General features: G+C 43.6%; 1 protein-coding gene and 1 non-coding gene across 6 annotated transcripts; one reads left to right on the plus strand and one right to left on the minus strand.

The window, feature by feature from the left end:
• Window positions 1–41,186: 41,186 nt before the first annotated feature.
• TRNAN-GUU lies at window positions 41,187–41,260 on the plus strand. Its single transcript has one exon. It is a non-coding gene; the product is annotated as a tRNA-Asn (tRNA).
• Window positions 41,261–50,539: 9,279 nt separating this feature from the next.
• Window positions 50,540–83,063, minus strand: USPL1 (ubiquitin specific peptidase like 1). 5 transcript variants are annotated; one of them, XM_036252035.1, is made up of 8 exons: window positions 82,977–83,063; window positions 78,732–78,860; window positions 72,034–72,673; window positions 69,034–69,144; window positions 63,962–64,091; window positions 60,265–60,390; window positions 53,469–53,626; window positions 50,540–52,840 (listed from the first exon to the last, which is right to left on the minus strand). In XM_036252035.1, the coding sequence occupies exons 3-8, from the start codon at window positions 72,356–72,358 to the stop codon at window positions 50,982–50,984; spliced, it is 2,709 nt and encodes a 902-aa protein (XP_036107928.1). In that variant the 5' UTR covers window positions 72,359–72,673; window positions 78,732–78,860; window positions 82,977–83,063; the 3' UTR covers window positions 50,540–50,981. The 5 variants fall into 5 exon arrangements, with proteins under 5 accessions (XP_036107928.1, XP_036107926.1, XP_036107927.1 ...); XM_036252033.1 differs by lacking the exon at window positions 82,977–83,063 and adding an exon at window positions 79,437–79,614; XM_036252034.1 differs by lacking the exon at window positions 82,977–83,063 and adding an exon at window positions 79,472–79,551.
• Between the last annotated feature and the right edge of the window lie 61,116 nt (window positions 83,064–144,179).

The raw sequence follows: 144,179 nt of genomic DNA on the forward strand, positions 1-144,179 counted from the left end.
GGATGGATGGATGGATGGGGAGGAGGAAGAACAGCTGAAAGCAACAAGAGAATTAAAACTCAACCAAAGAATTGAGATCAGGACAAACTAGGGCTGCAGATGACCCCGAAGGAAACTTCCAAACAGGAAGTGTATTAGACACTGCAACGGGCTCCCACAAGGTCACTGTGGAGACACCTTCCCCGGACACTTCTCAGAACAATGATGAGATTATAGAGAAGGTGTGAGAGAAGACCCGCTGCGGGGGGCAGGTGGTTGCCTGGCAGTTTACAGAACGGTTTTTCCTGGTAAATGGCAACCCCTCAGAAGTTACAGAGAAAGTGCAAGATTCCTGTCATCTTCGTCCCAGACTCAACAACTGTTCGGCAGTGACTTGAGCTAAACCTCACTTGGAAAGAGAACGTTGGCCAATGTACTTGGTGGCGGCAGGGAGCTGCCTCTGGTGTAGGAGAGGCTGGCACAGGGAAGTGGTCACACTCTTCACATGGATGGCAGCAGAGGCCAGCTTGAGAGTCCTCAGCTGGACTTGCGAGAAAAGGCTCACGGAGTCAGCGAGCGGAGCGACGATGCGTGGAGGCCGCTGCAGGGCGGTCCAGGCTGGTCATGACACTTTGGCATCCGGAGACTTAGCAAGACGTTTGTGTGCTCCTTCAAGAGGTCGCATTTGGAGGGAAGTTTGGTAAGTCTCAGGAATGCCTCGGTCCCGGTAGACAGGAGTTTGACCCCTACAAAGAGTTAGCCTGCAACAGTCAGCACAACTCAGTGACGGTGCCTTCACAGTGAAGGCTAGTCTCCTTAAAGGGCTCTGATTGCAATAAAAGAATCATAGCTCAAACTAACTTGGGCAGAAAGGAAAATTATTGGCTCTAAAATCCAAGGACCTGAACAACTTCAAGTGGAAAACAGCGGAGATGGGCTGGGCCTTCGGCCGGGGAACTCTCTCTCAGTCTCTCTTTCTCTCTCTCTCAGCTTTCTTTCGCTCATCGCCTTTTGTCTTGCCAAACACGTTTTCTTCACACAGTGGAAAATATGTCCACCTCCAACTCTGGAGTTTCACGTCTAACAGCTTCTGTCACCCGCAAAGGACTGACCTTGCTCATCTAATTCCTAGGACCACGGCACTGGCCCTGCTGGTCAGATAGCCGTTCTTAGCACAACCCGATGGACGGAAAATGAAAGAACCTGGTAATTTCCATATCGTTATAGGGCTAAGGGAGGTCATTCCCTAAAGGGAGATCGGAAGGTTTTTTGGGGGAAGGGGTACTGAGTACATCCACTATCACGCTGTGACTATCCACTACTTATAATTTCACATTAAAATGCCCAGTTTTTAAAGGTTTTCTGTCCTACAGTCTGATGTCTTCAAGGCTCACCCGAGTCTCCCTCCTGCCTGGTGTTTATGTGCATGGTGTGTGCGTGTGTGCCACGATCTGCAGATACACAGAAACTGCAGCAACAGAACCCGACTGGTCTGCCCAGTGACCTCAGGGACCGTGAAGGGGTAGCCTCCTGCTTGTGTCATACGCCCAGGAGCTCTACAAAGGGTGGGGGAGGGGTGCCCAGCCACTTCCACTTTAGCCCCTGGGCAGGGCACCTGGTAGGAAGGAGGTCAGTAGCTGCAGCCCCCACAGTGAGCCCGGAGTCCCCGCGGCGTGGGCAGCGGGCGGTGGCGCGAGCCTGCTTCGGGAGGAGTGCCTTCCCAGCCAGCCGTTCCAGCGTGCACATTAGGTTCTGGCGCTGACCTCGGAGCACTCGGAGTGGAGCCTCTGCAAGTGGAGTTTGTCTCAATGGACAGCTGCTGAGACACACACCAAGGCAAGGACCTGGGGAGCGGGGGCGGGAGCACCAGGCCCGCACCGGATCCTGGATCCCTAAGAAGAGGGCCCCTGGCTGGCTGCAGGCGGGACCAAACTGGACCGAGTGGGGCCTGGGGTTCTGAGCTGCGAGTCCTGGGCCTCGCTGTGTACTTGCTCTCAACCCAACCCTCTGGGTACGAATGATCCTCCCATTGCCCAAAAGGTGAAACGGAGCTTCGGACGGGTGAGCCCACCTGCCCGAGGACACATGCGAGGAGCAGAGCTGGGACTCAAACCCGGGCTGGTGTAGCTTCAACGTCTGGGTGCTGACCCCCGAACAGTCTCCAGAACGGATCCCTCAGAGGCTCGGGAATTAAGTAACGGTTCCTCAGCCCCCAAAGAGACATTTTTTTTTGTAAAGGAAAACATACACATTTCAGAGAAAATAACAGATCCCGGTCACCTGGCTGTCAGTAGAGGTAGTTTGACAAGAGCGACCCCAACCTTCCAGGCCTCACCGAGCCCTGCTCCTCCAGACCCGCCTCCCAGCCCTCGGGCTCCTGCCCGCGCTGTGCTCACCTAGTGTGACAGGCTGCGAGACAAATGTGCTGGACATGGGGAAATAATTAGCACATTCATTAATTAGAGTGCTCTTAGTAATTTCTCTGTGAAGGACAACCATTTGTCAACGGAGATCAGGACAGCGAGGGCCGAGCGGAGACTCGGTGGGGCAGCAATGCAGAGGCAGTGGCTGGAGGGAGCGCCCGCTGAAACAGGGAGCTGCTCGGGCACTTAGCAACGTGACTCCGTCACCATGGCAACAGGGAACACTTCAGCGGCCATCAGACAACAACATCCACAGGTCTTCCATCTCATCTCACGTGCGTGTCCCCACTTCATGACATCTCTTCCCTTCGCTCGCCATCCACTGCCTCGGTCTGCACTCACTGCGACAAGGGTTTCCCTGTGCAGAGCGCGGGGAGGGAGGGAGGGGACAGAATTCCCCCCCGGGCAGCGTTGTCAGTGCCAGACTGGACACAGAGGCAGAGCCCAGTCTACATGCACAGATCGTAGATGGCTGCAAAGCACTTCCTTTCATTTCGGTCAATCCAAGGACCATTCAGACCAATATTGAGCTGAAAGATAAGTGACAGGAAGGAATGCCAGGCCATGATCTGTTCTAGATGGCACACGGCGATAGTCTCCAAGAGAACCGAATCCGCCTGGTGAGTGTCACGTCTCCTTCCCTGGCCACAGCCAGCTGGCCTTTCTTCTATGTATGTATGTATGTATTTATTTTTGTTGTTGTTGTAATCCTCACCCAAGGACACTTTCTCCGTTGATTCTTAGAGAGAGTGCAAAGGGAGCGGGGAGGAGAGAGAATGTCGATGTGAGAGAGACACAGCAATTGGTTGCCTCCTGCATGTGCTCAGACAGGGGCTGGGAATCAAACCTGCAACCCAGGTACATGCCCTCGACCTGGAATTGAACCCATGACCCTTCCGTGTGCAGGCTGACGCTCTAAGCACTGAGCCACGCCGGCCAGGGCCAGATGGCCTTTCTTTACATGAACAGCCATGGTTCTGAATTGAATTGAACGAAATAGAAATGAGCCCTCATGTCATTATATAGGGGAGGAAACTGAGGGAGGGCGAATTTGCTGTAACCTCAAGCTGTGGATTAAATTCCACACATGCTCAGTACCCTAAGTTAGGTGCTTTAGAAATCTAAATGACATTTACAGATATGACCTTCATTCCCTAGAATCTCAAGTGAGAAGCTGATAATAAAACAATATGAGCAGAGATCCACAGTCACATGGACTGAGAAGCCACGGGAGCAGAAAGCCTCTTCCCTCTTCTGTCACAAACACACACAGCACAGTGCATTGTTGTGAGTTCACAGAAAATACAGCCAGTGACCCAGGAGTGCAGGGAACGCCATGCTGTGTGCTGAGTGCAACCGGCCAGACGCAGGTGCCTGCACCGGGTGTCAGCTTGTTCTGTCTTACAGTCTCTCTAAGGAGAGGACGTCGGCGATGGGCACGGCCTGACCTGGGAACATTTAGTTCTAATAAGACTAAAAATCATGGTGTTCCTATATGCTCAGTTTCTGAGAAAGTAATTGAATGAGAAAAGGAAACGTTTTTCAACAAAAAGTATTCGAACGCCTGGGTTCATATGCAGAGGGTGGAGGTGACCTTGACCTTACCCCAAGATAACACAAAAGGTAACTAGAAATGGGGCCTAAACATAAACATTAAAACTATAAAGCTTCCAGAAGAAAACATAGGAGGAAGACTTTGTGAGTATGAGGAAGGCAAAAATTTTTTAGATAAGACACAAAAAGTTTGTAAAAAACAAAAAACAAACAACAATAAATTTGACTTCATCAAAATTTAAAACTTCTGCACTTCAGAAGACACCATAAAGAAAATGTAAAGGCAGGGAGAAAATATCTGTAATACATAAATCTGACGAAGGACCTCTATCCAGAATATATAACGAACTTACTTCCAGTCAATGATAAGAAGATAACCCCATTTTTAAAATGGGTAAGTGATCTAAACAAACATTTCCAAAGAAGATATACAAATGGCCAATACGTGCATGAAAATATGCTCACCATCCTTAGTCAGCAGGGAAATGCAAACTCGACAGCAGAAAGATCCCACTGGACACCTCTGAGCACGGTCAGCAAGGACGAGCTGTAAGTGGAGCCCTGACCCGTTGCTGGTGACAGTGAAAAGATGACAAAATGTGAATTAAAATACTTGGAAAGAAGTTTGGCAGTTTCTCAAGCTAAATACACACTTTCTTAGCAGTTCCTCTCCCGGGCATTCCTTCCAAAAGAAATAAAAGCACATGTCCTGTATCAGCCAGGGTTTGGCCAGAGAAGCAGAACCAGGAAAAGATGATGTGTATATGAAGAATTTCACAGGGATGGCCCAACACAGCGGTGGGAGCTGGCTCAGTAGTCTCTGTGCTGTACCTGTGTGCGAGGGCTGCTGTAACCAGGCACCACAAACGGAGCCTTAAAACAGCAGCATCCGGTTGTCTCAAGGTTCTGGAGAACAGAAGTCTGAAATCAAGGTGTCAGTAGGCCCACGCTGCCTCTGAAACCGTCCTTGTCCCGTCCAACTCCCCATGGCAACCAATGGTCCCTGGTGTCCCTTAGCTGCAGCTACACCACTGCCAGCTCTGCCTACATGTCACGTGGTATCCACCCCTCATGCGCTTGTATCCACATGGCCATCTTCTTATAAGGACAAGAGTCATACTGGACGAGAAGCCCACCCTACCCCAGGATGACTTTCTTGATGAATTATATTTGCAATTGCCCTATGTATGAATAAGGTCACATTCTGTGATATGGGGGTGCGAACTTCAACATGTCTCTTTGGAGGACACAGATGAACCCATAACAAGTGAAGCTGCTGTTTCTGCAGCTGGCACTGAACTCCAGAGGGCAGGCTGTCGGGAAGGGAAAGGGACACGAGGTGGGGAAACAGGGGCAAACCTGAACCTACATGAACAAGTTAAGACTAAAATGTGCCAGGAAACCATGAGGACAGGTTAGAGCCCAAACTTGCTCACTTGCTGACTTCAAGCCCAAACCTCAGTGACCGGGGCTTTCTGCAGGAAATCCTGGTGTCCCCACCACAGAGCAGTCAGAGAAGCTGAAGGAGTTTCCGGCAGAGGCTGGGAGAGCTGGGGGCTCAGCCACCCCGTTGAGCCAGCAGTAAGTAGCCGCGTGTGTGCAACAGAGCCACGCGTCCTGCCTGCCCTGCTCTGCAGAGACAGACGGCTGCCACTCACCCCCACCTTCCCGACCTCGTGGAAATGCACACACTAACCCAGACCTAGGCAGGAAGTAAACTGGGGATGACATGTCCCCAGCCTAGGTAAGTCGACACAATGCACAGTCCACCCTTTGTGGACTTGGCAGCCACACACACCCCTTTAAACCAACAGCAGTTACCTTCTAAAAAAGACACTGGAGAAATCATACTTCCATCTAACACAACAAAACTGATCTTCTCCACTGCAAAATGATATAAATCTCTTTATAGTCATCTTTAGGTGATGTTCTTTCTGCTCCTGAGTCATAGTCCCCTGTTGAGAGCTGGCAACTTAAATGCTGGTATATAAGGTTAACTACTATTAACACACATTATGTCAGTAGGGAGTGGAATGGAGGGATAGAAAAATGATTACTATACACACAGTTATATTCACATCAAGATAAAGAAGAAATGTTCAGCTAGTACAGTCCTCATTTCTTTAACCGTTTGTTAGCTATTGACTAATATTTGTAATTACCTTCTGCTGCCTATACCATCGTTTCCCTCAGCAAGTACCTCAGCTGGCCAGCTTCCTTTCCTGGAGAGGTGACCAAATCTTCATTCCTGAAGGGCCCAGATCATTATCTGTCTGTAGGTGTTGCATTATCGCTGTCTTCCATGGACAGGAATCCCAGGACATGGGGAGCACAAACTCCTACCCCCACTGCATAGTAGCAGTCCAGTGTCCCTTTATAATCAGGAGCAACCACCCAGCCACGAAAGGCACCCCTTCTTTGCCGGCTGGGTCACTGGCATGAGGAGAGGTGAACTCAGCTTCCGGTTTAAGGGAACCGCAGCCGTGTCTGTGATGGAAGCATTGCTCCCATAGGGGCCAAGGTCTCTAGAGCTGGAAGTGGCAGAGATGAGGAGCAGAACCACTACCGGAACACCAGCGAGAGCGAGGAAGCCACTCTCGTTTCCACCCCGTGATTCCTGGGCCCCTGAGACCTGGCTGCGGGAGAAATTGCAGCATGTATTGGTCACTGATTTGAGCACATGCTGAAGGACATAACCCAGCCCTCCCAGGTGCTGCCACCCAGCTGGTGTTATACCCGAGCCTTTGACAGTCCGTTCCAGAGTTCTAATCAGGCCAACGAAGGCCACAATCGTGAGCCCGCGGCCAGATTTCCTTTGCTGTAAACCGACTTCTTCGATCAGAAGCAGTGACGGATAGAATTCCACGACAATGGGGTTAAATCCAGAGATGGTGGGTTTGCAGAAGCACTACAGTTAGGGAAGGCACGTCATCTTCCAGAGCAAGCGTTTACTACGGTGAAGACAAAGCACTGGGAGTGGTCCATTAGAGCCGCCCTACCCTCTGGAGGCTTCCCACTCACTGGCTCCCAGGCAATGGCACCACGTCTATGTATTCTCATACAAGGTAGATAGAGCGCCCAGCAGTAGCTAGAGCCAAATCAGCCTAGATGAGTGGAAATCCATGGTGCTATGTCAATACATAACCCTACCCCCTTGACCACTATATTTGTAAGTCCAATGGGCACAAACTAGGGTAGCTGGGGAAAGGGGCTAATGATGCCACCGAAAGGGGTCACCTTGTCCACCTGACTGTTAAGATCCTCCCTCCTGTGCCTCAGTCCCTTTTGTAAGCATTCACATAGGACATATCTTCCCACCTTCTCTGTGCAAGCAGAGAGATCGATCTATATGCCTCTTCCCCAGACCTCCTTGCAGCCAGTTTTCCAATATTGTCCCTTCCCCGTTCCTGACTGTCCAGCCGAGCGACTGGCCACTCTGCGGAGGGTAGTGTGGACTGCGCTCAGGGCCCCTTCCCTCGAAAACAAACGTTCACCTTCACTGCTCAGCCTTCGCCTCTGCGGAGGTTACCCTCCTCCCGTCCTCAGGGCCATCCCAAAGCGAGCAGCGGTCTGCGGAGATTACCCTCTACCCGTCCTCAGGGCCATCCCAAAGCGAGCAGTGGTCTGCGAGATTACCCTCTACCCCTGTCCTCAGGGCCATCCCAAAGCGAGCAGTGGTCTGCGGAGATTACCCTCTACCCGTCCTCAGGGCCATCCCAAAGCGAGCAGTGGTCTGCGAGATTACCCTCTACCCTGTCCTCAGGGCCATCCCAAAGCGAGCAGTGGTCTGCGGAGATTACCCTCTACCCTGTCCTCAGGGCCATCCCAAAGCGAGCAGTGGTCTGCGGAGATTACCCTCTACCTGTCCCCAGGGCCATCCCAAAGCGAGCAGTGGTCTGCGGAGATTACCCTCTACCCTGTCCTCAGGGCCATCCCAAAGCGAGCAGTGGTCTGCGGAGATTACCCTCTACCTGTCCCCAGGGCCATCCCAAAGCGAGCAGCGGTCTGCGGAGATTACCCTCTACCCGTCCTCAGGGCCATCCCAAAGCGAGCAGCGGTCTGCGGAGATTACCCTCTACCCGTCCTCAGGGCCATCCCAAAGCGAGCAGCGGTCTGCGGAGATTACCCTCTACCCCTGTCCTCAGGGCCATCCCAAAGCGAGCAGTGGTCTGCGGAGATTACCCTCTACCCGTCCTCAGGGCCATCCCAAAGCGAGCAGCAGTCTGCGGAGATTACCCTCTACCCGTCCTCAGGGCCATCCCAAAGCGAGCAGCGGTCTGCGGAGATTACCCTCTACCCCTGTCCTCAGGGCCATCCCAAAGCGAGCAGTGGTCTGCAGAGATCCACTCTGGGGTAGTGCCACACCGCAGACACCTCCCAGCCATGCCTCGGCCTGTCCCCTCCTCCACCGGCTGGTCACTGAGAACTCCTCCGGAGGCCACGGGATCAGACTGAGGGGGGCAGCCAGATTGGCAACGGCGCTGGCAGAGGGCACATGCTTCCTGATCGGGCAGATTTTCCGTGTCTTCCGGATCTGCTGGAGCCCACTCATTTGTCCACCTCTTCCCCTTGATGATGCGATGCTGCTGTGAACCCCACTTCCTGGCTTAGGTCAGATGACACTGTTTGTGGTGGACAGTTCAGGTCACAAGATAGCATGATGGCTCATGGTACAGCGTTCAGTGTTTATTATCAATAGTAAACCAGGTGTTTCTCAAAAGGAACATTATTATCTTCAGAAGGTAATGTAGCTTTGCTCTAAAATCCTAAGCAGGTATGCTCGGGTTCACCTACAGTGACAGCCAGAGGCTCCAATCCGCATTGCTCTCGGCCCTGACACTTCAAGCACCGTTACATCCGAAGCAGGTGTTTAAGTCTTAAGGCCCATGTGGCAGAGCCGCATGTACAACAGCCTGAATCTGTACGCAGCGCCTTCTCTTGTTATAGAGGCTCACTCAAACTGGCAGTTGTCTCGGTTACTGGGAAAATGGGTCTGGCCAGCATGCCCATATGAAGTCCATGTGGCCTCTAAGATCCGCCTAGATCTTCTGGGCATTGTGACTCTTTCTTACTGAAAGAGGGGTTAGATGTAAGAACCCGTCCTTCACCTTGGAATATATCATTTGCCATGGCTCAGACTCCTGGATTCCTGAGAAATTTCACAGCCAGAGCTGGCCTCAGAATGTCTGTGGAATACAAATTCACCACATGCAAACACATGGCCTGTATTTTAATGTTTGCAGCAGCTTTATTCAAAACAGCCGAAAACTAGAAACCACCCAAATGTCCACCAGCAGGTGAATGGAATAAACAAAGTGTGGTAGATTCTTACAGTGAAATGACTCAGTTATAAAAGGGACGAACTACTGATGCACACAACGTAGGTGAATCTCCAAACCATTATGCTGAGCAACAGGAGGAGGACGCCGAGGGACGCAAGCTGCACGATTGCATTTACATGGAGCTCTGGAAAAGACAAACAGCAAAATCTACAGTGACAGAAAGCAGACTAATGGTCGCCTGGAGCTGAAGCTGGGCTGGATGGTGACTGGGGAGACCCACTAGGGAAACTTTATGGGGTGATGGAAACGTTCTGTATTTGATTTTTGGTGATGGTTACATGGATATACATATTTATCAAAACTTGTCAAATTGTGCACTTAAAATGGGTATGTTTTATTGCATGTAAATTGTACCTCAATAAAATTTATAATAAAAGAGCATTTTTTAAAATTTCTGGTTTAGTAGCTCAGTGGTGTTTTTCACTTGGAGGTTAAAGTAAGTTGCATATACTTACACAATCACTTTATTTGATAAAGGTTCAACAAAGAAGTTTATATTAACTGAACTATGGACTGTGTGGATTAGAGGACCTTCTAGCTTTGCATGTCAAATAGGTTAGAAATATCAGGTGGCAGAAATCTCCATACTGTAGTCTTCTTTCACAAACCAGCTCAGCTGCCTTAGAAAAAAGCCAGGACCACTGATGTCTTCTATATATCTTCTGTTTGCTTTGGCCTCTATTTAAACTAGGTAGGTGATGTGATCATCTGTCTGAGATTTTACAGTCAGGGACAACATGTCATGAACGGACCCAAACAATATTTCTATAGAAAAAAAAAAAAAATCAATGAAATAGCTGTAATTGCTACAGCTCTCAGATCATCTATCCTCAGCCAGAGGCCACCCAACTATGAGATTGGATTACCTGATTAATCCCAGAAAGAGAGTGAGAAAAAAAAGGTATATAGAAGCTAAAGGAAGGTATTAACTACAAATTAGCCCAAAGAAGAAGCAAATCAGGTAACAGGAGCTTGCCTTATTCTGTTAGGAACTAATTAGAAAAAGCGTCACAAAAGTAGGTCACTGTATAACCAATCCCAAGTAACGTCCTAGGGACCATCTACTCCAAGTCAAGAGAGAACAGACGGTTCTACTTAAGCCTGGATCTTGGAGCACTGGGCAAGGACATGCGGATCAGGAGCTCCATCAGAGAACAAGCAGTAATAGCTGGCGTTTACTGAGGGCTCACCTTTCACTCAGGATGGTGCTGAACATTCCTCGTACATTATCTTATGTAGTCCATTTACCAAAATAGAAACAGAGACTCACAGTAATTTACTTGCTTAAGATCTAAGCTAGTAACTGGCATACTCAAAGAAAGAACTGAGCTCTTTTTTGGGTCTAGTTTCCACCTTTTAGGAGCTCTGCCAAGCTCTGAATTCTCAATCAGATGGTATGAACCATGGATAGTTTCAATTATCAACACATTCTCAGCAAACTAGAAATTAAGGGAAACTTCCTCAACTTGATAGAGAACATCCATGCAGAACCTACAGCTGACGTCATCCTTAACGATGAGAAACTAGAAGTTTCCCTGCTAAAACCAGGCAGGAAACACCACTCTTTTCAAAATTGTACTGGAAGTCATAGCTAATTCACAAGACAAGAAAGAAAATAAAAAATAGATAGATTGGGAAGGAGTAAATAAAACTGTCTTTTTTCATAGATGACATACTGTCTATGTAGAAAATCTGAAAGCATCAATGAGAAAACCTTGGAACTAACAAGTAATTATAGCAAGGTTGCAGGCTCAACCTACATGAGTCATCAATTTCCTATACATCAGGACTGAGCAAGTGGAATTTGAAATTAAAAACAACATGCCTTTTACATTAGCACCCCTCCTCCGAAATAAAATATGTAAGCATAAATTTAACAAAATATGTACAAGATCTATCTGAGAAAAACTATAAAACCCTGATGAGTTAAACAAAAGGATAAGTCAGTAGGTGGAGAGATGCTCCATGTTCTTGGATAGGAAGACTCAATATTGTCAGATGTCAGTCCCCCCAACTTGATCTATAGATGCAATGCAATGTCAATCAAAATTCTACCAAGTTATTTTGTGGGTGTTGACAAATTAAATTCTAAAATTTATATGAAGAGGCAAAAGACCCACAACAGCCAACTCACTATTGAAGGAGAAAAACAAATTCAGACACTGCCTGGCCGCAAGACCTAACTATAAAACTACAGTAATCAAGACAGTTTCTATTCTTTGGCAAAAGAATAGGCAAATAGATCAATAGAACAGAATATAGAACCCAGAAATCAACCCACATAAATAGAATCAACTGATTTTTTAAACTTTATATTATTGTTTTATATTTTTATTGAGATATAACACATATTATATTAGTTTTAGGTATACAATATAATGATTTGATATTTGTATAATTGCAAAGTGACCGTCACAATAGGTCTAGTTAATATTCAACACACATATAGTTATAATTTTTGTTCTTGTTATCAGAACTTTTAAGATCTACTCTCTTAACAACGTCCAAATATACAATAAAATACTATTAATTATAGTTATCATCTGTATATTACATCACCATGACTTATTTTTTATTTTTTTATTTCTCAATTACAGCTGACATTCAATATTATTTTATATTAGTCTCAGGTATATAGCTTAGTGGTTAGATAATTACATAATTCATAAAGTGATCCCCCTAATATTCTATTACTTACCTGGTACCATACATAATTATTACATTATCTATACTCAACTGATATTTGACAAAGAAGCAAAGGCAATACAATGGAGAAAAAAATCATCTTTTCAAGAAATGGTGCTTGAACAACTGGATATCTATGTGCAAAAAAAAAAAAAAAAGAATCTAGATACAGACATCACATTTTTCACAACATTACCAACATATTAGTCTCTTTGCATTTTGTGCTTCTTATATCTCTTTAGCAATGAGTCAGTGGATCTGAAGCAAATCGTGATCTTAAAGGATCTTCAACAGAGCAACTATTTTTAGAGATGTGTGGTGACTAGAGTCCTAAGTAACCTGTTAGAAAAGTGATCCGGGATCCTCGACTGACCTATTGAAGGAATCGTGGGATTACATACAGTACCCAGATCCTAAAAAGGATCAGATGACCAGTAGGCAGGACTAAATGTTGTGTGTTCTCTGTCTTTTCTCATCTATTCACTCATTCAACAAATACTTATAGAGCATACATACCACTGGTTTGAAACTAAGCGAAATAGACTCCTTCAGTGGTAATATTGGTTAGGATTCAGTTTATCTGCATGTAAGCAGAAAAAAACAAATAGCAATGGCTAAAGCATTGAAGTTTATCTTTCTCTCATATGTAAAGGCATTCTGGTGCTACGCAAGCCAGGGCTGGCACCACCGAGGGCCCGCATGCCAGCTCGCATTCTGCTCTGCCGTCCGGCACGAGGCTCCTTCTCACTGTCACTCGATTGTCCGAGATGGCTTCTGGAGCTTCTGCCACCTCTTCTGCGCGTCAGGAAGCAAGAAAGGGAAAGAATGAGAAGGGAAAAGAGGAATCGCCTTCTAAAGAGCTTCCCTGGAAATCCTACCCTGCAACTTCAGCTTCCATCTCATTGGCCAAATGCCGTCACATGGCCATTCCTCACTTCAGAAGAAACTGGGAATGGAGTCCTTCACCCCGGCATGTTACTGCCCTGGTGGAGTCTGGGATGGATGGGAAATGGATAATAGAGCAGACAACCATTTTTATTATTTTTTTTTAAATTAGAGGATATTGGGAAAATCTTCCCAGAGGAGGCAACATCTAAGATGAAACCTGAAAGATGAATAGATATCAGCTAGGCAAAGAGATAGAAATGGGGAAATTGGGTGTTCAAAGATCCTGAGCAAGAGAAAGATCATAATACAGTTGAGGAACTGAAAAAACTTCCACTTCGCTGGAAGCTAGACTGAAGAGGTAGGGGGCAGGGGTTGCCTGGAGACCCATGTCACAGAAGGCCTTGCCAGTCCCATCAACACATTCTGAAATGATCCTGGGGAAAAAGAGAAGTCACCGGAGGATTTAAGAGGCGTGTGGCAACTGGGTCTGCATTTTAGAAGGCCACTCGAAAATGTGAGCAGATTGGGGGAGCCAGCATGAAGACAGGAGGAGCAGAGATCAGTGAAGAAAAGATGGTAGATTGTGGTTGGTGATAGCAATGGCTTCGGCTTGAAGTTGGTAGATTTGAGGGTTACATAGTAAATGGTCACTAAAAGCCTTGGTGTGGGGTAGGGGGTAAGGAAGAGGAATCAAGAATAATTATCAGATTTCTTTCTTTTTTTTTTTATTATCCTCACCCGAGGATATTTTTCCATTTTTTGTACAGATAGAGTGGGAGGGAGAGAGAGGAAGGGAGAGGGAGAGAGAGAGAGAAACATCGACGTGAAGGGACACATCGAGTGGCTGCCACCCGCACGACCAACCAGGGCCGGGGACAAACTGCAACCGAAGTACGTGCCCTTAGCAGGAACCGAACCCGGGCCTCTCTGTACCGCAGGCAGATGCTCTAACCGCTGAGCCAAACCGGCCAGGGCTAATTCTCAGATTTCTGACAACATTCTGCATAAAGGTCGGTGCCATTCCCTGAGAACTTCCTCTCAGACCTTTTCACTATAATCATGGTCCCAGTACTTTCTCAGGGATCACGAGGGTGTGTAGCTGCAGTTCCCAGTGCTTGGTGACTTTGGCTATTCTTACGGGAATGTTTGATAAGCACCACACCTCCCAAACACCCCACTTGGCAGTACTATTGAGACGCAGCAAAAACAGACTCGATGCAGGTATATGTCTATTAAAAAAGAATGTCCACCTCCTGTGGTGTGCTGACAGGGGACGGGCTAGAGGTCTGCTAGCAGGAGGAAGGCTCATGGAGGAGACTCAATGAATGGAGGACTGAATTACAAGCTTCATTCCCCAAAAATAAATGGCCACAGGGGATTCCCAGCTCCAGATTGGAGGTTCTGCATCCTCACTGCATTGCAACCCCTGCAATCAGAGCATCGCTGCCCACAGGAGAGTGGGGGAAGGAATTAGAGAGGTGGTCGATCGCCCTCGGCTCAGTCTCTTAGGGATCAGCAGGGAGCAGAGAGAATAGCTAGTTTGCTTGTCTTTCTATCTTGTAGCTACAGAAGTTATGCAACAAGCAAACAAACAGGACTCATTAAATGACTGGTCATTCAAATATTCAAAAGTCAAATTTCTTTCCCTTGAAAAACTAGCCTGCCCTGGCCGGTTTGGCTCAGCGGTTAGAGCATTGGCCTGCGGTCTGGAGAGACCCGGGTTCGGTTCCTGCTAAGGGCACGTACCTCAGTTGCAGTTTGTCCCTGGCCCTGGTTGGGTCGTGTGGGTGGCAACCACTCGATGTGTCCCTTTCACGTCGATGTTTCTCTCTCTCTCTCTCCCTCCCACTCTATCTGAACAAAATATCAAAAAATGTCCTCGGGTGAGGATAAAAAAAAAGAAAGAAAAAGAAAAACTAGCCTGACCATGGGAACAGAGTATATATAGCGTTAACATATTTTTGGTTCTGTTTTCATTTTGAATAAACTAGCTAAAAGCATTATTGTTTGTGGTGTTAAATGGATTTCATAACTAATACAGAATGTGGCTAAATTTATATTACTGTGATAATTTTAATTAAATTTCCTGACTCCTACAGGCTCAATTGGCAACTTTTAACACTGAATTAAACATAAGGTCCCGATGTTATTAATATGAGATGCTCACATTCCCTTTTGACTATGATTAGGTTTTGCTCATCATTCCTGAATGTTGTATTAAGTCTATTTTAAAGATGTCCCAAGAGACCCTTCTATGTTTACTTCATTTGAAGAAAAACAGATGTTCTCACATATCCTGAGAGATACTACAATTTACATTGTATTTGAAGGTTGTTGAAAACCACTTAGAGATCTATTTAAGTGGCCAGAGGGTTTAGGTAATCTATAACATCCGATGGTGTGGAATAGCATCAAATTAAAGGGCTATTGCCTGAACATAAGTTCCTGGAAAGAGGCCCCCGAGCCCAAAGGGGGGCTAACATGTCACAGCAAGAAAGTGGACGGGGAGGTTTTTAAAATGTCCCAGGCCTCTGAACACAAGGGTGGCTTCCACAGGGCTCCATGCAGCGCCTCACCAGGAGGAGCCACTGGGGCAGGGCAGCAGCTGGCCCCTGGGCCACCTCCCTCCGGTAAGTGATGTCCCTGCCTCCCATTGCACTCTAGGCTCAGGTGACTGCTGCCTGTCTCCCTGCGTGGTGCTGAGGCATCTGGGCTCAGGAACAAGCAAGAATAAATGTGGAGACTGTCTCTGCCCCCGTGCCCGAGAAGAGTCACCCCCTTCTCTTTGGCCAGGGCAGAGTGGCACAGCCATTCTCATAGTCACAGAACATGGGTCAGAAAAAACCACGTGCTTTGTATCCGGTGTCTCGTTTAGTACGTGCAAAGCACTGTGGCTGCTGCTCGCTTCACAGACGAGGAGGGTGAGTGGCGTGGCTGTGGTCACACCGAGGTTCAAGCATGGAAACCAAAGCCAGACACGCCAGACTCCGAGCCAGCGGGACTGAGCGGTTCTGTGGAGGCCCAGGGGCCTTAGGCAACCAGTCCGGGGTCACATGTCAACCTGGAGGAGGAACAAGTGGCAGACCCAAGGAAGGGCACAGCCTTCCTACACCTTGTGGTGTGCCATAACCAATCGGAACCGATCTGAACACAGCGGTCCCCTCTCTCCAGCCGAGGGATGGTCCCCACAGCCTGCCACCGGCTCAGAGGGGGACCGGGTGGCAGGCGGTGAGTAAGCAGATACATGTCAGCAGTGGCATTGCTCATGGAGTACATTGAACACGTTGACAAGCCCTGAGGTTCCTAACAGGAACCAGGGGCTGTGAGCCGACCGAAGGCCTTCCGCCAGGTGCCCAGGCCCAGTGGTGAGCAGTCTTCTTAGACAACCTAAACCTTTGGACCGCCTGGAAACGTTGTACAACCACCTCCCAGTGGCTCCCAGGTCTGGGATTGTACCCTCTGGAGTGAGTGAGAGCGTATTACCAGGCTGCCTACCAGGCTGCCAACCACGCGGGTCCCTGGAGTGCAGCTGCCCTCAGGGCATCTCCCCGCCAAGCCCCTCCCAGCCTGCTCCCTCCCACGCAGGGGCAGGAGGCAGGGAGGGCAGGGGAGAAGACACGAAGCCTCGGAAAATGGACACTCGCCCTGAATGATGACAAAGTCTCTCACCACGCTGGTTCCCACGCGCGTGGGTGAAACCCCACACTTACTTCTCAGTGAGCCTCCCCTGCTCACCACGTGGCCCCGTGGACCAGGAGGGACCTCGGTGAGGAGGGAACACAGCTCTCCCCTGCCCGGGCGTCTTCTCGGGAGAGAGTGGGAAGGATCCACTGGCTTCTCCTGCCAAAGGAACAGAGGGTGTTCCAAGCCCTGTAGATCTCTGGACACTGCGCTCAAGTCTTTCCGTGTAAGGTGAGTAGGTGCATCGCTCACCCGAATGCTTGTTCGGTGCCGTTTATAAAGAGCCAGGCTGGGAGTTAACCCCACGGCGCCCCGGAGATCCCAGTTACCAAGGCAAGGCAGGTAAGGCTCCTAGAGCTGTGTGCCAGGGGTGTGGCCATGATTCAGGTCTACGAAACAGAACTTTAGAAGCAACTTGGTCCAGAAGTAGGTGGAGTTTCAAAGTACATCCTGGGACCACTTGGCTCCCAACCCTGCTGCTGGGAGCTTATGCCCTTAAAACCACTGCATGAGGCCCTGGGGCCCTGTAGATCTTACAGGGCCGTGCACACGATGTCCCCAACCCCCTCGCTCTCTCTCTCTCTGGACTAGCACTAGAGACAGCCAGCAGCTTATGTATTCCCCAAGGTTACCCAAGGCACCTAAGGGTTTTCCCAGATGCAGAGGTCTTCAGATTCTCCCGTGTGCACCATGAGAGCTGCGGTTAAAAGCCAGCATTTCTGTTTCTGTTGACTTCGTATGTTGTAGAAAGCCAGGCTCCCAGTGAAGGTTGAGCAACATCGTTCTTGCAGGACCATCCAGCCTGGTCAGGACACTCCCTTCTCCCGGGCTCTGGGACGGGAGGGGGAGCGGGCAGGCCTGGGGGGGGGGGGGCCGGGAATCGAACCGCAGAGCTATCACAGCTGCAGCCCAGCTCTGCCAAGGCTGTGATGGGAAGTGACTTCAGCCCTTTTCTGGGTGCCTCTTGACTGACCGGCCTTCCCCAGACTGGGGGTGGGGTAGGTACCATTTTCTTACTGTGGGGTCAGGGGCAGTAGGGGTGGGAGGGCCAGAGTCGCAATGTTACCTCATTTACTCACCCTGTGCCTTGCAGGGAGGAAGTCTCATGTCCCTCAGTGTCGGTGTGGACACTTCCTCTTTCCCAACCTCTGTCACTCCACCTAATCTGTCCCTTACCCCTGCGGCCTGGTATCTAGACCTCGCTCCTCTTTAGGAAGTTAGTCTTCCCCGCCACCACCACTAGCACCTCCCTTTCCCATCCCTCCTCCCTGGAAGATGTCTCTTCTGGTGTCTTGGCAAATCCAGCAGCTCAGTTTTTGGTCTCAGGAACATGGAGCCTCTCCTCTCCCCAACCCTTGCCGATTCAGGATTGGAGAAAGAGAAAAGCAAAGCAGCAGCTTCGTGGGCTCATATACCTAGGCCTTGCTGGAGGGATCGGCCTTAGGCACACCCAGAACCAGAACCCCAAAGTCCTCAGGGTGCCCCTGCCTCCTGCTCTGTGTCTCTGTGGGCCGGCTTCTTCCTCTCCCACTGGAGCTGGGCTGTGGGGCAGGGGCAGTGGGGTGGCAGGTGTTCCGTCCCGCCCAGACACCCCAGAAAGCCGCCTGAGTTCTCTGGAGAAGCACCCAGTCTAGCCTGACATGAAGACAACGTGATCTTCCTCTAAGCATGGCTTTGTTCCTGGACCCTACAAAACAATAATCCTGGCATCTTGGTCCTGCCTCACCTTACAAACTCCATGACATAGTTTAGCAAACATTGCAAATTGAATTGTGTCCCCCTCAAAAGATATGCTCCAGTCCTAACTCATGGGACCTCAGAATTCGATCTTATTTGCAGCTATAATTTGATAAGATGATTAGATTATTAGTTAAGATGAAGTCAGGAACAGGATAGCCCTTATCCAATATGACTGGTGTCCTGATCAGAAAAGGAGAAGAACCCTGATCAGTGTGGCTCAGTTGGTTGAGCATCGTCTCATGCACAGAGAGGTCGCCAGTTTGATTCCCGGTCAGGGCACATGCCCTGGTCACGGGCTCAATTCCCAGTAGGAGGCATGCAGGAGGCAACTGATTGATGTTTCACTCATGCACTGATGTTCCCCTCTCTCCCTCTCCCTTCCTCTCTCTCTTAAAATCAATACAAATATACTTTGTAAATAGAAAAGGAGAAGAGACACAGAGACAGACACGTGACGAGAAGGCCATGTGACAATGGGGGCAGAGATTGGAGTGCTACATCTACAAGCCAAGGAACTGCAAAGATTGGCAACAACACCAAAAGCCGAGAGAAAGCCACGGAACACATTTTCTCTTAGAGCCTTTACGAACACATGGCCCTGGAGACCCTTTGACTTTAGACTCCTAGGTTCCAGAACGGTGAGAATAAATTCTGTTGGGTGAAGCCCCCCAGTTTATGGTCCTTTATTATAGCAGTCAGTATGGGTGATACCAGCTCGGTGGGTTCTTTACGATCCCCAAATCTCCTTGGAATAGGAGACGTTGTGTTTGGGTTGCTGCCTGCTATGCGTTTGCCTGATTACTGTCACTCAACTCCGTACCTTCCAGGAACAAGGAGGCGGCACTACTACAGACCAAACAAATGACTCAGCAGCAAGAGGTGGAAAAGTGTTTACAAGTACCACAGGCAAGAAAGGGTCCAATAGCCATACTGGCCCTGTGAGCAATGCCTGCTCTGGGACACGGTAGGTCATGAACAAGGCAGGTGTTTTTCAAAGACTCAAACTTTGCAAACTTCATTGATGATCTGCATTAAGAAATTGCTCGGTTTTTCTGCAGATGGGGTAGCCTATGGATGGAAAGATGAGTCATTTGAAAAATTCCCCTCATGAATCCTACACCCTCCTGTGTACCACCCTTGCTGGCACTGATATGGAATTAACTGGAGAAGCAAAACACAATAAAAAATATATTCTGGCCCTGGCTAGTTTTGTTCAGTGTTTAGAGCATCAGCCTGCGGTCCAGAGAGACCCGGATTCGATTTCCGCTAAGGGCATGTACCTTGGTTGGAGTTTGTCCTCAGCCCTGGTTGGGTCGTGCGGGTGGCAGCCACTCGATGTGTCCCTTTCACCTTGATGTTTCTCTCTCTCTCTCTCTCTCTCTCTCTCTCTCTCTATCTATCTATCTCTCTCTCTCGCTTTCTCTCTTCCTCTCTCTCCCTCCTACTCTATCTGAACAAAAAAAGTCCTCAGGTGAGGATAAAATATATATATATATTCTGGATGTTTCTTTGTCCTCACTCTTCACTCATATCTCAAGAAGACATTTTGTAGCATTCTCACAGCTTAGGTGAGATTGACCCACTTCAGGGTCCAAGGCTGGGTTCTGATTTGCCCAAACAAATAGGAACGCTCCCTCCCGCTTAGCACAGTGGCTGGTTCGCTACTGCAGTCAGGGCGCAACGTGAGAATCTTCATCTCCACAGTCTCCATGGCTGCTCAGGGTGGCCATGTGGTCAGTTCTGGCCAATGAATTCCAGTTGGGGGTTCAGGAAGGTGTTTACGATGTTTGTGGTTTTTGTTGTTTTTCTTCTGATAAAAGGGGCAGACTCAGCCAGGCCCTTGGCCTGTTTGTCCTCCTCTTCTTGCCAGGAGCTGGAATGTGGTGCCAACGAAGACGCAACCATCTTGCTGCCTGGAACACAGAACCCCCTGCTAGGGTGGAGAGCAGAAAGCCAGAGGAGCCTGGCTCTGCACAGACGACTCCCGTGGGCAGGTCACCAGCCCGGCTCGCCTATCTCTGGAAACAGAGGAGCCCTGTCGGAGTCGGCAGAGTGGAAAGTGGCATGAAGGCAGAAAAACAGATCAATAGAACAAAATAGAGATCCCAGAAATAGGCCCGTGCTGGCCACAAAATTAAAACCTGATCTACGGACTTCATCAAACTTTAAAGTTTCCACTCAGCAAAAGACATCAGGATATGAAAAGACAAACCACAAACTGGGAGGAAACAGTGGTAATCCCTTTATCTGACACAGGGCTGTATCCAGAACACACACACTGCTAAACATGAGCAATACGAGAAAACAAAGAAGACGATAACCCGATGTTTTTAAAGAATGATCAAACAGCCCTGGCCAGTTTGGCTCAGCGGTAAGAGCATCAGCCTGTGGACCAGAGAGTCCTGGTTTTGGTTCCCGCTAAGGTCATGTACCTTGGTCACAGTTTGTCCCCGGTCCCGGTTGGGGTCGTGTGGGTGGCAACCAGTTGATGTGTCTCTCTCACGTCGATGTTTCTCTCTCTCTCTCTTCCTCCCACTCTATCTGAAGATAAATGCAAAAATGTCCGCAAGTGAGGATAAAAAAAAAAAAAAAATAGAATGAGCAAACAACCTGAACAAACACATCACAAGAAGCTATAGAAATGGCCAATAAGCTCATGAAAAGATGCTGTGTCATTATTCATCAGAGAAATGTGATTCTAACCACAGTGAGATTTCACATCCACTAGAATGGCTACAACATTCACAACTGCTCACAGGAAATGTCAGAAGGCCTGTGGGGCACCTGGACTCCCCGATGTTGCCACCGGCAGTGCAGAATTGTGCGGCCACTCTGGCGAACGGGTGGGTGGTCTTATAATACTAAATATGCATCTGTTATTACCCAGCAGTTTTACTTCGGTTATTTGCTCCAGAAAAAAAATATATATATATATATATAAATAAAAGACTTGTACAAATATGTTGTAACTGCTTTGTTTACAACAGGCAAAAATTGAAAACAGTCCAATTATTTATCAAGTGAAGAGATATGCAAATTATAGTATATGTATTCAACAGAATACTACTCAGCCATAAAAATAAAAAAAAAGTACTGATCCACTCAACAACATGAATGAATCTTATGAACATTATGTTGAACAAAGAAGTCAGATATAAAATAATACATTCTATATTATTCTATTTATACAAAATTTTAGGAACAGGCAAGACTAAGCTGTGGTGAGAGAAATCCGAACAGTGGTTTCCTGGCGGGGGCGGGGCTGGGTGGGGCAGGATGGACAAGAAAAGGACATGAGATCATTTTCTAGGGTGATAAAAATGTCTTCTATTTCGATGGGATGGTTTTATATAGATGTACAGTACATTTGCCGAAACCTGTTGAACCGCACTCTTCAAATGTGTGGAATTTACACCATGTAAACAGTACCTCTGAAGATGCTGCCCGGTTTATATGGTTATGCCCCTGCAGTCAGGGTTCTGGCAGTGTAGCCAAATGCAACCCCTCACTGCTTCAGGAAGGAGAAAGCCAGGGTGAAAAATAAAGACAGTGAAGGTGAAAGGAAGACAGGACAGAAGGCAGTGGCACACAGTGTGACCTCCTGTGGAGACCTCAAGTCTTCAGAAGCATTCCTTGTGTTGAGTACGTGGTTTGACTGGGTTTCTTGTGCAGGAGGGTGGAGGACTACTGAAAAGACAGCTTTGCGCGCGGGTGGTGTGGGGTGGGCTGAGTGCACGTGCTTTTTCCTGAGGGCACCTCCAGAGCCTGGGGCCAGGGGTGCGTCGGGCATTCCCAACATCACAGGACGAGCTTCAGAAACTCGTAGCTGGGACGCTGGTGTGTGCACCAAATGTACCTAAATCTTTGAAGTTTCAGGAGGCTCAAACTAACACATGGGGTAGATTTGCTAAGGGGAGAGAGGAGGGAAACATCCCCGGCGCTTTGAGTTCTCTGGAGGTCCTGCTGGTGTCTGTGCCCAGTCTCATTTCCAGCCATCACCTACCGCAGTGATTTGGTTTTAGCTCAAAACGGTTTCGCTCGCAGTAATATGGGACCCTGTGGTGGAAGGTCTCTTCTCTTGCCCATTTGTTACTTCCCAATATATACCATCTTGTCTTCTGGCTCTAGGGCAGACATTCTCCCCAGATCCTCTCCTATACCCCCAGCCCAGCCCAACTGAGGCTCCAGAAACAAAGTCCTGCAGCCATTCATCTGAACGACACCCTCCAGAGTGGGTGTGTGGGGGGCCGTCATGGGCATGAAGACCTGTGTCCCGACCCCACGCTCCAGCATCCAGGGGTTCCTGCGGAGAAACAGCAACAACATTCTGTCACTACCACCTACTGCAGCTCCTTGGGCAGGCAGACACCAGGTAGGTGCTTCTGATGACGCTGGCGGTGATGGTAACGATGGTGGTGACTGTGATGAATGCCCCCAAATAGTGCTTCTCTTTCTTTATGATTCTTCTCTTTAGGTGGAGTCACAGCGCCTCTAGAACAGCTGTCCTCCAGAAAGCAAAAGAAGTGCTCATCAGACTCCGCCGCAGCGGCCACAGTGACTGTGATGTTTCGGGGGTGGGGTGGGGAAGGCGGGAATTCACGACTCTGGCTGGGGTCATTCTTACCCTAGGCTCTCCAGGTCCCCTTCGTGTAGGAGACATTGCCATTCTTTTACGGAAATGTGCCACAGGAGACTTCTGACCTCTGTTTCCTGCTCCCTCCCACGCTCTGACCTTGGGAAGAGACTTGCTGACTGACTGGAAAGCCTGGAGAAGACCTGGGTGGTGGCTGCTCGGCATCTTGTGGGCTTTCCTCGGAGTGGCCTGTTCCCTGATGGCACATTTTACCTGCTCTTTCTGTCGTGTGCTCAGCTGCAAATGAAAAGCAAAGCTACAGCCTTGGCCGGTATGGTTCCGTGGTTAGAGCAGCGTCCTGCAGACCAAAGTGTTGCAGGTTCAATTCCTGGTCAAGAGTACGTACCTAGGTTGCAGATTTTAGCTCGACTCCAACGGAGTTGTGTGGGAGGCAACCAATCTATGTGTCTCTATCACATAGATATTCCTCTCTCTTTCTCTCTCCCTCCTCTCTTCCACTCTCTCTAAAAACCAATGTTAAAATATCCTCCAGTGAGGATTAACCGGAAAACAACAAAGAAAAGAAAAGCTACAAAATCCCCCAATTCTAAGGAACCACAGTCGTTCAGAGTGACAGATGATACATGTTTTTGCTGGACCCTCGCTGCCCTCCAGCCATGAAGGTGCCCTGCCTTTCCTGGCCCAGCTTCGTTGGCATTCTTGGGCGTTCACAAAGAGCACTATCACTTGGCCTCGACTGAACACAAATGCTTGGCTACATACTGAATCCATCTCTCAAACTTTTCTTTGTTAAACAGCCATTTAAGAAATGCCACTGGGCCCTGGCTGGTTTGGCTCAGTGGTTAGAGTGCTGGCCTGCGGACCAGAGAGGCCCATGTTTGGTTCCCGCTAAGGGCACGTATCTCGGTTGCAGTTTGTCCCCGGCCCTGGTTGGGTCGTGCGGTGGCAGCCACTCGATGTGTCCCTTTCACATCGATGTTTCTCTCTCTCTCTCTCCCTCCCACTCTATCTGAACAGAAAAATGTCCTCGGGTGAGGATAAAAAAAAAAGAAAGGCCATTGGCATCAGAATGACAATAACCTCATTTGTAGATGTCCTGATGCTAAGTCCTCACTTAGCATTGTTGATAGGTTCTTCAACGTAGCAGATCAGCGTACAAAACCAGTTCAGCGACAGTCTCCTCTTCCACATCATGAAGATCGATGTTGGACAAAAAGACGTTATCTGAGGACCCAGGGGGCCGTTGGGGACCACCGAATATGCTTATCTCAGTCTGTTTGGATTATCACAAACAAAAACACACGTTTCTGAAATCCTTCTGGAGTACTCACCGCTCTGGGACAACAGTCACTGTCTTCTCCTGCCCCCAGCCCAGGGCCAGGGACCACAGACCCCAATTGAGAAACACTTTGCCCTTTCTCAAGTCTCCCTCAGGGCTTTCTTGCGTGGCCCCCAGTCAGATTCCATTTGGTGCAACAAAGCATATTAAGCATCCCCAAAGGGGTTTGCTCAGGCTCGTCCTAGGATCCATAAAAGCTGTATTTACCTCCTGGTGGTTTTCTAGCTTCACCTGGTGGAGTAGTACCTGCAGGGTTGATGTAACTGTCATATAAGGCAATGATATGAGAGGTTTCCTTCCTCTTGGGATTTACCAACAGGATTTGTATCCTTCAGCTTCTGGTTTGGACTGAGGTGGGCGGCCTTAGAAGCAGGATAGTAGGGAGTGAGACAGAGGCTTTCTGTAAAACTCGGTCTCACTTCCTCTCCCCTGACGGACTGGCTTGTCAAGCCCGGCCCCAGTCCCCTCCTCTGTGGGTCACTGGCTATCAGCTAGAGAACAAGTTCCAGGAAGTGGATGCTGCTCTTGAGGTTCGGAAAGACCATGTGCGGAATATACTGATGGAGAGGCTGTCACCGGGGAGCACTTGGCAGTGAGGAAGATGTGCTGTGAGGTGAGACAGCCAGTCCTCCAGGGGAAGATCTCGGAAGCCGCCCGATCTGTGCGTGAGCCTGGTGCCAGCCCTGCCGACCTCTGAACACAGGGAACGCTCCTGTGTTTTGTGATGGTTCCCAATCGTGCATTCATTCACTCATTCATTCATTCACTCATTCATTCCCACACTCAACAAACACTGATCAAGTCACTGTGGGGATTCAAAACAGGACAAGATGAAGTTTCTCTTTTTAAAACCTTTGCAATCCAGTGGAGGAGACACACAGGTACACAAATAACTACAATGCAACTGTGCACAAGGAAAGGGCCGGGTGTTACAGCAACAGGTTCCAACGGTGATTCAAAAGATGTTCCTGGGAACATTGTTCAGCAGGTGGGAGTGTGGGCAGAAGCTGTAGAAGTTGCTGAGAACAACTGTCACCGCCACAAACTACACCAGGAAAAAATAACTGTCTTTTTGTCCAGCAAGATGTGGACCACTTGCCCTGGTCCCCAGAACAAAGCATTCTTGCCAACCTCTCTCTTGTTTTATGCAAGGAACTGAGAGCCAAGAAAAGCACTGGGAATGGGGATACGTGGAGAAGTCCCAGCAGTGTGCCTTCACTCGGAAATGGCCCCGTCCGCCCCAGGACGGCCCCGGTGCTGTCCATCCCCACCCTGGGCCAGCGTGGCCAGCTTGGAGACCGCCGGCACTCTCTAGCGAATCCAGAACCTGCTGATCTACGGAGAAGGGAGGAAATGAAAACCTGCTCAGACGTCAATCCACAGGGAGGCAGTACTATCGCCATAGTCACCACCATATTTTTTGCACCTTGAACACTACCTGTACAGTCTTATTGTTTGGCACCTGGGTCCAGTGACAGGATGGAGTCTTCCCTGCCAATGCTGTCCTGGAACACTGGGACAGGATTGCTAAGACAAATCTCAGAAAGGCTCATTTATTTTTAATGCATGTATTTTTAATACTTGTGAAATATATCAGACACATAAAAAGGATTTACAAGACGTGCACAGTTTAAAGCTTAATAAAATGAGCACCATGTATCCACCACACCACACAAGAAATACATGTCAGTTTCTTATTAATAAGAAGAATTCATCTTTTCTGGGCACTTGTTATGTGCCAGGCCCTGTTTAAGCCCTTTATAGGTATAATCTGATGGACCTCGCTGTCATCATTCCACAAACGGGCTAACAACCCACAGTGAGAATCTTGCCCGAGGACACACAGAGGGCAATTGGCTGAGCTGGAATGGAACTGAGACCACCTGACTCTGGAGCCCACACTGGCCATTACTCACTACGTCGAGGCCCTTTGTGGTACAGAATATTGGGACAACTGGACCATAAAATAAAATTCTGTCTATGAGCCAAATTCCTCCACTGACTCCTACTCTTACCCAGAGGGCGAGGTTGGGGCCGAACCAGGAGAGGTGCTGAGTGAGGTGAACTGAGGACCGTGGAGGGAGGGGTGGCAGCGGGGGGGGGTGGGGGGTGGCGCAGAAAACATGATCTTCAGCTTCTGCAGCCCCCCGAGGAGAGGGAGGAGAGGGATTTGAAGAAGAGTGGAAGTGTGGGACACATTCTTTCCTTCCATGATTGCCCCACTAACACCCCAATTGTTTAGATAAGATCAATGTTTACTAGTTTGAAAAGCCTATTAAAATCACCCCAAAAGCCCCTGAATACTTCTCCCTTCTGTCTCCTCAGTTCCCCACAAACCCTCCTCTTTGCAAATGATGAGGCATCACACTTTCCTTCACAAAGACATGGGCACCAACGGGCCCGCACAGTCCCGGGCCGGAGGCGAGGTGGCCCGGGCCTCTGTGTTCTGGCCCATGGACTGCAGCCCACGGCCGATCGATGGTGCTGCCGTTCCCACTGAGGCGCAGCTGGGCGTACACTCGCAATGTAAGCTGATGTTTCTTCTTCAACATGCTCCCTTCCAATGACTGATTCTGTTTATTTTTCAAGAAATTTGGTTTTCTCAGTTCCTCTCCTTGCATAAATCGCCTTAATGAAAAAAAGTCAAATACTTCAGTTCCTAGAAGAGTCAAGAGCATCCTAAGAATTAGCATTCAGGTCACAATCCGGGATGACGATGGGTTCTGAGAACAAAGATTCTGGATTCAGGCCCCTTCCCCACCCAGGGTCGCTTGGGGAGCCCTAGTCAGGGAATAGGGGAGAGGCTGGGCTCCTAGGTTATCTGATCTTCATGACAATGTCTTGGTAACTCAGGGACTAGTAGGAGCCTTTGCATAGGGAAGTGATCTCCTCGCTATTGCTGGAGGTAGGACCAACCCACACTGGTTCTCAGTAACGAGCTGTATCCCTCTGCGCTGAGGGGCTCTCCGGAGATGCAGAAACCGCTGACTGTCCACAGGGAGGAGGCGCTCAGCACAAGAGGGAAGGTCATCTGAAACAGGACGCTGGGGAACAAGAGCCCGAACAGGAGGGGGCCTGTGAGGTCCCTGCTAGCACCGGGGCTGCAGAGGACTGTGTGCCCGGCACCTCGCCGCCTGGGCCATCGTTAGGAGAGCTCAGGAGGTGAGAGCAACCCGGCTGGCTGAGGATGGCCACACGCTTCTAGTGCGTCCCCGGCAGGAAGAGGTTATGGACTTTTTCACTTTCAATAAATCCTCCTCGGGACATATTTTGACAAATGAGGATAGGCGACTTTATAAAATGTCAAAGGAAATGTTTGTTCAGGATCTAGATGGGCACACGCCGGGTGAGAGGCAGCGGTGGCAGCTCATGCCACAGGCACCTCTGGCCCAGAGGAGACAGTGACATTTTCCCAGCGAGCAGGCCCAGGGCCCTGTCACAGAGCCAAGAGCAAACCTGTGGCTCATTCCTACACAGAAACGCCTGCGATGCGGGCGATGGCAGACGAACAGCACAAATGTAAAGAATGCACAGCACAAACACAGGACGGGAGGCGCAGGACGCAAATCTCATCACCCACATACGGGCACATACACACCACGGTTATTGTGCATCAGCCTGTAAACTATCCTCCAAGAGCCAAAAATCATGCTGAAGCCAGAATGATCGTGAAAATTTTTCTTTCTACAAATAATTATTAAGAAACTAAAATGGGCCCTGGCCGGTTTGGCTCAGCAGTTGGAGCGTCGGCCTGCGGTACAGAGAGACCCGGGTTCGGTTCCCGCTAAGGGCATGTACCTCGGTTGCAGTTTGTCCCCGGCCCTGGTTGGTCGTGTGGGTGGCAGCCACTCAATGTGTCCCTTCACATCGATGTTTCTCTCTCTCTCTCTCTTCCTCTCTCTCCCTCCCGCTCTATCTGAACAAAAAAAGAAAAATGTCCTCGGGTGAGGATAAAATAAAAAATAAAAATAAATAAATAAATAAATAAAAAGAAACTAAAATGGTTTTGATTGATCTATTTATTTTCATCTTATTAGGGCAGCATGCAAGGAACTATGACCCCTTTTTGCTAAATGTCCCAAATCAGGGTAATGGTGGAAATAAAACAAATGATCTTCCTAAGTGAACTGGCTTCAGAATGCCAGTGGAGATTCTGGGAGTCCCCAGCGGGGCACAGCGCGGGCCGGGTGGCAGGCCGGGAGCCGGTGCTGCGGGGCTGTGTCGGCCCAGGCTCCCCTTCCCCTTTCCTGGGCTTTCACTCTCACTCTCCACCCCTTCTCCTCCAGCACCCACTTCCTGCCCTCCCACTCACTCTCCACTGCGTGAACTATACTCGTCTTTCCGGCCACACCCGGTCTGAGAATAGCCTTCCAATTCCAGCACCCAAATCTCTCTTCTCTCCACCCTTTATTTGTTTATTTATTTACTTATTTATTTGAGAGAGAGAGGAAGGGAGAGAGAGAGAGAAACATCGATGAGAGAGAACGTCGACTGGCTGCCTCCTGCACGCCCCCCACTGGGGATCGAGCCCACAGCCTGGACATGTGCCCTGACCGGGAATCGAACCCACGACCTCTTGGTGCATGGGTTGACGCTCAACCACTGAGCCACGCCGGCTGGACTCTCCACCCTTTAGAACTGTCATCGTAAACATGTAACGAACATTCCTGTACTGGCCACTGGTTCCAAAAGCATGGCACACATTCGTGCCCTGATGTAGGCGGGGGCAAGGTATGTATGTGCACAGGGCTGGGTCCTCCCAATCTAGAGAAAGGGGAAGCAGACGGAGGGGCTGTAACTAAAATCCAGGCTGGCTGAGGGGACAAAGGCAAACTCCACAGGACAGAGTTAAAAATGCAGTGAGTGGGGCGCCCAGGTTAATTCCACAGGGGGGTCCTGAGGGAAGTGGAGAGGGAGCAAAGGCAGGAGCTTCCTTTCCTGCCTCTGAAGTCTCATGGGCGAACTTGAAACACAAAATGTGGAGAACAGACCCACAGGGGTTCAGAGTCACGTCGACCTGGTGCTGGGGACAAAGAGGGTTGTGGAGAGTGTCAGGGCCCCACACTCCGCAGTCACACCACTGACTCGCGTTCTCCAGGCCGTCTGCCCCGAGGTGCAGCAGCTACCCCAGACACCCGCCCAGCTGCAGCCCTGACGGGTTTCCCTGCCCTGACCCCGACCCTCCCGTGCTGTATGCCTACCCAGGCCCGTCCGGAAGGGCTTCCGACCAGCCTGCCCTCCAGTACTGACTCATGACAAGGGACGGGGGGGGGGGGGGGACAGAGAGAGAGAAAGAAAGCAGATGATTCTTTAAGAATCTGCCCTTGAGCCAACCACTTCCCCTCTCTGGGCCTCAGTTTCCTCGTCTGTAAACTAAGAAAGTTGGTCCTAGCCAGTGCCACCATAACATGCTATTTTCTGTTTCCATCCTGTTCTCTGTCAGTAAATCTTTCTCTCCCAATAAGATAAGACTGTTTCCCAGTTCCTGGAGGCCACTTCTCACCATCTGCTTACCATTCAACTTTGTAACTTGAGCTCTTTCCTTTCCCTCCCTTCCCTTTCCTTCCCCACACCCAGCTCACACTCAGTCTTCTCTCCCTTTACTCATTTTTCTTAAAACTTTGGCTTTTCTCTCCCCCTGCCTGGGCTTCACCAGGGTGAGCAGCCAGACAGGGTTGTCTATGGTGCTGTCACTTTGGGGCTGGCTCTTCTGAGGTTCCCTTCTCTCTGCAGTGGCTCTCAGTGGGCACGTACCACACAGACAGGAAGTTGGGCCTCCCAACTGTCTGCTCAGCGTTTGTGGAAGAGCCCGCAGATGTCTGAGTGGCTGCTAGAAAGAGCCATTAACCCCAACCTGACTTACCAAAAGGAATTTACAATCTCCGCAAGGCTTGCAACCCCGAAGCAAGGGTCTCTCCAGGTAGCACTGAGAGCGGGGTCTGACACTAGCACACCATCAGTAGTTGGTAAGTGACAGTGAATTGTTCTGTTGCAAAGAACACTGTCTCCTTTTATTTATTTGTTAACCATTTTTTATTTTTCAATTACAGTCTACATAGAGTATATGAATTTCAGGTGTACACCCCAGTGATTAGACATCACATAACTTACTAAGTGATCACCCCGATAAATCTCATGCCCATCTGACACCACACACAGTTATTTGAATATTATTGACTATATTCTCTGTGCTGCACTTTACATCCCCATGACTATTCTGTAACAACCAACATGTACTTCTTAGTCCCTTCATTTTTTTCACCCATCCACCCAATTCCCCTCCTATCTGACAACCATCAAAACGTTCTCTGTAGCTATGAGTCTATTTCTGTTCTGCTTGCTTTTTTTTTTTTAGATTAAATTGTTGATATATATATGTACTTATTGCCATTGTATTGTTCATACTTCTTCCTCTCCTCCTCTTCCTCCTCCTCCTCCTCCTCCTCCTCCTCCTCCTCCTCCTCCTTCTTCTTCGAACCTATAACATGTCATGTAATACTGGTTCAGTGGTGATGCACTCCTTTAGGTTTTTCTTGTCTGGGAAGCTCTTTATATGTCCTTTGATTCTAAATAATAACTTTGCTGGGTAGAGTAATCTTGGTTGTAGGTTCTTGCTTTTCATCACCTTGAATATTTCTTGCTAATCCCTCCTGGTATGAAACGTTTCTATTGAGAAATCAGCTGACAGTCCTTTGGGAGCTCCCTTGTAGGTAAATAACTGCTTTTCTCTTGCTGCTTTGAAGATTCTGTCTTTGCCTTTAACCTTTTGCATTTTGATAATGATGTGTCTTGGTGTGGTCCTCTCTGGGTGCAATTTGTTTGGGACTCTCTCTGCTTCCTGGACTTGTATGTCTATTTCCTTTACTAGGTTAGGAAAGTTTTACATCATTCGTTTTTCAAATTCTTGCTCTCTCTCTTCCCCTTCTGGTACCCCTATGATGTGAATGTTGGAATGCTTGAAGTTGTCCCAGAGGCTCCTTACACAATCTTCTATTGTTTTTTCTTTTTTTTTTTCTTTTTCCTGTTCTAATTGGGTCTTTTTTGCTTCCTTATATTCCAAATTGTTGATTTGATTCTCATCTTCATCTAATCTACTGTTAATTCTCTATAAATTATTCTTCATTTCAGTTCCTTGAGCATTTTTATAACCACTGTTTTGAACCCTGTATATGGTAATTTGCTTGCCTCCATTTCATTTGGTTACTTTTCTGGAAATTTCTCCTGTTTTTTCATTTGGGACCTGTTCATTTATCTCCACATTTTGTCTACTTCCTTATGTTTGTTTCTATATATTAGTTAGAGTTGCTATGTCTCCAGGACTTGATAGAGTGGCCTTGTGTAGTAAGTGTCCTGTAGGGCCCAGTGGTGTAGCCTCCCCAGTTATCCAAGCTGGGTGCTCCCGGTATACCCCTCCATGTGGGCTTTGTGTACTGTCCTGTTGTAGTTGAGCCTTGATTGCTGTTGGTATCACCAGGAGGGATTGACCCCCAGGCTGACTGGCTGCAAGAACTGGCTGTGTCTACAGTGGAAGTGCTGTGCAGGAGCTGACCCTATGAAGTAGGACTTGTTTCAGTGGGGCTGTGGTGCTCACCAAGACCACCCCTTGAGTGTGTTGCTCATGGAGGTGGTAGGGTTGTAATCCAGCATGGTCTGATGCTGTCCACGGGTGCACTGGCTCTGGGGCCTCCTGGGAGTTACAAAGTCAGCCACCACCTGTGCCCTGCCTGAGGCCACCCAGCATGAGCTATAGAGTGATTTGCAGATGGCTGCTACTTGTGTTAGGCTTGGAGGTGCCCAGGAGAGGCCAAGCTGTGAACCAAGGCAGCTGCTGCTAGTGCTGGGCCTGGGGCCACTTAGCAAGAGGTATAGGGTACACAGAGGTCAGATGCTACTTGTTTGAGAGATTTTAGGAAGGTCTGAAGCCTGAAGCAAGAGAGTCCATTTTTATGGAAAAGCCGCTGGAAATGGCTTGAGTGGGCCTCCAAGTTGGGTAGGATGGGGTCTCAGGTAATCACCAGGGCAGGGCAAACAGTGATAGCCAGGTTGATGGAAACTCAGATAAGATGCCCACCTGCTGGCTCTGTGGCGGGCAGGGGGGGAAGGTTGGGTCTCAGAAAAAGAACAATGGCCTCTGCCAGCACTTTTGTCTGGCACAAAGCTGCTCGCCGCTTCCAGCTCTCATCCCAGTGTTAGATAATTCAGTTCCTCCCGTATGTCTCTGGTTCCTTTCAAGCTGCTGCCCCAGCGCTAGAACCCAGAGGGAGTGAGTCCAAGTAAGTCCAATTACAGGCCTTTTAAGAGAAACTGCCTGGGCCCTGGCTAGTTTTCTCAGTGGTTAGAGCGGTGGTCCACAGACCAGAGAGTCCAAGGCTCAGTTCCCGCTAGGGGCACATACCTCGGTTGCAGTTTGTCCCTGGCCCTGGTTGGTTTCGTGTGGGTGGCAACTAGTCAATGTGTCTCTCTCTCATCAATGTCTCTCTCTCTCTCTCTCTCTCTCTCTCTCTCTCCCTCCCTCTCTCCCTCTCACTCTTACTGAGGATAAATGCAAAAATGTCCTCAGGTGAGGATAAAAAAATAAAAATAAAAATAAAAATAAAGAAATAAGAGGAACTGCCTGGGACTCCAACAGCCTTCTGTCTCACTCAGCCACAACCTCACTGGTTTTTACAGCCAGAAATTATGGGGATTTCTCTTCCTGGCTCTGGAACCCAGGGCAAGAGGCCTGATGTGGGGCTGGGAACCCTTGCTCCTCAGTGGAGGGGGGACGGTACCTCCATAGTTGAGATAACCCTCCTGATTTTAAACCACCACATGTGGGTGTGAGACCAGCCTGTTCCATGTCTCCACCCCTCCGACCAGTCTCCATGTGGCTGCTTCTTTAATGCCCTAGTTGTAGGACTTCCATTCAGTCAGATTGCAAATGGTTCTGCATGATAGTTGTTCTGTATTTTAGTTGTAATTCTGATGCGGTTGTGGGAGCTTTCGAGTAATGCATTTGCCTACATCTTGACCGGAAGTTCCCCAACACTGCCTCCTTTTAGAACCAAGGTCAGCAAAATGGCCTTTTTTAAAAAAGAATACACTCCATTACAACAATACTATGCATTTAATATACATTCGTCTTTTAATATTTTTGCTGGAAGCTTCCTCCCTACCTTCATTCTCCCGGAGTGGCTCCTAAAAGAACCCTAATGAGCACCGCAGTTGGAATGGCTGGCAAGGGCGTGGTGACTCGGGCACGCATGAGGGCCCACTTCGCCCCGTCCCATCGTTTGCTCCATCCACTCCTCGCTCCAACCCACCTTCTTCAACCTTCCTGAGAATAAGCCTGAGAAGCACCTGCCAAACAGAACTCCCATCGCCCACCTTCAAGGACACATCTCCCTGTGCAAGAAGTGAATTTTTAAATGAATGTGATACATTTACCTATTCTTACCACTTGTGCTGCTCTTGATTCCTCCCCGCGCGGCACCCCACCGGGGTCCTGGGGCACTCCTCCCCGCGCGGCACCCCACCGGGGTCCTGGGGCGCTCCTCCCCGCGCGGCACCCCACCGGGGTCCTGGGGCACCTCCTCCTGCGCGTGTACCCCACCGTGGTTCCTGGGGCTCTCCTCCACGCGGTAACCCCCACCGGGGTCCGGGGGCGCTCCTCCCCGCGCGGCACCCCACCGGGGTTCTGGGGCGCTCCTCCCCGCGCGGCACCCCACCGGGGTCCTGGGGCGCTCCTCCCCGCGCGGCACCCCACCGGGGTCCTGGGGCACTCCTCCCTGCGTGGCACCCCACCGGGGTTCTGGGGCGCTCCTCCCCGCGCGGCACCTCACCGGGGTCCGGGGGCGCTCCTCCCTGCGCGGCACCCCACCGGGGTTCTGGGGCACTCCTCCGGCACTCGTGGACGTGCTCAGTCTCCCCAGCCAAATGCCAGTTGCTCAAGAACCTCAACTACGTTTCATTCACCTCTGTCACACTGATCGGCATATCTAAGTCCTAGTCAGCGGGTCCTTCTTTATTTTTTACTTTAGTTTATGATACAAATAAAATATGCCCACGGTAGGGTTACATGTTTATTGGCAGAATAAATCACCACAGAAAAAAGTGCACAGCCTCCAAAGCAATTAAAGAAATGCAAGTTTTTAAAAAATGGGAGATATTCTTATACGTGTATTAAATGAAGACAAATCAATAAAAATGACAAAATGCTATGCGGAATAATTATAGAAAAGCGTGTGCTTATGTGGCAACGGAGGGCTGCTGTCATCCGGCTCAAGACTCTGGAACCCCATCTGGCCCAACTGACAAGAAATATCAAAATCCTTTAACCTGAGATGTGAATGTTAAACCAGTCATGGGGCATCCTAACGCCATTCCTCCTTCTCTATTCGGGGGTCACTATTGTCATTCCAGCCCCCATTCTAATAAGGCCTCTTCATTTACATCTGGTTTACTGAAATAGTCGCCTAACTAGTCTTCTCGCCCATCCTTCGCATGCCCGATTAACCTTCCCCAAACCTCGCTGTTATCAAGTGTCTCTTCCATTCAAAATGTTCAGTGCAGCTCACCACACAGTATAAATAAACTCAGTATTTGTACATGGTCCCTTTGATGAGCATTTAAGTAATTTAACATTTTCCACTATTATGAATAATACTGTTCATAATGCAAATTTTCTAGCCTGGTATTTAAGGTCTTCCATGCTCCGTCACCAGTTTTCTTTATGTCCCACCACACTCCACGTGAGTCCTCTGCGTGCCCTGGGCTGATCTGACGGCCGTGCCTCTGTTCCTTCGCCTCACCGTCTAAGGATCCCGCCCAGGACCAGCCCACACTCTCTTCCTCCGCTGACTGCTCCGTGCTGTTCTCGCTTCGGACTGCGGTGGGCACTTACTGCCTTAAACATTCTTATACATCTCCTTGTCCCTGGAGAAGACTGAAGTGATCCGCGGGCAGGAATGACGTCTCAGCGTCTTGGGTGGAAGGGAGATCCCTGAAGCATCTAGCCCAGGTTCTCACGAGACTCAACACACATCTGCTGACTGCCATTTAGCCCCAAATGGATGAACTATTCCATAGTATGTTTACAAATGTTTAAAACAACTTTCAACAGTAGGTTTCATTCAAATGAAAACAACTCATCGTTAAAAAAAGGAAAGAAAGAAAAGAGAGGTGTTTTAAGAGTATAAAAGTCACCTAAAATCTCAGGTTCTCCAGTTCTTTTAACATGAAAGCATACCCATCACTGAAGGGTCACAGATTGTGAAGTCCGTCACACACAGGAGTGGTCTGCATCTTCCTCAGACACCCTTTCCTCGAGGTGGGTGACAGAGTGGAGGCCGTGTGACAGCTGTCCCGTGCTTGGCAGAGACCCATGCATGCACAGAATGGGCTGACCAAGTCACCACGTCAGTCTGGCAGGCCTCTGCCCCAGAATAGAAGATCCAGAACAAAAATAACCACCTACCACCCTCTGTCTGTAATTCAGGGAAACTGCTGCCGCCTTCCATCACTGACCCCTGGGAAGCGCTGCTTGCTGCTTGCCGCATATGCGCGAGAAAGGAGGGAAATGGGGTAAAGGAGAAAATAAAAACCATCCAGAGGTAACCACTAATAACGTTTCAGAGAATTTTTCAAATATTACACGCGCATACACGCATACACACACACACACACACATACACACACACAATTGGGCTCATACTGGATATGCAACGTGAGAGCCTGTGTGGGTCAAGGTTACAGGCGTGGCTGCTGGAGCTTGATCCGGGTTCGACACTGGGCCCTTCCACTTACAAGCTCTGACACCTGGGCAAAGTGCTCTCTGCACACATTCCCTCACCTGCAAAATTAGAATAATAGTAATAGTATTGCCTCATAGGGTTGCTATGGGCTTCAGAGAAGTGATATGTATAAAGTGTTTCCAGCCCTGGCTGGTTTGGCTCAGCAGTTAGAACATCAGCCCTCCAACCAAAGAGTCACAGGTTCAATTCCGGTCAAGGGCATGTACCTTGGTTGCAGTTCGTCCTCAGCCCTGGTTGGGTTGTGCGGGAGGAAACCAGTTGATGGGTCTCTCTCACATTGATGTTTCACTTTCTCTCTCTCTCTTTCTCCCCCCTGCCTCCACCCAAAGTCTATTTGAAGATAAATGAAAAAAAATATCCTTAGGTGAGGATTTAAAAAATAAAAAAATAAAGTGTTTCCAGTAGCATGAGCACACAGACAAAGAACTGTCCAAGTAATCGTTATCACAATTATACAGTTCACCATCTTACCTTCCAACTTAACCTTTTATCATGACCATGGTGTCAAATATTATTCGAAGATATTTTAATGATTATATGGTTCTGTAGCCTATCTTTTATACTTTACACATTATAATGACATGTTTTAAAATAATCTTTGAAAAAAAATTTTTGATGTCTATACAATTAATACTCTGTTTTCTAAATATAACATAATTCATCATTTTCTCCTGTTGCTGGACATTTATTTAGGTTGCTCCCTATTTATCACTATTGTAAATAATACTGGGATGATATACTTAAAACTTTGGTCACATCCTTGATTACTTTCTTAGAAGACACGTCTAACACAGAATTTCTAAAATGAAAGGATATAGACATGGTTTAATGTTCATATTATCAAACTGCTACGCAGAAATAACATACCAAGTTGACTCTCATCAGTCCTACATGAGCACGGCCTCTAACGATGCCCTTGGGAGCATTTTAGAATGATCTCTTTTTCTGCTTTGCTATTTGGGAAAAGGAAAATTTTTATTTAATTTAAACTTGATTTCGATTACTAGTGAGGCTAAACTTTTATGGTTATATTGATTACGTATACATGTATTTCTTCTTTTGAGAATATCCTGTTCACGTCTCCCATTTTTTTTGTTGTTTACTTGATTATTTTTCAGTTCAGTTGTAAAGAGGTTTTTGTTTTGTTTTTTTTCACATTAATGGATAAGTGCTTCCTATTTAAATGGTCACATTTTATTTTTCCAGTTTACTTTATGGCTCACAGGCTTCTCTCTCTCTCTCTCTCATTGCTTTCGCATGTATTTATCGAGCGTCTGCTGCGCGCCAGGCACGGATGTAGGTGCTGGCAATTGGGTAGGGAATAGGGTCGACTAAAACCTCTGTCCTCGGAGAGCTGACATTTTCATGGAGCCTCCAGTTGAGAGTGTAATTTCAATGGACAGAACCATCTGGTCCCTGGAACGCCTGTTTCATAGTTCGACAGGTACCTGTAATTACTTAAACATAATTGGCCTATTAATGCCATCTTCCTTTCAGAAAACTGTCGTACCCACATGAATATGGAAGCAGAGAGAATCCAGAATTCAGCCTAATAGAGAAATCTGGTCATATTTCCAAACAAGTATGACTGAAGGGCACTCGCAGACTTTCAAATGGGACCCAGGGCACCAAGAGCACACTTAGTGGTGACCTCCTTTCATTCCTTCCAGAAAGGCGTCTCTAAACCTTTACAGCCCCCTGTACACCCCACAGTCTGGGGCTGGAGAAACGGGAAGGGCAGGGAGGAGGTGGACAAGAACAAAGAACTCTGGGGTCCTGGCTCAGTCAGTTCAGGGCACTATAACAAAGTACCATGACCCGAGTGGCTTATAAACGACAGAAATTTATTTCTCACCATTTTGGAGGCTGGAAGTCCAAGATCAGAGCGGCAGCACTGTCGGTCTGCTGCCAGGGCAGTCCTCTTCCGGCCGGCGGCCTCTCCTTGGACCCCCACCTGTGGAAGGAGCTGGAACCAGCTCTCTGGAGTCTTCCTAACAGGGCCTTGATCCCATTCACGAGGGCTCCACCCAAATACCTCCCAAAGGCCCACCTCCAAACACCATCACATTGGAGATCAGATTTCAACATGAGCACATCAGGGCAAACATTCAGTCCATAACAGGTCCCAGCAGCAGAGGGGACAGTTCCAGGAATGACTATGGAATGGGTGACACAACAAAGCCCATTTCACAAGAGACTCTTTCCTCTTGGTGGAGGAGGGGGAGAGCCACCGGATCTGCAACAGGGACAAAACTGCCTCTTCAGCAAACTGCGTGCACACGTGACTCGAGGACCAGCCGCACGACTGCCCTCCACAGCCTGGCACTTAGAAACAGCTCCCGGAAAGGGGACAGAAGGAATCCTGAACTGACTGACATTGTCCTTTTGGCGGCAGCAGAATAGGGACTCAAAATAGAAACTGAATGGAGTTAGAGAAAAATAAAGTTCTATTTCTTATACATCTGAAAGATCTCACTGTGTTTTTAAGAGGAATCACAAAAAAAGAGATCATCATTTAAACACTTAAAAAGAAATTCTCACAGTTCTTAAGAAGAAAATGAAAATAGAAAATTCCATTAAATTAGCATAATTTTAAGTTAACTTTCACAAGTGCATTTTAGAAAACATTATCTATTCCAATATTTCTAAGGGGGAAGTCATTGATTCCTTCCTCACACATGGGTGGCTCCCAAGTACCATTAGCACAAATATCCCTACAGAGCCTGGATCAACAGAACTAACTAAAATGGTTGTTCAGCACAGAGGAGCAAGCATCCCTCATGACAACGGGGTCTCTAGATAGTCCTCCTCAGAAGGTTCCTCCTTCATCTCCTCCCTTGCACGGCATATGCTCAATTCCGCAGGCCCCCTTAGCCCTTTCCCCCACCCTTTATCAGAAGCTGACCTCCATCTCTCTCAGCTGCCTCCTCACTGAAGCAGACCCGGCTCTGGCTAAGAGGAAGCAAGTAGAGGATGAGCTGTAGAACCCATAGAACTCAGATGCAAAAGATGTTCAGCAAAGGTACTCAACACCAGCAATCCTTAGGGAAATACAAATCAAAGTGCAGTCAGATGGCACTTCACACCCATTAGAATGGCCATTATTTTATTTTATTTTATTTTTTAATCCTCACCCGAGGACATTTTTCCATCCTTTGTACAGACAGAGTGGGAGGGAGAGAGAGGAAGGGAGAGAGAGAGAAACATCGACGTGAAGGGACACATCGAGTGGCTGCCACCCGCACGACCAACCAGGGCCGGGGACAAACCGCAACCGAAGTACATGCCCTTAGCGGGAACTGAACCCGGGTCTCTCAGGACCTCAGGCCAACGCTCCAACCGCTGAGCCAAACTGGCCAGGGCTGGCCATTATTTTTTAAAGAAAGAGAAAAAAGGAAGGGAGAAGAGAGAGAGAGAGAGAGAGAGAGAGAAGGAAGGAAGGAAGGAAGGAAGGAAGGAAGGAAGGAAGGAAGGAAGGAAGGAAGGAAGGAAAGAAAGAAAGAAAGAAAGAAAGAAAGAAAGAAAGAAAGAAAGAAAGAAAGAAAGAAAGAAAGAAAGAAAGAGCCTGTTGGCTAGGATGTGGAGAAAAGGAAGGAAGAGCCTGTTGGTGGGAATGTGAAATGGTGTAGCTGCTGTGGAGAATGATACCGCGGTTCCTCAAGAATTAAAAGTAGAATTACCATGCTTCATCATTTGTACTTCTGAGCACATACCCAAAAGAGTTGAGAGCAAGGCCTCAAAGAAGTATGTGCACGCCCACGTTTACTGCAGCATCATTTACAATAACCAAAAGGCAGAAGCAACCAAAGCGTCCATGGACAGATAGATCAACGGGTAAAGAAAATGTGTTCCAGACATACAATGGGTTATGATTCAGCCTTAAAAAGGAATGAAATTCTGGCACATGCTACAATATGGATGAACTTGGAGCACACTGTGCTCAGTGAATGCCAGATGGGCACAAAAGGACAAATTCACTATGATTCCACGTATATGAAGTAACTAGAGTGGCCCAAATCATAGAGACAGAAAGCAGCATGATGGGCCCCAGGGTTTGGGGAGAGAACTGGGGAGCTCTTGTTGATGGGGACAGAATTTCAGTTTAGGAAGGTTAAAAAGTTCTGCAGATGGATGGCGGTGATGGCTGCACAGCCGGGTTAATCTATTTAATGCCCTGAATGGGGCTTTACAAAATTGTGGGTTAAAATGGTGAGAAAAAGAAACACCAATCAGAAAGAATATATGTACCCCTATGTTCATAGCAGCACTATTTACAATAGCTAAGATCTGGAAACAACCCAAGTGTCCATCAGTAGATGAGTGGATTAAAAAACTGTGGTACATTTATACACAATGAAGTACTATGCAGGTGTAAGAAAGAAAGATCTCTTATCCTTTGAGATGACATGGAGGGACCTGGAGAGTATTATGCTAAGCCAAACAAGCCAAGTAGAGAAAGACAAATATCACATGATCTCACTTATTTGTGGAATATGATGAAGGAAACAAACTGCTGGACAAAATTAACCCAGAGACATGGAGGTGGGGTACAGACTGATAAGCCTCAGAGGAGGGGGGTTTTGTGGGGGGAGAGATAAACCACAGAACTTACATGCATGTATGCATGACCAATGAACATAGACAACAAAGCTGGAGATGGGGCAGGAGGTGATGTGGAGGAGGGTGCCAATGGGGGAAAATGAAAAACATCTGTAACAAAAACAAATTAATAAATAAAACTTTTTTCTTTACAAAAAATAAAAATAAATAAAATGGTGAGAAAAGGAACTAGGAGGAGGGGGCTTGGGAAAGAACTGAGGGAGGAGGGGGGTCCCTGGCAGCCTGAGCTGAATGGGGTCACCGTGTGGAGCGCACCTCCCCCGCCCCCGTGCAGGGCGAGGAGGAGACAGGGGCGTCCCACTGAGCCCTAGAGAGCTGCCAGCCAGAAGGAAACCTGCAGCCCGAGGCGGCTCCCCTCGCAAGGGCGCGCACAGTGGGCGGCCCCTGTCCCCCAGGTCCCGGGCACCCCGGTTTCCGCGCGCCCGCCTGCCGCCACTTCCCCTCCACCCTCCGCGTGCTCGTCCGCGGCCGGCGCGGCGACGCCCAGGGCGGCCGGAGAGGTGTGGCCACGGGAATGTGTACGCACCGCAGAGGCCTCTGAGCAGGCCGGTCTCTGTGGCGCAATCGGTTAGCGCGTTCGGCTGTTAACCGAAAGGTTGGTGGTTCGAGCCCACCCAGGGACGGGGCGTTCGTTTTCCTGAGCCAACCTTTATGTTAACAGTATTTTAACGCGGGCCCCAGAGACTTTTGCTCCCATCGGAGTGGGACGCTGCCAGGTGTCTAAGACAGAGGAAGGGGTCCAGAGCCACACGGCTCTGCGGTGGTGCCCTGTCCCTCATCACTTCTATTCCTGCAGTGCATGCAGGGAAGATGTGCACACGGGGTGAGGCTGTCTGTCCAAGGCTGGTCACCGACAGCGGCCACTGTAAAGGAAGCGACATAATTTGTCTATCGACAGGTGAGTGATTAAATGCCACCGGTTTCTCCCCCCCAAAAACCCGACACTACCAAAAGCAAGTGTCGCTGCTCTGTATCGCCTCAGCTGTCAAAGGAAGTACCGAGAAGCAGGTGGGAGCACGGGCACCCTAAGCAACTATTCGCCCAGTGAAGCCCCGCTGCCGCTTTTGTGCAATGGACTTGAACCCAGGCGAAGGCGTCAGTGTCCTGCAGATTGGGGCAGAATTCTACAGGGCGCTACAAATAGTAGGGTCTGCATGGCTTATTTTCTACTCTGGTCTCTCAGAAGACACATTTTCAAGCAGATGAGCACGTAAGACTTTTGCTATACAGATGGAGAACCACATGATACTGTGATAATAGAATTCACTTTTGCCAAGACTGAGGTCACGTGGCAGGTGCTGTGTCTCTGAAATGGACTTATTATCATGGATAGAATTTAGAGAGCTAGAAGAAGGGAGAGCTGTCTCTTAGGGATGCCTTGGCAACCACTGGCCGATAAGTATCCACTGTTGCCTAGTTAGGAGCCCTAAATGAGGGCATAAGGTTGGCACTTAGAGTGGAATTCCAGGCACAGTAACAGGTGGCCCCCAAAACGTTCTCGGGCAGGGGACTTTCTGATTCTTCTCAAAATTCCACACCTTCCCCAGACACTTAAGGATCGCTTACAGTGGAAACAAGAAAATGGGGCGGAGGGGGTGGAATTAGGTCATAAAATCATTCACACACTGTTTCAATCGAGACTACTTCAAGATGAAGGTAATATTTGCTACTAATGAGGCTATGGCGACTTGGAAAGCATGTCCTTTCACTTTGAAGGTGAGTATATGTGTACACTAGGTTCTCAGCTTCTGGTGAGTACAGTTCAAATCCCTGAGTTTAGCACACAAAGGGTTTCCTGATCCTGTTAAAGAGAACGGCGAAGACACAATTATATTTAAAAAGAGCGATGAGGCTCCCAGCTACAGTGGGTATAGAAGACAGGGATGTAATTCAAGGGAATTGGACAAATCCTAGGGACTGCAAGAGGAGGGACTTTGAGCCCCCCTCCCCCTCTTTAGAGAGAAAAAGAGAGAAATATTGACTTGTTCCACTTATTTATGCATTCATTGGTGGATTCTTGTATGTGCCCTTACCTGGGAGGGATCAAACCCACAACCTCAGCTTATGCCCAATGCTCTAACCAACTGAGCTACCTGGCCAGGGTTTCAAATAACAAGCTAGCTCCTCAACAGCTTCAATAATAACATGAGAAGTAGATTATCATAGATTATCACATGTATGTATGAGCATAGTGATAGTTTATACTTTAATTGCACAATATATTCACTTATACTGGAGTATAGTCTGATCTGATTTTGAATTTACTATAATAACTACTCCATAGGTGAAAACCTACAATGGATGAGACTTGATATAGAACAAAAGTTTTAAATACAGAATTGCTCCATTATTTACTAAGCACATGGATTCTTGTAGTAACTACGAGTCCCGTGGCCAGTGGGACCTCAGTTTACAACAGCAAACATTTGCCGCTCTGCTGAAAAGGCCTATTTATGATGCCTTAGGGCCAGGGGAGCGTCAACTAATCAGGCAGGTGGTGGAGACACTTGAACGTCCTAGCACATTTAGGTAACCTCTGCCTTCAAGCCCAGTGGGAAGGTTATAATAAAGAAAAGCTGGCGAGAAGGGTGCTTTCCCAAACTATGAAGTGCCTGCAATAATAATGAACGAAACGCATTTTCACTGGGACATTTACAGGAGTTCCTTTTTCCCTGATGACCTTTTGCTTCTGCGGTTTCAATGATCTGTTTTAAACTTCTCCAGGAACACATTTGTTATCTCTTTAGCTCTTATGCTATTTTTGTAGAAGTTAATAAGTACCTCTTCGTGGATCTGCTTTACTTAGAAGCACCCTGGTGTGCCTTCCTGAGGGGACACCAGTGGGGGACAGGGGCGTGCAGCTCCTGGTGGTGAAAAGGGGGAAAGGGCCAGAAACAGTCACAGATCGGCTCACTGAGCAGCCTGTTCCCCAGCCGGTGGCAGGGCGCCCACAGAGCTGGCTGTGGAAACCGCTTGGTGTTAGTCGTCAGTTTAACGTCACCTCTTTGGGACGCTTTCTCTAACTCCACTGTGCGTCCCCAGACTCTAATTTGGAGAAGCTGGTCCGTTTGGTGTTGTTTGCATCTCAGTACCCAGCAAATCTCAAAGTTAACTATACGTAATGAAGGAAATCTTCCTCAAGGTATGCAAATCAAACAATTATTCTGAACCCCTTAAACTATACAGGATGCATATCAGTTATAGCTCAATAAAAGTGGGAGAAACAAACAAAACTCCAATAAGTCGTATCTTCCACTCCTCATACACTTTCTCTGACTCACAGAGGGCATTATTGTGATAATGTTCACTGGAAGAAAAATCAGCGAAAATTTAATAGATGTTCCTCCTAGCCTTTTTTTTTGTTCTGGAACATTGGTATTTACAGTTTAATTGGTATTCTATAATTGGTCACTAAACTTTTTTCCACATAACCTCAACCTACAACAGGAATCAAATATTTGTTAATAAATTTAACATGAGCCCTGGCCATTTTGGCTCAGCGGTTAAAGCGTTGGCCTGTGATCTGGAGAGACCGGGGTTCGGTTCCCGCTAAGGGCACGTACCTCAGTTGCAGTTTGTCCCCGGCCCTGGTTGGGTCGTGCGGGTGGCAGCCACTCGATGTGTCCCTTTCACGTCGATGTTTCTCTCTCTCTCTCCCTCCCACTCTATCTGAACAAAATGTTGAAAATGTCCTCGGGTGAGGATAAAAAATAAATAAATAAATAAATTTAACATGAAAAATATGTGAATGGTATACTTTGAATCACTAAAGAACACTGAGGTGATTCAATAAATGGTATTCAAACAAATTTACTGATGCAGAAAAAAAAAAAAGTGCAACACATCAAAACTTTTCCAAAAGAATTGAAACATGACCAAAAAAAAGAAAGAAGGGAAGAAAAGAAACCTAGTTTTATTAGAAGATATGTGCAAATATTTACATATTTGGGGGGTAGAAATTACCTTGCTGAAACATAATACCAAAAGGGAAAGACAAAGTCAGGTAAACTCCAGTCAAATCATAAAGATGATGGTCAACTGGAAACCAAAATTGCCACTTGACAAAGAAAGGTTTAATACCTTTATAGCTAAAGAGCGGATATGAATGAATAAGACTCTAGTTCGACCACCGCAGGTCTGAAGGGCGGCCCACAGAACTCCCTGTGCTCCGGGTCACACACCTTCTGCTGACACCATCCCACGTGGGGTGCCATTATCAGAACTGGTGAACCTCCCAATCTCTTCCCAATATCCCATCCCAGCCTGCATTCTTGTTTATCTCTGGACTCTAAGCCTCCCAGGACATTCAACTCCAGATCTAACCTCTCCCATTCCTATCCAACACACCTTCCTTCACAGTGTCCTCTGGAATGTGTGACCGCCTATGTCCTTCTCGTCTATGAAAACAGTGTTTTTCCTGCCCTTGCCCTAAGTGAAATCTGAATATCCCCCCAAGAAATAGCTTCCCACACAGTCCTGTCTTACTGGTTGCCTGTTGCTATTTCAACCAGCCCTCCATCTTCCTTGTAACACTCCAGTGCCTTTGAAGCACAAACCATTAGACGGCACTGCCCGTTCTCCTGTTGCTGCCTTCTGGCATTGTCATGGCGTTCTGCCTTTCCTCGGAGACTTCAGCTCCTGGATCACTGTGTATTTCTGTCCACCAGGATTCCTGTTTAGATGACTTTGCCTTCCGTAAATTCTATCCATACACCATCCTGGTCTCTCAGTTCCTTTATCTTGTTACTTTCCACGGACTTGTCCCCCAACTTTGGCCATGCACCTTGTTAACACCAATAACTGCACGGCTCCCAAGAGCCCAATTTCAAGCACACTTCTTTCAAACCAGCGTAGTTTGTCCACTCAGTCCCACTCCAGTAGTCTTTGGACCCACCTCCAATCCAGAGATCTGCCACCACTTTTTAAATGACTATCACCTGCCCCATGTCCCTACTTTCCTCCTTATCCGTCACTATCATCATTTTCCTTGCATAACACCTCAATTCCTTTCCTTGTCCCATTCATCTGACAATACCTCTAACTTTGGCTGAATCCAACTTTACACCTTTCCCCCTCTGTCCTGCACCTGAGCAGCAAACATGTTTGGAGAAAAATAAACTAACTTAGCCGGTCTTTGGTAAACGTAGGACCATACACCTCTGGTGGGCTCTCGGAATTGCCTAGTGAGCCTCCACCTGTCCCTATTCGGTTAGCTCTTGAAACTAATAATTCAAACCTCTCTTCCCCAGTCTTCAGCTCCTCCTCCCCTCACACCCTCAGCTGATGATTTCTCTATATCCCCGAGAAAATAATCACCAGACCTTTCTCATTCTCTAGTCAAGTCTCCTGATATCTGTACCTAGATACTGCATCTTTCTTAGCATTAAAATGGGTCAACTCTCCTAGCTCCCACGACTGTCCCTTCTCTCATCCACAACATCCCTTTGTCTCTCCGCAGAACAATTGGTTTCACACATAAACATATTGTGACATCTCCCATCTTAAAAACATTAACAAAAGCCTTGACCTTCCTTCCATTCCCTCACCGGGCACCAGATAAGTGTTTCGAAAGAATGAGTTTTTATCTGCATTTTCTTGCCATCCCTTTGCTCTTGAACCCACTCACTGGTCCTCACAGCGCTACTGAACAGTCCTTGCTAAGTCACCAGACCTCCCTGTTACCAAGCCAGTGGTCACCTCCCAGTCCTCACATCACTCTACCTCTTAGCAGCACCAGTACCTCCTTTAAAAACAAACCAACCAACAAACAAAAAAACTTTCTTCCCTTGATTTTCAGGACACCCCGCTCACCTGGTTTTCCTCCATCTGCCCCTTTTGTTCCCCAGAGCTGTCTGAACCCCTCCATGGCCACATCCTACAGCATGGCATCAAATAGGACCCACGCATTCCTAATTCCTAAGAGTATCTCCGGTGTCTGCCTCTCTCCGGGCCCGTGTCGCAGCTCCAACTTCCTGTGAAGTTATCTCCATCTGGGAGTCTAATAGGAATCCTCCCCTTAATGTATCCAAAATCAAGTTATTTCCTTTCATTTATTTTCCTTCCCAAATCTGTCCCATCTCAGGAAATAGCACAACCCATTTGGTCAGACAACAAAAACTGAGATTGATCTTTGACTGCTTTTTCTAGCCCACATCCAACCCAGCAACACATCGTGCTGGCTCTGAAATGCAAATGGAAAGCAAGCCAGCTACGTCCTCACTCCTCTCCAGCTATCGCCCTCCAACTGGAAGGAGACTGGAAGAGACCAGCACCTCCACTCCGACCCACCCTAGTCCCGGTCCGCACTTCAGCGATCCTTTGAAAACTCAAGACTCGGTCATGCTACTCCCTTGCCTGTGACCACCAGTGGCTTCCTGTTGTTCTCAAGTGCAGGCAGGGGCCCCAGAGAGCTGGACACACCTGGCTTCCGCCAACCTCTTTGACTTCATGTTCTAACTCTTCTCCCCTGGCTCCCTCTGCTCCACCACACTGGCCTCTTCCCTGTGCTCAGACTTTGTTTTCCCTTCATTCAGTCACAGCCAATTTCCTAACCTCACTGAAGTCCCAGCCCAAAGTCCCCACCTCCAAGAACCCTTCCAAGTCCTCTCAGTCTAAAGTAGTCCTCCCATTGCCCATGCAGTTTTCTTCTCCATAGCACTTAAGCCATGTGAACACGGTCAACCATCATTATTCACAGATTCTGTATTTGTGAATTTGCCTACTTTCCAAAATGTATTTGTAACCCTAAAGATCACCGCTTGACATGCCTTTGCAGTCATTTATGGACACGCACAGAGCAGTGAAAATAGGAGTCGCCTCACACACATGGTCCCAGTTGAGGTCTTAACAAGTCGACCTGCCTTTGTTTCAGTTCTTTCTTTTTAAGGTCTATTTTGTCACACTTTTCACTTTGTGCTGTTGGTTGATCTCTCTGCTTAAAGGGCTCCCTCGTGCTGAAGTGCCGTCTAGTGTTCCCACGTGCCAGGTGTGACGCGCCTGATGGAGGGAGGGCAGCAAGTTCACGAATTCTAGTGCTGTTGGCTTTGTGTCGGAGTTAATGAACCAACGACACACACATTGATCCCCTCCACCCCGCCTCATCTGGGGTTTCCCTTTCTGCAGTTTTTGTTACCCACGGTCCAAAAATATTACATAGAAAATTCCAGAAATAAAGCTTATGTTTTAAATCACGCACGTGCTGTTCTGAATAGCTTGATGAAATCTTGCACCGTATTACTCTGTCCTGCTCAGGACAGAGATCTTCCCTTTGTCCAGTGTCTCTGCGCAGTGCTTGTGTTCAAGGACACCTTCACTAACAATGGCCCCAACGAGCGAGCAGTGATGCTGCAGCTCGGACATGCCAGGCAGCCGTGAGCTTCATCGTGGGTATGTATGTACAGAAGGAAACAGGCTGCTCAGGGGCCGGGACTCTCTGCACCTTGGGGTGTTGGCATGTGTCCCCCACAGATAAGGGATGAACCACTGTATAAGGTGTCTTTAAACAGAAACACACAAACAACAAGGTTATTTGTGGATCAGTTGACAAAAATGTGATGACGAAGAGGCTCACAGGAACCTGACCTGTTTCCCCTGGGGCAATGGTTCAATATTTGTGAACTCAGCATGCACAGTGAATTTCACAGAACTACTGCAAACACCAGAACTAACTGTACATATCTCCTATTACCACCTAACGTTACAAAAGTACCTCATTTAGAAGGGAAACTCCTGAAGGGCAAAAAAAAATTTTAGCTTTTTTTACTGCCTTATCTTGGGGGTTTACAACAGTGCATTGGCACCTAGCAGAAATCTAGAAAGCCCTGAATGAACAATAAGAAGGATGGAGCCCTGGCCGGTTTGGCTCAGCGGTTGGAGCGTCGGCCTGCAGTCCAGAGACCCAGGTTCGGTTCCCGCTAAGGGCACGTACCTCGGTTGCAGTTTGTCCCCGGCCCTGGTTGGTCGTGCAGGTGGCAGCCACTCGATGTGTCCCTTTCACATCGATGTTTCTCTCTCTCTCTCACTCCTGCTCTATCTGAACAAAGAATGAAAAAGTGTCCTCGGGTGAGGATAAAAAAAAAAAAAGGATGGATAAGCAATTCATCAGAGAAACCCAACTGGCCAGTCAAGTTATGGAAAATATCCGATCTAACTAGTGATCATGGAGATGTAAACAAAAAAGCTAAGCGTTTCCCCATCAACGCTACTGCCTCGAGTTAGTGAGATCGGGAACATTTTGTTCCTGACAAGGCTAATGTATTATAAACACTACCTGAAACATAGTTTTTCTTTATTGATTTTAGAGAGAAAGGAAGAGAGAGACATATAGAAACATCGATGAGAACATCAACTGGCCACCTCCTGCATGCCCCCCACTGGGGATTTGGCCCACAACCTGGGCATGTGCCCTGACCGGGGATTGAACGGGTGACCTTGGTGCATGTGTCGACGCTCAACCACTGAGCCACACTGGCCAGGCAAAACATCAAAGTTTTTCTAAGACAAAAACAGATGTTAAACTAAGAAGAGTTAACAAGCATTCAACAATTCTCAAACAGAACCAAAGGTAAAACCTTCAGTAGCTCAAGTTTTTAAAAAAAGTTTTAGATAAAGTCAATCATGCAATTATTAAGACTTTTTTAAAAATGTATTAGTGTTTCCTAAATATACTTTTAAAAGTACACATCCTTTGACCAAGCAATTCACTCCCAGGAAATAAGACCTGGATCTGTGCAAAAATTTTATCAAGAATAATCTCTGTAGTGCAATTAACAATAATAAAACATTACAAATCACCTCAACAACTAAAGATTGGTGAGACAATGGAAATCTACACAGCGTAGTATTACATGACTAGCCAAATGTTGTCAAAAACTGTTAAGATGGATAAAAGGCTCACTAGACATTAAGTAAAAACAGATCAAGTAGGCACGATAGAATCCAACTTTTATTTCTTACAGTCCATGTGCATAAAAATATGAGAATGTTTGTAGCTATTACCAAGTATGAAGATGATCCAAAATCTTTTGTGTTTCTGTATTTTCCCACCTTTTCCTTACAAAAATAAACATGCATTACTTTTGTAATTAAAAAGGGGTGGGGGGTGCTGGGAGATTGGGGAATAAACTTGACAAATCTACTATCAAGTACTGAGTCCCTGGCAAAGTATTCTTCTCCAAGACTGCCAGCCTTAACCCTCAGTAACTGCTGTTACTATCAAGTCAGTACAGCAGGACGCTGTTGGACATCCAGGTTTTAAATGAAGCTTGAGGGGGACCTATATTGGCAAGTTGAGCACTTTCAACTGTTGTAGTGAGCACTTAGCAGTCCTAGCTCTACAACTGTCTGTGCAGTTTCCTTATGCGTTAAATGTGATAGAAGTATCTTGCTCGTAGGAACTTTACGGTTTAAATGAATTAGTGTTTCCTAAATAACAGAACCTAACACATAGCAAGCTTTGCATGCACTGGTTATTATTTTCTCCCAAAACAGAACTGTTGGATGGTGCCCCACTTTGGTTACAGAAATAAATCTCTTGGGAAGAAAGATACTTATGGTATTATAAATTCTGCCCATCATTGCAAAAACAGATTACCTTTTCCTTTTATAGGTCATTTAATGATCATAACCATTACTTAAATTTCTAGTAACAAGGTTTCCTGCCCCACTTTGTAAGGACAGAAAAAATCCCAGCTGTACAGATGAAGTTTCCACTCCACTCTGTTGGTGTAACAAGAGGCTCAGGCTCTTCTATAAGACCACAGAACCGTTAGCAGAACAGTCACACAGTCACATACCTTATATAGTTACTTACGTTTCCACAGTGTTTTTCCTGAGCCAATGTAACCAAAATTACAATGTGGAAATTTAATGTACCCAAACTGTACAAATTGCCAGAAACTAGACACCACTTTTCATTTTTAATGTTTTGAAATCCTTGATGCCCTAGAAATATAACATGAAGCCAGAAAGGAGAACAGATACCCGGTCATTTTAATTTGTAAAACAAATTACATGCTTTATGGACAGAATCGAAGGTAAAACCTTCAGCAGCTTACATTTTGTTCATGACAAGGCCAGTGTATAAACACTACCCAAGAACACGGTTAAGTGTTTCCAAGACAATGATCAATATTAAACTAAAAAGAGTTGTAGGCCAGTGCAGCTCAGCTGGCTGAGCACTGGTTCTCCACGCACCAGGTGTTCGCTGGTGTGATCTGCACATGCCCACGTTGCGGGCTTGATCCCTATTAGGCAGCCGATCGATGTTTCTTTCTCCCCATCCCTCCCTCTCTCTGAAATAAATAAATTAGTAATAACAAAGAAAAGTAAAAAGTTAATAAGCATTCAACAACTCTCAAACAGACATTCATCAAAAAAAGGTAAGTCTAATGTGTCACTTGTTAAACTTAATGCTGAAGTGGAAAAAAACTCATCAAAAACATCACTCTTCAGGGGACTTTCCAAGTTCAATGTTCTATCGCAAGCATTATTTGTTAGTGGGTCTGGCTGAACTTGGCTCTGATTTTTCTTGGTGGGGCTGCAATAATTATGGTCCTGTCTCAGATGTGTGTTTTGGGGAACAGCATTTAATTCACTAGGTACTGGTGCTGGGATATGGTTATCTCCCATTTTTAAATACCTAAAGTCAGCCTCCCCATTTTCTGAGAGCTCTGCTGAAACAGTTGTAGGAGACAGTAATTCTGCTAAAATGTCTTCATGAGTCTGACCACTGTACGGAGGAACAATAGGAATGGTGGTTCCTCCAGATTTATTATCAGCAATATCAATTTGATACTGCAGTTCTTTTAATAAGCCTTCTATTGATTGATCATCATTTGGAGACCCACAATGGGACACGTGTTCCAAATTTTCACTCGCAAGTTTCCCATTTGGGGGGGAAGTAAGAGCAGCTAGTTTCTTCTTTTTTGCCTTAAGATTTTTAAGAAGTTTTAAACGAAGTTTATGAATCTGATCCTCAACAGAGTCGTCATGGTTTGCTGCAGCAACAGCATTTTCATTTCCATGAGATCTGTGGTTGAGGTGAGCTCCCCTCGAGGCGTCTTCGTGCACGTCCAGGTCAGCGCTGACATCACGTGGAGAAGCCGTGTGGCTGGATGGCGGAAGACCCAGGGGAGGGTTACTGACTGCGGGAGGCTTACTCGCATGCCTGTGAGCTTTCCTGGACGCCCGGTGAGCCTTCTGGTTCGTACCTTTCGTTTTAAAGCCACCAAAATTACTTGCCCCCTTAACCGAAGGCTGCAAGTCAGTTATAGTGTTTCTATTCTGAGCTGAAACACAAGGTGGCAAAAAAGAAGCGCCCTTGCTTAATAAGCCTTTAACCCAACTTCCCACGAATGGCTTCTTCAGACTCTCTCTCCGAGATGAATTCTGTGATGACTCAGATGCTGTAGTTTGAGAAAACGTTCTCTTCAAATTAGATACCGGAGGTGTAATGTGTTGTTCTGCTTTTAATTTCGCAGTCTTCGGTGCAAGAAATTGTTCTAACGGCACATCCCTCTCCAGGGCGACTGGACCCTCAGTTCCTCCCGCCTGTACCCCCGGCCCAGGACCAGCAGCGTGAACATCAGTCACAGGGTTGGCAATCACAGCACTTGCCGAGTTCGGCTGGACTGACTGCACGTCTGTGTTCACAACCTGAGACGGGAAGCTCAAGCCCACACACTGGTCTTGGGTAAACGTTTCCTCATGTGGAGCCGATACCAAAGACGCCATTAGCAACTCTTGCGGTTGCAAAGTATTTGTTTTGACGACCATTCCATTTTCTACCACAGGTATATCTTCTAACAGGAAATCTTCAGAGTTAATGTGTATGTTTTCAAGTGTCAGAGGCATAATACCATTGTTAACCCAACCTTCAGGACCTGACAGTAAATGAGGTCGATGAGCTAAAGCTTCATCCTGGGAAAGAGTATCAGGAGCAACTGGTGACTGCTGGGGGTACGGTCCTGAGGGTGCTTCGGCGGCAGCACCCGCAGAGCACGCTGCTGGAGGTGGCTGTTTCTCATGGCTGAAAGCAGGCTGATCATTCGTCTTTTGAAGTGGAAGACAGGCAGATGCTTTATCTGTCATTTGGGCAGTTTTCCTTTCCCAGATAACAATATGTATTTCTGAAGCAGGAACTTCAAATTTCTCCCGCCTTTCAGAACATGGGCCTTTTAAGTCGTCACATTCCAGCCAGCTTCCTGGGGAATGAGGGAGACAGTGTAAGAGGTCAGACACTCAGAACCACCATCCCGCATAAACTTTCTTCCGGCCACCTAAACTGCGATACCACTGACTACCCACTGAGGAGAGTAACTGGAAACATGACCATAGCCTCATGTCACCATTTTTCTCTGTCAAGTCTTAAAGTCCTTATTTGGATTGCAATCTGTAAAACCTGTTATTTCTCGATTAAAAACCTTCAGTACTGTGCACTTTCTTTACAAGTAGAAGGTTATGTACCTAAAATATCAAATTACCACCATTCATTTTTCTATACTGAATATATATTACTCATGTAATAAAAATAATAAAACAAAGATATTAAGTGGAAAATAGCAAACTTTAAACCACTGGTAGTACATGATCTGGTTTTCTGAAAATGAAATAGGGTTATGCATATGTATGCACATCGATATGCTGACATAAGCAAAGGGAAAAGTTAGGAGTGGCTCTAAACCATAGTAGAGGTGAAGGAAAGGACAGAAAAAGCAAAGGCAAGGGCAAGAAGAACGAGAAAAAAGAGTCAAAGCAAAGTCTGTTTTTTCAAAACAACAGAGTTCAGTCTCTATGCCTATTATCATAGAAGAAAAATGTTTTAACACTTACCATCAGTATCTAAAATCCATGCTATAAAATGATTATTCGCGTGGTACTGAATTACAGAAGTTATTTGATAAAGACAGCCTTCAAAATGAAATGAGTAGTGCTGCAAGTCGTTATGTGGTAAGCCTTCTACAAAGTGCAACATGAATATGGGAGACACTCTGTGGGAGAGAAAGGCAAGAGAGGTCAAACAAATTGAGTACCATGTGCCTGATTAGATGAAAGATGGTCTGCAGCCAGTAAGTCATACAAGGCCAACGCGCTAATTCTTCTTAGCACCTCCAGTATACGTATGCCTTAATTAGAAATGGAGAAACTACCCTAAGACACAGGTAATGTTTAAACCCTTCTCAGAACAGGATCACAAACATTTGGGAACCATCATGCAATAAGGTTCTAACACAGACCATTAAACAAATATTGCTCTCTGTAAGCCCTGTTGCTGCTTCAGCTTAAAGATCTCTAGGGCCCTGGCTGGTGTGTCTCTGTGGGTTGGGCGACATCCTGTGCACAAAAAGGTTGCCGGTTGCAGCTTGATCCCCGGCAGGGGGCGTGCAGGAAGCAGCCAATTGATATTTTGCTCTCCCTCTCCCTTGCTCTCTCTCTAGAAATCAATTAAAAAAAAAAAAAAAAAAAATCTCGTGGTAACTATTTTGTAGAATCAAAGGAAAAATCCAGAACTGTTAGAATTTTCTTGGCATGAAGTGCCCAAATGAACTGCTTTTGTTAAGGGGGATAATAGTTGAAACAAAATAACAAGCCTAAGATATTCAAATAAACATGAAAAAGCCCCTACATGCTAACAATTTGAACCTTTTCTCTCCAGTTAACTCAGGAAGTAGAAAGGTCCATCAAATTAAAATTTCCATTTAGGAAAAGCTTAATTTGTAACTAAGTAGAGAAGAAAATACAACATATTGGTTAATTTACGATAAACTTCAAGGTCTGCATAATTTAAAAAATACATCATTACAGAAACATGGTTAATCAGAAAATAGAACCCAAAGATGAGCCTTGAATAACTAAATTTAATAAAGCTCTCAGGATTTAAGGAAAAGGTTTAATTTTTCTTCCCAATATTTTTTTTCTTTTTCCTTTATTGACTTTAGATAGAGAGGGAGAGAGAGAGGGAAAGGGAGAGAGAGAAACACTGATAAAAGAGAACATCAATTGGCCGCCTTTAGCATGCCCCACAGTGGGGATCGGGCCGCAACGCGAACATGTGTCCTGACCGGCAATCGAACCGGTGACCTCTTGTTGCATGGGTTGACGCTCAACCAATGAGCAACACCTGCCGGACTCTCTTCCCAATATTTAAACAGCTGTCAAAAGTTAGCTTATGAAATTTTTTTCAGTTGAAAATTAACTTGAATCAATGTCCAACATACAGGTTATTCAGACTGACAAGGACAATTTGTAAAATTATCTGTTGTCAATCATTCTGTTAGAGAATAATTAAGTCTCCAAAATTTAGGTGCCTAAAAATAAAAAGTCCTACAAAATTATTCATAATGCTCAACTCCCATTGGTTTTTATTACACCTATTTCGTCAATCTAAGATGCCAATGACTGTAAAATGTACTATGAAATAATGCCGACAATTAAACTATACCATGCCAGCAATTTTTAGATGTATTCCCATTTCAAGTACGTTAAAATATGAAGAGTGTATCCACCCACCCAGTGGGGCTCAGTGGTTGAGCAGGGACCCATGCACCAAGAGGTCACCAGTTCAAGTGCCAGGTTTTGGGCTTGATTCCCAGTGGGAGGTAGCTAACTGATGTTTCTCTCTCTCTCCCTCTTCCTTCCTCTTTCTCTAAAAATCAATAAAACATTTTTTTTTTTAAAGTGATCACTAATCTATTAAGAAATATATGAAGAATGTATCTTTGCATGAACCATCCACAGTAAAACTAGAGAGATATTCTCATAGCTGGAAAGGCAGGCTGTAGGCACCTGCCTCTTTTTTATTTTTTTATCCTCACCCGAGGACACTTTTGCATTTATCTTCAGATAGAGCAGGAGGGAGAGACAGAGGAAGAGAGAGAGAAACATTGATGTGAGAGACACACATAAATGGTTGCCACCCGCACAACCCCAACCAGGGCTGCAGACAAACTGCAACCGAGGTACGTGTCCTTAGCGGGAACCAAACCCGGGTTTCTCTAGTCCTTGGGCCGATGCTCTAACCGCTGAGCCAAACTGGCCAGGGCACCTGCCTGACTCTTTAATAATATTTAGTTCCCTCTTGGTCTCATGATACCTTTTCAAGGTATCTTCTGAAGCTAGTAATGTTACTATAGCATTCTCAGGTTGATGCCTAGACTTCGCCATCTCAGTCATGCGGGTTTACATGTGGAAATGTTAAATAGGCGATCTTCCTTAATGGCAAATTTAAAAAATGGTACAACTTATAAATAATGGCATTTGGAGTCACTAGACTCTAATGTCCCTTAAAAGTCACAGTATTCTCCTACCCATAATTTCAGCTTGTCTCATTTCTAGCCTCTCAGCTGTGAGGGTAGAAGTTTACCCCTAGCCAGCAACAGATTTTGTTCTCAGGATCCTTCCTATCTATAATGCCTGGAGTATCAAAGACGATGTTCAGAGTTGAGGAGAGCAAGTCAGGTTCTGAGTCAAGTGTAAGAAAACTGAATGGGGAGGGTTAACAGAATTGGAACCAGGCGATTTCAAGCTAAAATCCATTTGCGTTCATCTCCCTAACATGAGGTTCAACTCCTCCTATTGTAAGGATCTATCCTAGGGAAAGAAGAGAAAACAGAAAAGAGAGAAAGGAAGCACACAGGGACTGTGCTACCTGCCATGCCATCAAAGACAGCAGAGGACACGAGGCCTCCGACCCACACAGAGCAGCCACGGTCTTGTGCTAATGGCCTGGCATTTGTTTTTAATCCTCACCTGAGGATGTTTTTTCCACTGAATTTTAGAGAGAGTGGAAAGCAGGGTGGGGCCAGACAGAAACACTGATGTGAGAGAGACACATCAATTGGTTGCCTCCCGCATGTGCCGTGACCAGGGCCAGGGATGAACCTGCAGCCCAGGTACATGCCCTGAACTGGGAATCGAACCCATGATCCTTTGGTGTGTGGCCCAATGTTCGTCCACTGAGCCACACCAGCCAGGGCTGGAATACAGGGTTTTAATTTTCATCCCAAGTAATATACTATAACAATAATTCAAATTTTGGAAAATGCAAATTTAGCAATGAATATATTATTTCTAAACTGTAGTAATGTAGGCTTTAGGCTAAAAAAGTCTGCAAATATAATTTTAAAACATTACATTTTAGATCTATTACATCACTGAACTATTTCAGACTGATAAAAATAAAAAATATGAGTAAAATCAGGTGTGATTCAAATAATTAGAATTGGTTCATGTTAATTGTAAACAAGAAAAACATCTTTAGAAAATTTCAACTTTTCAACAAAGGTTTTCAAACATGTTCTTTGGAGGTAGTTCAAGGATTTCATAAAAATAATAAAGCATCTACCAAACAATAAAAATTTAAATTAATAAACAATTTTAACTATTTAATATATCAGTATTCCACCCAAAGCTTTGTAGGAGAAAGTGTAGTTTATTTCCATTGCTTTAAAAAGTCTCCAAGTCATACTAGACACTTTAATAAGCCCTACAAGCTACAACAGAAATACCTAATTTCTCTTCCTACCACTCCTCTATCTTTTCAAATAGTTAAAAAAATCTTTATTAAAACTGAAATTTAAATAAATATGCTTTTCAAATGACAATCCAGGACAGTTTGTGGCCACACTCCTCAAGATCATCGCGGTGCAGAGAAGGAGACGGGCATTTCAAGAGCTGGTGAAGTAAGATGAAACCAGATTCAAAGCGGGTGCTCCAGGTCCCCACCACGCTCTGAGTGGGATTCCCAAAGCAGGCTACCTAAAGAGAAGCAGTAGATGTGGACCCACTAAACAGCGTCCATCTGATTTAGCAATGGACTCTTTTTGTAATGGGAACATATTAGAGGTGTGATTTACCTGAGACAAGGTATTCAGGGAACGTACAACATTATTAGTTTTTAGAATGCTGTAAGACTGAATTATGCATATCATGACAGACCTAATTAAAGTTATCCCTAAAAACTGTATTAAATTTATTTCTAAATTCCATTAAATGCCAAAATTCAAGTTATACAAATTTCGTAGTAAAAAACTACAAAGGACTTTATAAAGACCTTGTCATTTAAATTTTAAGTAAAATCTTACACACTGGGTTCAATTTATTTTTGAATACAGTAAATGTTCAAATGCTAAATTCTGCTTATAAACTGACCCATTAGAACACTAAATACATTTCCTGCTCAAATACCATTACACCCTCAGATACATTTGCAGATTGGAGAATAAATCTTTAAGTAAAGCAACACATTTGTATAATTAAAAATTATATGCGACCAATGAACAGATAAAACAAATTGTAGTATGAATTTATCTTCAATGCTGGGGCTTGAGAAAAAGCAAATATAAACTCTTAGATGATATTATATACACCAGAAGCCTCAAGCAATTCAATGGTTCAGTGTAGGATGGTATACACCCACACCTGCAGCCCTTCTACCTCATTAAGAAAAAGGCTTAAAAAACAAAAGTGGTCCTTCAACACTTAGATCTCAAAGCTTGGACTGCAGGAGGCCAAGACAGACTATGGCCTTCTGGTTGACGACATTGCCTCTCCTTTACCACTCTGCCCTTACATGTGAATGCTATCATATGATAGGGAAGGACAAAAGAAAGGTAGCAAACCAAAAGGACAAAGAAAAAGGAGACACGAGCAAACAACACAAGAGAATACACATTTAGGAGACAAACAGCAAGCCGAATGGACAGAGTGACGACATGAGTGCAGCAGAGCGGTATGCTGATGCAGAGAGAAGCCCTAAGACTCCATGTGCAGAGGCAACACACGCTGAAGTATGTGGTGGTAAGTCCCTGGGCTACAACTGGGGCAGGGACAGAAAGTGTGTCCAGAGCACTCTCATGCACCAGGCCAAGAGGAACCAATCTAAAGCAGTAGGATAAAAGGCAGAAGAAAGACTTCCAGAAAAAAACAAAACAAACAAAAACAAAGGGAGGAAGACTCCAAAATTGTGCAGCATTGGGTGTTTAGAAAATTATTAATAGGTGTTTGATGAATTTGAGGGAAAAAAATCACAATGAGTAGATAAAGCAAGTAAAAACAGAAGGCAATCAATAATTCCAGGAAAAATAAAGATTTATAAAAGAAATAAAACAGAACCATGAATACTGTTTGGCTAAGGAGGGAATATATGCATATTCATAATAAACAATGAGTACTGGTTTAAACCAAAATGCAATCATATAGGGAGACGTTAAATTTGTTTGTTTTTTTTTCCCTTTATTGATTTTAGAGAGAGAAGAAGTGAGAGGGAAAGATAGAAACATCGATGAGGGAGAACATCGATTGGCCACCTCCTACATGCCCTGCACTGGGGATCAGGCCCACAACCTGGGCATGTGTCCTGACCGGGAATTGGCTACCACTTGGTGCATGGGTCGACGCTCAACCACTGAGCCACATCAGCCAAACTAGGAAGGGAGAAGTTAGAGATGAGCCCACATGTTGGTCAAGAACCCCAATACTCAAGTACTATAAAAGAAGACTGTATTAAGGTGGAATAAGCACATGTTTTGTAAAGTCAAAGTAAATACTACCTAAAGGGTTTAAATGCCTGAAGATGGGGTACGAGTGGTTCTGATCCTTTTTAAGTCTTAGCACTATTCGATAGGGAATTTATTACTTGGATGAAAACAAACCTATAGAGGCCCTGACTGGGTGGCTCAGTTGGTTAGAGTATCATCCCAATACACCAAGGTTGTGGGTTCAATTCCCAGTCAGGGCACACACAAGAATCAACCAATGAACGCATATATAAGTGGAAAAACAAATCAATGTTTCTTTCTCTCCCCTCTTTCTCTCCCTCTAAAATCAATCAATAAACTTGTTAAAAAATCTTTAGAAAAGATTCTCCTTTAGAAAAGATTCCAAGGGCAGCAGAAAAGGTAAGACTATCACTAGTTATTTATTACAACAAATTATACCTCAAAACATTTCCTTATGGCAGTTAGAAATAAGGGCCACAGAAAATGAAGATTAAAGAGGATGTACACGTGTGAGTGTACTGACCAAAGACAGACAAATTACTTAAAAGAGAATCACCTGTGAGTTTAAAGATACAGGGCTTCTGATACCACTGGAAAAGGTAATTCTGACTAGTCCTCCCACTAAGGACAAATAGAAAGGCTGGCAGAATATAATAAACATCTGCTCAAGGACAGCAGAAAGCTTACAAGAGGATGAGGAATCAGCAGGCCAAGGTCTGGGAGATGGAAACTCAAACTGATGAGCTTGTGACTCATCCTGGAATCATGAGTTCTTGAAATTAAAGAAATCCCAGAATTCTAGTGACTTCAGGCACTTGGCAGAGGAGGAAAAAAAAAATACCTGAAGGTTAATATCCTTTAAGAGAGAAAAAAGGCAAAAGAATAAAAGACACTACGAGAGTGGGGTCAGATAATCACCCTAAGTCAGCTGTTCAGTGGCATTTCACCTAGGAGATAGCTTACTTGTTAGCCAGAGTCCCTGAGAGAAAAGCATTTTGGCAAGTCATAAATGTGCCAACTCAGACTCCTGAAAAGTAGTCTGCAGGCATCACTTTCAACACTACACATTAATAAAATACGTAAATCCACATTCATTTTGTTTTAAAAGTAGTAAAGCAATTTTAACTCACCTTTTCAATACCATTTTTCTTATTTGTGACTTATGGTTGCAATTGTTACAAGGACCAAAATGGGCAGCATTAAGTGGGTGCCACTCAGGAATGACATTTGTAAAGGTCACCAGATTCTTTGTATAGCTATTAAAAAAAGAAGTTCTTTTTAATTAAATTCATTCATGTTAATTTCAATCAATGTTTAAAATAAAGATACTACCCTGGCCAAGTGGCTCAGTAGGCTGGAGCTTCATCCCATACACGAAGAGGTTTCAAGTTCAATTCCTGTTCAGGGTGGAAACAGGAGGCAACCAATTGGTCCCCCCTCACCCCCTGCTCTAAAATCAATAAAAACATATCCTCGGGTGAGGATTAAAAACATTAATAGGAGGTACTTTTTCTTTCTTTATTTATTCATATTTAACCTATCCCCCAAAACATATAATAGGCTTCCTAACCCTGGTAAAACTGTGAAGATGCTCCATGTGAATTACCTATAGTTTTTCAGCTATAAGATGACAAAAATGTTAAAGTAGGGAGGGTCTCTCAAGAGCAGTGCCACTGACATTCTGCACTAAGTAACCATCTGTTGTGGGGACTATCGGATGTTGAGCACCGTGCCTGGCCTCTGCACACTGCATGCCAGGAACAGCCCCCAGGACCTCCAAACTGCCGAATGCCCCACCCAAGGCAGTTGAACTCATGCCTAGTTGAGAACCACTGTCCTAAGGCTTTCAAATTTATTAAGAGCTCATCCCTTATCAAAAAATTCAGTCTGGCTACCCATTTTTGATAGCAAAAAACAAAAGGGCCATTTCCAAATATAAAATCAAATACCACTAATTTTCTTGATTCTTAAAAAGTCAGAACATTAGTTGTGAAAGAATTTCGTTTTCACAGGTTATACAAGTTCTAAATGTACACTTCAGTCTAACACTTGACAGCAACAGGCATCTAAAACAATGGTCTAAAACACTCCACCTCACCTGCATTCACTTCAATAAAGATTATCTTCAAAAGAACAATTATTTATTACCTAAGGGACACTAGCGTCTGTTCTAAACAGTAGCAAACATTGATAAATCGTAAGTGATAAAGATAAGCACAGGCTGTTAAAACTGGATTAGCTCTCAGAGAAGCCAACACTTTAACAGCAAAGCAGCATAAAGGGATCAACAAAGGCTTCAACTGTATTTCTGCTAAATTCTTGGTTCTCAAAGATAACTGTTAAGTCAAGGCTCTTCGTTTCTTGGTTTATAAAAGGGAGTTTGTCTCAGCAAAGAAGTGTGAATGCCCCATATGCCACCTAAAGTTTCTGAGCACTGGAGAGTGCAGGGCAGGGCACTGTGTCAAGCACTCTTCCCGCACACAACCCCACAGGGCAGTACTATTCTTATCCCCACTGTACAGATGAGGAAAGTGAAACTCGGCGTGCACATCACATGGTAGATGACAGACCTGATCGGAATCCAGGGAGTCTGGCTCTGCAGACCATGTGTTAACTCCAGAACATACCTTCTAAACAGGATGTTCGTCCAGCAGATTAAGTGAGTTTTAAGCCATGATATATTAAAATTTATTTAATGAAATGCCACTTCTTTTTAGCGTTTCCTCTGTATCTTTTATTTTTAGAACAAAACAATATAATAAAAAATAAATAAAAATGTAAAAAGTAGACCTAAGTGGCTGGTGGCTTCTTTCCTTTGAACTCTCAAGAGTTTTTTCCATTCACCTCAAAATGCACTTATCACCTCATATTCTAAGTAACTTAGAGCAGCCAACAGCTCAAGATAATTATGAAGTCACTGATCCTCCCTTATATGTTTCCATGTTATCTCCCTAATTACTAGTCTGAATTTGGTCAAGCTAAACATTATTTCAGTTGAGTTCCTGGCACACAGAATCTATTCAATAAAAAACTTGTCAAACTGAGATGTGGATTTTAGAGAAGCTAGAAGTGAGCTGATTGTAATCATCTACCTTGTTTATTTATTTTTTATTTTTATTTTTTATCCACAACCGAGGTACGTGCCCTTAGCGAGAACCAAACCTGGGACTCTCTGGTCCGTGGGCTGACGCTCTAACTGCTGAGCCAAGCCGGCCAGGGCCCACATTGTTTATAGAATGTAAAATCCAGGTGGTGGTTACAGAATATACCTTAGTGAGCAAGAAAGTCTCAGAGCCAGAAAAACCTAGGCCTGAATTCTGCCGCTTATTAACTCATGCTCTTTCAGGCTTCAGTTTCCACATTTGTCAAGTGGGAAGAAAACCAGATAATAATATAAATCAATGACAGAAGATCAGGAAATAGATATTTTCTCTCATACACAAAATTATGTAAATTCTGGGTATGAATGAAATGCTAATTCTTATTCTGTTCTAGTACTTTTGAGCTGGTAAAAAAATGTTTTCTGGTTCTGTTGCTTACATCCCCTAGGGAATTCTTTCATAGACCTGACCTCCACTAATCCTGAAATACCTAAAAATAACCGCAATTTAGATAAATAAATATCTAAGTAACATTTTTTTCTCACACTTAATAAATTAACTTTGAAAGACTCCAAATTTTCTAATTTACTAGTAGGTGAGTTTAAGAAATGAGAAGAGAATTTATCTTACTATAAAAATTTGAATAAATGACTAATAGAACCAGTTTGGCAAACTTTTCTTTCTTTCTTTTTTTTATCCTCACCTGAGGACACTTTTTGCATTTGCATTTATCTTCAGATAGAGCAGGAGGGAGAGAGAGAGAAAGAGAGAGAGAGATGTGAGAGAGACATATCGAGTGGCTGCCACCCACACGACCCCAACTGAATAACTGAAGCTGGGGACAAACTGCAACTGAGGTACATGCCCTTAATAAGAACCGAACCCAGGCCTCTCTGGTCCACGGGCTGGTGCTCTACCTGCTGAGGCAAACTAGCCAGGGCGGTAATCTTTTCAACCCCACAGCTAGTAACTTTCTCATATATTGATAAGGTGAGGGTATCCTGTCTGATGGAAACCTTCTCTCTGTAATCTCTTCTAAAACCTCATCTCTCTCATCATGTTGGTAGGTGTGTGGAAGCAACAGAAACCTGCAGTTTGTTTCTTCTCCAGTTTCCTCCTAAGCACCAATCTCAGGGCCATGCACACCAACCGTGCCTCCTCCAACAGGAGGGGCAGAAAGCACAGCGCTCTGCAGGATTCTGGGCACAGCTGGTCTTTCAGGGACTAAGGTTGGGAACAAGGAAGTGCAGGTTACCTCTCAGAGCTGCTACCAAACTCTGGGAGACCAAAATCAGTTTCCATGATGTTAAAAACATAAACAAAAACCCTGGTCTCTAATAGAAGAGTAAACAAAACACACAGTTTCCAGGAGTTCTGAGAGGTATTATTCTCTGCAGAGAATCCACAGGGGAGTGGAAGGGAAGGTTCTACTTTTTCCATTTGTCCCACTTACCACTGAAAACCTGAAGATAACTCCCAGTGGTAGTCTATCAAACCATGGGTTTTCTTCCAGTTTAAATAAGCACGCAAACTGCAGTTCTAGGGCTCAAATTCTTCCTTTTAACCATTAACAGTGGAGAGACTTCAAGACAGGGTGGAACGTTTTATCAAGGGTAGGAGTCATTGAAAGAGCAGTGTTATAAAAGGAAACAAGCTTTCTTCAAATCTGATTACTCGGAACTATTTTCAATAGAATGAATCCCTTTTAAAAAACAGAAAAACCAACCTGTCTTGATACTTGTGTCCACACTGTGAACATTCAAAGTTCCAAGAATAAGAGTACATGAAGAGCTTTTCAATTCGGGCTTCTATTTTTAGGAGCAGGGGAAATGCAAACACGGGGCTTTCCATGTCACCTTTAAAAGAAAAGGAAAAACGATTGCTCATAATGAACTGAAAACGGTCAAACCCAATTATGAACCTGTTGTTTTTTCTCACTATACTCACAGTATGAATACATATAAATATGAATATATGACAGAGTAGGTTATTCACAGTTGGGCAAGGGAAGGTTTTTATTATTATTATTATTTTTTTTTATCCTCACCCGAGGACATTTTTCCATTTTTTGTTCAGATAGAGTGGGAGGGAGAGAGAGGAACAGAGAGAGAGAAACATCGATGTGAAAGGGACACATCGAGTGGCTGCCACCCGCACGACCAACCAGGGCCGGGGACAAACTGCAACCAAGGTACGCGCCCTTAGCGGGAACCGAACCCGGGTCTCTCAGGACCTCAGGCCGACGCTCTAACCGCTGAGCCAAAACGGCCAGGGCCAAGGGAAGGTTTTTAAAGCGTTTTTCTAAAAAAAAAAAAAGAGTCTATTATAAAGATTTAATTATCATTTCAGTCTCGACACCCCCGCCCCCCCCCCTTTTTTTTGGTTAATCCTTACCCAAGGTTATTTTTCCATTGACTTTTAGAGAGGGGAAGGAGGAAGGGAGGGAGAGGGAAAGAGACAGGGGAGAGAAACATCAATGTGAGAGAGACACATCGACTGGCTGCCTCCCATTAGACCTCAACCGGGGTCAGGACTTGAACCTGCAACCCAGGTATGTACCCTTGTCTGGAACCAAACCCACGACCCTTTAGTCTGTGGGCTGACGCTCTAACTAGCCAGGGCTCAGTCTCTATCTTTCATTTTTTTCAGTGGACACGTATATGAAAACTCAAGACAAAAGACAAAAAAGACCTGCACATCTTCTCAGATCTTTTTAGTTTTACTCAGGAAAAAAAAAATCATCAGAACTGTAACAACTCGAGTATTATAAAAACAAATAAATATATATAAATGGTTTTCTTCAGACATTAAAAATAATATAACTGGTGAAACATGGCAGAATGTCGGAGTTGGACCAAAGTATTAAGAAGCTATTTCTATTCTGACTCCTGTTCTCCATGTGGTGGAGAGCATGACAGATGCAAGTGAAAGGACCAGCCTCAAATCTCCACTCTTCTTAATCTTTTAACAATTAAAATTAAACTTCAACAAGTTTAAGATTAGCAAAGATCTGAATTTTGTTGTCATTAAAACAAAACTGAGCCATGAATACTGTTTTCCAGTGTGGAGATCAGCAAGCAAGTTAAACAGGTTTTACGTTCTCCCCTTACGTTCCTTCTCCAAGGGGTTTCTCTCCTTCCTGTCCTCAGGGGAGCTTAGATGCCAGAAAAAAATCTGAGTCCTTCCATCACCTCCCCTCCCCTGGGACAGTCTTACATCCATGGTTCAGTTCTCCTCCCATCCTGGAACCAGAGTTGCCAGGAACACCACCTAGAGGAGTCACCTTAGCGGGACCAAAAGGCAGAACAGTAGGAGCTGTTATTGCCTAAACATACTCTATAAGTATCAGTAGTTATAAAGGCTATAAACTAGTCACCTTTGTGGTATATAGTCCCGTTGCTATTTTTGTACAAAAACATAAAGTCAAAACAAAATATTTTTATAAATAGAAATAAGGTATAAATCAATCTCTTAAAAATGAACATATGCAACACCACACGTATAAAACAGTGTAGTATAGCATGAGTCTGTAATTAGTTCTCAGCCTTTAAATGCTTACTCTATTGTAACTAAATATTAACTGAAAAAGTAAATAATTTATATTTCATAATGACAACATAGACTCTTCAGATCTAAAAATATACAAAATTCTCAATGAGTTAAAATATGAAAGAGCTCAAAATACACTTGAATAAGTTGTGTGATTCCAGATCATTTTAGGGAATTTATATAGCTCCTAAATTGATCTAAATTATTTCTCATTTGATTATACATTTTATGGGAATAAAACATAAAGCAACCTTCTGGAGAACACATAATACCAGTGACTAATTCTGATTTTTATAACTTCCTGCCTAAATTAGTTAAGTGGTTTCTTTGCCTAACCCCCACTCCTACCCAACTACCTACATCTGCCATAATGCAAACCTTTCAGTGACTCTGCTAACCATTTAAGTGTTCTCTTCTGTTAATTGTTCATTAATGTCTTCTGATTACTTTCTATCAGCTTGTCTTTTTTAACTGATGTTTAAGAGTTCTTTATAAGATATGCTGGATATTGCTTCTTGGCTCTATCTTTTCCCAGAGGATTTAAACTTTAATGTAAACATACCTGACAATATTTTATGTATCTTATCTAAAGAAATTCTTCCCAAATGAATGGTAACATATTCGCCTATATTTTCTTCCTAAGTTTTACAACTCTGCTTTTCCTGTTTAGGTCTTTAAATGTGCTGAAGTTTCTTTCTGGTTATGGTGTCACATAAGGATCCAATCTTTCGCATGTCAGGAACCAACGATGTCTCTTCTTTCCTAAGTATCTGCATCACTGCCTCTGTCACAGTACAAAATAATCAAAAGGGGAGAGTCCTGATCTGGGCTATCCTGTTCTACTGCTCTGTTTATCCTTATGCTGGTACACAACCCTCAGATTAAATTACCCTTTCAATTTACACAAAAATAAGTAAAACCATAATACTAGCTTTTTCTTAAAAAAAAAAAGGATATAGATGTTAGAGGGAAAGAAAACTTAAACTGATAGCAGTTACTTTTGTGGGGAGGTAAGGAATAATTGGGGAAGAGCACAAGGGGGCCTGAGTTGTATTTGTAATGTTGTATTTCTTAAACTTGGGTGGGGGTGGCGGGCAGAGTTTATACAATGTGTTTTTCAAAAATGAAAAAGTGGCTGAACTTAAAAATGTAAGCAAAATTCAGGGTCAGTACAGATTCTACTTCTCTTTCTTTGGTACTTTAAAATACATGTTAATATTCAGAACGAGAACACGCTCATGGTAAGATTTTATAGTGCTGGCCTGGACAGTGTGGCTCAGTGGATTGAGCATCATCTCATGGACTGAGAGGTCTCGATTCAATTACTGGTCAGGGAACATGCCCAGGTTGTGGGCTGATCCCCAGCAGGGGTTGTACAGGGGGCAGCCAATCGATGTATCTCTCACATTGATGTTTCTATCTCTCTTTCCCTTCCTCTCTCTCTACAAAATCAATAAAAATATATATTAAAAAAAAAAGATTTTATAGTGCCCTCTGAAGCAAAGATTAGATTTCATTAGTAAGATCTTAATCTCTAATATAGCATCTAGCACTGCTGAATGAGTAGTAAGAACACAAACGAGAGGGGTTTGTTCTATTGTATTAGGAGAGTTGAGTGCTCACCTAATTGCTATGATTGCACAAATAATCATTATAAAATCTCTTCTCTGTTACAAAGAAAATCAGGCCCAAGGTGGCAGTGAGCAAGATTCAATCTTGTTCTGAACACAATTATCAGAGATAAGGGTGATGATTCAGACTGGGGGAGAAGCCACTCTTTAATTCAACTGGAACCTAGAATCTGGACCCTGAATACAACATCCTCGGGTCATGCTAGGAGGGAAGTGATACTTGCAAAATGCAACATAGGAGCCCCTGAAGTCTCCACTCTGGTGATCTTAGGAAAAGACTCTTGGAAATGAGTGTTTACCCAACAGATCAGTGGCTGGGGAAGGGGACTGACTACTTAGAAGCCTGGGAGAAATTTTCCAGGTGATAAAACATTCTGTATCTTGATTATGGTAATGGTTACAAAATTGTATACATCTAAAAATGGTTTTACTATATGCTAATTACACTTTGATAAAAAGAAAAAAGGATATTCATCCCATCTGAGATCCTGCCTAATGATAAATTACAACAGTCCTTTAGATCTAGGAGGCAAAGCCAAAGGCTGGCATATACAAATCAGTTTATTATTATAACACAGTAAATTTGTATCTGTAGGAATTCATGAAAAACAAGATAGTAAAACTAGGGGACAAAACTGTGAAACGATGAAGTAGGAGATACTACCATGCAAAAAAAAAAAAAAAAAAGCACTGCTTCAGATACGACATCTGGTTCTGATAAAATAAATGCACTTGTTGAGAGGAAAAACTTGAAGGCATTGATATTTTGCATAACTTAATAATGGGTAATATATTAATAGGGGTACCATATATTCTGCTTCCACAATACCTTATTAATACAAGAGTTAGTACAAGGATAAATAGAGATAAGACAAACATCCCCCTCAAACAAAAAAACAAATCATTACAGCTCCTTTTTGCAACACTGAAAACATTCAGAAAGACCCAGAGATGTGGTGCCCTTGCTCCACACTGCTCCCAGAGGCCAAAAGCCAAGAGAAGACAAAGCAGGTCTCATTCTTGTGTCCTATTTTAAAGGTAAGAGTGTCCCCAAAAAGTCATCAGCACATTTCTCCTCATCTCCCAGTGGCAAAAACTGTACCATATGTCCACTTCTAAACCAATCACTGGCAGGCGAAGCAGAATTACTCCAGTCGGTTTAGACCAGAGATCAACCTTGTCTACCTGTAAGAGTCACATGAGAATTCTAAAATTCCTGATACCTGAGCTCCATCCTGAGATTCTTATTTAATTGGCCCCTAACACTGTTGTTTACTTTTAAATTCCTTATGTGCTTTTGAGTGCAAAGATAATGCTGAAAATGCTGAACTAGTCTACTGGGGGAAAGTACTGAAAAGGCAACCGGGGTCTCCTTGAGTCTTCACCAGTTTCTGAGACCAGAATCCACTCCGGTGGTGGAATACAGCCTAAATGTTTACATAGACCAGCTCTGCCCACCAATGACTGAACCGGTAGTCAGTTCCTAAATGAAACCACCCAGACTCTCCCTCAAGAATCTGGACTATCCAAAGTAATAAAACAGTATTATACTTCCTTACAATGTAAGCATTTCTTTAAGGCAGATAAGTTATACAGTTAACTTAAACAAATTACTTACCTAATGTGCATCTAAGCTGAGGCTGAAGCCTGATAAAAATATTATTTCTGACTTCATTCAGACAGGTCTCTATCTTGGCAAATATTTCTGAAGCAAGTTTATCATCTTTATCTAAAATTAAAGTACAGATGTTATAAATTTCTCATCAATCTATATCTTTACAAAAAAAATTAAGACACTGCCAAGAATAAAAGAGTTTCAGACAATAAATTTTGTGGAGACAAAATACAAAACACAAAATTTTCTTAATTCTTCCTCCCCTCTCTGTGATATACCATGTATTTCCTCAAACACAATTCAAAGTAATGCAGCTCAAACAAATTAATTACAACCATATTATAAAAACTACAATTCTTCTATAAAAAAATTAATGCAAGATTAAAATATAAAAATAAAATTAATATAATATTTAAGTCAAAATTTGAACAAGAGGTATGCTCTTCTGCAACTATCAGTTAAACAATGGTCACCAACTCAGTACTGAGTTCCTATAATAGAAAACATAAATAGAGAAAAGACAAAAGCAAAAATGCTTGTGAAAATTGAATCTTAAAAATTGCAATAAAAATAATCTCAAAGAAAGTTAAAAAAAAATATTTCTTACCTAACAAAATTAGAACTTTTAAATGTTTATATCCAGAAGTGATTACAGTGCTCTGAGTGTTCTACATATGCAAATAAAATTGCATGTTGGTGTAAGCCTTCTGGTAAGCCATTCAGAAAGACTCTTTATATTCATATTTTAATATCCCTTTAGGATATACTCAGTAATGGATTCAAAGGATACACAGATACTTGTCATGGTGTTTATTCCTCACAGCAAAAAATGGTAAGCAGCTTGAATGGTCACCAATGTGGAAACAGTGGATAAGATTTATATAAAAGACTACACGGCCAAAGTCAAGTTAATAAACGTGAGGATTCTTATACTACCAGAAAGCAAGACCTAAAAAGCCCTGATAACTGAAATAGTGTGGTACTGGTTCAGGGACAGATAAAGTGACCAAGAGAACAAAACTGAGTTAAGAACTGATGCACACACATGGAATGTTCCATGGCAGGTCAACTGAGACAAAAAGTAGAACTAGAAAAGCTGCCTCTGTAATGGGGGGGAAATGTGTCCTATTCACACACCAAACACAAAAATTTACTCCAGCAGAACTCACTTCATTGTCAAAAGCAAAACTTTGTAAGTTTTCTGTGAAAGTATAGGAGAATAACTTTCTAATTTGGGGGAAAGGAAAGATTTATTTAAAAAGCCACATTACTAGCTACACAAGGAAAAAACTATTTCTGTCATCAAAGATATCTTTAAAAAAGTAAATGTACAAGATAAAAGTTGGGAGATTTTGCAACACACACTGTCATAAAAATAGCAAAAAGAACATATAACAACTCATACCAACCAATAAGAACATGACAACAGAACAAATGGAGATAACACACAAAGGGGCATTTCATAGCACACGAGGAAGCATATACATGAAGAGTATTCAACTTCTTTAAAATATAGGAAAGGCAAACCAAGGCCACAAACTATTTTACATCTTTCAAATAGCAAAATCTCCAAGTGTAAAAATAACCAAGGAAGAATATATGGATCAGGAAGATCTCTCTCATATACTACTAATGGGAAAATTGATTGGTACAAACACTTTGGAAAACAATTGCCATTATATTGTAAACTGAACTTAGGGCCCATGATTGGGCAATTCCATTCCTAAGCATATCCAAGGGCAATGCTACATGTATTCCAGGACACTTGCACGAGATGTCGTAGCAGCAGTATTTTTTTTTTAATCCTCACCTGAGGATATGTTTATTGATTTTTTTAGAGAGGAAGGGGTACGGAGAGAGAGAGAAAAAAAAACATCAATTGGTTGCTTCTCATATGTGCCCCAACCAGGGACCAAACCTGCAAACTGGGCATGTGCCCTGACTGGGAAATCAAACCCGTGACCTTTCACTGCAGGGGATGACAAGCAGCAGTATTTATACTAGCAAAGAACAAATTAATGACAGATAAATAAATATGTTGATATATTTACAATATGGGAATATTCTACCACAATGAAAATCAACAGAGCATAAATATAAGCAGTTTCATGGATAAATCTTTAAGAAAAAAGGTCCCAGAAGACATATTGTATATCCTTGGTATAAAGTTGAAAACAAACTAGACAATATATTATTTAGATATATATGTGTAGCAAAAGCTATTAAGGAATAAAACATTTCAGGATGACAATTACCTTTGGGGGAGATGGAGGCGAGATGGGGAGGAACAAATAGTAGATGTAAGTTACTGGGACTATTTTAATTCTTCTTAGGTCGGCAGGTGGTTTCAGGGCTATCCTATTTTATAGAAACTAAAACAATATATATATATCCCTTACTGTGAAGAGAGAATATGGGGGGAATTGCAGAATTGTGGGTGATTTGTATTTACTTCTTTATTCTGCTTTGTGGCAATTTAAAAATTTAAAATTTTACTTTGATGGGCTCTATGATGACCACCATTACCTTGACAGCTAATTAACATTACACCAAAGCCTCTTTTATCCTTACTCAGTTTTTTAAAAAGACATCTTTAGTCCTGGCTGATTTGGCTCAGCAGTTAGAGCATCAGCCCACGGACCAAAGAGTCTCGGGTTCGATTCTGGTCAAGGGCATGTACCTCAGTTGCGGCTCATCCCCGGCCCTGGTCAGGGTTGTGCGGGAAGCAACCAACCGATATGTCCCTCTCACACTGTTTCTCTCTCTCCCCCTCTCCCTCCCACTCTGTTTGAAGATAGACAAAAAAAAAATATCCTCAGCTGAGGATTAAAAATAAAAAGACATCTTTTTCCGCAGTCAGGATAACTGGTGTTATCTCAAACTTCATGACACTTCCTGGGCTCCAGTAAAACAGAGACTACTAATGGCATCTTTTCCACACAGTGAGACAAAACTCAATTTTAACCTCTACAAATTAAAGGGAAATAAAATATTATTACCAACCTTTAACTGCATCCAAATGACTGGTGTGCAGAAGCTTGTTGGCCTCATTATACTTTGTGAACAACTGCCAGAACACAGATTCCTCTTTAGGGCCCAGATCAGTCATCACCGCCTTGTTTACCACTTCCAGGTGCACCAACACTGACAGGATACAGTCTAACCAACAGAGGGCATGAGAATTTTTCCACTGAACACATGAAGTCTGGCAAAATGGTATACATCTACTCTCCAGTGATATTTCCAATTCAGACATGCCTCCTTCACTTTGAGGAGCAATCTCTCCAGTTCCAGAAACATCGACTGCAGTGGCACCTTCAGCAGCCATGCCAGTAACAGCAGCTTCCAGAATCTCATCCTGTCCCAAGAAATCAGTGGTCCTAACTGAACTCTGCTGACCACTGTGCAGTGAGTCAGGCAAGTCTGATGAGGTTTCTTTGTATGCTTCTCCATGGTGTTTGCTGTTCAAAACTTGTTCACCATCAACATGACTTTTAATCTTTTTGGAACTTGCTAAAGAAGGCGAATCTTTATAGTTGGTTTCCAAGAGCTTTCTTTTTTGAGGCTTATTTGGAGCGTGATGATCTTCCAAATCAGGAGAAATTAAGTTATTAAGTGACTTAGAGCCCAAAGGATAGATGCACTAGGAAGAAAAAATAAAGTGATAAAAACTACAAAAACTCAAACAAGCTCAAATTTTACTTTACTATTTCCAAGTAATAAAAACTATGTATAAAATTTTAGCATTAATTTGATATGAGAGGGTATATTATAAATCTAAATTTGAAGGAAGGATAAACAACTATTTAATTAAAAATTCGATCCCCCAAAAATATTTTTTCCTAGTTAATTTAATCAAGGCTTTATTCTGAACTACACGAGGTTAAGCTAACAAGGAAAACATACATATTTTTGTCTAAATAAAAAGCTAATGTCAAATGAATTAAAATAATTTCAATAGTGTAAAGAAACATTTTATGATGACTGTTATTCTTTTTGGGAGAGGTACACTGTGTAACAAACACTAAAAATTAGAAAAGTATCTTCAAATAAAAAGTGGCATTTATGTTTCTTAATTTTGAAACTGAATATTAACCTGAGTAATCAGAACATCAACTTTACATCCTTATCAGGTTTAAGGGTCAAATTGGTTGAATTTTAATGACCTCATCAAATCACTACCAAAAAAAAAAAATCAATAAATTTTCCCTAAGTTTAAAAAACAGAAAAATATTTTACAAGACAAATTCAAGAAATATATATTCTATGTGCTTTCATTTAAAACATGCTACCTTCAACAGTCTGACGGTTGACAGAGGGGAGCTGAGTTAGGTGAAAAGGTGAAGGGATTGAGAAGTACAAACTGATAGTTACAGATAGTCACTGAGATGTAAATTACAGCATAGGAAATATAGTCAATAATATCATAATAACTATGCATGGTGCCAGGTGGGTATTTGAAACAACAGGGGGACCACACTCTGTAAAGCACGAGATTGTTTAACCACACTATACTGTACATCTGAAACTAATACAGAACATTGAATGTAGATTGTAATGTAAATAAATAAAATGTGCCATCTTTTACACAAGTACGACAGACTGCTACCTCGGTGGCCTCTAGTGAATTAGAACCACACTTCCTGGTATTCATACCTGGAAGAATCAGCCCCTGCCACACAACTCTGGGCCGGGCCTTGTAACTAGCTTTGATGGGACATTATTAGCAAGCATGATGCACATGGGGGCTTGATAAGCACTGGCTCATTGGGCTTGTCCTCTTGGAGCCCTCCTTCTGGAATACTCCTTCTCAGTCCCAGCCACCATACTGTGAGGAGCCCAATAAGCCTCCCAGGGAGACCCTTGTGGAAAAGAACTGAGACCATGGCTAACTGCCTGAGCTGAGTTTCCAGATGGCAGCTAGCACCAACTGTCAGCCATGCAGACATTTCAGTCGTCCCAGCCAACAGCATCTGAAGTGTAAGGACTGCCTGGCCAACCTACAGAATCATGAGGAATAAATAAGTGAAACCATTAAGTTATTTTAGTCACTAAGTTTTGAGGTGGTTAATTTCACAGCAACAAATAACCAAAATGCACTACATCTTCATTCAAAATACAGCTTCTTCAATATAAGTAAACATGGTACTCATTAATACTGCACTTATTATGAAATTCTTTAACAGGACAAGTTTGGGATCCTTCGGTTAGTAACTCGTTGTTCAGTCACGATCAAATAGCAACTTGATCCTCAATTGTACACCTCAATTTCCCAAATCCTACCACATGTCAATAAACAGAAAACACTTTAAAATCAATAGCAATAATTCTGTATTCAGAGTCATAAAAAAGTATATACCCCCCCAAAATTCAAAGTAGAACTTCAAAGAGATTATTTGCACACCCATATTCACCGCAGCATTGTTCACTATAGTTAAGAGGTGGAAGCCACCCAAATGTCCATAGACAAACAGATAATGTGGTTTATGCACAAAATGAAATATTATTCTGTCTTTAAAAAGAAAATCCTGTTATATGACGCAACATGGATAAACCTTGAGGACATTATATTAAGTGAAATAAGTCCATCACACAAAAAAAAGACAAATACAGTAAAACCTTGATGTAACAGACTAATTCAGGTGAGGGTGTCCTTTAAAGCCCAAAGTCTGTTATATAATAAAGTAAGTTTTCCAAATGCGTTATATTAAAAGACTGACAAATTAGTTTACTGGTTTTTACTTATGTAGACTCGTTTGTAATTAAAATTAAGTATGTATGAAAACTTTAATTTCACAGAAAAGTTTTCTATGTGTATTATTGTAATGTTCGATTTATACTGAGGAGGTCTAATGAATTCATGCACTCAACAGTCACCTCGAGTAAACAAATGCACACAACTGGGGTGTGGCTAGCACACATGGGACCATCAACTACTGCAGAGTTGGGGTTTGGCTCTGGCTCTTTTATGAGCAAAGAGGCAAGCACTGTCTAGGAATAAAAGGCCCACCTGTGTCAAGCAAACTGACTTGTCAAAGGCACCATCTGATAGATTAGATTTACACAGAGAAAGCAGGAGATATATAGAAAGTGCATTAAATCTTTGGGGCCATTGGGGCAACATCAGTAAATCACTGCTACAGTTCTAAATGGTTCCCCTAATAGCCCCAAAGAGTAAGTTCATCCCCCAAAGTCTCAGATGGTCCCAGGTGGTCATTTGCCCTTTAAGACTTGGCGCGATTACAAGTGCTTTTCAAGAGCTGGGTCAGTGGCCCAATTTCCACTTTACGAATAAGGACACTGGTTTATTCTAGGCCACTTGGCCAGTTAATGGGAGCTTATATTAGCTATTAGCTAGCTAAAGAGGTTAGCTAATAATTAGGACTGCTTTCCAGTGATCATCACAGTAAATGTTTATCATTCAAAACGTAATTATTTAGTGTGAAATACTCCCTATTTTTTCCCATAGAGTAAACAAATGGTTCCAATAAAATGGAAGTGAATGATCTTCTGCAAAAATGTTATTTTAGTTGTGGCTTTTTGTTGTTAGATGGCTGTCACTTGTAGAAGTACGAATAAAAACTGAAGTTAATAAAGAAGGTAGTTTGGGGACTGTACACTGAACAAACAGGATCATCTTTGAAGGTGCTGCTTGAGGAGCCATGCATCTTTCAGAACTGAAAGGGGCTTTGAGATGCTTGACTCAGGGCACTTATTTTACAAATGAAAAGTTGGCTCCAGGGTGGCCTAGCCAGGTCTTTTCCCTTAAGCATACCAAGTGAGAAAGACCTGCTACCCAAAGACAAGGAAAAGGGGCCAAGGACAAAAAAAAAGTTGCAGAAAGTCTTGCCACATCACAACAGAACCAATCACCGAGGGCTCTTGACTCAGTGTGATTACGTGCTAATCATTCCAGGACACTGTTTATGTTGGGTTTAAATATGTAAATTATAGTTGTAGATATATAATATTTATTTATGGAGACGAAATCACTTCAGTGTTTTTCCAACATATGACCTATTCACTAAAATTTGTTAAAAATAACAGTGAATTAATAGCAACGACAAAAACCCGTTCATTCAATAATAAGCAAATCTTGGTTAAAAGCATTTTAAAATTAACAGGGTATTTTCACATATGACACACCAACTGGAAACTTTGTCCATTAAATCCAAAGTCTGTTCAATGGAGGTCCCCAAAATCAAGGATTTATAGTACTGTATGATTTGACCTATACGAGGTACCTAGAGTAATCAAATCCACAGAGACCGAAAGTAGAATGGTGGTTGGCTGGGAGAAAGCAAATGGGGGGCTGTTGTTTAATGGAGACAGCATTTCAGTGGCCCAAGATGAAAAAGTTCTGGAGATCTGTTGTATGACAACATGAATATAGCTAACACTACTGAACTGTACACTTAAAAATGGTTAAGATGATAAATTTTATTATGTTTTTATGACAATTGAAAATTAAAAGAGGCAAAATATCTTTACCAATTTCAAGCAGAGTCAACACCCTTACTTAATAAAAAGAACAATAAACTAGGGTCCTTTACGGTTTATTGTTTTTTTTTTATCAATACTCCTAGGTAAAAGCTCCCTCTGCCCCCGCAGTCTCATGGTTCAATCATCTGTATGTTGATGGCTCTCACATGTGTATCTCTAACCCCAAACTCTTCACCTAATGCCTGACACAAATCCAACTGTTTGCTCCACATACCCACAGATATTACATGTTTCAGGATGATTGGTCCTGACCTCCTGGTCTTTCCCCGCATCTTCCTCTTCCCAAAGCCTTCTCATCTCAGTAATTGGCAACTCCATTCTTCCAACCATTCAAGCCAAAATTCTGGAATCAACCATGATTTCTCCCTCTCCTACCACGTATCCCAACCTTTCAGCAATTCCTTTGGCTTCACTTTTAAAACATATACAGAATCCAACCATGCCTCATCACCTTGGTCATCCTTACTCCTCCTAGAATACTGCAACTGCCTTCCAACTAGTCTCCCTGCTTCAGGTCTTGCCCATGACCTATTGTTTTCAACACAGCAGCCACTGTGCTCTAACATGTAAGTCAGATTATGTCATCCAGAAACCTTAAAATGGCCTATAAAGTCCTTACTTGGTCCAGCCCCCCTCCCATTACTTTTCTGACCCATCTTCTATGACTCTGCTCTGCTCCAGCTCCTTGCTGTGGTACAAACACGGACAGGCAGCTTCTACTCTCGGGGCCTTATACCTGTGACTCTCCCTGGCTGGGGGGCTCATTCCTCTCATCTCCTTCAGGTCTCTGCTCAAATGCTACTTTTTCAATGAAGAGTTCCCTTCACCAGACTATTTTAAATTGCAAGCTCCCCATTTCCTCAAATTCAGTCCCTGTGTCATTATTTTTCTCCACAGAACTTTTCTTCTTTTTCAAAAAAATTTTACTCATCTGAGGATATGTTTATTTACTGATTTTAAAAAGGGAGAGAGAGAGAGAGAGAGAGGGAGGAAACATCGATGTAAGAAAGAAACACTGATCAGTTGCCTTCTGTACACACCCCAACCAGGGATCAAACTCTCACAACCTAGGTATGTACCCTGACTGGGAATCGAACCTGCAATCTTTTTGGTGTACAGAATGACACTCCAACCAACTGAACCACCTGGCTGGAGCTTCTCCACAGCACTTTTCATCACTTCACACAAAAACATATACTTTACTTGTTTATTTTCTTCCCCACTCTAGAACACAACCTTCTTGAGAGCAAGAAAATTTTGTTTTACTCGTTGTATCGTAGCATATGAAACAGTGCCAACATGGTGATGTGCAAAAAAAATATTTTAGCAAATAAATGAAAAAATAATTTATCCCTAATTTTAAGAATGCCTGGGATTTTCCTCAAGTTGTAACCAGCAAAGTATCTATCACCAACAGCGTGATTTAGTCTCGTCTTTTCCAAAGTTGATTAGACTCACCCTCAAAAGTTACAAAACTACAGAATTCTCAGTCTAAGTAATTCTACTTTATCAGCATTAGAGAGTGAGACGCTGGAATTTTTAAAAAGCACTCCAGGTGACTCTGATGAACTGCTAGTTTACCTGGAATAAAAGTATCTGAAATTAGATGACTCTGTTCCAATCACAGCTCTGCCGCTTTATGGAGAGATTCTTGAGTTCCTAACCTGGCTGTATCTGTTTTCTTATTCACAAAATGGCAACACCTACCTTACAAAGTTTTGAGAATTAAATGTGTATATAACAGTTTTATAACTGTCAAGTACAATAAAACGTAGAATATTATGGAGTTTAATGAGCTCGAGTTTGTACCACAGATACAAATTACTGTAATTAATCCTAAAAGACATTTAAGTACATAGCATGTAGAGATATGTAACGTTTCCAACAAGTCCCAAAGTTAATAAACCAAAGAGAAGAGAAATTAACGATTACATTCCAACAGCTAACAAGGGCCCCTCGCCATGTATTTTTTCCTCTCACAAGTCTAATGACAATAAAAATAAACATCTTCTTGCAATAACTCAGGAAACCAGATGAAAAAATAAAAAATATTTAAGAGTATACCAGACAGATCTAGAAACTCTGATTATCTAAGTGTTAAAAATGTAGAGTTGAAAAAATACAGAGTACAAATTTAAACACTGAAGGAAAAAAGCAAAAGGCCAAAACCTCAATACTATCTAAAATTAATACTTTACCTGTAGATCCTCACACAAATAGATAGATTCTTGAAAACTAATTCGGTAAGTCTTTAATGTTTTTAACTTTCCCTTCTCTCTACAAGCAGGGCAATACCCATCTGACAGGATGTTAGCAGAATCATAATTCTAAAAGAGAAATAAAGTAAATTAAAATATAGACATTCCTAGAGTATACCAAATTACAAAATGTTAAATGGAAAAGCAACCAGAAAAGAATTACAACTTTCACCTACAAGTATCTTGGCAAGATATTTTCAACATGGCAAATAAAAAATGCATACAGGCCTTAACTACAGCTAGTAATCCAAATAAAATAAAATAAAATAAAATAATTGTAGTTTTAAATATTAAATTTTAAGTGTTAAAAATAACATCAGTTTTATTTGCAAGAAAAAAAGTTATGTTAATTGCCAGGGAAAATGCATGATCTATATTTTCAAAGAACAGTAAACCATAAGATCTATGTTTTATTTCTGCTTTCACATATTAATAAAACACAGAGAGGTAAATAATTAAAACAATCTTTCGCCAATACTGTAAGATTTCCGTGGAAGATGATACAATTTTTTAAAAAGTTAACTGGTAAAATTAAAACCGAATTCAAGTCTCAAAAATAGGAGGAAAAAAAGCCAACTTTGTGCTGAGGCAAAAAATAAGTTCACCAACTTTTCCCAAATACCCCACCATGTGGAGTGAAGATACCCCTAAATCAGTCCCTGGTCCAATCATTGGCAAACCATTTCCAGTCTTCAGGGAATCCATCATTCCGAATCATTGGCTAATTTATGTCACTTGAAACATGTCAATAGCACTAAGGATTTTTCAATGAACCCTGAAAAATAAAAGTCAATAGACAATTAAACAAAAATCCTATTTAATTTGAAATAGAGCTATGCTATTTTACAAGATGTACATATATTAAGTATATTTTGGGAACTATATGTCCTAGTATAAACATATTCTGAAACTGTAATCTAGAATTTTAAAAATACTTTATTTATAAATCTAGAAAATTTGTGGGGAAAGTGCGAAGACAGGCTTTCATAGATTCATTTGTAAGCAAGTTTATCAAAACTTGTAACAAAGGTAACTATTATGTAAAGCCAATTTACAGAGGTAACTATTATGTAAAGCCAATTTTTATTGACCAGAGTTTGAAAGCCTAAGTTTTTAGAGTCTACGCACAATTTGAAACAAATATGTCAGCATTACATTAAGAAAGTACTTTAAAAACCACAGATCCACACTGGCCAGTGTGGCTCAGTTGGTTGGAGCATCATCCCATACACAGAAAGGTTGTGGGTTCGATTCCCGATCAGGGCACATACCTAGGTTGTGGGTTCCGTCCCTGGATGGGGTAGGTGCAAGAGGCAGCCGCCTGATGTTTGTTTCTCTCTCACAGCGCTGTTTCTCTCTCTCTCTGTTTCTCTCTATTTCCTCTCTCTAAAATCAATTAAAACAGACAAACAAAAAAACAAACTTTAGATCCATTGTGATATTGACCAAACAACCCCATACATTCCTAGTACTTTCAACCACCAAGAACTTTTCACCAACTGAGAATAATGCTACTTTTTAAAAGCTGCCAACAAAATATTATTTCATAATAAAGTAAATGATCTGTACTAGCAAAAAAAATATTAACACTATCCCAGTACAAATTACACATATAACCAGCCTGCTCTGAGTGTTAAGTCCCATGGCCTAGAATCACATTCAGGAAAAGTCAAAATTATGAGACTGGAGCTCAGTGTAAGAAAAGTGATTGTTAAAAGTAGAGTAGACATGGATTTAAAATACAGGGACACCAGACAAAGGAGACTTATAAGCAGAATAAATCACTACTTAGCAAGAATGTTGTAAAATAATTTCAAGCAAAAGTCTCTCCCAAATCTAAGAATCCATGATTCCATAACAACCACTTCCTGGGAAACTGCAATTCTATAGGTTCTGTTGAAAAACCAGTCACCCGCCCTTACTGGGTAGGCGGCTCAGTTGGATGGAGTGTGGTCCTATGTACCTGAAGTTTTTGGGTTCAATTCCAAGTCAGGGCACATACCTGAGTTGTGTGTTTGATCCCTGGTCAGGGTGCGTACAGGAGGCAACTGATCAGTGTTTCTCTCTCACATCGATGTTTCTTCTCTCTCTTTCTCTCTCCCTTCCTCTCTCTCTAAAAAAACATTAAAAAAAACTAGTTAGGCTATTCTGTTCCAGCTGTATACACTTTACACACTTTCAAAGCCAAGGCATAATTTTAAAAATATAAATGTTATTTAGAAAGTCATTATCAACGAATCTCAATTTCCTATTCCTAAAGAAATATCCACAGGGCAGGATTTCTCAACTACAGCACTGTAGATATTTTGGACCAGTGCATTGTTTGTTGTGAGGTCTGCCCTGTGCATCGTACTGATGGTTAGCAGCATCTATGACCTCTACCTACTAGATGCCAATGGCACTCACCCCTCAGTTGTGACAATCAAACATGTCACCAGGCATTGTCAAATAATCTCCTAGGAGGTAAAATTGTCCTATCAAGAACCATTGCCAAAAGGATAAAAACAAATTTGGTGCCGAATTTTTCTTTTTAAGCTGCTCACAGCTTCAATAGGTGTTGACCAATTTATTATCTTTGGCTGGTTCTATTTATAATTTGCTTACAAAAGGAAACTAAATAGGAAAGAGTCAAACTTTCAGATTGGCTAAAGGCATGGGTTTTACACCTGCAGATCTAGGTTCATCAATTTTTTTATAACTGGTTGTTCTATGTCAAATATTTAGCATCTCACACACAATAAATTTTAACTGCTATACATTTGGTGCTAATTTTACACTTCATTCTGTAGAAAATATGCAACCCATCTTGTATCATTCTCAAAAGAAAAACCGGTAATCTATGTAGCTTGAGTAAATTGTTTTTAATGAAAACTTCCATTTGCTTAAGGGAATCAAGAAAACTTTTCCCCCTGGTTTTTGTAGGCTTTCTCTCAATTGCCTTCAATCTGCTCCCCTGATCCCATCACCATCATTTCAATGAAAACAGAGGGTAGACTGGTGGTTGAAATACTAAATATGCAGAACCCCCAAAAGAAAATTCACTAGTACCACAAGTGGGCTATTCAGGTTTTCCAAATACAATTTCCTTTGTCTTCCCTTCAAAAATAACGACTACTTTCTCTTGTATCTCATCTATATCTTGGTATCTCTATCCTTCCAAACACATATACCAGAAAACCTGAGTAGTTCTCTACTCTTTAATTTTTCCCTTTTCTTCACCCCGTAGAAGTCACCAAGTTCTGTGAACCGTTCTTTGGAAGCATCTCAAATCCCCACCTCTTTTCAGGCCTTCTGCACTCCGTATTACTGCCAAAGTGATGCTGCTCTAAAACAAGTCTAAGTGTGTCCCTGCCCAGCTTAAAACCATCTCTTAACACCAGCCTGATTATAGGAAAGTCCACACAGCGCAGTGTGACGTAAAGGTAGTTGTATGACATAAAGTAAGGTCACTGCATTGTGATCTGCCAGTCGGACCCTCCTCTACTCTTCACCCCCCAGCATTTTTCTCTGATGCCCCCTTTTTCACTACTTCTGTGAGCCGCTGATACTTCAGAAGCCCGAGTGTGAGTTACTAACCCAGTATATACTCAGTCACAACTCAATGAATGTGTCACGTTGTCCTGGGAGTAGCGAAAGAGACGCAATTCGGCGTCACTCGCAGCCCCACGTGGAAAGCGGGAAAACCCAGAGAAGGCTGTCCCAAGAGGAGCCTTACACCTATTTGAGCTTGCCCCCTAGACCAAGTGGCTCATCAGCACGTGAACTGTCAAAGGTGAGGCCACAACAGACTTGAAGCCGAGGAATGGGGTCGGCTTTCGCGCTCAACGGGGTCGGGTACCAAACCCAGCCGGCGCGAATCAGAGACGGGCCGGACCACAGAGGTCAGTTTCAAGCCCCAACCTTGGAAACGCGAGGCGCAGGGCTCCGTACACCCTGCCCACCTCCACGCTCCTCGGGAAAGGGGAGAACTCTGGTTTCTCTTCAGCATTTACCTCTCTGCACCCAAACGAACCTATACTTCTCTCTCTACACCTTAAGCCTCAACTCCTCCCATCTGACCTGGTCCCGGCCCCTCCTCCCCAGGCCAGCCCATCCTTTCAGTGTTCACGCGGCTCCACAGATCAACCCGGTTCTGTCCCCTCTCCCTAGTTCGTGAGCTGAGAAACACCACTCCTCCTTCCTTACCTGCAGCGGATACTCTTTTTCGCACGGGATCGATCCGAACGCCTGTTCCACCGCACAGCGCAACGTCCACCCCACGTTCAACCTCACCCTGCTCCTCCCCCACCGACCTCCCCGCTAGGAAAGCAACTTCCGGCTTGAGTCCGCCGCAAAAGAGTTCCCCTTCCTAGTCCACGCAGGGCCCGAAAGGATTACGTCCGTAAGCGTGGCGGAAGGCGAGGACGGGAGCACCTCCGGCCGACCTCCGCAGAGGCGTGGCCGTCCGCCCGGCTGCCGCAGCCGCAGCCGCAGCCGCAGCCCGGACGACGACTGGGGGCGGGGCCGGTGGCTGCAGAGCCCGCCATCTGTGAAAGGCTGGGTTGGGGGAGGCGACGTTTCTGGAAGCTGCTGGAAAGCGCTCGAGTGGCGGAGGTGACGCCAGCGGGGGTGGGGCGTGATTAAAACTAGTTCGCGGCCGGCAGCGGAGGGATTACGCTGAGAAAAGAGACTGGCAGGCTCTGCTGCGGTCTGGCCCGCGCGGGCCCGAGTCGGAAGCCGGCGCGCCCTTGAGTGACCTGGTGGGCGGGCGAGGGACCGGCCCCCGAGCCGGCGGAGGGTGCAGTGGAGGCTCTTGGCCGCTGCGGCGCCGCGGGCTCCGCCACTGGGGGCCGCGCGATGTGGGCCGCGCCCGGCCTCCTCAGGCCGCCGTCCTAACGCCTCAGTGCGGGTGGAGCTGCCCGAGTGCATGTTCATACAGGGTCACCACACACGGAGCTGCCCCTCCCCGTGCCCCCAAACCCCCCCTTCCAGGCCAGGGCCTTTTCTGCCCGGACGCTAGGGTGTTTCTCCTCCTCTCCTCCCTCCCAGATCTCCTAACGGTAAGGGCGGCAGCCGGAGCCCCGGGCCTCTGCCCGACCGGTTCTAACCGGCCCGCCTCCGCTCTGTCCTGCCGCGCCGACCCCTGGCTCCTGCCTGGTCTTACGAGAAAGGGAGAGTTACTTAGTCACGTTGGCCCTGCTTGCGTAGGGAGGTCATGTGGTTGAAGGGACGTCGTGACCGCGTGTGCAGTTTCGAGTCCGCTTTCTGAGTCTTGGGGCAGAGTCCTGTCGGTCGATTGGTTCTAGTCCTAGAATAACACTCTGTGGTTTCTGACCAGTTCTTTACGTAGTGACCATTGGCAATTTGGACTTTTTTTTTTTAAGTGGTCTCAAACTGAATGATTCTATTGTGGGTAATGCTGATCATTTTGATAGGGTAGTACACAGGAAACAGGTCCTGTGTGTAAGTTCAGGAAAAAAGGCTTTTGGGTTTTGGTACTTCTGAAGGAAGGCAAGTGGTCAAGAAATCCAGTAGGGAGTTTGTTGTTTTGCTTTTCTCCAGACTGGAATATAGCCTGGTTCGTTTTCGTTTACCTTTTATTTTTATTTTTTTGGTTGTACAAGATTATTAATATGCTGATATATTTGTTATTAGATCTAGCTAGTTAGGTTTTTTAAAAATTAATTATGACGACAATATGAGAACGTAGTATTTCCTCCTAGAATAGTAACTGAAACTCAGGTTTTTTTCTTGTTCACCATTGCTCTTTCCATTTTAAGGAATGGAGTACACTTTTATTATAATTAAACACTTGCTGAGTATGAACTTCATAAATTGAACAAAATAATTTATTCAGTTAAAATGGAGGTAAAATCGTAAGATTGAAAAATCAGCATTCCTCAACTGAATTACAATCAAACATTGTTGTCTGCAAAGTCGATTTGTAGTCTTTTAGTGTATATTTGATTGGGGAGGGGGGCAGAAAAAATATGTAACTGTAACAAACAAAATGGAGGTGGAGCTCGAGTTGTGAAAACAATTGAAGGGATTTTAGTATATGTTCCAGAGCTTTTCCCCTTGTAAAAGGTGGAAAAAGGCAAATAAGGCTTTATAAGATAAAAGGAAAGATACTAATATAAAATAGTCAATCAGGAGAAGTTAAGTATAAAATTCTTTCATTTATATTGGAGGAATGGTACCATGTTCAGAGAAGTGTATACATTTCTGATTATTTCTTACCAGTATATTTGGAATGCCTCTTTATATGTACTACACTGGTCCCCAAAAGGGTCTAGTTACCTTCCAATACGATTAAAGCTCATTGCCTCTATCCCTTTTCAGCAATGTGGGACAGAGTTTTATTGATCTATTTACATTTAAGAACTAACATGATCTACTTAAAGGGAGTTTTTATTAAATTAATAACCATGAGCAGTTACAATAGGAATACAGTGTTGTACAATTAGGATTTTCTTTTTCTTTTTTCTCTTCTCATAATGTCAGCTTTTGCCCCCTCCTAGATTGGATTCCTTAAGGACAAAACAAGCCTTTGGCCAAACCTGGGATGTAAAAACTGCCTGCTTCTTCTGGTCTCATAAAAAAGATGAGGGTTGAAGTGACTAACCATATTTTCTAGCAGCACCTTTGTGAGTACAGTCTATAATCTCTTACCAGATTCCAACATCAGAAGGCTTTGAAAACCAAAAACTTTTTAATCTTGGAGACAAAATTCATTTGGTAGCAAAATATGACCTTAACTAAAAAGAAGTTATATATAGTCTTTATCACATATGTTTTGCTGAAGAAATATGTTTGATTATGGGGTGTGGTCCTTGGCCACTGGTATGTTAGGTATTACATAATGGTTTATGTACCTTAAAACATTTTTCAAGTTCCAATAAATTATTAGTTCTAAAATATATCCATTCCTTGGGTTTGGTTAAGGAATGTGACCTTATATTAATATTTTGGGCAATGCAATTTAAATTGTGTATATTTAAAAAAATAAAATAGCATAATATAGTTTAGTTACAGTGAATTCATTTGTGTTAGAAGGGTAGTAAAAGTATATTTATCATACTGTAATATGTTTGTTGATAGAGATCTGCACAGCCTATTTAGTGTAGCCATGTGGAAACCACACAAGAAATTAGTAGTGCGAAGGTTTACAATTATTTTGTACTTTAGACTCTAAAATTTAGATAGATCATGACAACCCATTATTTAGCCTAAACTTACCTGCCTCTGTTTTGCCCATACGAAATGAGAAGGCTATGATAAAGAAAAGTCCTAGAGTAGATTTTGGAATATCTGATTTTTAATCCCAACTCTTCTGCTATGTGACTGTACACAGATCACTTAATTTTCAAGTCCTTGGTTTATAGGTCTGTGAGAAGATTGGGATAGATGGGTCTCTTAAGGAAGGTCCCTTATAGTCCCAACATTCTACCTGTAGGCATTTAACCTTAGGCCATACCTACTTTTTATAAGTGTTTTCCATTAAGAACATGACCCTATTTCATCTCAAATTACTTTCTGGCTGATCTAAATTTTGTGTTTCCTTTGGATTAGCCAATACATTCACATGGTTCAAAATTCAAAAAGTAGAAAAGATGCAGTTAAAAGTCTTCCTTCCACCCTGGACAGTTTGGCTCAGCAGTTCGGAGCGTCGGCCTACTGTCTAGAGAGACCCAGGTTCGGTTCCCACTAAGGGCGTGTGCCTCGGTTGTGGTTTGTCCCTGGCCCTGGTTGGTCATGGGGGTGGTGGCCACTTGATGTGTCCCTTCCACGTTGATGTTTCTCTCTCTTCCTCTCTCTCCCTCCCACTCTATCTGAACAAAAAATGGAAAAATGTCCTTGGTGAGGATAAAAAAAAAGTCTTTCTTCCATGCTTGTTCCTCAACCACCCAGTTCCTTGCCTAGGGACCAATAATGCCAACAGTTTGTTATATATTTTCCCCCCAAAAAATTATGTGTATACAAGCAAATATTGTACTCTATAATTTTTATTCCCCCCCTTTTCGTAAATGGCACGCACTGTACATAGTTTGATTTTTCACTGATATTAGTTCTATATTATTATATGATGTTCCTCTATTCTTTTTATGGCTGCATAATATTTTATTGTATATGTATCATTTTATTAGTACTTTTTTGGGGATATTTGATTTTTTTTCTGATCCTTATTAAAAGTATTGTGCAATGAATAATTTTGTACATTCATCATTTTCCACATATATGTATATTCATTCGGCCCTCGTTTATCGCAGTTAATCAGTTCTAGACTCTACCGGGATAAATTAATTTCCGCAAAGTAGGATTCTTCATTTATATACAGTTGCCCCTCGCCACTTCGTACTTCAACAGTCACGGCTTCACTCTATCGCGGTTTTTTCAAACAGATAGAGTGAAGCCGCCACTGTCAAAGTGCGAAGTGGCGAGGGACGACTGTATTTGTGCCCAAGATAGTGGCATAGCTCAGTTGGGATAGTGACACAATTGATAAAATGTTATTTAATAACCAGTAACAAACAGATTGGTAAATTGGGGTCTCAACAATATGTTTCTAGGGTTCCATTAACTTTGACTTATGTGTTCCCTATGCCAGTATAATAGAGTCAACACCCTACTGGGTTCTAAAGTAAATATATGAAATAAATCATACCACTTGAATGGCTGTTTCTTCATTTGACCCTTAGATGAAGCAAGAGGATTATGTTTAGGAACTTTGTTCTAAACAAACAAATATATTAAATTTTAAACTCTCAAATCATGCAACACATGAGAGGCATGTAAGAACTGAGACTGATTGATGTAACAACGGGTCTGTTCTTTCCAGCTCATGCTCATTTCACAGCATATGCTCATTGAATGATATTTAAATTGATATTTTTCTTTTTGCCAAGCTCATATATCTGTAGTTGAATTTGTGTAAAATGTAATTTATTTATTCCCTCTTTACCAATAAGAAAACTAAGTCTAAAAGAAGTAAACAATTTACCCAGATTTGCATGACAAAGTGGCAGACCTGGGACTAGAACCTATGTCTAATTTCTAATCCAGGACTTTTTCTAGTATCACATGCTCTCATAATTTAACTAGCAGTAGATCTGAGGATTCCTAATGGTTAGGGCCTGCTTTAGATCCATTTACTTTGCCTAAGCTGGAGCAACCTGGAATTCAGAAAGCAGCAGTACTTTCTTCTGATGACAAAATAACATTCTATAAGCAATTATTGAAGTAATCACACAACATGTTGATTAGCAATCAGGAGGGCTCCAAATCAAAAAAATTAAAGCTGAAATGGAGAAACACTCCTAATTGGGACATATTTGTCACTTCCAGATGAGTTTATCAGTCATAAGGACTGGAAGGAAGTTAGAAATATTTGGAAATGGATAGTCTTACAATTCCCCAGAGTTCATGCCATCACTTAATTTAGCCAGGAAAACCTCAACCATCAGAAAAGGAGAAGCGGTGATAGATTGGAGAATATGCTCTATTAACTGTATTGCCTTGAGGCTGGCATTAAAGTTTCTGAGGTTCCCAGCACACTCTTGAGTCCTTAACTCTGCTGGCTTGTCAATCTGTCCTCTCTATATGAGCAACCCTCCACTCCCACTCCAATTCCTCATTGCCACCTGCTTTTTGTTTCTTTATAGCACGTGTATAATATATACATATATATATTTTATTGTCTGTCTCCCTACTAGGTTACAAGCTCTCTGAGTGCAAGGACTGCATCTGTCTTCACATTATATATACATTGCCTGGTACATAGTACATATTTGTTGATGAATAAATGATCTTGACTTACCAAACTTTTCTTTTTTTCTAAATCCTCAATCGAGGATATTTTTCTATTTATCTTCAGATAGAGTGGGAGGGAGGGAGAGAGAGAGAGAAACATCAATTGGCTACCTCCCACACAACCCATACCAGGGTCAGGGACTGAACTGCAACTGAGGTATGAGCCCTTGACCAGAATCTAACCTGCAACTCTTTGGTCCATAGGATGATGCTCTAACCACCGAGCAAAACTGGCCAGGGCGGTTTACCAAACTTTTAAAATGAAGGATTTTTTCCCTAGCTGGTTTGGCTCAGAAGTTAGAGCGTAGGCCTGCCAACCAAAGAGATGCGGGTTAGATTCTGGTCAAGGGCTTGTATCTCAGTTGCAGTTCAGTCCCGGCCTTGGTCTGGGTCGTGCAGGAGGCAGCCAATTGATGTTTCTCTCTCACATAGATGTTTCTCTCTCTATATATATATCTCCCTCCCACTCTGTCTGAAAATAAACGGAAAAATATCCTCGGGTGGGATTTTAAAAAATAAGTAAAATGAAAGATTTTCAACAGTATATTATCCCATGTACTTATATTTGATACTTCAGGGCTGATTTGGTAGAATATGTGTATGTTACTTATATGCTCATCTTACTGAGAAAAATATTAATTTACTCGTGAACTTGCAAGGCATTATGCTAAATGCCGTGTAAATACAAAGGTGAATAATACATAGTCCTTATCCCTAAAGAGAAGGAGAAACGTTTGTAAACAAATAGCTTTTATATAAGGCAAAATTAAATAAATGCTAAAATAGAGTTGTACAAGCAATGTTCTGTAGCAGTAATGAAGAAATGATGATTAATTTTAATTACAGGGGCTTCATGGAGTTTAATTTTGACTTGGGTCTTGAAGATAGAAAAATAGAACTGAAGTCTTCATATGCAGAATAGAAAGAAATAAATGTTTAGCTTCCCTTTTTAGAAAGTCCTTAAAATAGTAATATTGACCACAGAGATGTCTTACAAAAGCATTGTCATAAAGCAATCTTTAAAAATTTCACTTATAAATAAAATTATACTGGCCTTAAACATTACACTTCTAAAATTGAGACTAATCATAAAACCAACTTGACTGTTCTGAATAGGTTGGTGTTATCTAGTTGGTAAGTCATTGGTTCATCTAGTAATTGGATTCTGATTGCTAATTTCAATGAGTAATTATTTAGTAAACTAATCAATTAAGACAAACTGTTGAATGCTTTTAAAGAACATTTTTTAAAAAGTGATTTTTTTAAGTGATTTGTGGTCTTTATGTGTGGTTCACAGGCTATGTCACAGGTTAAAATGTAGACTATTTTTCTGATGGTCCAGTTTGATTCGTTTTTTAAGTTTACGTTTGTTTTTCTACCTTTGTGTATTTTCCTAAGCAATATAGACCTTCCCCCCTTATTAAAAAAAAAAGAAGCAGCAGCATAGGCTTTATATTCACAGACCTGATTTCAACTTGGCCACTTATTAATCACAGTTCTGCCACTTTCCAGTTTTGTTGTTCCCGACAAAATAACCTCCCTAGTGCTTGACTTCATCTATAAAATGAAAATATCTACTAATCCCACCCTGTCATTTAACTAGTTTTGTGATCTCAGACCAGTTATTTAATCTGTTTGAGCCTCAGTTTTTCCCTGTATGACATGAAATTATCTTAAATGAGGTTATATGTAGAACAAGTGTCTGACGGTTAATAAGCCCTCAGCAAATGTTGGTTTCCCCTGACCCTCTTCCATCTCATCTAAATCCTACATGTCCTTTAAAGTTTACTTGAAGCATTGTCTGCTATCATCTTTCCTCTGCTAGCTCATAGCAATTTCTTTTTTTGGAAGTCATTGCATTCAGGATTCTTAAATTGGTATGGATCAGCATTACATTGTGAACATATTTAAAATGCAATTGTTTGGGTCCCATTCCTGGTTCTGTGTGTTTAGCATAGGGTCTGGGCATCAGTGAAAACCTTTCTCTTTCAGATTTTCTGATGCTCACCAATGATCATAATTTCTCACCTATTCGTTAATAATTATGTGCTTATAGTTTATATTTGTTAGGTAATTCTTTTTTTTTTTTTTTTTATCCTTACCCAAGGACACTTTTTGCATTTATCTTCAGACAGAGCACGAGGGAGAGAGGGGGGAAGAGAGAGAGAGAGAAACATTGATGTGAGAGAGATATATCAACTGGCTGCCACCCACACGACTCCAACCAGGGCCAGGAACAAACTGCAACCGAGGTACATGCCCTTAATGGGAACCGAACCCAGGACCCTCTGTTCCACAGGCTGACGCTCTAACTGCTGAGCCAAACCGGCCAGGTCTGTTAGGCAATTCTTATATTATTATGTTACCCTTCAGGTGCTTTAGTTTGCACTCCAGATATACTATAAACTTCACCAGGGTGCAAAATACCACTCATAGTACTTTACTTTGTACTTAGTTTAGAGGTTAAAGGATACATAATGCCCTTTTTTTTTTTTTTCTGCTGAAGTTTGGATCCAGTCAAGAAATAAGATGCAAAAGTCACATTGATAAAGATTCAAATGTAAGTTTAATTACTGAGAAAGTTGTTAGGAAAATGTGGCTAATGTTTGCAGCCACAATGAGCGTCCTTGTATTGCACTCCTGAATTAGGCAGATGTAAACCTTAAGTTTCTCTATCTACAATTATAGAGCTTGTCCCACTACATTTACTGTGACAGAGAGCGGACCAGAACAAATAGCTCTCTTCAGTCGAACAAATCCCAAATGGAAATGAGAGCAGAAGTGGCTGAGCCTCAGACTTTCTTCTCTCAAACTTAACAGACCATTTACTTCCTTCCGCTCAAGGGAGGAGTTAGTGAGATCAGCTATAAATATCACTTTAAGGAAGTTTCAGGTGGAGTATGAGAGAGCTTTCTAATGAGTAGTTATTTGTTAATGGTTTTTTTAAAATACCTTGCTTGCATTGCCTCAGCATGCTGTGATTTTTAATACCTAAATGAGAAGTTCTAAAGTTACAGATTTAACCAGCTAAATTAGTGTATATAATTGTATTATCATTTACTATGTAAGAAATTTCCCCAAACAGCTTAAAATACAAACTTATTATTTCACATAGTTTCTGATTGTCAAGAATCTGGGAGTGGTTCAGCTGGGTAATTCCAGTTCAGGGTGTCTCATGGTTGCAGTCATCAGAAGGCTGCTTGAGTGGTCTCACAACGTGGCAGCTGGCTTTCCCCCAGATCAGGTGATCTGAGGCAGAGACCACAATGTCTTTTATTCTAGCCTTGGAAAAGACATACCATCACTCTGTTGTACAGAACCACCCTGACCTACATGAGGGGTGAATACCAGGAGGCAGGGTTCATTGGAGACCATCTTGGAGGCTGCTACCACAATTATATAACATGTTGGTTTGATTTTTGTTATTTCACATTGCTTCAAATAATTCAGTAATGTTTAGTATCCCATTAAAATATTAAAGGTAGTTCTGTGAAATGTGTATTTTCCTGTACATACTGTATCATTTCCTAGCTGAAGAATAAGTTGAGAGAATGATTTCTACTAGTGCTCCCTACTTCCTGTCAAGCTCTGTGTTGAAATCAGAGATTTACAAAGACTGCTCTTAGTTTGCATGATCTTCCAGCCAGTCTGTGTAAGTTCAGGTGATATACAGGTAGGTATCTTTGGCTAAAGTGGTGACAGCCACAATTTTTATTTTAGTATAAATTAATAATTTATTTCTGGTCCCCTGGGAGGTGCTTCATAAAGCCTTATTTCCAGCATCTGATTTATTCAAGTGAGGATTTTTTTGCAGTGGTAATCAGAATTAGGTACATTTAGATAGCTAGTGATGGTCATTTGCCTCACTGCAATAGTCCATAGACCCAAAAGAGTTGAAAAATCATCACTCAAATAAGCACCAGTGGTTTGATTAAAATTCTAAAGCCAGAGGCCTAAAGAAGTCCAAGTAAGCTAAATAAAATGGTCAAAAGTGATTAACCTTTGATTTTTAGATTCCACATGTGAATGAAATCATATGGTATTTGACTTTCTCTGTGTGACTTTTCACTTGACATAATTATCCACTAGATCCATTTATGTTGTTGCAAATAGCAAGATTTTATTCTTTTTTATACCTGAGTAATATTCATTATTTTTGACAAAACCACATCAAAGTTACAACTAAACTACTGAACAACCATCATTCAAAACCGCCTGAAATCGCGCTGAATGAAAATCCTTTACGGAATTAAAGAAGCAGCCACATCGAGACTGGTAGGAGGGGCGGAGGTGGACAGGCTGGTCCCATACCACGTGTGGTGGATAAAAATCAGGAGGATTCCTTGGCTGGGAAGGTCCTTCCTGAGGACTGAGAGGTCCCCCTCCCACACCAGGCGCCCCACTCAGGGTTCCAGTGCCAGGAAGAGAAGTCCCCATAACTTCTGGCTGGAAAAACCAGCAGGAACTCAGGCTCAGGGAGGCTGAGGCATCTGGAGCCCCAGGCAGCTCCTCTTAAAGGGCCTGCGCATGGACTTATCGGACTCCCTCCCTCTAAGCTTGGAGGGGAGGCAGCTCGAGGGGCGCCAGAGACATACAGGGAAGAACTGAGCTGTTTGGCATTGGAGCGAGGGCTGGAGACTGGGCTTTCTCCGAGACAAACAGGCTGTCAGAGGCCTTTGTACCTTTGGTGAGCCCTTCCCTGGGGTGGCAGACAGCCACCATATCTGGGACTCCACCAACCTGGTTCATACTGGTTGCCCCGCCCCACCCAACTTTCAGGCCCACCCAAGCTGTTGCCAGTTGCTTAACCATAGGATTGGCCTGTCTTGGATCCTGCTTCAGATTTTCCTAAATTCTTTCAAACAAGCAGCATCTGGTCTCAGCTAGCCCCATACCTCTCGTTAAGTAATACATAGAAACAAACACAGGGAAGCGGCCAAAATGAGGAGACAAAGAAACAGGTCCCAAATGAAAGAACAGAACAAAACCCCAGGAAAATAACTAAGTGAAATGAAGATAAGCAACCTAATAGATGCTGAGTTCAAAATACTGCTTATAAGGATGTTCAGTGAACTTAGTGAGAACCTCAGTGAACTTAGTGAGGGCCTCAAGAGCATAAAAGAGGACCAGTCAGAAATGAAGGAGACACTAACTGAAATAAAAAATAATTTACACAGATTCAATAGTAGAGAAGGTAAAGCCAAGAAGCAAACCATCGATTTGGAATATAAGGAAGCAAAAAACACCCAATCAGAACAGCAAAAAGAAAAAAGAATAAAAAAAATAAGGATAGTGTAAGGAGCCTCTGGGACAACTTCAAGTGTGCCAACATTCGCATCTTGGGGGTGCCAGAAGGAGAAGAGAGAGAACAAGAAATGGAAAACCTACTTGAAACAATAATGGCAGAAAACTTCCCTAACTTGGTGAAGGAAACAGACATACAAGTCCAGGAAGCACACAGAGTCCCAAACAAGATGAACCCCAAGAGGCCCACACCAAGACACATCATCATCAAAATGCAAAAGGTTCAAGACAGACAGAATCTTAAAAGCAGCAAGAGAAAAGCAGGTAATTACCTACAAGGGAGTTCCCATAAGACAGCTGATTTCTCAAAAGAAACTTTGCAGGCCAGAAGGGAGTGGCAAGAAATATTCAGAGTGATGAAAAGCAAGAACTTACAACCAAGATTACTCTATCCTGCAAAGCTGTCATTTAGAATCGATGGCCATATAAAGAGTTTCCCAGACAAGAAAAAGTTAAAGGAATTAATCACCACCAAACTTATTATATGAAATGTTGAAGGGTCTTTTTGAAGAAAAAGATAAAATATATGAGCAAACAAAATGGCAATGAATACATATCTATTGACAATTGAATCTACAAACAAAATGAACAGGCAGAACAGAAACATTCTCATAGATACAGAGAACATTTTGTTGGTTGCCAGATGGGAGGGGGGTTGAGGGAATGGGTGAAAAAGGTGAAGGGGTTAAGAAGTACAAATTGAGTCCTGGCCAGTTTGGCTCAGCAGTTGGAGCATCGGCCTGTGGACCAGAGAGTCCTGGGTTTGGTTCCCGCTAGGGGAACGTACCAAAAAAAAAAAAAAAAAAGTACAAATTAGTTGCTAGACTGACAAACCTCAAAGGGAAGGGGGTTAGGGGGGTGGGAAGAAATAAACCAAAAAACTTATATGTAACCAGTGGACACAGACAACAGTGTGGGAAAAGGCAGGAGGGGGGTGGGAGTGGGGAGGAGGGGGTCAATGGGGGAAAAATGAGGAACATCTGTAATACATTCAACAATAAAGATAAAAAGATAAAAATATATTTTTATATATATTTATTTTATATATCTATACAAAATATCTTTATTCATTTATCTATTGATGGGCACTTTGCTTCTAGGGAATATCATCAATAATATTGTAGCAACTTTGTACAGTGATAGGCAGTTACTAGATTTACCATGGTGATCACATCTTAAGGTATATAAGGAATCCCTAGATTATACACCTGAAACTGATAGGATATTGTATGTCAACTGTACTTTATTTTTTAATTTTTTTAATCCTCACCCGAGGATATTTTTCTATTTATCTTCAGATAGAGCAGGATGGAGAGAAAGGGAGAAACAAAGAAACATTGACGTGAGAGGGAAACATCTACTAATTGCCTCCTGCACCATCTGACCAGGGCCGGGGATGAACTACAACCGAGGTACATGCCCTTGGCCGGAATCAAACCCACAACACATTGGTCTGCAGGCTGATGCTCTACCACTGAGCCAAACCGGCCAAGGCTCAACTGTACTGTAATTAAAAACTTTAAACTGATAATAACCATTTTATTTCACTATTTCTGTCATTTATTTCCTTTTGAACTCATTTATTTTTTTAAACTTTAGATCTCATAATATACTAAATAATTTTAGGCTTTGTGAGATAGCAAAAAAATAGCAGTGGAAGTTAGAGGGAACATGAAATGTTCATTAAATTAAAGAATATAAGATTCATTTGTATAAAAAAAATTTATATAACATTGTATTTTTAATGCTTTCCAACAATGGAAAAGACAATAATTTGAAAATTATGGCAGTTTTAACTGGCATTGCCTCAATGTTATTTGGAAATCTTGCTATAAACATTGTTGGATCAGTTTGCATTTTTTATTTTTTTATTGATTTCTTTGGAGAGGAAGGGAGAGAGAGAAACATCCATGTGGCAGAGAAACATCGTTGACTGCCTCCTGCATCGTTGACTGCCCCACCCAAACTGGACATCTACCCTGACTGGGAGTCAAACTAGTACCTCTCAGTCCATGGGACGATGCTCAATCCACTGAGCCACACTGGCCGGCTCAGTTTGCATTTTAAATTGCTAAAGAATGTTCATTAAGTCGTTTAAAGAATTCATACATAAAAGACCAGTTATAGAAGCCATAATAAGCAAACTTGCATCTGTATTTGAGCTATTTGCTACACAGGCAGAAGAGCATATAGAGTATATAAGCTAGCACCAGACAAGTGGGCTCATTTGGCTGTTAAAATTTTCAGCCATGTAGGTATATTTGACAGCAGCGTTTGCCCTCAAGTATTAAGAAGCACTATTTTGCTAATCAGGAAAGAAATTTCAGAGAATTCATTTTACTTCTCAAATGTAATTTGTCATGATTAATCAATAAAATGATGTTTGGTTTGGGTACTGATTAGCTTTAAGATGAGATCTCCTATGAATTCTTACAGTAAATGAGAGATGGTAGTATATTTTTTCTGAATATGGAGTATATAAACCCCGAAAGTTGTTCAGTTGGCAGTTAAATGAAAAAATCTTGGAATAAATTATTTTCTGAAAGTTAAAGGGCAAAGAGATAAGGAAAGTTGGGAAATGTTAATTTTAGGATATTGTGCCAAGAATAAGAAACACATTTACTACATTTTAAAACTTTCCTTCCAGGATCGAACAAGTTAAATGATATGACAGAATCAGTCAGACCCCTTCTATAAGAATGTCTTTTCAGCCCTGGCCGGTTTGGCTCAGCGGTTGGAGCGTCGGCCTGCAGTCCAGAGAGACCCGGCTTCGGTTCCCACTAGGGGCACGTACCTCGGTTGCAGTTTGTCCCCGGCCCTGGTTGGGTCATGTGGGTGACAACCACTCGATGTGTCCCTTTCACATTGATGTTTCTCTGTCTCTCCCTCCCACTCTATCTGAACAAGAAAAAAAAATGGAAAAAATGTCCTCGGGTGCAGATAAAAAAAAGAAAAACAAATATGACATGGTTAAATGTTTAATCTCTGTGGTAGATATAAGGGGCGGGGGTTGTCATGCTGTAAGCTTTTCTGTATGTTTGAGTATGTAAAGCAAGAAGTTGGGAGAAAATATTCCCCTCCGGATATTATTTATCACTCTCTTCTACTCTTAAGTTCTCCTTCTCCCTTAGGTTTTCTCCTTAAGCTTTTTAGTGTCTTCTTCTGTCCTCCTCTTTAAACATTGGAATGCCTCAGAGATCAGAGTCTTCTCAGTTTGCATTCATCCCTAAATAATCTTACCTGTCCTGTAGCTTGAAACACTGTGTAGATGCTAAGACTTCCAAGTTTATATCTCCAGCCCTAACCTCTTTCCTGAACTTGAGACTCGTAAAGTCATCTTCCCACCTGGTATATTCCCTTGATGCCAGGTAGGTAGAACTTCAAATTCATTAATGTGCAAAACTGAATGCTTGAGTCCCATCAGTCACTTCTTCTCACCCTCAAACAAAACATAGGACCTGTTCCCTACCTGCTACTCCCACCTTCTTCCTCATCTCCATAGGAGGCACTTTATTCTTCTGATTGCTCAGATGATCAACCTTGGTATCTTTGCTTCCTCTTTTTCCCTTTTGCTATACATTGAATCCCTCAGCAAATATGGTCAGCTCTACTTTTAAAATATATCTAAGTACTTCTCCAGCTCTCACCACTACCGTCTGAATCCAAGCCACCATTCCATCACAGACAATAACAGTTTCTCAAACTCAGCACTATTGACACTTGGGGACAGTAATTCTTTTGGAGGGAGCAGGCTGTTCTCTGCATTATGAGATGTTTAGCAGTATCCCTGACCTTTACCCACTAGATGTAAGTAGCAGCCCCCTCTTCCACAACTGTGACAACCAAAAATGTCACCAAACATTGCTAAAATGTCCCCTGGGAGGCAAAATTGCCTGCATATGAGGGTCTAATGGATTATAGCCATAGCCTCCTGTTCTCCCTGCTTCCTTCCTTGCCTCCCTACAGTGTATTCTCCATCTAGCAACCAAGTTGTCATGTAAACACATAAATCAGATAATTTCATGCCTTTACTCCAAACATCCCAGTGGCTTTCCATCTCATTGGGATCAAATCTATAAGTGCCTACAGATTCTTTCCCTGCGTGTGCATGCACGTACACACACACACACACACACACACACACACACACACCAGTTGAAGATCACCTTTTGTGCAGAGCTGTTCTTCATTTCTTGCAAATTGTCAAAGGTACCCTTTCAACCAGGTGGTGTAGCCCCTTACCCTGCCCTGATTTTCTTTATTGCATAATTTATCACCACCTTACATGTTGTATTTGTTGAATGAATGGTAAGGTGAGAAGTACAATGGTAATAATATGTACAAGATGTATAATTTTAATAATATTTACAATTGCAATAATGTACCAAGATAAGTGCTAAAATTTCAAGAAAGGTTTAGCACCTAACCTAGTCCCAGACACTCTTGAAAGGTCTCCCAGAAGAAATGATGCCTCAGTCGAGGAGAGAAAGGTATTAACAGTAGAGGAGGAGAGAAAGAGTGCAGCAAATAATTAGTTCAATGTTGAACCAAGTCCAAGGTACCTCTATGAGGAGATTATTATATCAGGTAGTTAGGAGATATGAGTCTTGATCTCAGGAGAAACGTCAGGATTGTAGGCACAGATTTGGAAATAAATAGGCAGAAATGAGAGAATATTTAATGTCAAAATTGGAAGGAAAGCCTTGACATTTAGTATGATAAACTAAAGAAATTCTTGAATCAAATGCTGCAGAGTAAAACGTAAGATGCAGAGGAGGGGAGAGACCACTCATGTATTCTTTTAAGACGGGAACAAAGGAGATAGGGCCATGTGGTCATCTGTACTTGAGAACTTCTCCCTTGCTTTAGTGTGGTGTAAGCTAAATAACTGTTCTTCCTCAGGGCTTATCGAAGTGTTGATTACATCAGACAAATAGAGCCTGCTAGCTATGACTTGTCACATAGGTTCTAAGATTATTTTAACTTTTATGTATTAGAAAAATCACTTTTTCAAACTTGGAGGTGTTTAGGAGTGGAGACTTTAAAGTATGAATTATGATGTGTTCTTTTATCTCATTCTTAAACTTTTAATTTGGGTTTGTAAACCGTGTTTTTAGTATAACTGAAATAGTCATTTGTTGTACAACAGACCACTCTAAAACTTTGGTCTTTAACAAATGGCTGCTTATTTCTCATGATTCCCTAGGTGCCTGTCGATTCCATGCTGCTTTCACCTGGGTCTGCTCATGCAGCTGTGGTCAGTCCACTGTGGCCACACGGCCTGCCTGAGGTCCGGGTGCTGCTTATCAGCTGGACCTCTCCGTGTCTCCCAGCGGTCTCTTCTGATTTCTAGACCCCCTCAGACTTTCTAACACAGCAGCAGAAGTGTCCAACAGGGCAAAAGTGGCATTCAAGGCTTCTGAGACTGTAAGAAGTTGCAAAGCATCAATTCTGCTGCATTTTACCACACTCTTATGTATGCAGATTAACTCATTTAAACCATTTTACCTTCATGTTTAAAATAAAACTAAAGGCCCAGCCGATGTGGCTCAGTGGTTGAGCATAGACCCATGCACCAAGAGGTTGCTGGTTTGATTCCCAGTCAGGGTACATGCCCAGGTTGTGGGCCAAATCCCAAGTGGGGGCATGCAGGAGGCAGCCAATCGATGTCCTCTCTCATCGATGTTTCTATCTCTCTCTCTCTCCCTCTCCCTTCCTCTCTCTCCAAAACCAATAAAGAAAAAAAATATTTAAGGAAAAGGCTAAGGAAGGCCTATTTCTTTAAAAGATGATAAAATGAAATGAAACTAAAGCTCAGGCTATTTTGACCCACAAGTACTGAACAGGCAAGCCACAGAACCAGACATGGGTTTTAATCTCTCCTTACCTGTCAGCAAGTGCAGTGATGTTAATTACCTGAGCCTATTTCTTCCTCTGTAAAATGGGGTTACTACTCCTATACACAATTATTTTTAGGATTGAATTATTTGATTTCTGAAGTGCCTAATAGAGTGCATGATAGAAAGCAGGTGCCCAAAAATGTTAGTTTCACCACCTTCCTTTTCCTCTTCTCAGGTTTCTTTTTGAGATGAGGAAATGTTTTTATACATGCTATTTGTCTTATTATCTTAAAAAAAATTGTGAATGACCTAGACTAGAATTATTATTAAAGGAGACTGTCATTAACATTCCCATAGCAGAGCAGCAATAAAAAACATTCCATTCCGACGGAATTAGTTACTTGAAGACTGCAATCTTAGCTGTTCTACCCTAAGGTGTTAGTGACTGATGATCACTTAATATATTACTCTTCCAGAGATTACTTACATTTCCAGAGGAAATAAAATGCCAATGAAGGAATAAAATAGAATTTTAGGTTTTGTGGCGAGCCAGTGAGGAAGCTAAGATTAGGAAAGGGATCTTTCCGTGGTCTTCCTTGTGGTCTCCTGCCGCGGTGGGCCAGCTTTGGCACGTTACCAAGGAACTCACCACACTTTGTGTACGATTTATAGATTTGGGTTTCCATAGAAAAAAGAGGAGATGTCTTTTAATAAATTCAGATCATCATGCTGTATTATTTCATTTGCATATGTGACATTTAGGTAAACACAGATGCAGTCACTGTACTATAAATGCAAACTACAGTGCTGACAAATTATGGTTTGGGTCTGAGCTGTGCTCCCACACCGACCCCCAGTTTATATGTAGACGGTTTAACCCCAGTACCTCAGAATGTAACTATATTTGGAGATAAGGTCTTTAAAGAAGTGATTAAGTTAAAATCTTTATGGCAGGTCCTAACACAATATAACTGGGGTCCTTATAAGAAGAAGAGATTAGGACACACACATGTGCCCGGAGAACACCACATGAGGGTCCAGTGAGAAAGGGACCATCTGCAAACCAAGCAGAGGCCTCAGAATACATACAAAATGCTGACACCTTCACCTGGGACTTCTGGCATCTGGAATTGTGAGAAAATAAATTTCTGTTATTTAAGCCACTCAGTGTGTGGTATTTTATTATGGTAATTCTAGAAGATTAATAAAGGGCTCATTTACCTTTACACATGATATTTAATGTTTGTTATTTTTTTAATACCAAAAATTGATAGGAAAAAATGTCAGGGATGGATTATAGGAACCTTTGCTTTAAAAAGTAATTAAGTTATGTCATCTGGTCTTTGAAATAGACCAGGTTAGAAGTGTTATCTTACCCTTTATTTTACCCCCAGGACCATAGCCCTTTTTATTTCTCTATTCTTTTCACCCTGCCCTACACCACCCTATCCCATTCCAACACATATGCATACCAGGTAGCTGCCTCTGTCAGCTTCAATTCTTGTATTTTCAGGTATATTCTCTCAACCAGCTTTGGTTACTTTTCCTAAGCAGTGGTAAAGCTTCCATGTTGTTTTTCAATGTTCACTTTGTAGAAAACATGAATAGCCCCACCGAAGAAGGAGAGAGGGCATTAGCATTTATGGAGCGCCAAGCCAGGCACTGTGTTACTTTACCAGAACCATCTCCTTTATGAGAAAATGGCAGTGGCCTAATTTAGAAAAGGAGAAGGAAGAGTAACTAATAGCCTTGTGACATCACTTTGGAACTTTTGAGTCTTTGGCCATTACCCCACTTATTATATACTCAACCCTGCTGTTATCAGATTCACTATATGTGGTGGTTATGAAAAGTATCTTTATTTAAATCTCTAGATATAAATCATTTTGTGCAACATGAAAGGCCCTGGAAATACCGCGGCGGTGCTCCTGGTGCTTCCAAGAGTGTGGCATTGCCAGGAATGTACCTGTTCCTTTCCCCGTCATGGAGAGTAACTGAAGGAAAATGGGAAAAGTGGTTAACCTCTGCACTAGAATAGTCAAAACAGGACAGCTGTCTCTAGGGACATTCTAAACATGCCCGGTCTGGTGTAAAGTATCTTCCACTTAGTTGTGAAAAGACTTTGAAATAGTTTCCTTGGGCTTATAATTCTGAAGAAAAAGAAGTTCAAGCGAAAAGAGGTGTTAACCCTGTACGTTAGGGGTCAGCAAACTATGGCCTATGGGTCAAATGTGGACTGAGGCTTCTTTTTGTATGTATCCTGGACTAAGAATGATTTTTACATTTTTAAAGACTTGTTCAAAAAAGTAAGAATGTGTGCCCTGGCCAGTTTGGCTCAGCGGTTAGAGTGTCAGCCCACAGACTGAAGAGTCACAGGCTGGATTCGTAGTCAAGGGCATGTATATCAGTTGTAGGTTCGATCCCTGGCCCTGGTCAGGATCCTGCAGGGGGCAACCATTTGATATGTCTTTCTCACATGGATGTTTCTCTCTCTCTCTCTTCCCCTCCCTCCCACTCTGTCTGAAAAATCAATGGAAAAATATCCTCGGTAAGGATTTTAAAAAATAAATAAATAAAAATATGGGACAGAGACTATATGACCCACAAAGCCTAAAATGTTTTACTATCTGGCTCTGCATAAAAGTTTGCCATTCCTTGCATATAGTTATAGTAGATCTGTTTTGAGTTTCCTGTTGAAAGACTGATGGTCTACTGTAAACGGTAAAACAGGACACACCTTCCTGAACATTGTAGTATTTCATAGAAGTATTCCATTTTAGACCTTATCAAATGTTAAGGAGATCATCTCCCCTATTTAATTTGCTAGGATTCTGTAACAAGTACCACAAATTGGGTCGTCTAAACAGCAGAAATTTATTGCCTCAAGGTTCTGGAGACTAGATGTCCAAAATCAACATGTCTGTCAATACAGTGGGTTCATTGTGAGGGCTGTGAGGAATAAGCTGTCCCAGACCTCTTTCTACCTTCAGGTGTTTTGCTGGCAGACTTCAGTGTTCCTTGTCTTACAGGTATTATCACCCCAGTCTCTGTCTTCATGTTCACAAGGAATTTTCCCTGTGAATTTTTGTCTCTGTGTCCAGATTTATGGACACAGTCATGGTGGAGTAGGGTCCACCCTAATGGGTTCATCTTAATTTGATCATTTGCTAAGACCCTATTTTCAAATAAGGTCACATTCACAGGTCCCAGGGGTGAGGACTTCAACATCATTTTGGAGGACGTGATTCAACTGATAATGTTTTCTAAGCCTTTGTTTTACAGGTAAGAACACAGAGGCCGGGAAAATGTAAAGAAGTCGTTCAGGTCCTACAACTATCTAGGAACAGAACTAGTATTAAAACGTAGGTCCTGTTTCTGGCCCAGTACTTGCTCACCTGCGTGCTTTAAACCATAATATTGCACATCTTTTATGTACCTTCCACTAGTCACAGAAGAATAAACTAGACATGGGTCAGAATTACTCCATCATTTCCATTACAGAAACAAGCACATCACACACTAATTTTAGGTACAGTGGTTCTCAACCTTCCTAATGCCATGAGACCCTTTAATGCAGTTCCTCATGTTGTGGTGACGCCCCCCCCCCCACCATAAAATTATTTTCGTTGTTACTTCATAACTGTAATTTTGCTACTGTTATGTCTTAGGTGACTCCTGTGAAAGGGTCATTCGACCCCCAAAGGGGTCGCGACCCACAGGTTGAGAACTGCTGAGTTAAGTTACATATACTATCTTTGTATATTTAGTTCAGAAAGAATTAGCCAGAGGTCTGTTGTTCCTGGAGAGTATCTAAGTGTGCATGCACAGCGCCAGCTAGGTGGGGTTGCTGGAAGGTCGTGGACAGATTTATGGACACAGCATCTGCTGGTGTGGAACCGTGCCTTGCCCACTGCAACAGCATTCATGGCAGGTGGCTCATCCAGAGGCTCTGGATTGAACTTGCACTTACTTCTGACCTTTGACAAATCACTTTGTTAAACTGTAATTCTCATTCATTTAAAAGAAGGCATGCGAGTTTCAAAACTATCTTATAATTCTAGAATTCTAAGATTCTAATTCTGTGAATGCAGCAGTGACACCTCCTTGCAGTATCTATTGGTTAGGGACCATACATTTAACTTTATACCAAAGAAATAGGTGAAACTCCTGTACAGACTGAAACTTACCTGGCCAACCTGGAGTAGTATGTATGGATGTTAATAGTGGAGCCCAGCCCTGGCCGGTTTGGCTCAGCGGTTAGAGTATCAGCCCGTAGACCAGAGAGGCCTGGGTTCGGTTCTCGCTTAGGGCATGTACCTCCGTCGCAGTTTGTCCCCAGCCTTGGTTGGGGTCGTGTGGGTTGCAGCCACTCAATATGTCTCTCTCAGGTCGATGTTTCTCTCTCTCTCTCTCTCTCTCTCTCTCTCTTCCTCCTTCCTCTCTTCCTCAAGATAAATGCAAAAAAATGTCCTCAGGTGAGGATAAAAAAAAAAAAATTGTGGAGCCCCAGTGTTTGATCATAAAAGCTATTGGTAAGGCTCTCTCTATGGATTCTTTCTACTGATGTCTGATTACAAGAGGGGAGAATATTGCCAGACTGTCAGATTTTCTCTCGCAAGATTTCTGAGTGAAGAATTAAATTTAACAGGTTGTATCCCAAAGATAACCTAATATTCCTTAGCATTGATATCCCTAGGAATGATGTTTAACTGCATCTCCTTTGCACACCCTTGGTGGTTTTTTAATCTCCTGTATAGTTTTTTTGTTTTTTGTTTTTTTTGTGTGTGGTAGTCAGCCTGTAAGATAGCCCCCAATGACCCCTACCTTTTGTTGCTTATGTACTTGTGAAGTTCTCTCCCAGTCTAAACAGGATTGACCTCTGTGATCAGTGGGCTATTGTGGAAACAACAGTGCTCTGAAAATATGTTTAATTGACTGTGATTGACCTCTGTAAAGAAGTGATTAACTTCTGCCATCCTAGCTTGCACCTGTTGCTCCTGTTGGGCAAGGTGTGCATGACTGCTGCTGTTTTATTTGGAAATAAATGCAATATTTTAAGTAGGTTTTTTTAAAAAAAGTGAGAGTTTTAAAGATGTAAATGAAACCCAAATACAGTTATTTATATAGGAATTAACGTTTTAACAAGTGTCTAAACACAGCAGGACCAGAAAGAACTGTTGGAGTTGGCCATCTTTAGAGAATTTACTGAGGAAAAAACAAAAAACAAAACATGTTTTATTCTTGCTTGCTTGTGTTCTTTACTTGAAAATAATTTCAAACTTAAAGATAAGTTGAAAAAAACAACATGAACAACATCCATATACCTAGATCCACATATTCAGATTTTGTCTCATTTGCTTTATCCTGTATGCTCCTGTGTGCTCTTGCTCTCTCATTGCTTGTATTTGTAGATACTGTACACACACACACACACACACACAGAGTATTTATTCCAAATCATGTAAGGGTAGCTTACCTACATCATAGCCCTGTACTCCTAAATTCTTAACTGTTACCATTCCTAAGAATTACACTTAAACTTTGATAGGTTTAGCAATCCCTGTAAGAGACTGGGGGATAAGATCATTCTTTTAATGCTTGAATTTTTGAATTGCTGCCATTGTTCTGTGCTGTATGAAATGCCCAGGAATTCCCTTAAAAAGTAATAGCATTGAATTTTTAATTATATACATATTTATTTATGCATTTTCTCAATAATATTATAGGTGAATGTTTAACATTAGTTTCAAGCAAAAGTTGTTTTTATAGTCTGAAGATAAAATAACTTTGCATCTTCTGATGCTATGATCTTGGTTGTGGTTTTGTTCCTGACTTTCCGTGCTGCAGCATCCTGGACAATTCATTTCACCTGACAACTAACGCATTCTCAGCCACTCAACTTTGTGCCTCTCGTTTCAGTAGGGAAATGTCATTGTGTATGGACTGCCTAAAATACTCTTATTTGAACTTGGAAATAACATACTAATGTGCTGAAGCTGGGGTTATTTCTAATAAGAGTACTAAAGGTAATTACTCTTTTTTGTTTTTTTTCAAACATAACATAGGGGAATGAGTATGGCTGTACTATTGTAGATATTCTTCATCTTTAACTAAAATTGTATTACCTGGGAAGATAGGTCTTTTCATGTAATTCTCAATATGAGAATAAAGGAAATGTAATAGCTATCTGTTCTAAATTCTATATTATATTTTGTTAATACAATAACAAAATACTAGGGCAAAGCAAGGGAGCTGTGATTTTATATTGTCAGAAATATGACTTTAAAAGGCACCTAGAGAACAGAAAGGAATTTAAGAAGACCTATAAATCTAACATAAGATTGGGGAAGTTTTTTTTAAGTTTCTGTATATATGTCCTTGCTTCTATGTTGGTAAATACTGACCAAAGAGAAATATTTAATTGATAAATATGTATTTTAATCAAAATAATTCTCTGATACAACATTCAAGTACACTGACTAGTTTTGAAAATTTTCTTTCAATTAAAATTGAGAGGAAAGGAATACAGATATTTTTCACCCATGCAGTTAAGTATAGTATATAAATATAATTGATTTTTCAAACTACCTTAGTTGGGCTGCCCACAGTATTGTGAACTAACTATAAGATAAGCTCTGATTCTCATTATAAATGAAACACAGACCACTTAGAAATTCTTATTTATATTGTTAATATAGTTTAAGAATTGACTAGTTTGTCTTACATTTCAAATCTTTGTTGCTTTGCGTGGAGCTTAGAAAGCAGAACGCAAAGTGTTTTAAATTTCTTAGCACAATCACATATGTTAAATTACTGAGTCTTTTAAAAATCAAAACTGGATTAATATTGAAAATTTTATATGCTTCAAACTTAAAATGGGGTTCTTTGTAATACGGTTTCTACCTCCCTAGCTTCCTATCCTGCCTCAGTCCACCTTGAACTAAATCTTCTATCAGCATTGAACAACTTGTCATTTTCTTGTTCACATCTAACGTGAACAATTCAGAATTGCACTGTCCAGTCTGATAGACACTATCTACATGTTGCTGTTTAAATTCATTAAAATTAAATTTAAAAAATCTAGTTCTTGTTGCTCTAGCCACATAACAAGTGCTCAGTAGCCACATGAACAGTGCAGATATCAGATATTTATGTTATCGCAGAAAGTTCTACTAGACAGTGCTTCCTCGGAGGCTTTGTTCTACGCTCTCTGCCCACCACTGCTTTGTCCCCTTTTATCTATTTGAAGCTTACCTGTCCCTCAAGATTTATGTCATGCCATTTGACGCGAGAAACATTTTCAACCAGTCCTGAGTTCCGAGTTCCTGGGTTAGAGTCCTTTATTTTGGCATTTTTATCTTTCTTATTAGCACTTTATTGTGCAAAAAATTTAGGTTTACATATATATCTTCCCTTTAGACTGTACACTTGTCAAATTTCACCTTCTAAATATTTCTTGAATCTATGCACTTCACTCTAAATATAGTGGGAATAGCACAGTGTTAGGAATCAAACAAATTTTATTTTGAATCCTGGCCCCTCCACTTACTGTGTGACCTTAGCTTTAATCTTGTTGAACCTTTTCTCTTTAAAATAAACATGGTAAACCAGGCATTCAACATTACGATTAGAGGTTGTCATGAACTGAATGTTTATGTCTCTTCAAAATTCATGCCTTGAAATCCTAACTCCCAGTGTGATGGTATTAGGAGGCGGAGGCTTTGGAAGGTGATTAGGTCATGAGGGTGTAGCCCTCAGGAATGGGATTAGTGCTCTAATAATAGAGACTTCAGAGCTCTCTTTTCACCATGTGAAGACTGAACAGGAAGACAGCAGTCTGCACCTGGAAGAGGGCTGTCACCAGAACTTGACCATGCTGGCACCCTGGTCTTAGACTTTCAGCCTCCAGAACTGTGAGAAATACATTTCTGTTGCTTAATACTTAGCATAGTATTAGCAAGTACTATGAAGAATAAATTGAATGTTGTAGTAGATAGTGACTACGTTATTCTATACTCCTTTTTCAAGCGGTCGAGAGTAGCCTCTTTGCCATGGCCTGTTTTGCTCAGTGGTTAGAGTGACGGCCCTGGGACTGAAGGGTTGTGGGTTTGATTCCTGGTCAAGGGTACATACCTAAGTTGCAGGTTTGATCCTTGGCCCCGGTCAGGGTCCTGTGGGAGGCAACTAATCAATGTGTCTCTCTTAACATTGATGTTTCTCTCCCTCTCCTCCCTCCCACTCTATTTAAAAATCAATGGGAAAATATCCTCGGGTGAGGATTAACAAAAGAATAGCCTCTTTGAGGTGACCTTTGAGTTAAGACTGACTGGTAAAGGAGGTTCAAGTCAGTGAAAGGAGCAAGTGTAAATGTTGTAAGGTGGAATTGTGTTTGGCTGGAACAGGAAATAAGAAGGCTAGTGTGACTGGGATATGGAGCAATTGGAATAGCCTGGAAGGAGCTGTTCAGATAGTTGAGGTTATTTTAGTTTTGTTGACTAGGGTAAGGAACTTGGATTTGGGTTTCTTAATAGGAATTCATTGAAGGGCTTTAATCAGAGAAGGATGTGTACTTAGGTCAGTATGAACAATTTGTGGAACAGAGGTGGGAAGACTCATTACTAAGCATCTGCAGTCCAGTTAAGGGACTCTGATAGTTCAGACTAAAGTTGTAGCAGTGGAGATGCTAGAGCATGGTGAGATGCAGTGTCCTGATGGATTGGATGTAGGGGTAAGGGAAAGAGAATCACCATGTTCAGCAAAAACATTTACTAAGTATCTTTGTGTCCTGATGTGGTGCCCTGGGAGTCAACAGAGATACACAAATGATTTAAGCAGCTAAGTCTCTTCCTCCTTGGATAGTAATTCTTCATCACTTCTTCTCGTTCCCTTCTAAATGATATCATAATATTAATTTTTTTTCTAGTTAAAAAATAATAAGCCCTGGGCCTTGTGGCTTAGTTGATTGGATAGTGTCCTGTGCACCAAAAGGTTGCCAGTTCGATTCCCAGTCAGGGCACAGGCCTGGGTTGTAGGCTCAATCCCCAGTAGGAGGCATGCAGGAGGCAGCCCATCCATGTACCGCTCTCACATTGATGTTCCTCTCCCTTCTTCTTTCTCTAAAAATCAATAATACAGTCTTTTTTAAAAATAATATTTTTTAACAACTTTTAAAGGGTTTGATTGCAAAATGAAAGAAACAAGATAAGTTATGCCAATTCCAGTAGAGCCCATTGTTTTGTCAACATTCTTGTATGTTGTCTTGTTTAAGTGTCCAGCTCCTAGCACATTGAAACATACCACATAAAAGCATCCATAGTTCTGAAGCCCCTCTTTTCCTCCTGTCTTGTTTTGCTCTACCTCCTTGCTCTTGGCTCCAGCTTTGATGTCCACTTGTTCTGGCAAGATTTAATGATTCTGTTGAAAATTATAAAACATTCCCTTCAGCTAGTCCTGAGACACTTTCCTATCTCTTCCACCTTCCTGGATCTTGGGTTTATTGAAGAAAACAGTATTTGCCAAGGAGAGCCATCTGTGGAAGCTCAGTTAACAGACTTCGTAAATAACTGAGCCTTTGTTCACATGTTGAAATGGACTCAAAACTTCTTCCTGCAGAAAATTCTGTCTTTGCCTGCAGGTGTCTCCCTCCTCGCTGAGTTAAGATGGTCTTCTGTCAAAACAAGAGTCCTGATTAGGAACTTCAGTTCCGATTATAGATTATTCACCGTATCTTCTGCTTGTCTGGCCTCAAATACATATGGTTCTGCTCCTCATCAGCAACATGAATACTTGTACCCCCCAAGAGTAAACAAACTGTCTATAAGGGTCTGTTAAAGTCTGAATGTTTGTGTCACCCAAAGCATATGTTTGCCTAACCCGCAATGTGATGGTATTAGGAGGCAGGGCCTTTGGGAAGTAATTAGGATTAGATGAGGTTATGAGAGTTGAGCTCTCTGAGTGGGATTAGTAAGAGAGCTGGCTTCCACTCTCTGCTCTTCACCGTGTGAGGACACCAAGAAGTCAGAGGTCTGCAGCCCGGAAGAGGGCTCTCACCACACCCCGACTCTGCTGCACCCTGGTCTGAGACTTCCAGCCTCCAGAACTGTGAGAAATAAATTTCTGTTCTTTGTAAGACACCCAGTTTATGGTATTGTGTTATAGCAGGCTGAGCTAAGGCAAGGTCAGGTGATAAATATTTTAGTTGTTATGGACCAACTACCCAACTCTGCTATTGTAGCATGAAAAAATGAGTGACAATGACTGTATTCAAATAAAACTTTATTTAGAAAAACTAGCCACAAGTGGGATTTGGTCCAGGAGCCATTATTTGCTAAGTCCTTTTCTAGGCCTTGGTTAGACAGACTGTTACCCTGTTCAGCTATCATCAAAAGCTAAGCTGTTCTATTTATGAGGTGTGATTGGAACCTGCATCATCTACAATAGAAATGCCAAGGAGAAAGAATGTCCTCATATAGCCAATGGTTTTCAGGGAAAGGGTGTCTAAATTATAATTACCAGTAGTAATCAGATGCATAGAAAAATATGAGGAATCAATAAAGACAACTCAAGGGAAAAATGATAGAAATTCTCTAAAAGATTCACCTTTCTTGCCTCTTTGGTGTCATTCTAGTGTCTAATTTTATTCAGCTAATAGTTGTTAAAGTCTGTTATGTGCAATGCTTGGTGCTAAGCAATGTCTCCCGAGAATGTTCTTCTACTAGGAAAAAATGTCAAATATAAATGATTGGTATTTGCTTTTCTGTGTATATAGCTTATTGCCTACGTGTAGGAGATGCTCAATAAATATTTGCAGCTGAATTATTATCTCTTTTATAAATCAATAAACTGATCTTATTTGCAAATTACTTTCTTATGGATTCAATTAACATGAATCAATGGATGAATTGATAAGTAAAACAAGCCTAAGCTAATGAACCCAAGGTAATTCCAAATAGCCTGTGATGTCTAACGATTTTAACAAGATCACTGAAATAGCTCTTCTTGTCTCATACTGTCACATACAGCACTGAAACATGTAAAAGGTGATGACTGAATTAGATAAATGCAATACACTCATTTATGAAAGGAAGTGGGTTAGAACTAGCTGGGTACTTGTTAGCTAATAAAGCAGAGCTAATTTTTTTTTCTTCTTCTATTCTTTTTGTGGTACATGCCCCTAGCAGGAACCGAACCCGGGACTCTCTGGTCCACAAGCTGATGCTCAACTGCTGAGCCAAACTGGCCAGGGCTAATTTTTCTTTTTGAACACCTACTAAGTTTCTGGTTTCTGGTATTGTACTAGGATTTTATTTTAATGGAAACCTCTGTGAAATTGTAGTTATTTATTTTTACACATGAAAAACTGAATCTGAAAGAAATGAAGTAAGTAGTTAATGTGAGGGAAGCCCTCACTTCTCACTGTCTCTTTGTGTCAGAAATGAAGTCTCAGTCCAGGAGACTGAGAATCCGATGTCATATTTCTTCTGTCAGGCGTAAGGTATATATCCATTTGTATTGTTTTCCTTTTCCTTCCAGTTGAGTGGCTTCACTGTTGTACCAGATGATCCTGACTTTGTCAGTAAGTATTCATTTCTTTCACATTGTTGTCATTTTTTTTTTAACTTGTCTTTCCAAGGTGCTAGCAATGACCTCCTGCCCTCATTTAGTATCAGCAGTCAATTTAAGCCTATTTGATCGGAGAATGGCATTAACACTTTTAAATGTCTTACGTGCCAGGCACTGTGCTATCATCATCATCATCGTTGCTGTGATTTACTGAGTAAATACTAGGTACCAAACGCTATGCTAAGGCCTGTGCAGATATTATCTCATACCATCTTCACAGTCACTCTGTGAGAAAGGTACTATTATTGTCCTCCGCATGATTTCAGGGAGAAAACTGAACCTTGTGGGTAAGGCTAATTAAATTTGGTAAGCTGTTACAGTCACAGTGAGCTACGATGTGAACCTAGTCTACCTGATAGATTTTCACATCTCAGTGAATGTTCTCAAAACTCTACCTGGTGGGCATAATGTTACCGATGAGGTCATTATAAAAAAATAAATTACACTAAACTAAGAAATGACCATATGCAGTATTTTCCAAGCTTTTTTCTAAAGCCACACTCCACAGTAGGGAAAGCAGTTTACATTTCAACCAGGAACACACACGTAACTGAAACAAAAACTGTGCAAACCAGTAGCCAACCTTTAGTGTATGTGATGCCTTCTGAGGTTCGTTATTATTTCAATTCTTTTATGGAGCATGACCTATAGGTTGAAAAAGAGTGATCTCATGTGATTCTACTCAGTATGTATTATTATGATAGTAAGATACTCAATAAGCCAGAGGTTTTCTAGCCATCATGTTCATTAATTTATTTTAAAATATATTTGGACATATTGGGTGCTTACTTTATATCAGGTGCAGTTCTAGGTCCCAATATATACAATATGAGTATAATTCAGTCCTTGCCTTTAACTCCAATGGGTAATACAGACAAAATTGTAATGATTTTTAGTAAGTGTTATTAGTATGAACAACGTGCCGTGGGAACAGGAGCAAGCAGCCGCGGGCACACCTCAGAGACACCGCAGTCCAGTTCCAGGCCTCCGCAGTGCAGCTGAGCCCAGTACAGGAGTCCCGCAGGACAGCAGTCGAATCTTTTTGCTGATGGGTCTTGCCTTCAATTTGTAAAAAATGCAACATCTGTGAACCACAGTAAAACAAGACATGCCTGTAATTCTCCCAGTGGAAATCCAAGAGAGACTTGATGAAGGAGGTGACTTATGATACATAGGTCATATAGAATGAGTGAGACTCTGCCAAGCGTAAGAGGGAAGGGCATTCCTGGCAGAGGGACCTGAGCAGCACTGGCAGGGAGGTTTGAAAGGCTGGAACTTGCTCCTACAACACTAAGTTCAGTGTGGCAAATTCAGGAAAGTAGAGAACAGTCAGATGGGAAGGACCTGTTGCCTTGTTAAGGGGATTAGACTTTCTCCTTATGTACTGAGAAACCCAGGAGGTTCTGAATCTAAGATGTACAAGCTAAGATATGTGGGCGTTAGGAAGACACTTCTGTCAGCTGTTTAAAGGATGGTATGGAGAAGAGACGTCTGAGGCAGGGAATCCTTTGAATTGCTTCAAATAAGAGAGGGAGGCATGAACCAAGACAGCGGTGGTGGAGATGGACAATGTGGTTAGACTTCAGAGTTCAGTTTTATTCAGTTTGTCAAACATTTATTGAGAGTTAACTGTGTGCCAGGTTGTTAAATACTGTGATTTAAAAAAAAAAAAGTATGAGCCCTGGCCAGTTTGGCTCAGCGGTTAGAGCGTTGGCTTGCAGACCAAAGACACACAGGTTAAATTCCAGCCAAGGGCTCATACCTCAGTGTGGTTTGGTCCCTGGCTCTGGTTGGGTTTGTGCAGGAGGCAACTAGTGGATATGTCTCTCTCACATCAATGTTTCTCTCTCTCTTTCTCTCTCCCTCCCTCCCACTATATCTGAAGATAAATGGAAAAATATCTTCTGGTGAGGATTTAAACAAAAAGGAGTAAGAAAGGTCTCTGATCTTGAGGAGTTTCCTGTCTAGTGGGAAACAAAGACACACAAATAGATCACTTCAGCAGTGTTACAGTAAAGGCTTGCATGAAGTGTGAGAAGAGCCAAGGCGAAGGGTTCGTAAGGCAGGCTGAGAAGTTCACGAGGCTCCCTGGGAAGAAACTTTCAAGTGGAATCTGGAAGAGGGAGCAGTAGGTGGCCAGATGAAGCAAAGGACCAGGGGCGTTGCAGGATGGGGCGAGGAAAACAGTCCAGAAACAAAAGAACAGTGGGGACAAATGGAGTTTAGTACTGCTGGGGCATCGTGTGTTGAGGAAGGATGTGCAGGAACCCACAGCAGGAGTTCCCCACGAACTTCTGCTGTGGAACTTGAAGGTTTATACAGAGCCCCTGAGCCATGCTCAGGAGGCTGGACTTGGCCCTGTCTGATGTGGAGAGCCCACTGACGGATTTTCAAGCAGGATGATAAGGGCAGCATTGTGGCTCAGCGGCTTATTCTGCTAATGTAGAAGATAGTAATAGCTAGCTTTTATTGGGTGCTTACAATGTTCCCAGCTCTATTATAACATTTTAGAGTAGTCACCTTGTTTCACAAGTTTGTACCATCTGTGGCAGAGCCAGGACTCAGTCTCCAGTGATCTGACCCTAAGTACAGGGTGCGTGTGGGAGAGGTCAGGATGAGCTGCACTGGACGGATGGTAGCGGATGGAGAGAAGTCCGCTTGGGCTGCCGTAACAAAACACTGTAAGCTGGGCGGCCTCACTGAGCCCTGGAAGCTCAGTCCGAGATCGAGGTGCTGTCAGGGTTGGGTTGGGTTCCGTGAGGGCTGTCTTTCTAGTCTGTGGATGGCTGCCCTTTCCTATGTGTGTGCATGTGGAGAGAGAGAGCAGGCTCTCTGATGCCTCATAGGGACGCTAATCCTAAAAATCAGGCTCCCACCCTATGACCTCAGTTAACCTCAGTTACTTCCTTGAGAGTGGACACAAACATTCAGTCCTTAATGGCATTAATTCCAAAAGAGAGGTAGGAGATAAAATCAGCAGAAGTTGGTGACTGATTTGATGTGGAAGGAGAGGGAGAGGGAAGAGTTGAGGATGGCTCTGGGGTTTCTCACAGAGGACCTAGAGAAAGGAGCCAGTCTGGGGAGAAGGACAGTTCAGCTGGGATCATAGTAAATCAGAAGGCCCTGGGAAGCATTCAGGAGGTCGTTGCTGATGTGAGATGAGGAGGTGGCACGTAGCTGGTGTTGAAGCCACAGTTTGGGTCTGATCACGTAGAGAAAATACATGGAGGGAAAAGAGGTGGTACTGCCAAGCGTGGAAAATACAAGATCAAGGGAAAAGCAGGGACACTTAAGAAATAAGAGACCTTCATCCCTGAATCCAAAGGAAGAGCGAACTCCAAGCATTAGCAATTGTTAGCACTCAAATCCTGCAGCCTCCTGAGTGTCAGATTTGTGTCTGTGGGTGAGACAAGGAAACAGTCATAGAGTCATAGCATGTCATTGCCTAATGGGACCCGAGAGATGACTTTACAGTGCTGCTCACTCTACAAACAAGGAATTTGAAAATTTGATCTAGGTTGTAAAAACTTACACTAAAGAGGAGAAAGAAGCATAAGAATGTTATATGCATTTGGGGAAAGAAAGACGAAGTATATAAAATGTCTAAAACTTTTTCAGAGGAGAGGTCGTTCGACCTGGAACGGTGGTAAGAAAGGACCAGTGGAAGGGGACACAGAGACAGGGTTCTGTCTCTACTATATTTAGAGTGGAAGTGGCACATCACCTGTTACCCCGGGCACGGACTTTTAAATGTAACGCCTTATGTTTTTTCCATCGTTGACTAACCCCCTATCAGGTGTATAGCAATGCTGTATTAGAAAATTAATTCTAAGTCAATATCTTATAGGCTTGAAACTGACAGACTGCATTACTTGTGGAGAGGAGCATTTCTTTCACGGATCTCAAAGTCACCTTCAGCCACACGGACTCCCCAAGTGAGAATCTCTGTCAGCAGCAGAGAGACAGTTGATCTTATAATTCAATTAATGAAGTACATATTGAGTGTCTACTATAAATAAAGCACTATGTTAAGCACTTCAGATTGTATTAATGAGCAGAGTCCCTCTGCAAGACGTGTGGAGCCTGTTACGAGTAGGAGCAGGACCGTGTGAACCTTGAGCCCACAGATGTCCCAATGGCGTCATTGTAGTCCAGAGTGGCAGCATGTCCTCTTTGGTGCTTACTGAGACTGTGCGCTGACTGTGTATAGTCATCACTTCCAAATTTAAAGAACACAAATTAAGGCAGGGTTAACTATCATCTTGGCCTGTATGTTAAATGCTTTCTTGTGTGTGTGTTTTTAACCAGTTTAGCAAATGTGAATTTGACTTAATAACACAATAAGACTTCTTTTTCATTTTATAATGCTATAGTTCGAAAATGTATGTTAACATTTAAGCCCTGCCAGGTTTGGCTCAGCGGTTGGACCGTCAGCCCGCAGACCAAAGAGTCTCGGGTTCAATTGTGGTCAAGGGCACGTACCTCAGTTGCGGTTTGGTCCTGGCCCTGGTTGGGGTTGGAGGCAGCCAATTGATGTGTCTCTCTGACATCGATGTTTCTCGTTCTCTCTATCTCTCCCTCTCTTCCTCTCCCACTCTATCTAAAGATAAGTGAAAAAATAAATAAAGATAAGTGGAAAAAAATATGTATGTATATATATCTTTGGATGAGGATTTAAAATAAATATATTCAGCTCAGCTCAGCTGGTGTGGCTCAGTGGTTGAGCTTTGACCCATGCATCAGGAGGTTGCCAGTTCAATTCCTGGTCAGGGCACATGCCCGGGTTGCAGGCCAATTCCATCGATGTTTTTATCTCTCCCTCTCCCTTCCTCTCTCTCTAAAATCAATAAAGAAAATATTTTTTAGGTAAGGGTGTGGAGAAAAGGGGACTCTAGTACACTGCTGGTGGGAAAACACTATGGTCTTACCTCAAAAAATTAAAAATTGAATTACCATTTGACCCAGTGATCCCATTTCTAGGAATATACCCTAAGGAGCCTGAAACACCAATCAGAAAGAATATATGTACCCCTATGTTTGTAGCAGCACTATTTACAATAGCTAAGATCTGGAAACAGCCCAAGTGCCCATCAGTAGACGAATGGATAAAAAAGCTGTGATAGCCCTGGCCGGTTTGGCTCAGTGGTTAGAGCATTGGCCTGGGTCCCGAGAGACCCAGGTTCGGTTCCCGCTAAGGGCACGTACCTCGGTTGCAGTTTGTCCCCGGCCCTGGTTGGTCATGCGGGTGGCAGCCACTCGATGTGTCCCTTTCACATCGATGTTTCTCTCTCTCTCTCTCTCTTCCTCTTTCTCCCTCCCACTCTACCTGAACAAAAAAAATGGAAAAAATGTCCTCGGGGAGGATAAAAAAAAACAAACTGTGATACATATATACAATGGAGTACTATGCAGCTGTAAGAAAGAAAGATCTCTTATCCTTTGAGACAACATAGAGGGACCTGGAAAGTATTATCCTAAGCGAAACAAGCCAAGCAGAAAAAGACAAATACCACATGTTCTCACTTATTTGTGGAATGTAATGAACATAACAGTCTGAGGAATAGGGGAGACCCAGAGTCGTGGAAGTAGGGTACAGACTGACAACCCTCAGAAGAGGGGGCGGCGGGGTAGATAAACCACAGAACTTATATACATGAACGCATAACCAATGGACACGGACAACAAAGCCGGGGACGGGGTGGGGAGGATGGGGAGGAGGGTGTCAATGGGGAAAAAAAGGAGAAACATCTGTAACAAAAATAAAATAAAATATATTTTTTAAATAAATATATTCACACCATAAAGATACCCTTGCTCTGTATTTTTGCTAGATTTTAATATATTGATTATGATAGAATTATACAGCCTTGGCCAATGTGGCTCGGTTGGGCATCATCCCATACACTGAAAGGTTGCCTGCCGGTTCAATTCCTCGTCAGGGTACATGCCCAGGTTGCGAGCTTGATCCTCGGCGGGGGTGGGGGGTGTGCAATCAGTGTTTCTCTCCCTCTCCCTTCCTCTGTCTCTAAAAATCAATAGAAAGTAAAATAAAATCCTCTGGTAGTGCTTATCTGTGCAGCCTTATTTTTTAAAAAATATAGAATTATACAGAATAACTGATTCACTAATGGACACAACCTTGGTACCAGGCCATTACCAGACTTTTTATGTGGTATAGGCATATTACCAAAAGTACGTTATGTGGAAAATAAACCAAGCTGGGTTTATGCAAACATCATATAAAAGAAGTAGATGACATTCTGTTAGCATCATAAAAGGATTTTCACGTATGGCATAGTGGTATGGTATCAGGCAGAGCCCTCAGCAAGGTTATGAAATAGGCAAAGCATGGTTTTTTCAGAGCATATCAGAAGCTTGGCAGAACCTGTAATGTGTTATTCCAAATAAGAAATCTTACACCAATCTTTTCATGAAAAGATTGATCCATAACGCAGCACTAGTCAGGACTTCCAGTAGAATGGGAGCTTACAATTTTCATCTAACATTCCCATCATAGTTCATGGAAGTTAGTAGATTCTCAGTAATGTTTATGAAGTGAATGCAATGTGTTCATTAAGTAAAGCATTATGAAGACATTTTGACTAGGGATCATATTAACATAGTGCTTTTATCATGAGAGGATATGTTTAGCAACCGCTTACTGAGCACCACCAGTGTATTGACACTGTATTGATACCAGAAATAATAATAAGACAGGCCCCCAAGCAGAGGGGTTGAGGGAAAGAAGAGAGAAGAGGGAAAAGAAAAACTTGTAAACAGCTGTGATGAGGAAGACGTCCTACAAGAGAAGTGTGACGACAAATAACTACGGAATAGCCATGCAGTCAACCAGTGGACATTGGCAGCTATGCTGGGGCAGGGGTTGGGGAGGGGGGTCGGGATTGGAGGGAGGGTGTCAATGGGGGAAAATGGAGAACCATCTGTAACAAAAATTAATTAATAAAACTAAATAAAGTGGGATGTCCCCCCCAAAAAAAATAGCCATGCAGTCATAGAAGTGTCTACAAACACAATATAAGTAGCTGTTCTCAAAATGTCAAGTGTTGTGTGAGCCCAGAAGAGATTCATTTCAGGTAGAGGTGCAGTATTTGGTGAAGATTCATAGAGAAAGTGACTTTTGAGTTTAACTTTAAAGAATATCCTACTGGCATCTTGGGCATTTCAAATCCACTGTGTGTGTTGGTATATTCCCCATTTTTTCCTTCCGTTCGTCTGTGCCAGACCTTCAGGTCTAGTGGCCTGGATCATTCCTGTTGGAAAACGCTAGTCATCTGGCTCCCTCTTCTCCCCCCAAACATTAATTTGGTAACTATAATTACATGAAAATTTGAGTAGTTGACAAGTTTTTTACAATTGATACACTTTGTGTAAAATCAAAAGCTTATCAAAAGTATTTGAGTATATCAGTCTACTAATTACATACTTGAAATATTCTGAAATTATACATAAAATATCTGAAGCAAGTCACTCTTTTTTTTTTTACATTGAAAAAATAATATTCTAATGTCTAAATAATGTGCAGAAGATCATAACGAACTTACACTATTGTAGAAAAGTTGCCCTGGTATGCAGTCATGACAGCATTTTTATTTCGAATAATGTTCTTCTAAGAATACATTTTTTTACTTGTTCTCTCTACGGTACCATGAGTTTTAGCAGTACTCTAGCATTTCTAAACAGCAATACATTTCTGCCACCATTTGGAGGAGCCTTCATCACAGAATAGTGAGGAGCTCAGGCTGACTTGCAAAGATGCCTTCATTTGAAATGCAGACCCCCATCAGAGGAATTCTTTGTCAAATTCCCATAATCGATGAATTGTACCTTCTTGATTTCTAATCGAATAGAAGTTGCATTATAACTAATTATTTTGTGGAAATTCTGATGATCACCTTGCACTACATATCCTGAAACCGAAAGTGAAACTGTCAGCCCTTGGCATCTGTGGGTAACTTTAGGTACTTGTGAGATTAAATCGAGTGTGGGAGGCTCATGAAGCATAATCATGGTATTCCTCCCTTTTTTTAATTTATTGATTTCAGAGAGAGGAAACGGGAGAGAGAGAAACTTCAGTATGTTGTTCCATTTATTTATGCATTCATTGGTTCATTCTTGTATGTGCCCTGGCTGAGGATTAACCCCAAAACCTAGGCGTATGGGGATAACACTCTAACCACCTGAGCTACCCAGCCAGGGTCAATCATGGACTCTCTTAATCCAAAATTTAAAATAGTATCTATAAATAGTTATTCTCTAGAGTGGTCTAAGGCGTTTGGGAAGCAGAAGTTATGAAAATTTCATTCACTTTCTCCTTAAGCCTTATCCCTGAGTTACTAAGAATTGGCAAAGTTCACTGATCCAAGACTTACCCTTCTGATGTCTTGCTCTGGTGAAATACTAGAAACATGTTTTATGAAGTAAAAGTTAGATGTGAAAGTAAAAAAAAAATTCAGTTAAATAAAAGTTACATTAAAATAATCTTACCTTGCCCTGGCTGATTTGGCTTAGTGGTAGAACGTCGGCCCGAGGACCAAAGAGTTGTGTGTTCAATTCTGGTCAAAGGCACGTACCTCGGTTGTGGCTTGGTCCCTGGTCCTGTTCAGGACATGCAGGAGGCAGCCAGTTGATGTGTCTCTCTCTTCTCGATGTTTCTGTCTCTCTCTCCCTCCCACTCTATCTGAAGATAAATGGAAAAATATCCTCGAGTGAGAATTTAAAAATAATAATAATTGACTGGCTGGTGTGGCTCAGTGGTTGAGCGTCAACCCATGCACCAAGAGGTCACTGGTTTGATTCCTGGTCAGGGCACATGTCCAAGTTGTGGGCCCGATCCCCAAATGGGGGGCGTGCAGGAGGTAGCCAGTTGATGTTCTCTCTCGTTGATGTTTCTATTTCTCTCTCCCTCTCACTTCTCTCTCTATAATCAATAAAGGGGAAAAAATTTTTAATATTTAAAAGTAAATAAATAATAATAATCTTACCATGATCGAAGCCTTGAATTCTGATTTTGCCTTTGCTACTATAATGCTAATAAGATATTTTACTTCATTTAAAATGGTTTAGAATAAACAAATGTCCTAATTTCTATCAATAAGGTGGAGAATTTGCATTTAGAATCGCCTTCCAACTTAAGTAATTCTTGTGCCATTATAAAATGTAACTGGATGGTCTCTGAAGGCCAAGGTAAAGACTTCATCTCTGACACGTCCTTGCAGTCTGTTGCTGACTTGGATGAGGAAAGGAAGGTATTTCCTATTGGGGTATTTCTTAACACACCCTGAAAACTCATACCTGATGACATCACATTCCCCCTTCAGTTTTAACCCAGAGTCAGTTCTTTGAAATCCTGCTTCCTCTTACTGCATAAGCTTGGAGAACGAGGCCTGAAGCTGTTTTATTTCTCCCAGTAATACCTGCTGTTCAGGTAAATGTCAGTACAGAAACAATCTCAGGTGTGGTTTCAGGGTGCATAGATTCAAATTACTGAGAGCAAATACAAGCAGTTGTCCATTAAATTATTTTTAAATATATAAAACTCACTAAAATTATTAGTAATATTAGCCCTGGCTGGTTTTCTCAGTGGTTAGAGTGTCGGCCTGCAGACTGAAGTGTCGCAGGTTTGATTCTCAGTCAAGGGCATGTGCCTGGGTTGGTTAATCCCTGGTTCTGATCTGGCAGCCAATTGATGGGTCTCTCTCACATTGATGTTTCTCTCTCCCTCCCTCCCTCCCTTCCACTCTATCTAAAATCAATGGGAAAATATCCTCAGGTGAGGATTAACCAAACAAAAATTATGAGTAATATTATATAATAAATATTAGCTATTACTATACTATAAAAACAAAGTAATATAGTTTGCAAAATATAATACTCAAATTTATTTATTAATTTTTATTACTAATCTTAAGCTAAATTGTTTCCATTCTCTGCTTAGACACTCCTAGTTCTCCTCAGACTGGAACAGATTGGAATGTTTTGCATTAACCTCTTTGCGGCTTCAAGACCATGAGATACTGTGCCATCTATGAAAAGTGGAGCCTTATTCTTGAGCTTAATGGTTCGTAAGAGGCCTAGCCTCTGTGCAAGCCTGGAGGAGTGCTCTCCACCGGTGCCTCCTGCGAGCCGCCAGACTCCGCCGCTTGCCTGCCGAGTCCACCGCGCAGCGTCACGTCTGCACACAGCGTTTCCTCGGGACTGTGCGTTTCTAGTCAGAACGAGATTTTTTCCAACACCTTTCAACTATTCTTACTCTTTTAAATTTGAATTTATGAAAATATAACAATTTATTCATGAGGCTGACTTTTGAACAAGACTTTTTAAAGGGCCCATGATACTATTTTTTGAGAAATAATTTCCATGAAAAATTTCACAAGAATGTGAAAATTGCCTTTATTAAAGAAGGAATTGCATAAAATCAGAATCCCCCCTCCCCCAATTATGGATTGTATAATTCCCTCTGTGGAGCACGAGCCCTATTTGATGTGTCTAGCACAGTAGCACAAAAAGATGGACATTTAACAAAAGCTTAGGATAAGCAGGAGGCGAACTTCCTTTGCGATGAAGCTATCACGGAAACTGTCCCTGGAAGTGTAGGAAGCAGAGCATTTACCTAATGCCGTGTGCGCACAGAACCAGAAGCAGCCGTGTGGCAAGATCGGGGTTTCCGGGAGCCCCGTCACAGGGAGGGTGTGAGTAGAGCCACCCGTGTCAGTGTGAGGACCCAGGTTAAGCTGAGCACTCGCTGGAATTCCTTATGAACACTGAGGGGCCATAAAACAAGATGTAGAAATTCATAGTGTAAAGTCACCTTAAACTAAGAGTAAAATGAGGGACCAGTTATGCCCTAACACAGTTTTGCACTAACGTCTAGAAATTCAAAACTGATTGTTTTTAAAGAATGAGAATGTGAATCACTTATTACTTGCTGTGTTAGTATACTTGTTTAAGCGGAAGCGTTGGTTGCTTCTAGCAAAGCCTCAGACTTCTTTTTCACTCCTGCTTTCTCAGCTTGTGAGTCAAGACTGGAGTGCTGTCCTTCACGTGCAAAGAAAAGTCTGTCTGCTCAGGCTGCTGGAACAAATTACCGGAGACTGGGTGGCTTCGTTGACATTTATTGCTCACAGTTCTGGAAGCTGGAAGTCTGATTATCTCTCTTCTCAGAAGGGCACTAATCCCATTCATGAGGGCTCCACCCTCATGACCTAATCACCTCCCATAGGCTCCACCCCCAAATAGCATCACTTGGGGGTTACGGCTTGAACACAGGAGTAGGGAGGGAACAAACACCCATCCTCAGGGAATGCATTAGCTTCCTAATGATCTGTTCTGCTTTATTCTATCTTCTACTGAAGCACTTGCATTTATAAGCTTCTTGTCAGGTCGTTCAAGAACCTGGATGGCTATAGAGTCTGTAGTATGGATGGTTTAGGCACTCAGTTTTCTCCAGACTTGAGCAAGGATAAACAAACACACGAAGATGAAATACATAAACTTTGGCCTCATTAACACAAGAACTGATCCAAGTTGTAAGGTATATAAATTTGGTTTTGGTGTCCTAAAGCCTTATTTCTTTTAATCATCTTTTCCTCCACCCCCACCCTGGCCCTCCCCTGTGTTGTGACCTGCACGTTCAGCTCTGTATCCAGCAAAGCGCTCAGGAATTCAGAACAGAGGCTTTGGGAATCACACTCAAAGTAGTTCATTGCCTGGCTCTGCCACTCAACCAATGTATCATTTCAGACAAGGGAGGCAACTAATGGCCCTGCCTGCTCAGTTTTCTCACGTGTGAAATGGGATGATGCCGACCACACAGAATTCTGCAGAGGTTAACAAGGCAGTGCGGTTGAGGGTGCAGCACACTGCCCAGCATATAGAAATGCAGGCTAAATGGCAGGAAATGGGAGTGGAACTAGACCTGTTGGCAGGAAGAGTCACGCATTTAACTGAACTAGATGAGGTGTTACTTTAGCCAGAAAAATTCACATTTTAACAGTTTAAGGACATACCCCCTGAATAGGAAATTAGGAATCCTATACGGCCGGTTGGTGGAAAGGGCTTTCCTTTAACAGACATCCCAGCACCCTGTAATCAGGGCCGCATGCTGCTGACTACCAACTACAAACTGCGGTCCGTCTCTTTTGCTCCTTAAGACTTGGCTGTGTCCTAGGGGGAACCGTTTTTACTTTGTTATACTGTGAATTCGTGTCCTAATACTGCCCTCAGAAACCATGCACAAGCTTGGTGACTTAAGACAACATAGATTTACTCTTTACACTCCTGGAGGCCAGAAGTCCCAAGTCAAGGTGTCGGCAAGGCTGGCCCCTGCTGGGGCTCCGAGGAAGAAACTCCGTGGATCTCAGCCTCTGTGGGTGCCGGGCTCCCGGTACTCCTCGCGATGGAGCTGATCACCCCGGCTCCTCCTCCCACGGGCCTTCCCCTGTGTCTGCTCACATCTCCCTCCGTCGTTCTCTTGCAAGTACACCTGTCGGGATTTAGGGCCCACTCGGTGTCCAGGATGATCTCCTTCAAGAGCCCAAGTTTAATTCAATCTGCCAAGACCATGTTTCCATCCACAAGCTCCTGGGTTGGGACATGGACAGATCATTTTGGAGGACCTCCATTGACCACTATAGACTGCGTGAGAGAGAGGACCAGACCTGAGGGGAAGGGTGAACTGGTAAAGCCTGTCAGCCCCCCCTCACTCCCCAACGTCACCAGTGCCCGTCGGCCCCCACTCCCTCCCCACCCTCACCAGTGCCCGTCGGCCCCCACTCCCTTCCCACCCTCACCAGTGCCCGTCGGCCCCCCACTCCCTCCCCCCCGTCACCAGTGCCCGTCGGCCCCCACTGCCTCCCCACCGTCACCAGTGCCCGTCGGCCCCCCACTCCCTCCCCACCCTCACCCGTGCCCGTCAGTCCCCCACTCCCTCCCCACCCTCACCAGTGCCCGTCGGCCCCCACTCCCTCCCCACCCTCACCCGTGCCCGTCGGCCCCCCACTCCCCACCGTCACCAGTGCCCGTCGGCCCCCACTCCCTCCCCCCCGTCACCAGTGCCCGTCGGCCCCCACTGCCTCCCCACCGTCACCAGTGCCCGTCGGCCCCCCACTCCCTCCCCACCCTCACCAGTGCCCGTCGGCCCCCACTGCCTCCCCACCCTCACCCGTGCCCGTCGGCCCCCCCACTCCCCACCGTCACCAGTGCCCGTCGGCCCCCCACTCCCTCCCCACCCTCACCAGTGCCCGTCGGCCCCCACTGCCTCCCCACCCTCACCCGTGCCCGTCGGCCCCCCACTCCCTCCCCACCCTCACCTGTGCCCGTCGGCCCCCCACTCCCTCCCCACCCTCACCAGTGCCCGTCGGCCCCTACTGCCTCCCCACCCTCACCCGTGCCCGTCGGCCCCCCACTCCCCACCGTCACCAGTGCCCGTCGGCCCCCCACTCCCTCCCCACCCTCACCAGTGCCCGTCGGCCCCCACTGCCTCCCCACCCTCACCCGTGCCCGTCGGCCCCCCACTCCCTCCCCACCCTCACCCGTGCCCGTCGGCCCCCCACTCCCTCCCCACCCTCACCTGTGCCCGTCGGCCCCCACTCCCTCCCCACCGTCACCAGTGCCCGTCGGCCCCCACTCCCTCCCCACCCTCACCCGTGCCCGTCGGCCCCCCACTCCCCACCGTCACCTGTGCCCGTCGGCCCCCACTGCCTCCCCATCCTCACCCGTGCCCGTCGGCCCCCCACTCCCCACCGTCACCAGTGCCCGTCGGCCCCCACTCCCTCCCCACCCTCACCCGTGCCCGTCGGCCCCCCACTCCCCACCGTCACCAGTGCCCGTCGGCCCCCACTCCCTCCCCACCCTCACCCGTGCCCGTCGGCCCCCCACTCCCCACCGTCACCAGTGCCCGTCGGCCCCCACTCCCTCCCCACCCTCACCAGTGCCCGTCGGCCCCCCACTCCCTCCCCACCCTCACCTGTGCCCGTCGGCCCCCACTCCCTCCCCACCCTCACCTGTGCCCGTCGGCCCCCCACTCCCTCCCCACCCTCACCTGTGCCCGTCGGCCCCCCACTCCCTCCCCACCCTCACCTGTGCCCGTCGGCCCCCCACTCCCACCGTCACCCATTTTCTCAGGGTTTTACCATGGCTACGCGGACCCAGTGGAACTCTGGTTAACAAGTAAACAAGTGGAGGTGGTTAGTGCTGACATTTTGGGTTTGCTTTGCATGGAGCACCGGAAATTGGCTCCAAGGGCTGAATCAGGAAGGATGAGGAATCACTGGCTTTTATTCACTGTGCTGTTCCTTGTGACTAGAAGGACAGTGCCAACTCCAGGCCTTTGCCGGAGACGTAGACTCTGCCTGCAGCGCTCCCTCAGCGGTTTGGGAGGGTCGTCAGTCGAAGACAGTTCAGGCTGGTAGAGAGCGGTAACCCTGTGTGATAAATGTACCAATGCCCACAGAAAGCTGCTGATGAAAATAGTGAGCATTGCACAAGTTTTTAAAATCCAGACTCATTTGTTCATCGTATCTCTACCCCAAGATATTCTCAAAGTTAATTACTGTGTTATTTTCACAAGCGCCGTCTGTCACAGCACCTAGACGTCTAATCAGCCAGTTTACTCTATTCCGTCACTGCTCAACTTTAAGACGCTGTCACCGACTTCCACACGATCAAAATATTGAGAAGTAAGTGACATGCTCTCAATGCTAGATTAAGTAGGTACCATGTCTTCATTTTTCAGAAGAACTTCCTGTTGTCTTGGTAAGAAGAAATAAATGGCCCTGGCCGGTTTGGCTCAGCGGTTAGAGCGTCGGCCTGTGATCCAGAGAGACCCGGGTTCGGTTCCCGCTAAGGGCACGAACCTTGGCTGCAGTTTGTCCCCGGCCCTGGTTGGGTCGTGCAGGTGGCAGCCACGCGATGTGTCCCTTTCACGTCGATGTTTCTCTCTCTCTCTCTCTTTCTTCCTCCTGCTCTATCTGAACAAAAAACGAAAAAATGTCCTCGGGTGAGGATAAAAAAAGAAGAAGAAGAAGAAGAAATAAACGCCTGGTTTCAAGGAGAAAAATCTATTGGTATAAATCGGATCAAGGTATTGGGACTTCAGAACCAGGTCAGCAAACATGGCCCTTGAGCCAAACTCCGCCTACTGGGTTTGTATCGCCTGCAGGCCCAAAGTGGTCGTTACTGTTTTAAACGGATGGACAAAAATCCAAAGAAGAATAATATTTTATGACACGTGAAAAGCATATGAAATTCAGCGATTTCAGGGTCCACAGAGTTTGATTGGAACACAGCTCGTTCGCTTTTGCGCCCTCTGTGGCAGAGCTGAGTGGCTGCAGCGGGGCCCCGAGGTGGCCAGGAGGCCGAGAACATTTCACTCGCCAGCTCATTATAGAAAAGCCCGTGGACCCCGCTGTAGTGCAGTCTTTATCAAAATGCTGATTTTTGAACTTGATAATATTGAGAACTTGATTTTGTCCCCCGAATCTGTCGCTGGACCTGAGAAAAATAGGGGTGCCCTGTATCAAATCCGGGCAGACTTCCTCCTGGGGACTGAGGGCCGTGTACAGGCTCCTATAAGCCGGCAGACACTCCACTGTGTTTGAAAACGGCCAGAGCCCGGGGGCAGCCAAGGACCGACCTGTCCGGACAGGACGCTGCCTCCAGAACCACTGCCTCTGAACTGCCCGCGCCATCCCCGCTGGAACTGCTCACAGATTGTTCTCGCCTCTCCGCAGTCAGCCCCGGGGTCGCGGCCCTGGAGAGAAGTTTCTGATTGGCCAGACCTCGGCCACTTGCCAGGTACTCGGTCCGACTCACTCTAACGAAATCAAAGGAGTCAGGAGCTCCTAATTCTAAATGCTAATGTTCAACTCATCCCTCCCACTATGATGCACAAAAAGATTTCCCTCAAAAGCGCAGCCCTGCAAGGGCGGCTAGAGGACACGAATCAACACCGCGTCCAGCTCTCTGCCGGGAGCGTGGTTGTGGCACCAGCAGCGCCGGGCTCCTGGGGGCACGTAGCAGGGCCGCCAGCCGCTCCGGCCCATCGCGGACCCCCTGAGTCAGCTTCCAAAGTCTAACGCGGTCCTCAGGTGATTTGTATGTACACTGGAAATTGAGACGAGATGCAAATCAAGTCCTAGTTTTGCAGGACTTCAGGCAATATCATGAATGAAAGGACAGATTCAGGCAGTTTCGCCACATAGGTTTTTATGTGTGACCCATAGACAGGTCTACCTGGGCACCTCCCCCCTAGGCTATGCCTGCTTTTGGTGTCTTCCTTTCTCACACCCTCAGAGTTAAAACTTCCGAAATGTTGGCATGTTAGTGGCAGACATTGGCAGCCGTGACAATGAGCGTGGACCGTGGTGGAGCGGGCATTTCAATAAGTGGGTGGTTTGAAAATGATGGCTGGCCTATATAGGTCACAGGGTTAATAAAATAAAATAATATTTTAAAGGGCCAAAGGTGAGTTTTTGACCTAATATTAATTCAGAAATGGAAGCGTAATATGGACCCAGTCATACTTCGATTCAAGTCCCAGCTGGGTCACTTATTTTGTCATTCTTACGTAACTGTCTGGAGCCAAAATTTCCTTATCTCTGAAATGGGGTTAAGGATATGAGTATGGAAGATAATCTATGTAAAGGAGCTACCACGGTGCCCAGAAAGCACTACGTAGTCCACTGATCATTGCTATCATTATATGTTTTAATTTGTTAACTTAGGAGACCATGGTCCTCTATGCTTTGGTTAACCAGGTTGTGACAGCTAAGCCACTCATTTTGTAAGAGGATTGTTACAACTACAACATTGAATGGTCTATGCTGAGTTTTAGGGTCACAGATATATGGGCCTCCAATTTCCATTTGTACCTCCAGTTTCTGTCACCATGAGATATCATAGAGTACAATTTATACCATCAGGTCAATTAGATAAATTGCAGTCATGAACATTAGAAGGATAAAAGTACATATTTGAAAAACTGCTGGGTGTTCTAATTGTATTCTTTAAATATGACTCCTGGATTATTGCCACTACTAACCACAGTAGAAAACTGTGGCAGAACCTATCTGTAGAACAGAAATGATTACGCTTAGTTACCATAAACCTCCTAAAATTTACTCCCAGCAGCTTTTAGAAGGGAAGAGAAACAGACCTCTGCATCACAGGACAGTGTTGGTATCTGAAGCATGTGCTGTCCTTGATCATGTCTACATTTCCTTTGAGAATCTATCACCTCAATAAAATTTATCCTAAAAAATGTGAATTGAATTTATTACCACATCTAAAACATTTGGGGCACAATGCCTTTGAAATTATTAAAACAAATTATTGAAAAGCAAGACAGGGCCCTCACCAGCGTTGCTCCATGGTTAGAGCGTCAGCCTGAGCACTGAAGGGTCCCGGGTTTGATTCTCAGCCAAGGGCACCTGCCTGGGTTGCAAGTTCCATCCCTGGATTCATGCAGCAACCAATCAATGTGTCTCTCCCATCAATGTATCTCTCTCTTTCTCCTCCTACCTCTCTCTAAAAAAAGAAATCAGCGTGACTATTGTGGCTCAGTGGCTGAGCCTCGACACATGCACCAAGAGTTCACTGGTTCGATTCCTGGTCAGGGTACATGCCCAGGTTGTGGGCCTGATCCCCAGTAGGGGGCGTGTAGGAGACAGCCAATCGATGTTCTCTCTCATTCCTGTTTCTATCTCTCTCTCTTTCCCTTCTTCTCTCTCTCAAATCAATAAAGAAAAAAAATATTTTTAAAAATTAATGGAAAAAATATTCTCAGGTAAGGATTAACAACAACAAAAAAGCAAAAGATTTTCCATTTACTAGAATTTAATTGCCTTGTAAGTAAAAAAAAGAACAGTTATAGAGTAGAAAGCCAGCTAATAAGCTTAAACAAGTTACTAACAAATGAATTGGATACATCAAATCCTTAACCCCTATCTCAGTTGGCAGTAAGATGTCTTTATTCTCAGTTGATTAATACATTTCTTCCATGTAACATTTATGTCAAAGACACCTCTGACATGAAGGTCCTGGGTTACTTTTGGCTAGAATTTAAATGTAGATTTGCAGGGGGAAAAATAGTCCAACTAGCCTTCGAAGCACATGGCTATAATATACCAAGTGCAATAAATAAGATGTTTTATTATTAATAGCCAGGTGATATTATTAATGTTGGCCAGGCAATGTAGGGGGACGCCCTATATCATAAATTAAATTTGTGGTCTCCCCCTATTCTTCACACGAGAGAACTTGTAGCTGATTCTAGAAATGGATTTTGACCTTGAAACAAATCTTCCCTGTTCTAGTCAAATTTGCTGGAGTAATTGCCCTTAGAAGGCAGGGCTAGTGGGCTTCCTGCTATCACTGCTGTTTGGATCTTACGTGCTGAGTTCCGGAGGCTGACACCTGATTTATACCCCAAACTGTAGAACATTCATCCTTGTTCTAACTCTCAGACAGCGTGGTCATTAAAACTTAACTTATTCCCTTTCTTCTTCCAGAGCTAAGCTCTCATGGTTACTGATCTTTTGCCTTCTATAAACCATCTTAACCATACTCTTTTGGGATCCTCTAGTTTCAATACTAATATGGAAAACCAGAAAATTTTTCTTGTTTTTCTCTGTCATCAAGGCCAAGCCCCTGCCATTATAATAGTAGTACCTCCGCCAGCCAACCAGGAACATTTCTATCATCTTTAAATGTGTGGCCATATCCTTCCTGACCCATGTCTCCAAGAATGAGGTCTATCTTCAGTTTCTATGAACTTCATCCCACCAACATTTAAACGTTTCAGTATCATCGATCTTTTTTGCATGTATGTGGTTGAAATTAATTAATTGATTGATTTTTGTTACAGATGTTTCTTTTTCCCCCACTGATAAGCCCCTCCCACCCCGCCCTGTCCCCAGCTTTGTTGTCCATGTCCATTGTTCATGCGCACATGCATATAAGTTCTGTGGTTTCTCTTTCCCCCACCACCCTCTCTTCTGAGGATTGTCAGTCTGTGCCACACTTCCACGTCTCTGGGACTACCCCATTCCTCAGACTGTTATGTTCACTATATTCCACAAATAAGTGAGATCATGTGGTATTTGTCTTTCTCTTCTTGGCTTGTTTCGCTTAGGATAATATTCTCCAAGTCCCTCCATGTCGTCTCAAAGGATAAGAGATCTTTCTTACAGCTGCATAGTATTCCATTGTGTACATGTACCACGGCTTTTTTTATCTATTTGTCTACTGATGGACATTTGGGCTGTTTCCAGATCTTAGCTATTGTAAATAGTGCTGCTACAAACATGGGGGTACATATATTCTTTTTTTTTTTTTTTATTCTCACCTGAGGACATTCTTCCATTTTTTATTCAGATAGAGCAGGAGGAAGAAAGAGGAAGAGAGAGAGAGAGAGAAACATTGATGCGAAAGGGACACATCGACTGGCTGCCACACGCACGACCCAACCAGGGCCGAGGACAAACTGCAACCGAGGTACATGCCGTTAGCGGGAACCAAACCCAGGCTCTCTGGACCTCAGGCCGATGCTCTAACCGCTGAACCAAACCGGCTAGGGCCATATATTCTTTCACATTGGTGTTTCAGGCTTCTTAGGGTATATTCCTAGAAGTGGGATCACTGGGTCCAATGGCAGTTGAATTTTTAATTTTTTGAGGTAACACCATAGTGTTTTCCATAGTGGCTGCACCAGTCTGCATTCCCACCAGCAGTGTACTAGAGTCCCCTTTTCTCCACACCCTCGCCAACACTTGTTATTTGATAATTTGTTGATGGCGGCCATTCTGACAGGTGTGAGGTGATACCTCATTGTTGTTTTAATTTGCATCTCTCTGATGATTAGTGATGTTGAGCATTTCTTCATATGTCTCATAGCCATTTGTATGTCCTGTTTGGAGAGGTGTCTATTTAGTTCCTCTGCCCATTTTTTAATTGGGTTCTTTGTCTTTTTTTTGTTGAGCTGTATGAGCACTCTCTATATATTGGATCATTTATCTTATATAAAAAAAAAAATTCTTCCCCGGCCACATGTTCCTTTCTAGCTACTCCTCTTTCTTTTATAACTATACTTATTATTATTATTTTTTTATCCTCACCCGAGGACATTATTGCATTTATCTTCAGATAGAGCAGGAGGAAGAGAGGGAAGAAGAGAGAGAGAGAAACATCGACGTGAGAGAGACACATCGAGTGGTTGCCACCCACACAACCCCAACCAGGGCTGGGGACAAACTGCAACCGAGGTACGTGCCCTTAGCAGGAACCAAACCCGGGACTCTCTGGTCCGTGGGCCGATGCTCTAACCGCTGAGCCAAACTGGCCAGGGCTTTTATAACTATACTTAAATGTCTTAAAAGAGTGATCTCCACTCTGCTTCCACTGACATGCTTCTCTTGCTCTTCTCAATCCTGAACCCAATGTCATCTCTCTTCTTTCTTACTACTGCCCTGACTTGGCTCTCAGCGGGGTCTTCAGAGATGTCCTTGTCGCAAATTGGTCACCAGTATATGGCAGTAGTCTACCTGTTATTCATCTGTCCTTCCCTCTGGACATTATCTCCCCTCAGCTTCTCCGAGCCCACTGCCCTACCTCTCTGCTGACAGCTGCCCAGCCTTTGCGAGCCTGTCTTGTATTCCTACCACTGCCCGCGTGCTGTCTGTGCTCCTCGGGAACGTCTGCTGTTTCTCTCCCCACTTGACTCGCAGGCTGGGGAGCCTCTAGATGCTTTGGACGTCACACACTAGCCCTAGCTGTGCTCCTCGGATTGATCCTTCATTTTTGCAAACACCTAGCTCTCTTGTGTCCTGCTCCATGTATATGACTATATGACCCGAAGTCAGTTCTGATCTATGAACTACAACCTGCTGGTCCGAGTGGTTTTTTCAAATTTCTACCACTCTTCAAATTTTTTAGTGTTATTACCACTACCCTCTCTCCTGTCAGTTGACTTTGCCACCTGCTACACAGGAAATAAAGGTGGGGGTGGGGGTGGGGAATGAGGCCATCGTGCCAGAATTTCCTCAGCCTCTTCCTTAATACTCAGAAATGGCCCTCCACGGGGACCTAGCCACTCTTCCTCACTTCCTGTCCCGGAGTAGAAATGTGCTCTGACTTCCCTGAGCTGGGTGCCATCCCTTCCCACTTTCCAGGACTGTGTGCTAACTTCTCTGTTGATACTGACTTTGTATCCAGTATCACACTCCTATCCCCCTTGGGAAAAAGAGTCCCTGACCTCATATTCCCTTTCTGCCCCGGACCCCACTCTACTTCCCTAGATTCAAGTTTCTTCAGAGTGACCTCCAACTGGCCATCCCCACTCTCTGTGCGTGTTTGCTCCCGCAGCCACCCCTGCGGTCAGCTTCTGTCCCCACCTCGGGTGAAATAGCGCCTCTAACTTGCTGATGATCTTCATGTTGCCGAAACCAATGGGTGGTTTTCATCTTTACCGTATACTGTGCCTTTGTGATCCCAGATGCTGCTGACCCTGCCCTTCGGAACTGTTCTCCTTTGGTTGGCATGGACCTGCTTTCTCCTGGCACTTCTCCCAACTTTCTAGCTTTTCCCTCTGCTGCAGCTTTGGAGCCTCTTGATTCATTCAACACATGTTCATTGAGCTGGACCCTGGAGCTGCAGGGATGAGTGCAGGACAGTCCCTGCCCTCGGGAGTTTACAGGGTTCAGGGAAAGAGAGCCCATCAAGTCATCACCCCAACAGCCATAAGTCATCACAGATTCTGCTGTGTGAGCGTGGGTTAGGGGCCTGGTCTCGGTGCACCTGAGATCTGGCACCTACAGAGGAGTCGTTTATTACACTGCACTACCTCTTATTTTCAGTGTGGGGTTTTGGTGAATGAATGCATATTCATCTTCGTGATACCCTTAATTATTTAATAACTGTCAGTTACACACCCTTTCACAATTTGCTGTCTCCACATAGTTATTTTTAGCTTTTCTCTATACTTTTTCTGTATTTTTAGCCTTTTCCTTCCCAGCCTCCTATTAGTAGTTATGTAGAGACTTGGGCTTAAATACATCTTTGTACATTTCCTTCAGTTCAGTTATGCCTTACCTGAGCAGCAATAGAACTCACAGCATTCCAGGTGTCCATCTATCTGAAACCGAATTCCGTCCACTTACTCAAAACGGCACTTGGCACCTGTAGCTCCCTAAGTGCCGAGCTCGTGGTAGAGTTGGCAGCCTACTCCAAGCACAGCGATGAGCCCTCCTTTTCAATGCGTCCTGCTGCTGCCGTGTGGACTGAGTACACGGCTGGTTTGAATCTGACCTCCACCATTTCATAGTTTTGACAAACTATTTGACTTTGCTGTTTGAGGAAGCATTGGAAATCAACGTCGAAATTCCGGCCGTCTGCCTGGGATTGGGGGTTTGATCTGTGAGTGACCATTGTCGTGGCGAGAGCAGTTCTCCCAGGAGGTCCTTCCCTCCCCATTCTAAAAGCACAGAAAGCAGGTAGGCATGTGGTGAGGGATGAGCCGAGGCGGTGGCTCTCCACAGGCGTGGCTTTGCCCCCTACCCCCGTACATTTGGCAATGTGTGGGGACATTAATGGTATCATGACTGGGTGGGGACTACTGGCATCTGGTGGGTCGAGACCAAAGATGTTGCTGAAACTACTACAGTGCAGGACAGAGACCGCCCCCCCCCCCCCCAACAAAGAATGATCTGGTCCAAATGCCATCAGTGCCAAGACTGAGATCATGGAAATGTAATAATTTGGGGACTTTGTACCTAAAGATAGATAGATACAAGAAACAGATTCATCTGTTTCTAGTGAAGTACTCAAAAGGTGCTTTCCATTTAAAAAACTAATCATAGATTCAGAGTTTCCTGGGAAAGGTGCAGCCAGTCATGTATTCAACACCCTTGACTGTGAGCCCCGTGCCAGGGTTTCCACTCTGCAAGCTCTGGTCCTGCCCCCAAGGGCGTAAGCCACCCGTGTCCTTAAACGTTCACGTGTGTCAGAATCACCGGGAGGCTTGTTAAAATCCATCGCTGGGCCCCATCACCGGGGTTTCTGATTCAGTAAGTAGATCTAGGGTGGGGTTCCAAGAATTTGCCTCTATCACAGGTTCTCAGTAGTGCCTAGGGAGCTGGCAGGATCACACCTTGAGAACCATTGTTCTAGGGGATACGGAGGAGACGCCTGTGGTTTTATTGCGGACTGAATGCTTGTGTCTCCACCACCACAACTAAAATTCGTATGTTGGAATCTTAGCCTCCAATGTGATAGTATGAGGAGGCGGGCCTTTGGAGGTGTTTGGTCCTGAGGGTGGACGGAGCCCTCGATAATGGGATCAGTGTCCTTACAGGAAGAGGCATGAGAGGGCTTGCTTCCTCTGCTTTGCCCTGTGAGGACACAGCAAGAAGATGGGCATCTGCAAACCAGGAAGAGGGCCTCACCTGAAACGTGCCATGTGGCTGGCACTGTGACCCTGGATTTTCATCCTCCAGAATGGTGAGAAACGAATGTTGTGTAAGTCCCCCAGTCCGTGGTCATTTGTTCTAGCAGCTGAGCTGAAACAGGTTTTGAGAAGTAACAAGTGCAGTTTTGGAAGTTTTGACTGTATCAGTCAGAACATCTTTTGAAGATTTCAGAGTCATGACTGCTAGAGATCGACTTGGTGTTTCACTGAGAACTAGTGTTATTGCTGAAAGCCCAGCTGTTTTAACTTATATTTCCCTAAAGCCGGCAAGGTTGAACTCTTTTTTTGTAATTCTTTTTTAATCCTCATTCGAGGATATGTTTATTGATTTTAGAGAGAGGGGAAGAGAGAGAGACAAAGAGAGGGGAAGAGAAACATTGATCGATTGCCTCCCATATGTGCCCTGATAGGATCGAACCTGCAACCTTTTTGGTGTACAGGATGATGCTCCAGCCAACTAAGCTCCCCAGCTGGGGCAGGTTGAACTTTTCTTTAGCTTTAAAATTGTTCATCTCTTTTTTTATGTGAATTATGTGTTCATTTCAATGATCTTTTTTGTATTTTCATCCTGAGGTCTTGGTGAGCAAATGGTTTTAAACTCCACAATTTTGGCTCACAATGAAATGCAAAAATATAGACCTTACTTCTTTAAATCCAGCACTGTTCACTTTTGCCCAGTGAGCATAAACTGAACTGCATCGACCTATAGAGTATCTAGAATATTTTATTATTTCATTTCCCCCTTCCTATTGAAAAATGCAGTCAGGCGATCAAGGCAGAAAGGGTTAAGTTTCCAGACTGCCACAAGTCAGAAGTGACAAGAAGAGTTTCTGTTCGGTGTTTGCCTGGGGAGGCGCCAAGGGAAAGGCCAAAGGCAGCGACTCACATCCTTCTTTCCTCCATTATCCTTTTTTTTTTTTTAATAGCTTTTGCACAGGCTCGATTTTTGGAAGTTGTGTGATGCTAATTTAGGTATATATGTCATTACAGTTTTAGCATGGATCCTTCTCAGGCATACACAGGCTATGCCAGACATGTGAAAAGAGGAGGGAGCAGGCTCAGGAACCTCGGGGCACTGGTGTGACAATGTGCCAGACTCAAAACCCAGTTCAACCCAGACCAACTGGTGACCTGAGTTTCAAGTCCATCTGAGTATGGAGAAGTAACTCTTCTCTCCTGTCTCACTCTCTCCCCAGCGTCTCCTGTTCTTTCTATACCATATTCTATATCGTTCCCTAGGTTAGAACAAGGACCAGTGGGTGAAAGACTAAAAAGAAACAGTTTGACTCAGTTTAAGAAAGAATTATGTAACAGCATTGTCATGGTTCGTGAAGCTGACTCGTCATAGAGACTTTCTTCTCCCCGGAAGTGTGTTTACAAAGGCTGGGTATTTGTCAAGTAGGGTGGGTGGGAGTTAGAGTATCAGGTTAGATGACCTCAAAGCCCTTTTCATCTGAAGGTGACTTTAGTCCAGGATTCTAGCATCCACATTTGTTGGAACCCAGCTTTGCACAGGGCATCATGCTGGGCATTGGATGTATATATAAAGCCTGATCTTTGTCCTCAATAGTCATACACACATATACACATAAAAAATACACAAATAACAAAATAACACACACTAGACTACATTACATCCTCAACTAGTGTTGAGGATCACTATGACTATGTTTAGAATTAAATTCTTAGTTACATTATTTAGACTGGTATGGAGAAACTAAGGAATTTTTTGCTAGAACTGGGGGACATATTTCCATTGGAACACTACTTGTATAAAAAATGAAAACGTGGAATTCAATGTGATTTTTTTTAGCCTATAAAAAACACATTATACAATTATTACTCTTCCCCACTATACACATTTAAAATATTTACATAAGGCCCGGCCAGTGTGGCTCACTGGTTGAGCGTCAACCCATGCACCATGAGGTCGCAGGTTAGGCTCCCAGACAGGCACATTCCCAGGTTGGGGCCCGATCCCCAGGAGGCAGCCAATTGGTGTTCTCTCTCATCAATGTTTCTATCTCTCTCTCCCTCTCCCTTCCTCTCTCTCTAAAATTAATAAAGAAAAAAAATTAAAATATTTACATAAGGCCCTGGCTGGGTAGCTCTGCTGGCTAGAGCACCGTCCAGATAGGCCAAGGCTGCAAGATTGATCCTCAGTCAGTTACGTATGAAAATCAACCAATGAATGCATAACTAAGTGGACAACAGATCAATGTTTCCCTCTCTCCCGTCCTCTCTCTAAAAGTCAATCAATCAATAAAAATTTAAAATTAAAAATAAAATATTTATGTAAACTCATAAAAAGCTAGGACATTAAAAACATTAACATAAGAAAAATTTGTTGTATAAGTAAATTTAGTTAATTTCAGTATCTTAAGAATTCGATAAATCGTTTCAGTGAATTCTGTCTTTGAAGACTTGCTGGCATCTCCTGCATATTGACAACTATGGCGGCAGTTTCCAAAAGCTGCTTTTCCTGAGGTCTGTCCTCCTTTCTGACACTTCTCCTGTTGAGAAAGTAGAATCTGTTGTTATTGTTAATCCTCACCCAAGGATATTTCCCCATTGGTTTTTAGATACAGTAGAAGGGAGGGAAGGAAGGAGAGAGAGAGAAACATCCATCTCAATTGGTTGCCTCTCACATGAGAGAGCAGGGAATTGAACTTGTCACCCAGCTACATGCCCTTGACTGGAAATCAAACCCAGGACTCCTCGGTCCACAGCCTGCTGCTCTAACCACTGAGAAACCCAGTCAGGGCCTTTTATTTAAATCTCATTTTCCGCCCTGACTGGTTTGGCTCAGCGGTTAGAGTGTCGGCCCGCGGACCAGAGAGTCCCGGGTTCAGTTCCCGCTAAGGGCACGCACCTCGGTTGCAGTTTGTCCCTGGCCCAGGTTGGGGTTCTATGGGTGGCAACCATTTGATGTGTCTCTCTCACATCAATGTTTCTCTCTCTTTCCCTCCCTCTCTCTCTCCCTCCCGCTCTATCTGAAGATAAATGCAAAAATGTTCTCTGGTGAAGATTAAGAAAAAAAATCCCATTTTCCACTAAGTATATAAGCAAGCTGGAGTATTTTATGAACTCCATACAGATTAATAGATATATTTTTTAATCCTCACCTGAGGACATTTTTGCATTTATCCTCAGAGCGGGGGAGAGGTAGAGAGAGAAACATCAATGTGAGAGAGACACATCAAGTGGCCACCACCCACACGACCCCAACCGGGACCAGGGACAAACTGCAACCAACGTACGTGCCCTTAGCCGGAACCAAACCTGGGCCTCTCTGGTCTGCAGGCCGACGCTCTAACCACTGAGCCAAACCAACCAGGGCACAGATTAATATTTCAAACACAGTAATCTTTTCATATTCTGGTTTGACTATGGAGATATGGTGAGGATGATAAGATTTTGAATGAAAGCTACTTTGGAAGTCCCAAAGCTTCTGAAATCTTAGGTAGAAATAAGACAATATATTCCTCTAAGATGGTGATGTTATACTTTTCTTAAGTATTTCATCTACAGATTGAGAGTTTCTTAATATATTACACTACTGTGAAATGTGATTCGTCTTTTCCTAAATTTAGGATGGGGATTTTAAAAAATAATTCTAGACAGTCAATGTATTAGTGTATTCAGTGCATTAGTTAGAATTTTGGTTGCTAGTAAAAGCCACCAATTAAGATTAGCCAATGCAGCCCAGCCGGTGTGGCTCAGTGGTTGAGCGTCGACCCGTGCACCAAGAGGTTGCTGGTTCGATTCCCGGTCAGGGCACGTGCCCAGTTGGGGGGCATGCAGGAGGTGGCCAATTGATGTTCTCTCTCATCGATGTTTCTATCTCTCTCTCCCCCTCCCTTCCTTTCTCTCTAAAATCAATAAAGGAAAAAAAATAATAAAAATAAAATTAGCCAAAAGTCAGATAGAAAGAAGAATGAAGCTGGGCCCCAAGAAGGGAGTGAGTCCTGGAACCAGAGGCCACTAGGACCCCAAGAAGCTCTTTCTCCTGTCCCCTGTGTGTCATGCCCGCTTCCTCGGGAAGTGCCACGATGACAGAGCACACTTTGAATCTGCTTCTTTCTATAGACCAGATTTGTGTGCTTCTTCCCCTCTCCCTCCTCCCAGATCTTGGATTTACATGTTATAACGAGAGCTGAATTGCCTATTTCTGAACTCGTTCAATTTCCCAAGATAAAGAATCTACTCAGAGTCCAATTAGCTATGGCTGGACGGGGAGGATCACGACACCTGCTAGTAATGCAAGCACGTCAGCCCGCTCTGGGAGCTGAGTCCTAAGAGACATGGGAAGGGGGCAGATGGCTCCTCAGGCTGGACAGATATCAATATGGTGTACTGTAGTCAAGTATCACTCTGCAAAAGTATATATTGTATTTATACACACACACACATACATACACACAAAATATCATTATATGGAGGGATTTCTAATTATCACGATCCTGATATATAATGGGGATAGTGTGTTATCCTCATTGTAAACTGAGGAAAGTGAGGCTGGCCCTGGCCGGTTTGGCTCAGCAGTTAGAGCATCAGCCTGCGGTCCAGAGAGACCCGGGTTCAGTTCCCGCTAAGGGCATGTACCTCAGTTGCAGTTTGTCCCCGGCCCTGGATGGGTCGTGCAGGTGGCAACCGCTCAATGTGTCCCTTTCACGTTGATGTTTCTCTCTCTCTCTCTCTCTCCCTCCCACTCTATCTGAACAAAAAATGGAAAAATGTCCTCGGGTGAGGATTAAAAAAAAAGAAAGTGAGGCTGAAAGAAAGTAAATGACCAGCCCCAAATCATAATTAGTAGATTAGCAAACATGGATTCAAATTCAAGTCTGTCCAACTCCCAAGCCTTTTTTTTTTTTTTTTTCCACTTTACACCCTGTGTTGGTCCAGGCAATCCTGAAAGCAGAGACTGTACCAAAGAATTGGATGCAGGTAGCTCGTGTAAGAATATGGCCCCAAGGAACAGACTGAAAAATGGGAATAACCCCAGGAAGGAGGGGAAGCCCATCCAAGGACCCTTTTCAAATTGACAGCCAGTATGAACATCTGCTACTCGATCCTGCGGGAGCTTCTGAGGAACCTTACAAAATGCATCTCAGAACTGGCCACCCCGGGATCAAAAGCGGGGGAAACATTCTTCCATGAGCTCGTGTCCCTCCGTGCCAAGCCCAGGCTGCGTGCGGCCGGTGGGAATCCTCCGCGGCCGCACCAGTGTGCCCTGGGCCAGAACCCGAGCGCAGGCGCAGGCGCAGCGCAAGGGCCTTGCAGCCGCACACCCGGCGGAGGTCTCTGCAGCTCTGGGCACCGGGGGCAGCTTCCGAAATGAGGTGAAATCAAAAAGACCTGAGTGGTGCCCAGAAGCCTCTGAGACACAGTTTTAATGAGACGGTAGAATGAGGATCTCAAATGTCACCATTCATTCATCCAGTGCGTCAACAACAAGGGCCAGGAGTCTGAAGTGCCAGAGGAGCCGAGGTGAGTCTAAAGTTCGATCCTGCAAAAACGAGACAGACAACATGATAGAATGTGGAAGCTGCTTCAGTAGAACTGTACAAAAGGCAGTGGAAATACAGGGTGGGGCAGAAATGGGTTTACAGTTGTTCCTGTGGAAAGTAATACAATAATTAATAAATAACTATACAAGAATAAACTTTCACATGCTCACAGCTGTGAACCTACTTGTGCCCACCCTGCACAGAACAGACATGTCAACATACTGTGTGTGTGTGTGTCAGAAGTCATGTCATTTTACCAGAGCTTAGTCTTGACAGATAAATAATAGCCAACTAGGACAAATGTGAATATTAACTGTGTATTCCAATTAATTTGAATATTAGGTGTCCTGAGTGTGACCACTGCACTCTGGTGGTATAAGAGGAAGTTCTGTGGTTGGGTGCATGCTGACGAATCTGAGAGTAAAGCATCATAAGGTCTGCAGATTACTATCAAATAACTCAGCAAAAGTGTGCGTGGGGCGGGGGAGCAAACGAACACACTTGTGGCAAAGTGTTAGCAACTGACGGATCTAAGTGAAGGGTGCACGGGTTTTTCTCGTACTAATCTTAAACTTTTGAAATTCTCCAAAATGAAAAACACGGAGGGAAAGGTGAGCAGACCGGGCGCGGGCAGGGCTGGGAGAAGGCGAGGTGGAGCAGTCTCGGGCGAGACTACACACCACGGGTGAGGAAGCCGGGGCTTTTCAGAAATCGCGTGTGGTTAGGTGTGACGGTGACACAGAAGCTCGTGGTAGGACGGCGACAGAAGTGAGGCGAGAGCAGGCCGTGGGCCGAGCCGAGTGTCTGGGCTGTGTCCTGCAGGCAGCAGGGGACATTGAAGGGTTCCGTGCATCTTCTGTATTTTAGGTGACTCAGGAGCAGCAGTTTAACAAACATGGTATCGAAAGGGGCAGAATCGTGGAGAAAGATGAGCTCATGTGATGTTACAGTAGTTTAGATGTAGACCTAAAGGGAAAAGGTGCGGGAGAGGAAAATGGAGCAGACAGCTTGAAAACTACATAGGGAGAGGAACCCGTAGGTCTCAGCCGTCAGTGTCACCCAGGGAGCCCGTAAGGAGGCCAGCGCGGCTCAGTTCAATCTGGTGAATCTTTTAAACCCAAAGGGCAGGCTTGTGGAAGAATACCATCATAGGACTTCTTTAGCCATCACTGATACATCAAGGGTGTATTTATCTGTTGTTACCATATCTTGGCATGAAGTAGTCTTTCAGGAACTGTTAAAAATTTGTTTTTAGAAATCATGATAGTGGATAGTAAGATGTTTTCTTCAGTTGCTGAGACTCAGGGAAGATGCTCTATATTTTGTGAATGTTTTCTCCCTGGGGGCTAAGCATCGCTGAGCATCTGCCTCTGACACCTGCCGGACTGATTTACCTCCAGTCGAAAACGAACGCGTGCCAGGGTAGGGCCGCTCAAAGCACTGCGATTCTAAAGCTCGATCGGATGTGTCTAGGATTGGTTTCACCTTCCACCAGCTAGTTTATTGTCTCAGTTTAGAAAATACATCTAGTTCTACTTCTTAGAAAACGTAATACATGAAATGTGCATTCACAGAACTTGCAAAGTAGGAAGAATATTTCATGCAACATGAATTTTTTTATTGTTTTATTTATTGATTTGAGAGAGCAAGAGGAAGGGAGAGAGAGAGAAAGAAACATCGATTAGTTGTTCCGCTCATTTATGTGTTCATTGGTTGATTCTTGTATGTGCCCTGACCTGGGATTGAACCTGCAATCTTGATGAATTGGGATGAAGCTCCAACCAACTGAACAACCTGGCCAGGGCATAACATCAATTTTCAAATGTAAACGTTTTCTCTCGGGAGGGATGCCTGCTTGAGTAACACTGAAGTCATTGCAAATGCTTTGCAAGAGAAGAGGTGGCCTGAGGTGTCATCCGAGTGTTCCTTTGGTGGGTGGTGAGCTGAACAAAGAAGGCAAGTAAGATGGTTCAGAGAGAGATTCCCGAAGTCAAAGAGACATGATGGACGTCAGAGCACAAGGTAGATTTTCTCCTTGACGTCCCTGCCCCAGTGTTGGGAGGCACGTGCTCTCATCTCAACCCCTTAGCACTTACACACTTACAGTGGCTTATCGCTGTCTGCTTTCCTCCCCCACTTACAGAGGCCCTAGGAAAGCCACCGCCGCTGCATCCCCAGTGTGCAGCATGGTGCCTAGCACTCGGTCAGTGGTCCATAGCGCATACATATACAAATGAACATCTGAACAAATAAACACACGTGGCTTCCCGACAGGATCACAGCTCCCCACAGCCATCGCAGGACTATATTAACCCTTTTCTTTATGATGAAGTTTAATCGAGTGTTTTAAAGAAGCCACGAGATTGTTTTAATGACACACACACATTCCATTTAGAATCTTTCTAGTCCATATGATATTAACTTATAAAACCTAAGCTCCTGTGCTTTAAAAATGACCATTTCCTACTAAAGTGCTGTTTCAGAATGCTGCCCCAATCTGGCCCGACAGTTCTTTCATTCTTTTGATTCCAATAAAACTAAAATCTCAGGACACCGGCGGAGACAGCCGCCAAAAGGAGTGCATGTTGTTCCTGTATCACTGCCAGGGTCACCGTAACAGCCCGCACCGCACGGTGGCCTTTGCTGTCCAAGGCCAGCGCTTCCCAACGGTGTCGCTCGTTTGGCCTTCGGGACAAGCCCTGAGCAGCTGGCCCACTGGTCACAGCACAGCTCTGTGGGCAACCCCTTCCATGAGAGAGATGCTCTGATCTTTGTAGGTCCCCCGGAGCCATGACGCGGGTCCTGAGTGATATCTTGTCATAACTGAGTGGAAACACGGAGAAGCAAGGCAGAGAGGGACGTCCCTCATAAGAATTCTGCAAACAGGACACAGTCTTTAATTTTGTTACAATTCACATAATTTATCTTTGGGGAAAGAGGCACACAGATCTTGATGTAATTTGTGTACTAGTCACTGCTTTACTGAAATATCCTTCTTAGCAGAAGTAAAAAAAAATATTAGCGATATCAGGGTTTGCCACAATGGGTGCTTATGTCACCACCTAAACATCTGAAACATGGTGGTGTTGCTATTTCAAGTTCTCTTAGGAAACATCATTAGATAGAAGGCAACAAATGATGAGAAAGAACTTTCCATCGTAGAGTGAGAGTTTTTACTTTCTCCTACGCAGAAATGACTCACTCAGACCTTTATTTTCTAATGGAGCCCTGTGTGTAAAGACCCCTGTCGCGTGCTACTAGACGGTTCTTGCAACGATAATGCTGCGTAACAAATCTCCCGCGTCAGTTTATTCTCATTCTCATGGCAGAATTGGCAGAGGGTCTGCTTACATAGGATGGGCTCGCCTGGGTGCTCCATGTCAGGCTCTGGGTAAAGGGCACTGATATCACATGAAAACAACCCTGCCCTATATCCGGTTTTGCCCCATACCTAGTTATCAAACGTTCACTAAAAATGTTTACCAATGGCATTTTCCATGAGCGAGAGGATCAAGAGAGATAACGTATAACAGAGGCTTGCCTGCGCTAAGTTCTCAAATAATATTTGGAACAAGAACAAAGCAATGGAATATTTTAAAAATCTGAGATGATACAATGTTCTGAAAACTCTAACATTTAGGAGGAAACGTTGGGGGAGATTCCATTTGACAAAGTGACACTTCGAGCTGCTTTTCACCCTTCACCTGGTCATCAGCTGCGTTAACAACGTTCTCAAGTGGACATCAGGCTTCAGGTGGCACATCGAACACTTGCTTGTCTCTGTCCCCTGCCAGAAACCCATGAAAATGACAGTAAAGGAGGAGAGTAGATATAAATACGTTTT

This window comes from Molossus molossus, unplaced genomic scaffold (assembly GCF_014108415.1).
Source record: "Molossus molossus isolate mMolMol1 unplaced genomic scaffold, mMolMol1.p scaffold_m16_p_10, whole genome shotgun sequence".
In the NCBI taxonomy this organism is placed as follows: Eukaryota; Metazoa; Chordata; class Mammalia; order Chiroptera; family Molossidae; genus Molossus; species Molossus molossus.

Coding starts and splice junctions, on each gene's coding strand:
- USPL1 (XM_036252032.1), bottom strand. CDS start 79,499: ATGATGGATTCCCTGAAGACTGGAAATGGTTTGCCAATGATTGGACCA. Junction 72,674..78,731: donor ATTTGTGTGAGGATCTACAG/GTAAAGTATTAA, acceptor TTTTCTTCCTAG/TGCATCTATCCTTTGGGCTC. Junction 60,391..63,961: donor GGACACAAGTATCAAGACAG/GTTGGTTTTTCT, acceptor TTTTTTTAATAG/CTATACAAAGAATCTGGTGA.